The following is a 137953-nucleotide window of genomic DNA, read 5'->3' as shown; positions in this document are numbered from 1 at the left end:
CAACCACTCAGCGAAATTCGCCTCTGCTGCTCGTCCTGCTGCTGCTGCTGCTGCTGCCCGCCGGGGAGAGAGAAACAGCATTTCTGTCCCGGGAAAGGCTGTCCTGGGATGGCAGCACCGGGGCAGGGGCGTGGGCTCTGCCCCACACCCTCCAGGCTCCGGCCCCGCTGGATTTTTGGGCTGTCGGATCTTCCACAGAGCCCCGGGAGCATCACAACCTGCTTTCCAGCATTATTTATATATATTATATATATATCTATATATCTATATATATGTATATATATATCTATATACATATATATACATATATAAAAGTTATATATATATAATTATATATATAACTTATATATATAATTATATATAAAATTCATATATATATAATTTTTTATATATATCATTATATACAGTTATATCTATTATAATACTATATTACAGATAGTATCATATTATATTTATATAATATAATAATATATTTCTATATTAATAATACATTATAATATATTTTATATATTTATTATATATTGTATCTGTGCTTATACTATATTTATAGTTATTATATTATAATTATAGAACAGTGTATTTATATCTATTAATATATAATATCTATTATATTATAATTTATTATATTATATTATATTTATTATATTATATATATTCTATTCTATTCTATTCTATTCTATTCTATTATATTATATTATATTATATTATATTATATTATATTTATTATATTATATTTATTATATTATATTTATTATTTATAACCCCACGTGCATGGTGAGCCCGGGGGACCCCAAATTCACCCCCCCGAGCATCTCCCTGCTCCCTCCAGCAGCAGCAGAATGGATTCTGAAGGGCTCAGGGACATTTTGATGTCAGGGTGGTGCTCGCTGCAGCAATGCAGGGTGCAGGGACCGGGAATCACCAGGATTGCAGGGTGGGAGTGTGGGGGTCCCCCATTTTCACTGCCCCCTGCTCAGCCTGGGGGTCAGCAGCAACCTCAGACTCAGCCCGTGCTGGGGTTTGTTCTCTCCGTGCCAAGGCTGGTTGGCATCAGGAAGGGAAGCAGCCAGAGCAGGGCTCGGTGTTTGCAAGGGAAGAGTTGGACCTGCTCCAAATTTCCAGGGTGAGAAAACCTCCCCGAGTCACGCTCCAGCTCCAAACAAACGCTCGGCTCCAGGGGCCGCCGATGATTCAGCCGGGTGAGACCTCGGCGCTCCCACCTTGCAGCCGCCCCCGTTCCAAATCTGAGAGCGCTCGGGGAGGGTTAATTCCCAGTTCAAGGGGGGATGGCTCCAAGATTGCCTGGCTCTTGCCCAGGGCTGTGATCCCAGCCCCGCTCGCCTTCACTCCCCCGAGGTGGCCCGGGAGCCCTCCTTCCCTTTTATTGCCACGAGGTGAATTAATACCCATTTCCTGAAGCTTTTATAGTTTCCTCCCAAATGGCTCTTACATCAGGGGCATATTGGGTTACAGCAAATACCAGCAGCAAGGAACGAGCCAGGCTTTGCTGTTCCCGTGCATTTGGGGACCGCCAGCCTCCGGTCCCTCTCCCTTCCCCCAGAGCCTGGTGGATGCTCCCAGCAACAAACGACTCCCTTGAGATGCTGGGAAACAAGGAGGACTCTTGTGAGGCTCTGCAGGAGGAGCCCTGGGCTGGCTGAGCCCCCGAGGGGTGTGGATTGGGGGGTGCCCCCCGGTTTCGGGCTGGTTTCGGGGTGCCTGCTGCGGCTGCCGAGGCTGCTGGCTCCGTCTCGCTCGGAGCGCACGCACACCTCTCGGGCTGGTTACTGTAGAAACGAAATTAGCACGGGGAGGGAATGCAATCCCAGAGCTAATTAAGGTAATTACAGCTTCACACCAGCTGCTCACGAGGTCCAAGGACCTTCTGGAACTTGTGGAGGGGATCAGGCGCTCCGGGGGACTTTGAATTCCGATTCCCCCGGACCACGCGGCTCTCGTGGTGGCACTTGTGTCACCCGCCGGTGTGACATTGAGCTGGGGGGGGATGCACGGCGGCAGATGTGCCCCCCAGATGTGCTGGCCCCATCGCAGTTGGGGCCTGGGGTGTGTTTGGGGTCCCTGGGGAGCTGCTTTGGAGGGGGTCGGTGCTGGGGGGGTGGCAGGAAGTGCTCTGTGAGCCCAGGGCATCCTCTGGAGGTTTTGCTTTACAGATGTGTCACTTTGGCTCTTCAGCTGGGGACAGGGGAGGGGCAGGGAGGGAAACTAGAGCTGGCTTGGGGTGCCCTTGCACCCCATATTTCTATTGTATTATAGTTATAGTTATCATATTATATTTATGGTTACTATATTATATTTATAGTTATTATAATTAATTTATTATTTGTAGGCTCACGTGCATGGTGAGCCATGGGCACCCCCCAGAGCATCTCCCTGCTCCCTCCACGAGCAGCAGAATGGATTCTGAAGGGCCCAGGGGCATTTTGGGGACCCAGGGGACAGGCTGGCTGGGGTCAGAGGCTGCAGGATGGGTGCAGGCAGCAGGGAGGTGGCAGCACCCAGAGCTGGTGGGTGTCAGGGGTGTTTGGGTGGGGCGCTGGCAAATGAGATTTCTGCTCCAGGCTTGGATGAGCTCACTGGAACCAGCTGGACATACTGGGGATGGGGTGGACAACCTGGCACAGGGTCAGCCCCAGCATCCCCAGATCTCCTCAGCTGGCAAAACGTTCCCCCCCCAGTGGTGAAACCCATGGATTTGGAGCTGATTGCTGGCACTGATGGAGACGGGAGCCAGGAGGATGTGGGCAAACGTGTTTGTGCCGAGAGTGCCCGGGGGCGTTGAGGGGCTGGCACCGGGGGCTGGGGCTGGGGACAGGAGCTCCGGGTGCCGCCGTGTGTCAGCAGCAGCAGCAGCAGCAGCAGAGCCGGCAGCGGGCGGTGATTCACCGCTTCCCAGCAGCTGATATTTATTACTCAGCCTCGCTGCGGGCCCGACATGAAATGTGGTCCAGGGAGGGGGAATAAACACCGAGCGGAGCGAGAGGGGGGCGGCGGCATCGCCCGTGCAACCTGATGGGTTTCCCCATCCTCCCCCTCCCGCTGCTCTCTCCGGCTGGTGGATTTTGATGGAGGAAAATAAAGGCTCACAAAAATCACTCTCTCTCTCTCTCTCTCTCTCTCTCCCGGCTTGTCCCCGTTTGCCCTGTGCTTTGGCAGCTCCGCCGCGGTGGGCTGGGACGTGGCAGGAATGGAAGCGAGGAGGGAGGGAGGGAGGGACGGCAGGATGGGGTTCTCCTGGGATGCCTGGCCCCAGCAGGGTGATGGGGCTGAACTGGGACCCTCCTCCTGAATGGGACCCCCCTCTTGCAGCCTGTGTTCCCTGCCTTTGGAGAAAGCCAGGCGTGATGTGGAACTGCGGGCATGAGAACTGCCCAGGTCGGTTCACGGGTGAGAGGCAGGAATGGGGACCCATGGGATGAAGAGGTGGGGGAGAAGGGGGCAAATCCCTGAGAGATGGTCCCCAGAGCTCGTCCTGCACCCTGAGAGGGTGATGTGGGGAGAGTTTGGGTCTAGGGCTGGATCCATGGCAGCAGGGTGGATCCATGGCAGCAGGGTGGACCTATGGGAGGGATGGGGTCCCATGGGATGAAGAGGTGGGGGAGAAGGGGGCAAAACCCCGAGAGATGGTCCCCAGAGATTGTCCTGCACCATGAGGAGGGTGATGTGGGGAGAGTGAGGCAGTTTGGGTCTGGGGTTGGATCCTCAGCAGCAGGATGGATCCGTGGGGATAGGATGGATCCATGGCAGCAGGGTGGATCCATAGGAGCAGGATGGATCCATGGCAGCAGGGTTTATCCACTGGAGCAGGATGGATCCATGGCAGCAGGATGGATCCGTGGGGATAGGATGGATCCATGGCAGCAGGATGGATCCATGGCAGCAGGGTGGATCCACGGGAGCAGGGTGGATCCATGACAGCAGGATGGATCCATGGCAGCAGGGTGGATCCACAGGAGCAGGATGGATCCATGGCAGCAGGGTGGATCCACAGGAGCAGGGTGGATCCATGACAGCAGGGTGGATCCGTGGCAGCAGGGTGGATCCACAGGAGCAGGATGGATCCACAGGAGCAGGATGGATCCATGGCAGCAGGGTGGATCCACAGGAGCAGGATGGATCCACAGGAGCAGGATGGATCCATGGCAGCAGGGTGGATCCACGGCAGCAGGGTGGATCTGGTGCAAAGCAAAGCAGCCAAAGCACAAGGATGCAGCTGCTGCTTGGGGACAGATCCAGCACAGAGGGCTGGCTCGGGTGCGGGCAGCTGGTTGTGCTGCAGGGGATGGAGCTGCTGCAAAGGGACAGGTCTGATGCAGAGGGATGTGACTCAGAGTGACACGAGTGCCGGGCTTTGTGTATCCCCCCACTGCAGCCCTGCTGATCCCCTCTCCCACCCCAGCATCGCAGGCACACGGGTCCATCACCTCCCCTCGCCCCCCAGCAGAGCCCCACCTGTGCCTCAGTTTCCCTGTGCAGCAGCCAAGGGGCAGAGGCCGCTCGGTCCCCGTTTCCCTGAGTGCCTCCATGTGTCCATCCACCCTCCAGCGGCACGGCGAGGCCGGGGGGCTCCGACCTCCTCCCACAAGGGCCCGTGCGAGCTCCCCCGGGTTATTTATCACCGCTCCCAGTGCCGGTGTGCAGCTCCCGGGGATATTTTTAGCCCGCTGCAGGGAATCACGGCGGCGAGGGCTCGGGAGCAGCAGGAGGGAGGCAGAGGTGCCGCAGCACGAAACCCTGCCAGCATTCCTGCTCCAAAAACCCTTTCCAGGGAGGATCCCCGCTCCGGGATGGCTGCGGGGTCACGCCCGGGCCTGGCGCCGTCGCATCCCCGCTGGGACCCGGGGGCTGCAGGCTGGGCTGGGCACGCAGCGAGGAGCCGAGGGCGGCTGCAGCACACACAGGAGCTGAGCAGGCTGCTGCTGTCTGCTCGAGACAGGAAGACATTAGAGAGCAGCGCTGTCTGCATCCCTAATCGGCCTCGCTCCGCCGCTGCCGCCCGCTCCCCCTCACGGCGCTGCGCCGGGGGCTGCGGGAGAGCCGGGCCGGGGAGCACCGGGAATGAAGGGCCAGGGAAAGCTGGGAAAGCTGGGCCAGGGAGCACCGGGAATGAAGGGCCAGGGAAAGCTGGGAAAGCTGGGCCAGGGAAAGCTGGGAATGAAGGGCCAGGGAAAGCTGGGAAAGCAGGGCCAGGGAACCCTGGGAATGAAGGGCCAGGGAAAGCTGGGAATGAAGGGCCAGGGAAAACTGGGAATGAAGGGCCAGGGAAAGCTGGGAATGAAGGGCCAGGGAAAGCTGGGAAAGCAGGGCCGGGGAAAACTGGGAATGAAGGGCCAGGGAACCCTGGGAATGAAGGGCCAGGGAAAACTGGGAGTGAAGGGCCAGGGAAAGCTGGGAATGAAGGGCCATGGAAAGCTGGGAATGAAGGGCCAGGGAAAGCTGGGAATGAAGGGCCAGGGAAAACTGGGAATGAAGGGCCAGGGAAAGCTGGGAATGAAGGGCCAAGGAAAGCTGGGAAAGCAGGGCCAGGGAACCCTGAGAATGAAGGGCCAGGGAAAGCTGGGAATAAAGGGCCAGGGAAAACTGGGAATGAAGGGCCAGGGAAAGCTGGGAATGAAGGGCCAGGGAAAGCTGGGAATGAAGGGCCAAGGAAAGCTGGGAAAGCCATGCCGGGGAGCCCCGGGAATGAGGGGTCAGGGACCCCAGGGAAAGCAGGGCCAGGGAGCACCAGGAATGAAGGGCGAGGGAGCCCCGGGAAATTCGGGCTAGGCACCCCTGGGAAGGAGGGTGCAGGGAGCACCAGGAAAACCAGGCCAAGGAGCCCCGGGAAAGCTGAGCTAGGGAGCCCCAGGAAAGCAGGGCCAGGGACCCCAGGGATGTAGAGCAGGGAGCCCCAGGAAAGCCAGGCTGGGGACCCCAGGGAAAGAAGGGCCAGGGAAAGCTGGGAAAGCTGGGCCAGGGAGCACCAGGAAATTTGGGCCAGGGACCCCTGGGAAAGCAGGGCCAGGGAGCCCCGGAAAGCAGGGCCAGGAGCCTCACGATAGCCAGGCCAGGGACCCCCAAGAAATTCAGGCCAGGGCCCCTGGGAAAGCAGGGCCAGGGAGCCCCGGGAAATTCGGGCTAGGGACCCCTGGGAAAGTGGAGCTAGGGACCTCCAGGAAAGAAGGGCCAGGGATCCCGGGAAAGCTGGGCCAGGACCCCTGGGAAAGCAGGGCCAGGGAGCCCTGGGATAGCCAGGCTAGGGACCCCCAGGAAATTCAGGCCAGGGACCTCCAGGAAAGAAGGGCCAGGGACCTCCGGGTGCTCCGTCCCTGCAGTGGGTGCTGCTGCCCACCCTGGTGCTGCTGCCACCCCTGTCCCTGTGGGTGGGTGCTCTGCAGCACCCGTGTGGCACTGCCACACACCACTGTGTGCACACACACACGTGTGCCCATGTACACTCATACACACACGTGTGCCTTGCTGGCAGGGAAAGAGCACCCACCCTGAGCTCTGGGCTCACCCACCCAGGCCTTGCTGAGCAAGGAGGGACCCCTTGTGCCAGCCCCCCAAACGCTCTGTAGCTTTATTCTCCTGTGACCCTCTTACCCCCAGTGCCAACAACACTCCCCATTTCCACACCCCAAAGCTCATTACAGCCTGCAGCAGCTGCAGAGCACTCAGTGACTGCTTCCCAGACACCCCAGGATTTGGGCACATGAGGATCTGGGCAAGCAGGACCAGGGCTGGGTACTCCAGGGTGCAGGGCTGGGCACCCAGAACAGGGGCTGGGCATGCCAGGGTGCAGGGCTGGGTACTCAGAACAGGGGCTGGGCACCCAGAACTAGGCTGGGCATCCCAGGGTGCAGGGCTGGGTACTCAGAACAGGGGTTGGGCATCCCAGGGTGCAGGGCTGGGCACCCAGAACAGGGGCTGGGCATCCAGAACTAGGGCTGAGCATGCCAGGGTGTGGGGCTGGGTACTCAGAACAGGGGCTGGGCACCCAGAACTAGGGCTGAGCATGCCAGGGTGCGGGGCTCAGCATCCAGGACCACAGCTGGGCATGCCAGGGTGCAGGGCTGGGCACCCAGAGCTAGGGCTGGGCATGCCAGGGTGCAGGGCTGGGCATGCCAGGGTGCAGGGCTGGGCACCCAGAACAGGGACTGGGCACCCAGAACTAGGGTTGGGCATGTCAGGGTGCAGGGCTGGGCACCCAGAGCTAGGGCTGGGTACACCAGGGTGCAGGGCTCAACATCCAGGACCACATCTGGGCAGCCCAGGATGCAGGGCAGGATTCCCAGGACCAGGGACAGACACCCTGGGGACAGGGACAGACAGACATTCCCCCCTGGCAGTGCTGGCAGGGCATGGTGCTGAGGTGTGAGGCACCGCCCTCCTGTTCCAGGCAGTTTCCCAGTTTATTTTCTCCCCTATTAGATTCCAGCTGTCAGGATGGCTCCTATAAATATACATAAGGGCTCATTTCCACGACAGTTTATTCGGGAGCAAATTCCACAGCTGCCTGGCAGACGCTGCTGCAGTGGGTGAGAGTCGTGCCCGAAACCAGCCCTGCCTCAGTTTCCCCATCTGCAGCCCAGGCGACAGGGAATGGCTTTCCCCACATTTTTGACAATCCGTTCCTGGAAAACCCAGGGTGTTATTATCAAGGCTATTTATAGCCTGCTAAATGTGTTATTAATGTGATTATTTGCTGTGTGGCAATGGGTAATTGCCTTGGGTGGGGAGTGTGTGTGAGGTGCTGCATGGGGATGGTCACAGACCCAACCCGCTCCCAGCTGAGGGGGAAACTCACCCCAAAAACCCCAGGAGGGCACTGGGGTGTGCCTGGTGGGTGATGGGGTCCCAGGGCACAACCAGGGACCCACCAGGGCAGGGCAGGTGAGGGGGTTTGGTGGCTCCAGCGCTGGAGTCCAGCTCTTGTTTCGATCACGATGATTAGCTGAGTCACAGCTGGGGTGCTGCTAATTAAATGTATTTCTTAATTAACAAGATCACAGAGAAGGCCTGCCAGCCCGGCTTGGCTTTCAATCACGGCTGACAGAGGCAGCTGCGGCCACGAGGAGCAGCGATCAGCCCGGAGCAGCGATCAGCCCAGCCCGTGCTCAGCACTGCCCCTGCAGAGCTGGGGATGCTTCCTGGAGCTGGGGATGTTCCCTGGATCTGGGGATGCTCTGCTGGATCTGGGGATGCTCCCTGGAGCTGGGGATGCTCCCTGGATCTGGGGATGCTCCCTGGATCTGGGGATGCTCCCCTGGATCTGGGGATGCTCCCCTGGATCTGGGGATGTTCCCTGGATCTGGGGATGTTCCCTGGATCTGGGGATGCTCCCTGGAGCTGGGGATGCTCCCCTGGATCTGGGGATGTTCCCTGGATCTGAGGATGCTCCCTGGAGCTGGGGATGCTCCCCTGGATCTGAGGATGCTCCCCTGGATCTGGGGATGCTCCCTGGAGCTGGGGATGTTCCCTGGATCTGGGGATGCTCTGCTGGAGCTGGGGATGCTCCCTGGAGCTGGGGATGTTCCCTGGATCTGGGGATGCTCCCCTGGGGCTGGGGATGTTCCCTGGATCTGGGGATGCTCTGCTGGAGCTGGGGATGCTCTGCTGGAGCTGGGGATGTTCCCTGGATCTGGGGATGCTCTGCTGGAGCTGGGGATGCTCTGCTGGAGCTGGGGATGTTCCCTGGATCTGGGGATGCTCCCTGGAGCTGGGGATGTTCCCTGGATCTGGGGATGCTCTGCTGGAGCTGGGGATGCTCTGCTGGAGCTGGGGATGTTCCCTGGATCTGGGGATGCTCCCTGGATCTGGGGATGCTCCCCTGGATTTGGGGATGCTCCGCTGGAGCTGAGGATGCTCCCTGGATCTGGGGATGCTCTGCTGGATCTGGGGATGCTCCCCTGGATCTGGGGATGCTCTGCTGGATCTGGGGATGCTCCCCTGGATTTGGGGATGCTCCGCTGGAGCTGAGGATGCTCCCTGGATCTGGGGATGCTCTGCTGGATCTGGGGATGCTCTGCTGGAGCTGGGGATGCTCTGCTGGAGCTGGGGATGCTCCCTGGATCTGGGGATGTTCCCCTGGATCTGCGGATGCTCCCCTGGATCTGGGGATGCTCCCTGGATCTGGGGATGTTCCCTAGAGCTGGGGATGCTCCCCTGGATCTGGGGATGCTCCCTGGATCTGGGGATGCTCCCCTGGATCTGGGGATGCTCCCTGGATCTGCGGATGCTCCACTACCCTCCTGCTCCTCAGGGCCCATCCCACAGGCAGCAGGAGGGTGAGGATGAGGAGGGCTCCTGCCCGGCATCGCCCAGCCCTGGCTGTGCCTCTCTGGGGTGCAGTGAGTGTGTCAGGGCTGCTCTGCCCTGTGACTCAGGGCTGCTTCATCCCTCGCTGCCACCTGAGCCCCGGCCGAGCCTGGCTATTAATTAATATTAATAACAACCCCTTGCAGCTGCTGTTCACTGGCCTCAAAGCACAACCTGAAGTAACCCCCCGGTCCCGATGGGGAAATCTCCACTCCGCACCGGATGGGGAAACTGAGGCACGGGAACTGGGGCAGGCACGGTGCCAGAAGCTTTCCCTGCTCACGCATAGAGACAGAGCCTGGAAAATGAGGAAGCAAAAGCCCAGGGACTGCCCCATGGCAATGCAGGGATGGGTGAGCCGGAGTGGGTGGAGAGGGTTTTCCTAGCTGGGAAAAAAAAAAAAAAAGAAAGAAAAGGGAAAAAAATTTAAAAATACTGAAATAAATAAATACAGAAATAAATAAGCCCATTGTGCCCCCCATGCCCAGCTCTGTTTTCTGGCTCCCTGGCAAGCGGGATGCCGAGCTCCCCGAGGGGATTTCGCGTGTCCTCGGCCCCCGGCGCGGGCGGGAATGGGAGCTGGGGCTTCTCCCGCTTTTTGGCAGTCTGGTCATGTCCTGGCGGCGGAGCAGCAGCAGGACTGAGTCACGTTCCAGCGGCAGCAGTGACTCACGGCCACCCCAGCCTCCCGGCGAGCAGCCGGCACATTGCAGAGATTCCTGGATGGAGGAAGGAAAATAAAATTAAATAACAACAACTGCCAGCATCATCCCCCCCCCCCACCTCCACCGCCACCTCCGCCCCTTCTTCCTTCCCCCAGCCTCCCACAACACAGGCGCAAACAGCGAATTCCTGCGGCACCGGGAAACACCTCCCGCCTCGCCACACCGGGGATGCACGACCTGTGCTTCCCCAGCGCACGAAATGCCCTTTGCAGGCTCCTGCGGGGGCACCGAGGAGCAGGTGGAACCTCCTCCCTCCTCAGATGCTGCCCCAAGCATGGGGACACCCCCAGAGTGAAAAAATGGGGTGGATTTTTTCACTCTGGGGGTGCAGCTGGGTGGATCCTGGGATCCCCCTCTGGGTCTGAGTTGTTCCCTGAGGGATTGGGGGGTGAAGAGCCCCTAAGGTTAGACAATCCTGGCTGTGGAGTTTATTTTTTTTTGTGTGTGGGGGGGTATCATCAATATTTTCCATCATTTAGCATCATCTCCTACCCCCACAGCGAGGTCCTGCCCATGCGCTGCAAAAATGGGGTGCAAGTGGATGGATCCTGGGATCCCCCTCTGGGTCCGGGTTGTTCCCTGAGGGATTGGGGGGTGAAGAACCCCTAAGGTTACACAATCTTGGCTGTGGGGTTTTATTTTTTTTTGGGGGGGGAGGGGGGGGTATCACCGATATTTCCCATCATTTAGCATCATCTCGCATCCATGCAGGGGGTGCCCCCAGACCCAGGGGACACCCGTGTCCCTCGTGTCCCCGCCGCCCTGGGAGTCCCCCCGGGGCAGGGCTCTGCTGTGGCCGCCTCTGAACTCCGATTATTTATTTATTATTTAAAGCGCTTGGCGGGAGCAGCGGAAGCGCCGGTGGGGCTGAGAGGCTGCAGAGGCTGCAGAGGCTGAGCTGCTGCAGCTCCGGCACCGCGGCGCTGCGGAGAGCTGCCCAAAAACCTGCCCAAAAACACCTCAGTGAAGGGGGAGTGCCCAAAAACCTGCCCAAAAAACGCCTCAGTGAGGGGGGAGTGCCCAAAAACCTGCCCAAAAACACCTCAGCGAAGGGGGAGTGCCCAAAACCTGCCCAAAAACGCCTCAGTGAGGGGAGAGTGCCCAAAAACCTGCCCCAAAACGCCTCAGTGAGGTGGGAGTGCCCAAAAACCTGCCCAAAAACACCTCAGTGAGGGGGGAGTGCCCAAAACCTGCCCAAAAAACGCCTCAGTGAGGGGGGAGTGCCCAAAAACGCCTCAGTGAGGGGGTAGTGCCCAAAAACCTGCCCAAAACACCTCAGTGAGGGGGGAGTGCCCAAAAACCTGCCCAAAACGCCTCAGTGAGGGGGGAGTGCCCAAAAACCTGCCCAAAAACGCCTTAGTGATGGGGGAGTGCCCAAAAACCTGCCCAAAAACGCCTCGGTGAGGGGGGAACTGCCCAAAAACGCCTCAGTGAGGGGGGAGTGCCCAAAAACCTGCCCCAAAACGCCTCGGTGAGGGGGGAACTGCCCAAAAACACCTCAGTGAGGGGGGAGTGTCCCCTGCCCCATAGCGAGGGGTGTGCAGCCCAAAATCTCATAGTGAGGGGTGTGTGACTCAGGATCTCATAGTAAGGGGTGTGTGACCCAAAATTCAGTGAGGGATGTGCTGCCCAAAATCTCACAGTGAGGGGATGTGCTGCCCAAAATCTCACAGTGAGGGGATGTGCTACCCTAAATCTCAGTGAGGGGTGTGTGACCCAAAATCTCATGGTGAGGGACGTGCTGCCCGAAGTCTCATAGTGAGGGATATGAGGCCCAAAATCTCATAGTAAGGGGTGTGTGACCCAAAATTCAGTGAGGGATGTGCTACTAAAAATCTCAGAGTGAGGGATGTGCTGCCCAAAATCTCACAGTGAGGGGATGTGCTGCCCAAAATCTCATAGTGAGGGATGTGCTGCCCAAAATCTTACAGTGAAAGGTGTGCTGCTCAAAATCTCAGTGAGGGGTGTGCTACTCAATATCTCATAGTGAGGGGCGTGCTGCCCAAAATCCCACAGTGAGGGGTGTGCTACCTTAAATCTCATAGTGAGGGGTGTGCTGCCCCAAGAGCCCCATGGCAAGGGTTGTCCTGTCCCACAGTGAGGGATGTGCTGCCCTCAGGCAGGGTCACAGCCCCTATGGAACTCAACACCTACAAGCACTCGGTGTGGGGCTGGCCCCTATGGAGCCCAGCACCCTTACAACCAAATGCCAGGGGTTACAGAGCAGAATCTGCTGTCCCAGCAGAGCAGACACCCAAAGAACAGCCCCTAGAGAGCACAAAACCCCATCCCATGTAGTGCAGAGGGACCTGCAGTCAGTGAGGGAGGAACATGCCCAGTGGAACAGTCCCCAAAGAGGGGGACAGCCAAGCATGCAGAGAAGCCCCTACAGAGCCTGTCCCGATGGATGAAGAGCCCAGAGCCCCCCGAGCAGCCCCCAGAGCAGCCCTGCAGGCTGGGCCCGCGGGGTCCTACTGCCCCACATGGTTCCCATCCCACCCCACACCTGGAGGGCACCAGCCCAGGCCCTGCTGAGCCCCTTCCTGGGGATCAGAGGGGGACTGCACCCACAGAGCCCTGCAAGGGGGGACCACAGCTGTGCCCCTGCCACCTCCCCTGCTCCCTCAAACCCCTCCACGTGCCCCAGAGGTGGGGGCCACATGGAATGCATGACATTCATGGGCTGTGTTAATCCACTTCCAGTGATTGCACTGGTAAATCTGAAGGGTTAATGGCATGCAATTAATAGCAGCGTGCTTATTTTGCTGTTTAACATGTTGTTCATCTGCCTTTATGGTACAGAGGCATACGAACAACGCCAGTGGCAGCTCATACTGTCCCTGAATTTAAGAGATTCTCTGGAATCTCTTAGAATTTGGAGAATCTCCTTAGAATTTAAGAGATTCTCTGGAATCTCTTAGAGTTTAGAGAATCTCCTTAGAATTTAAGAGATTCTCCGGAATCTCTTAGAGTTTAGAGAATCTCCTTAGAATTTAAGAGATTCTCTGGAATCTCTTAGAGTTTAGAGAATCTCCTCAGAATTTAAGAGATCCTCTGGAATTAGAGTCTCTGCAGCAGATAACAAACAGTACCATTTGTGCGTGTGGCTCTGAATCCAGCAGAGCAATATCCCCAGCTGGATTTGGGATGGACAGTGGAGGCTCTGCAGGGCAGCAGCTCAGGGACACAGGTTCCCCTGGGTGTCTCTGATGCTGTCCCAGCCCAGCACAGCCCCTGTGGCTTTCACAGGGTATTTTGGTCAGTGCTTACGGGAAGAGGCGTGGGGGGGCCCGCGGGGGGATGCCAGTAAATGGCCTCTGAGCCTTCCCCATTCTCGAGAATAGGAAACTGTGGCTTCTGCACCGGGGTTTCACTTTCTGTTCTGGAGGCGGGAGGGCCAAACTGCTCTGCTTGACCACTGCTGTGGCGCTGCCTGAGGACTGAAAAATCCATCACTCTATTTATTCTCTGCACGTGTAAAAAATCCTTTTATTTGTGGAATCAAAACAAAGTCTGATCTCTGAAAGTTTGGTCTCCCACCCTCCTGTTTGGGGATGCTCAGGGCGGTGATGCTGTCGCCCTGTCCTTGAGGGTGGCACAGTGCAGGCCCAGCCTGCAGGGCTGCTCTGGGGGCTGCTCGGGGGGCTCTGGGCTCTTCATCCATCGGGACAGGCTCTGTAGGGGGTTCCCTGCATGCTTGGCTGTCCCCCCTCTTTGGGGACTGTTCCACTGGGCATGTTCCTCCCTCACTGACTGCAGGTCCCTCTGCACTACATGGGATGGGGTTTTGTGCTCTCTAGGGGCTGTTCTTTGTGTGTCTGCTCTGCTGGGACAGCAGATTCTGCTCTGTAACCCCTGGCATTTGGTTGTAAGGGTGCTGGGCTCCATAGGGGCCAGCCCCACACAGGGCCTGCCCTGGTGCCCTGTGCCACCTCTCCTCTGTGGCAGCGCCTTTCCAAGGCACCCATGGGTGCTGCAGTGGTCCCGAGGGTGCTGAGGATCAGGAGGGAGGAGAGCAGGAGCTCTAAAAATACCCCCAGGTGCCCTCTGCCCCGGGAGCGATTCCTCATTGGGTAAACAGGAAATTTATTCTGAGGCCATTCACGAGCTGAGCTGAGGGCAGCTCCGTGCCCGGGGCTTGTTTTGTTCCTCTGCTCCTCGCTGACACAGCGGTGACACAGCCGAGGTGGAAGGGCCACCAGGCAGAACCTTCCAGCCCCGAGGGTTTCCCCTTTGCTCACTCTTTCCTCCCCTTGCTCACCCTGCCAGGGCTGATGAGAGGGGGTTCCCCTTCCCACGGGGTGACTCTGGGAGCTGGGGCTGCTTTGGGGTGTCTCTGCAAAGCCCTGCTTGTGCTGTGTGCACCCTGAGATCCAGCTCCTCCTCTCCTTGACAGCATCTCTGCAGCTGGAGGAGGTAAAGCCACCACAGTTTGCTCTTTCCCAGGATGAGCTAGGTAGAGAAGACTGAGGAAGGACATTGCTCACAGCTTTTTCCTGTCTCCCCAAAGCCCCCCAGGGTGGTGACAGCTGTGATTCATCTTTACATCCCCCTCATGGTTTCCCCAGGTGTTGTTCCCATTTGCAGGACCCTGCTCCACCTCCCTTCCCAGTTTGCAGGGCTCTGTTCAGCCTGTGACACCCCTGGGCTCTGCCCAAGGCTGCAATCCCTGCCTGCCAGGGATCATGAGCTCCTCCAGCTCTGGGCATGAGGCCCCTGGCAGGCTCAGAAGTGGCAGCTTCTGCCTGGGCAACGTTTTTGGGGAGCTAAAGAGGACACAGAGAGAAAAATGTGGGGCTGCAGCCTAAAGCACTGACTGAAATGAACAGGGGTGCTCGTTATGCTGATGATAGAGAGGGGATCCCTGTGTTTCCCCAGCATCACCTGTGTGGATGTGACCTTGTCCCAAAGTGTTTTCCTATGGAAATGTAACTGAGGGAGGTACAAGGGTGGAAGGTGCTTGTGGGCAGGAGGGTGCAGGGAAAGCCTGGGATGGGCAGGAGTGAGGGCTGTCTGGGGTTAAGGGGTACCCCCACACCACGGGACTGCAGTGTGAGGCCAGGAGTGGTGACAAACTGGAAAAGGGACATCCTGAATCCAGCACAGGTGTCCCTGAGCTGTGAGGCTCAGCTACAAGCTGGATCCCTGATATATTTGTGACACAAACGTGGAGCCACGGGGACAATCCCACGGGGCTCTCTGTGAAACAGACGCCCAAAGAAGGCTGCACGGAGCGCAGGGAGGGTGCCGGGGGGGTTTATCCGAGCAGCCCCAGCGCCGCGGGCTCTCCCGGCTCGGGCACCCCCGCCCGGCTGCGGAACCGCGGAGCGGTGCTGCCCTCGCGTGGCCACGGGCGGCACCGCATCGCGCCCGGGCCGGGGACTCCCCCAAATCCCCCAAATCCCCCCTCCCCCAAATCCCGGGCTCCCCCAAATCCCCCCTCCCCAAATCCCCGCTCCCCCAAATCCCCCGCTCCCCCAAATCCCGGACTCTTCCAAATCCCCAAAATCCTCCCTCCCCAAATCTCTGCTCCCCCAAATCCCGGACTCCTCCAAATCCCCCGCTCCCCCAAATCCCGGACTCTTCCAAATCCCCAAAATCCTCCCTCCCCAAATCTCTGCTCCCCCAAATCCCGGACTCCTCCAAATCCCCCGCTCCCCCAAATCCCCAAAATCCTCCCTCCCCAAATCCCTGCTCCCCCAAATCCCGGACTCCTCCAAATCCCCCGCTCCCCCAAATCCCCAAAATCCTCCCTCCCCAAATCCCTGCTCCCCCAAATCCCGGACTCTTCCAAATCCCCGGCCCTCCCAAATCCCTGCTCCCCAAATCACCGCTCCCCTAAATCCCCCAAATCCCCTGCTCCCCAAATCCCTGCCCCCCCAAATCCTCTGCTGCCCCAAATCCCCCCCTCCCCTAAATCCCCGCTCCCCAAATCCCCCAAATCCCTGCTCCCCAAATTCCCCTGCTCCCCAAATACCGGGCTCCCCCAAAGCCCCACTCCCCAAATCTCCCACTCCCCAAAATCCTTGCTCCCCAAATCCCCGCTCCCCCAAATCCCGGGCTTCCCAAATCCCCCGCTCCCCCAAATCCCCGCTCTCCAAAATCCCTTGCTCCCCAAAATTCCCGCTCCCCCAAATCCCCTGCTCCCCTAAATCCCCCACTCTCTCAATTCTCCGCTCCCCCAATCCCCCAAATCCCCCGCTCCCCAAATCCCCTCTCCCCCAAATCCCTCACTCTCCAGTTCCCCATGTCCCCCAAATCCCGGGCTCCCCTAAATCCCCTCTCCCCCAAATACCCCAAATCCCCGCTCCCTCACATCCCCGCTTCCCCAAATTCCCCGCGTCCCCAAATCCCCACTCCTCAAAATCCCAAGCTCCCCTAAATCCCCCAAATCCCCGCTCCCCAAAATTCCCGCTCCACCAAATCTCCATTTCCCAATCCCCCGCTCCCCAAAATCCTGCTGCTCCTAGGGGCTCTGTCCAGCACGGAGAGTGAGCAGGGAGCAAAAGGGGATCCCAGCTTTGTCCATGTGCTGGCAAACGCGTCCCCATCCTGCCCCATGGCGATGGAAATCCAGAACGCAGCGATGTCAGGGGTGCCCAAAGGCAGCAGTGAGAGCAGGCAGGGGGAGTGTGACCCCCCAAGGCAGCACAGGGCTGGGAATGGCCTCATTCTGCTTCATCTTCATCCTCCTCCTCCTCCTCGGTGATCCCCGCAGCAGAGCGCGCCATGGCCTTCATCCAGCGCCGTTTGAGCTCCTCGGTGTCGGCCACGAAGGTGAACACCTGCCGGGACTGCACCAGCTGGAACAGGTGCCGGCACTCGCTCTGGGGCAGGTCCCGCACCTGGTAGCCCAGCAGGGGGATGGAGGTGTGGGCTCGGACGTCCTGCCAAGGAGAGAGAGACAGGGTGGGAGGCAGGGCATGGGCACAGCGGGATGGGGTGTCCCTTGGGCACATTGGAATGTCCTTTGGGCACATTGGGATGTCCCTTGGGCACATTGGGATGTCACTTGGGCCCATTGGGATGTCCCTTGGGCACAGTAGGATGTCCTTTGGGCACATTGGGATGTCCCTTGGGCACAGTGGGATGTCACTTGGACACAGCAGGATGAGATGTCCCTTGGGCACAGTGGGATGTCCCTTGGGCACAGTGGGATGACATTTGGGCACATTGGGATGTCACTTGGGCACATTGGGATGTCACTTGGGCACAGTGGGATGGGATGTCCTTTGGGCACAGTAGGATGTCTCTTGGGCACATCAGAATGGGTTGTCCTTTGGGCACAGTGGCATGTCCCTTGGCACAGCGGGATGGGATGTCCCTTGGGCACAGTAGGATGTCCCTTGGGCACAGTGGGATGTCCCAGGATGTCCCTTGGGCACAGGAGGATGTCCCTTGGGCACAGCGAGAGGTCCCTTGGACACATTGGGATGAGATGTCCCTTGGGCACAGTGGGATATCCCTTGGACAAAGCAGGATGTCCCTTGGGCACAGTAGGATATCCTTTGGGCACAGTGGGATGTCCCAGGATGTCCCTTGGGCACAGTGGGATGTTCCCTGGACACATTGGGATGGGATGTCCCTTGGGCCCAGCGGGATGTCCTGGGGTGTCCCTTGAGCACAGTGGGATGTCCCCTGGGGCTGCATTCGAGCCAGGCCTCACCTGGGGGGCTGCATAGATGTAGAGCACGAGGGGATCGTCCTGTGGGATCACGAACCAGCCCCGCGTGCCCCCCTTGCCGTTCTTGTCCAGCAGCTGCAGGGAACTGCAGAGCAAACTCCTGCTTGATACCTCTGCAGCTCCTTTCTGCCAAAACAACCAGCAAATCCCTCAGCCAACAAATCCCTCAATATCCAGCGCAGATGGTAGAAAGGGCACTGAGCTGAGAGAATTTCCTGGGGAATTCCCTGCCCACTCCAGGGAAGGCAGGGGCAGGTGAGGGGCTGTCCTAGATGTGACAGTGCTTCATCCTGTGGTGAAGGGAGTTGCTTGGTCCCAAAGCTTGGAGCACGAGGGAGGGAAGGAGATCAACACATCCACCTTCTGAGTGCCCTGGGAGTGACTCCCACCCCTCCTGGGACAGCGAGGCTGGGACAGAGAGGCTGGAGCCGGGGTGGGTGGCAGTGCTCAGGGGGCAGAGCAGGGTGGAGCTCACCTCCAGGATGCCTTTGTGCTTCCCCTCGCGGTCCTCCAGCACCGTGTGGCCGGTGAGGAAGATGAAACACTCCTGGCAGACGCGGTTGGGGCGGTTCCCATCGTACTGCAGCTCAGCCTTGTAGTCAGAGCAGCGAGCACACACCACCTGCAGCCACCAACGGGGACACTGGTGACACTGGGGCAGGGCCAGGGGACCCAGCCACAGCTCCACGAGGAGCTGAGGGGCAGGAGCAGCCCCTGTCACAGACATCTTTTATGAAAAATCCTTTCCTTAGGATTTTTCCTCCTGAGAAGCTGAGAGACCTCAGGAACAAAATGTAAACAATGGTTATCTGCTGCTGTGGGATGCAACAGGTGCATCTGGGATTGGTCTCATGTGGTTGTTTGTAATTAATGGCCAATCACAGTCAGCTGGCTTGGATGAAGAGCCGAGCCACAAACCTTTGTTATCATTCCTTCTTTTTCTATTCTTAGCCAGCCTTCTGAAGAAATCCTTTCCTCTATTCTTTTAGTATAGTTCTAATACAATATATATCATAAAATAATAAATCAGCCTTCTGAAACATGGAGTCAGATCCTCATCTCTTCCCTCATCCTTGGAACCCCTGTGAACACGGTCACACAGCCCCAAGCCTAGGAAAGGGGTACAAGGTGTAGGAGAGGTGCAGCAGCCACCTGAGCAGGCCAGGAGGGAGGGAAGGAGGGAGGGGACACTGCCAGGCCAGCAGGAGGGAGGGAGGGGACACTCACATAGCCACAGGCCCGGCAGTGGTGCCTGCGGCGGGTGATGGCGTTGAAGGGCTCCCTGCAGCGCATGCACATGGTCACCAGGTTGTCCCTCACCCACTGAGGGGCTCGGCGGCCCAGCTCCTCTGCCTAGGGGTGGGACAGCACAGGCTGGGTGTCCTCAGCCTCCCCACAGGCTGGTTTAGCTAGGGAAACTGAGGCACAGCACGGTGTGTTCTCCCAGGTGGGGCACAGGGAGAGCAGGGGCGTTACCTTCAGTGCAGGGGTGTCTGTCTCCAGTCCATGGACTGCTGTCTTAAAGGTCTCACTCCTCTTCTCCTTCCTGTCAATGGCATCTTGGAAGGCCTGGAGGGGAAGGCAGGGCTGGAGGGGCACTGGGGGTGCCCTCACCCAGGGGGCTGTGCCCCCTCTCCCTGCACTCCGTGGTACCTGGATCCAGTCGTTCATCTCCTCCTCAGACCTGGGTACAAAAAGGACCTGGATGAGCTGTTGTCCCTCCTCCCTGAGGATCTGCATGATGCCACCCTTCCCCTCACCTGGCTTGGAGCTCCAGTGTCCGCTGCTTTCCTGAAACCAGAAAGGTGTGAGGGAACTCAGTGTCCTTCAGCTCCCGCACCTGTGGGAGACAGAGGAAGGATGTGGAGCTGAACCCACTTCCAGCACACTTGGATTTTCTCCATGATGTGGGGCACGGGGATGTCCCTCTTGCACAAGCCCTTCAGCCCCTCAGATCCCACAGGCACGAGATTCCACCAGCATTTCCCAGGATCAGAGCATCAACCCCATTCACAAAGCCACCCCTGGCTCCAGCTCCTCCCTCCCTCCTGAGGAAATTCAGGCAGCAGCCACAGCCCAGAGCAGAGGCTTCAGGAGCAGGCAGGAGCTGGGGGAAGCACAAGAGGTGTGTCTGACCTTCATGCCCCCCACATCCATGCGGAGGTGGACCTGGAACTCGGCGCCCACCTGGATGACCTTGGGCACGCAGTAGAGCAGCATGTTGTTGAACTGGGAGGGGAGAAGAGGGTGGGTTGGAGCCCAGCACTGCCTGCTCTGAGCTGTGGGCTGGTCTGGGGTCCTTCACTGCCACCTAAAACTTGTCTGTTTCTGCCTCAGCCCCCCCCTTCCACCCTGCAAAGGTGAAGCATCTCCCAGGGATCAGCAGATTCCCAACGGCGCCCTGCACTGAGCGGGGTCAAACCCTCCCTCCCCAGCTCTGAATTCATCCTCTCTGTTCCAAGGTGACCCAGCAACACCCTGGCCAGGCTGTACCACCCCTCTCCCCACTCCCATCTCATGTTCTCCCTGCCCCAGGCACCCCAGCTCCCACCAGGAACAGGTATTTCTCCGACGTGCTGTTGTTGCGGGTGGAGATTTTCTGGATTGGCCCCTCCTTGATCAGCTCATTGGAGGGATCCACGATGTCATCCTCGAGGCCCAGCCTCTGATAGACCACCCAGAGGTTCTGCAGCCGTTCCTGGGGGGGTCACAGGATCTGTTCTTGTGGGGTGCTGAGTACTGGGAGAGGTGGCACAGCTCTCCCAGCCCAGACTGATCTCTGGGAGCAGCTGCCAGCCTTGACCAGCTGGTCACACCCCAGCTGATGCTACAGATGTGACTTGGTGGTGAGGTTGGGCATTAAGAGCAGGGTCTAAGCTCCACAGCTGAACCCACAGGGCTCTTGGCCCCTTCAGGGGGACTGTGCAGTGAGCTGCAAAGCATTTCCAGCTGGGACAGGGCCTCACCATCTCAGCAATGGCTGCATTGGAGTGCTTGGCCACCATAAAAATCATCTCCAGGGCCTCTGCAATGAGAACAGACAGGAGGTGAAACACCTGCTCTGGAGCTGTGGGAGGAAAATTCTGGCTCTGTTCCTTATGGATGCACATGAGTAGCAGCTGCTGCCCTTCCATGAACACAACCAAAGTGGCCCTGAAATGCTGTGCAGGAGTCTGGGTACAGCTGGACTGCACATGGAGGGACGGACAGCCCACTCCTGTACCCCTCCATCCCAGCAGGACTGGGAGCTGTGCTATCTACAGGGGTCTGAAAGCTCCCCCAGCTGCTACAGGGGATACTGTGGACACCTGGCACACCACCCTTACCCTCCCCAGCCCCTGAAAAAGGAGATTAATCCCTCTCCCTGCTAGAAAAGGAGCAGACTGAGAGGTTTATCCAAAGGCACAGGGCAGCTGGTGAGTGAGTCCAGGTTTTCTGGTGCCCATGTACAACACCAGGTGTAGGAGCACCGGGGGTAGGACGGTGGGGACGGACGGACAGACAGACACGAGAGATCTCTGCAGCCAGGGCTGGAACTTGTGGGTTATTGCAAAGGGCCTGGGTGCAGGGCCCTGCTGGGAGCTGCCAGCCACAGCTGGAGCAGGGCTGAGAGAAGAGAGGGGCAGAGAGGATGAGAGGGTGAGAGAGTAAAAGGGTAAGAGAGTAAAGTTCCTGTTACAATACAATAAATCTTCTTCTGTGTTGAATGTTCTCATTCTCACTAACCAATCTAGTACAAGATACAAATCCTACAGCATTTCCTTACAGCCTATAAGAATCATTACATTACCACTGTAATTACATTTTAAACCCTAAAAACTCCTCTTTGGGCCCCTTCTGCCAAGCTGCAGGGTCTGCTCTGACCCTTGGGCCTGTCTGCAAGCAGAGGGTGTTGTTCCATCAAAAGGGGATCACCTTCAGCTGGCCACACCATTGTTTTCCAGTTGTTCAGTAACTGAGGTATCTCAAAGCTTGCTTTCATTTCAATCTCACTTATAGTTTCTATATTCTCAAATCTTTTGCCAGACAATCATATTTATAAGGCTTTCCTGTTTCACCTTCCCCGACAACCAGGGGTTGTTATTTCCCCACAAACCCACCCTGCCCTCCCCTCCGTGAGCCCTTACTCTCAGCATCGCCCCTGTCGGGGGACTGGGGCGGGAGTTTCCGCACGTAATCCTTGAGGAGGAGCTCGTAGCGCGGGATCCTCTGCACAGGCTCCAGCATGTGGTGCTGCAGCGTCAGGTTAGCACAGACCTTCCTCTTCTGGCCAGGGACAGCAGGCACGGACAGAGGAACAGTGACCAAGGCAGCTCCCAGCCTCTGTTGTTTCCCCATTCCATGGAGATTTTGGGAGCTGTGCTGCCAAAACCTCCGTTCCCCACTCCCCTGCCCTGTCCTTACCTGGATGTCAGCAATGAGCTCCTGGAAGGGCGGTGATTTCTCTGACCAGGCAGTGATGAGCTCCACGGCCTTGTCGAAGTTCTTGACGTACTCCCCGTACATCTTGAGGAAGGGTGCCAGCTTCTGGATGACATCTCCGATGCGGGGGTTGCGGTGCCTGCAGGAGGGAAGCACAGACCAGCAGCTTCCTCAGGACAGACGGACAGACAGACGGTGAGGGATGAACTGAAGGAGCACAGTGGAGGACTGTGGTTTGCTCTGCTGCAGGCTCCTACAGCCCCACAGTGTTTCCTGCTCTCCAGAACAGAAATGTCCCCACCTTGCAGCCAACCTTGCACCCAGGCACACCCTCAAGCCACCTGAGATGTCACCCAGCTTTCCATACTCTGATCTGAGCATTTTAAGGAAGTGTTTTCCAGCAAAAGACACTTGGAGCAAAACAGGTTGTGTGAGCATGTTCACAGGGATCTTAGGATGAGGGAAGAGACGAAGATCTGACTCCATGTTTCAGAAGGCTTGATTTATTATTTTATGATATATATTATATTAAAACTATACTAAAAGAATAGAAGAAAGGATTTCATCAGAAGGCTAGCTAAGAATAGAAAAAGAAGGTATTATAACAAAGTTTGTGGCTTGGACTCTGTCTGAGCCAGCTGACTGTGACTGGCCATTAATTACAAACAACCACATGAGACCAATCACAGATGCACCTGTTGCATTCCACAGCAGCAGATAATCATTGTTTACATTTTGTTCCTGAGGTCTCTCAGCTTCTCAGGAGGAAAAATCCTAAGGAAAGGATTTTTTCTAAAAGATGTCTGTGACAGGCTGAGCTCTGGTCCTGATGGGAGCCTGAACTCAGTGCTGCTCCCCCATTCTGGCCAAACCACCCAGGTGTGCTGCCCTCCCCTCCCCTCCTGAGGCTCACCAATCCTCCATGCGCTTCTGCAGCTCTGGCAGGAAGAACTCAGCATGGAACTGGTAGATGGAGGAGATGTTGGAAAAGATCATCTTCACCACCTCCTCTGGGACCGTCTTCCCAGTTTTGGCTTCTTTCACCAGCTCTGTATAGAATACCTGGAAGGAAGGAGGGTGAACAAAAAGGGCCAGGGAGATGCTTGAGGATCCCATTCCCTCTCTAGGAGTGGCACATCACCCAGTGAAAGGTCTGTGCAGGAGGAAAATCCCAAACTCCAAGAGGAGAGGGGGATGGAAGGCTTTGCTGGGACAAAGGTGCTTCCCACAGGTGTGTGGTGTAGAAAAGACAAATGCCAGACCCAATCTCTGGCTGTAAAGACCAGCAGCCCACATGTTTCTCATTTTTACAGCTTCAATCCCTCCAAAATCCCCTTGCACTGGTCCCTCCACTCCCCAGTTCACCTGGTCAAGGAGGTGCAGGCGGTTGACATAAGCCTGCTCTGTCTCCAGCAGCTCCAGGGCAATTTTCTTCTCCTCTGGTTCCTGCATGGGGAGCAAGGCTCAGCCTCATGGGCAGAGATGAGACCCTGAGCCAGCCCTGAGTGTGGGCACCCACCCCAGCAGCTCTGGAGCTCACCTGGCTGCCAGGCTCCAGGCCTGGGCCCTGTGGCCTCCTCCAGTCGTCCTCACGGATTTTGGAGCGCAGAGAACGGAGGCATTTGAAGCTGAGTCCACGCTGGCCTTGCTGACCCTTCTCCTCCTCATCCTCTTTTCTGCTCAGAGAGTGGCTCTGGCTGGCAGGGAATGCTGGAAGCTGCCTGCCCGCCTGCTTGTCCCTCTGGGCAGATGTGCTGTCCCTGCTACAAAGGAATGGGATCAGCTCAGCCAATCCCCCAGCACAGCCCAGCTCAAAGCCACCAAAAGGGACAAGAGCAGCAGCTGCTCAGCACTGTCACTGCCCTGCAGTGCAAACATCCTCAGCATCCTCCATGGGGTCAGGATCCAGTTTCTCTTCTCCCAGAGCCCCTGTTGATGTGCCCAATCCCCCAGCACAGCCCAGCTCAAAGCCACCAAAAGGACAAGAGCAGCAGCTGCCCAGTGCTGACAATGCTCTGCAGTGCAAACACTCTGCAGTGCAAACATCCTCAGCATCCTCCATGGTCAGGATCCAGTTTCTCTTCTCCCAGAGCCCCCTGTTGCTGTTCCCAGTCCCTCTCCTCCTCTAGAAAAGCAGGATGCTGCTGTTTATCCCACCCACAGCTCTGGATTTCTGCCTGCTGCCACCATGGAGGAAAGCAGGGAGCAGCCCAATAGCCAAGAGTTTTGAGCCATGTGTGGGAGGTTTTGCAGACTGGTTGTTTTTGGTGGTGTTCTCTCTTCCCTTTTCTGGCAAAGACAGAGAAAGCAGGTCCAGAGAGGGCATGAGGGAGAAGCCAGGCTGTGAAGGTGACAGCAGGTGACTTGTCTGTCATCCAAGAGCTGGTCACTGCAGGAAACTGCTCTGGGCAGAACTGGAAAGACATCCACTGCTGGCCTGCAGGCAGGAGTGGGATGGATGGGATGGGAAAGACATGAAGAATTTGGACATCAAACTGCAAAGCTGAGGATGGGAAGTGGCTTGAGGGGCAGAGACTCATCTGAAGAGGATGCCAGCTCCATCCCATGCTCAGGATGTCTGTGAGCTCAGGAGTGCATCCACAGCCATGCACAAATCCCCTCCTGTCCAGGGGGGTTGGCAGAACCCTTCAGAAGCTTTTTCCATCTCTCCTGGTGCCTCCCAAACCTGTGTCAGCCTGAAGCCACAGCTGAGTCCCAACAGGGAACTTCTCTCTTTCTATTTATGCTGACTTAGGCCAAACCATTGTCTGCTCATTCCCAGATTCCCCAGCTTCCTCTGAAAGTATTGAGTTACTTTTATTTCCTCTAAATCAAAGGCAAACAACAAACACACTGCAGCAGGGACATGGGGGCAGATCAAACACTGCAGTGGCTCCAACACAACATCACTGGGGCATGATGGGGACAACCACAAAGCCTAGGGACAGCACACAGCAGAGATGCAGGAGTTCCTGGAATGAAAGGAAATCTTGTGCCTGAGCATCTTCAGGAATTGCTGCAAAACTCACCTGCCCAACCACCCAGCCCCTCCAAGGCTCACTGAGAGCATCTCATGGGTACAAGGAATGGCAGGATTCCATATCTTGATGCATCAGATGGAGAAAGTGAGAATAACTCACTTGAAATCTCAGAATGAGTTTTACACCAGGGCCAGGGCAGATGCCCTCGCACACGCTGTCTGAGGGTCCCAGCTCACACTCCAAAGGAAGGAGCTGCTTTATGAAAGGAATTCTCTCTCTCCCTTACCATATTGCTTTCTGTTTCCTTTCCTAGGAGCCACATCTCTGCAACCAGCTGGACAGTCTGAGGCTGGGACCCTCCCAGACACCCAGGCAGTCAATTCCCAGTGACAGCCCCTGCCCAGAGGGACAATTCCCAAACCACGATTCCTTTCCCCAGCAGGAAGATGCACCAGCCAGGCTGAGTGTGAAGATGCTGGCTGTGGGGAAATGGGCTGCCACAGCCTAACCCTGAGCCAGGCACAACCACTCACACCCCACTGAGGTTTTCAGATTCTGCTCATGACCCTCAGCAGGAGGAAGACACTGAGGCTGACCTGAGTTGTGAAGGATTGTAAATCACCTTGTCAGCTTCTCCAAAATCACCTTGTCAGCTTCTCCACAGGCTCCAAACCACCTCCACAGCGGGTTTCTTCCTTTCCAAACCCACTCCACGTGGAGCCCTAACACACCCTGAGTACCCAGAGCCCTCCTGCCTTACCAGTGCTCCTCAAATGCAGCCACCAGCTTCACCACACTCTGCTGACAATCTGCTTTTCCATCCATGGCACAGGCTGGGAGCAGCTCCAGGGTGTCCAGGAGCTGCAGCTCCTTCCTGTGTCCCCTTCTCTGCTCTGAAGAGCTTCTGGCTGCAGTTTGGGGGTGAGGATTTGCACGAGGCAAAGCCCAACCGCTGCCCTCTCTGTGGCAGCAGAGCTTGTCACTGGGCTGGCCTCAAAAGGGAAGGGAAAGAGGAACCAGAGCACTTTGTGGGTAGGAGAAATGCTGAGAAAACACTGGGAATGGCTTCAGTTTGGGAGGGACCCAAGTGTGGCACAGCCAAGGGCAGAGCAGCAGCAGGGATGGCGCAGGGCAGGTGTGATCTGGGACACCTCAGGTGGAGTGGGCTGTGTCCTCTCGGGGTCTCTCGCTGCTCACAGTGACCCCCAGACACATTAGAAAATCTCTTTTCCCAGCCAGGCGATCAAAGAAGGAGTCAGAGCTCTTCATTTCTCAGTCTCAAGGTGGTTTATTGCTCCTTACCTATAGAATTCCTTCTCCTGTCCAGCCGAGGTCCGCTCAGCAAGACAGTCCCAGGCACTCTGCCTGCCCCCAGGGTGGTGTTATCTTTTTATACTAAAAACTACATGTACAATATTTACAATTACTTTGCAATACCCATCAGCTGTGTTAGACAGTGAGCTTCTAGTCTAAACCAATCTGTAAGTGCCAACATCACCCAGAAGAGGGAGGCCAAGAAGAAGAAGGAGGAGAAAGGCTGGACATGCCCAGATTCCTCCATCTTGCCCCCTGAACACCCATTCTAAAAACCCCAAAAAATCTATTTTTCACCCTGTGATAAATTCACTATCATTCTACTTAAACTTTCATGTCTTGTAATTAAGGCTTGTAAATAAGGTTGGTAATTGTTTTTTCCAAGGGCTAAATCAAAGGCACGGGGGTCTCGGGCTCTGTGCCAAGCTCTCTGAGCCCCTTGGGCAGGGGCTGGAGCCCTCCAGGGCAGCCAGAGGGATTTCCTGGGTTCTGAGTGTCCCACCAGGGTGGGAGTCTGGACAGTCTGGATGCCTGGAGTGGGCTGGCAGGACCCTGGTGCCCAGCCAGGGCTGGTGTGTCTGCCCCAAACACCCAGAGCTGCATGGCTGTGGGGCCAGCCAAGGACTGCTGGTAATAACAGACGAGGATTGTCGGTGATAACCGTGAGACAGAACAAGATGTGGCTGGAGAAGGGACCATGTGGACATAGGGCAATATTTTTCCAGAAAGGTCTAAGACAGTGCATTGTGTATGAGATCCAATGTGCACAGCAAGTGAGAAACCCATCCCAGAGCTTGTGGCCCAGGAGGGTCAGGCAGACCAGTGACGGAACCAGCACTGGAGATCTGCTTTCCTTTTCTGGTATTTTTTGGGTCTTTTAAAATTATCCTTCTCTTCTCTTCTCTTCTCTTCTCTTCTCTTCTCTTCTCTTCTCTTCTCTTCTCTTCTCTTCTCTTCTCTTCTCTTCTCTTCTCTTCTCTTCCCCCCCTTTTTTCCCTTCCCTTCCCTTCCCTTCCCTTCCCTTCCCTTCCCTTCCCTTCCCTTCCCTTCCCTTCCCTTCCCTTCCCTTCCCTTCCCTTCCCTTCCCTTCCCTTCCCTTCCCTTCCCTTCCCTTCCTCTTTAACTCCATTTATCTTTTATCTCTCCCCTCTCCCGAGTGCTCACAATCCCCGTCAGTCACTCACACCCAACTCCCCAAACCCCTAAACCCCTTCTCCATTTTCCGCGCCCTCTCCTCTTTCCCGCCGCCGCCATCGCCTCCCCTCACGCCAGGCTCCCCCCGCCCCTCAGTGGTTCCTCCCGCCCCTCAATGGTTCCGGGGTTCCCCCCCCGGCCCGCGGCGCGGTGGTGGCGGCCGGTGACGCGCGAGCCATGGCGGCCATGGCGGCGCTGCCCCCGGGGCCGCTGTCGCCGCCTGGCGGGGGCGCGGCGGACGCGGCGGGGCCTGAGGGCGCCGAGGGCCTGTTCGTGCTGCTGGGCGCGGGGCTCGCCGCCGCCAGCCACCCCCTGCTCTACGTCAAGCTGCTTGTGCAGGTCCGCTTTGGGGGGGGGACGGTGTGGTGTGTAACGGGAGGGGTGAATCCGGGATAACGGGAGGATTTGTGGATAGTGCTCCTATAGAGGCCTCCGTGCGCTGGGGGGGTCACTGTTTGTGCTGCCCTACCCGGTATAACGGGGTCTCCTGTGCGGTGGGGGCACCTATAGGATGGGGAGCACCTATAGGACGGGGGGACCTCAATGTAATTAACGGGGTGGGGTCCCTGTGGGTAACGGGGCATCGGGACCTCGGTGTAATTAATGGGATGGGGTCCCAGTGGGTAACGGGGCATCGAGACCTCGGTGTAATTAATGGGATGGGGTCCCTGTGGGTAACGGGGGATCGGGACCTCGGTGTAATTAATGGGGTCGGGTCCCTGTGGGTAACGGGGGATCGGGACCCCGGTGTAATCAATGGGGTGGGGTCCCTGTGGGTAACGGGGCATCGGGACCCCGGTGTAATTAATGGGGTCAGGTCTCTGTGGGTAACGGAGCATCGGGACCCCGGTGTAATTAATGGGATGGGGTCCCAGTGGGTAACGGGGCATCGGGACCTCGGTGTAATTAATGGGATGGGGTCCCTGTGGGTAACGGGGCATCGGGACCTCGGTGTAATTAATTGGGTGGGGTCCCTGTGGGTAACGGGGGATCGGGACCTCGGTGTAATTAATTGGGTGGGGTCCCTGTGGGTAACGGGGGATTGGGACCCCACTATAACGGGAGGAGATGTATTGGATTTCCATGGGGGCACTGGATTCGTGCAGTGCCCCCATAGAAACCCTCATGTGCTAGGGTTATATACACAGTATGTGCAGCCCCCCGTTACAGTGAGACCCCCTGTGCAATGGGGGTATCTACAGAATGGGGGGCACCTATAGAATGGGGGACCCCTGTGTGGGATGGGGGATTGAGACCCCACTGTCACAGGTGGGAGTGGATTCCTGGTTCGTGCCACTGTGGAGGACTCCCTGCCCTGGGGGGTCACTGTACATGCAGCCCCCCCATTATGAGGGACCCCCTGAGCACTTACAGAATGAGGGACCTGTGGGTAATGGAATGCCCCATATGTAAGGGAATGGGGTCCCCTATACACTGGTGGACCCATATAAAAATGGGGTCCCATATAATAGCAGGGTGAGGATGCCTTCTACAATAGGGGCACCATGTATAGGGAATAGGGGACACCATACAGTGGGGGCTCCTTTGTAGTGGGGCATTGGGATCCCTCCTATGACAGGGAATGGGGACACCCAGCAATCTGGGAACCCCTATAAAATTACCCCTCTGCCATGGGGCCTCCCATATAAGAAGGGATAGGAAACCTCAAAACCCTCTCAGTAACAGGGAGCTCCTAAAATTGGAGGGTGGAGGACCCTCTGTAACCTAGGCACCCCATAAGAAGGGGAAAGGAGTGTCTGAGAGTGATGGGGGGATACTGGGATCAGTCCTGTTCATCCCAGGGACTTTGGGAACACCAGAACAGAGATCTGCTCACGAGCTTTCTCTCTCAGGTTGGCCATGAGCCACTACCTCCAACCATTGGCAGAAATGTGCTGGGGAGGAAGGTCCTGTACCTGCCTGGCTTCTTCACCTACGGTGAGTGACTGTCCCTCCCTGCCAGCACGAGGTCCTGTCCTCCTGGAGTCAGGGCTGGGAGCAGCCAGGCAGCCTGAGCTGACCCCAGCAGCACTCCCACATCCCCTTGGGATCATCCTGAGGCTCCAGTGAGGCATAAACCACCACAACTCCTTGCAAGGCTGTCACATTCATGTACCTCTTGCTGGGGGTGTTGGTGCTGCATCGTGTTCCTGTGGCACATTGCTCTGGGTTTGCACCATGGTGGAGGGGTTTGGGGGCTTGTAGGTGCTGTAGGTTTGTTGCAGGAGGTTTTTGTGTGTTTTGGAGGTTGCAAAATACTTTCCTTCTGCTCCAAAACAGCCCTGGAATAACCTGCCCCCTGCCCTGCTCATTTGTGTTATAGATGGAGCCCTAAAAAGGGACAGAAATACCAAGAAAAGGGCAGGTAATATATTTAGAAGGAAAGAAAATCAGTAATTTCCTCTTTTGTGGGTGGAGCAGCATGGGAGAGGTGGGTGAATACTTTGTGACCTGCTGTCACAGCAGGTTTTCTGTGTGGAAGGGGAATGCACTGTCCTGGCAGCTGAGCTGGGCCAATCCCAAAATCTGCCAGTGGTGCCCATGGGGTGGAACCAGCACAGGAGCAGGATGAGAGCCCTGGAAGCCCATCCTGGGACACCCAGGGCTGGAAATGCTCCAGTGCTGCCCTTTGGAAGATGCAGTTTCCAGAGATATGGGCAGTGTTGGGTGATGGAGAGGTGCAGAGCCTGCCTGGCTTTGTTTGAACAGCACAGAACAGGGACAGGAGCAGTCAGTAGCCACCAGCACACAGTGGGTTCTATCCAACCTTGTTATATGTGGGAGAAATGGGATCTCTGGGCTTTTTTTGCAACTGGAGACCTGAGGAAGTTTGCCTGGGAGGAGGTGGTGGGGCAGGAACTGAACGTGGGTTTGTGAGATCCATATGACCCCTCCTGGGGTGGAGGGAGGAGGTGACAGCACAGAGCACATGGGATGATCCCCCCTGCCTGGTTCTGTCCAAACTGCCTTGGAGCCCTTTCAGGTGAGCAAAACCATCACAAAGACAAAAAATAGCCCAAAATATTTCAGCTGTCCTTCCAGATTAGCCAGATGGCAGAGTAAGAATTCTTGTCCTCCAGTGAGAAGTTTCTTTAGGACTGTACAATGAGTCACTTACTGTGGGGCCATGGAGTGCTGAGCTGAGCCTGGTGTGGTTTCAGCTGAGCCCTGGGGGTGTTTGGGGTGCTCTCCATGTCCCCTCCCCTGCTGACAGCACCCTGGTGTTGTCCCTCCCAGCCAGACACATCGTGGAAGTGGATGGGAAGAGAGGCCTCTTCCGGGGCCTCACCCCTCGCCTCATCTCAAGCACTTTATCAACCATCACCAGGGGGAGTGTGAAGAAGGTAAAGGTCAGCTTCTCTCCATTAATCACCTGCAGGGGCAGTGCTACTGCAGCAAGAGCTGCACAGGAGGACTGATACATCCATCCTCAAAGCATTTTTTAATTTATAAACCATTTTAATTTGATTTGGCATCCCTGTACCTTGTATCCTCTGTCTGCAGTTTTGTGACTCCTCTATTCCTCTGTTTTACTTTCCATCCTTTCTTCTCCTGTGTTTTTTTCTTGCCTGTTTGTCTTGCCTTTGCATCTGGAGTCTAGAGCACAGTTTTTTGTAGTTTCTCCCATCCTCAGACATTGTGGGTCAGCATCTCCATCAGTTCTGAGCATGTCGCTTCCCTCTCCACTCAGGCTTTTCCACTGGAAGACATGGAGCACGTGTCTAACAAGGATGATGTGAAAACTTCACTTAGGAAAGTGGTCAGAGAGGTGAGAAGTAGATATTGCCCATTCATGAGTGGCTGGGGACATCCCTGGGGACGTGGATGAGATCACTTGGAGAGAAACTGGAGTGAGAAGTTTTGGGGTGAGAAATTTGTGGATTTGTTTGTCTGTCAGTTTAGTGGCCATTCTGTGTCAATCCATTAAATAATTCACAGGAGCAGAGGTTCCCCACAAGAACAGATCTCAAAAGAGAGACCCAAAATGTGTGAGGGAAAGGGAGCAGGGGGAGCACACAGCTTTTCTCACAGTACTTTCTCCTCCCTTCCCAGACATCCCACGAGATGATGATGCAGTGTGTGTCCCGGGTTGTGTCACACCCCCTGCACGGTGAGTCCTGTGCCCTGGCTGGCAGCTCCCTCCAGGCTGGGCATCACCCCAAACCCTGCACACTCAGGGGGATGGTTCTTATACTTCTCTATCATATCAGGCTGATGCTGGGGTTTGCCTTCAGGCACAAACACAGCTGAGCAAGAGTTTCTCTCTTGCCACTCATCCAGGACCTTGTCCTAGAGATCCCATTGGGGTTAGGGCCAGTAGCAGCTTTCCAGTGCCTAAAGGTGCTCCAAGAGAGCTGGAGAGGGACTTTGGACGAGGGCATGGAGGCACAGGACACAGGGAATGGCTTCCCACTGCTGGAGAGCTGGGTTAGATGGGATTTTGGGAATAAATCTTCTCTGTGAGGGTGGGGAGGCCTTGGCACAGAGAAGCTGTGGCTGCCCCATGCCTGGAAGTGTCCAAGGCCAGGCTGGACAGGGCTTGGAGCAGCCTAGGACAGTGGAAGGTGTCCCTGCCTATGCCAGGGAGTTTGGGAAAAGATAGATCTTTTGGAAAAAGTTAGAGACTTGACAGATCCCTTCCAACCCAAACCTCTCTGTGATCCTCTGAAATCCTTCCCACCACTTACAGGCTCAGGAAAGGCCCCAGTTTCTAATGAGTCTTGCAGTGCTGATGACCACTGAGAGGAGCTGGAGATGCTGTGAGTTGAGGGAGAGCAGAAGGGTCATGTTTCATTTCCCTTGACATCCAGTACAACCCAAAGTGGATTTGTTTATCTATCAGCCCTGTGTTTCTTTCCTCCCAGTGATCTCCATGCGCTGCATGGTCCAGTTCGTGGGCCGGGAAGTCAAATACAGGTGAGTGGCAGCACCTGGGGAGGCTCTGGAATGCCAGGTACTGATTCCAGATCAAATATAGGGTGCTCTGGGATGGTCCCTGTGAGTGGGGCATGGCTGTGAGTGGAGCAGGCTGCTCACAACCCTCCACCTCCCAGGGAAGTGGTCTGGAAAAAGCTGCCACATTCCCTTCCATCCACATGGAATAAACACTGCTGGTGGCCTAATGGAACTTAATGGTGCCTCCCATGCCATGGGAATAGGGTTATCCAGGAGGCTTGAGAGGCTGAAAAGTTAATCTGAGCTGTGCTTAGGGTCAGGAGTGCCAGGTACTGACCCCAGATCAAATACAGGATGTTCAGGGATGGTCCCTGTGGGTGGGGCATGGCTGTGAGTGGAGCAGGCTGCTCACAACCCAGGGAAGTGGTCTGGAAGAAGCCACCACATTCCCTTCTCCATCCACATGGAATAAACACTGCTGGTGGCCTCATGGAACTTAATGGTGCCTCCCATGCCATGGGAATAGGGTTATCCAGGAGCCTTGAGAGGCTGAAAAGTGAATCTGAGCTGTGCTTAGAGGGTGGGTGAATGGGGCTTGAAGGGATGTGGAAGGCTGGGCTCTGTCCCTGATGTGCCTCTGTTCCACCTTGTGCCTCTTTGGGGCTGTATCACCCCTTGCTGAGTCTCCTTGCTTTTTCCTTTGCCTATTAATGGAAAGGGAAGGCAGCAGGGAGGCAGAGTGGGTAACACAAAGCTTTGCTGCAGCCCTGCTTAGTCTGTAAAATTTTTCCAGGCCTTTTGCAGTACCAGCTGCCTCTCTGCAGGGCAGAACTGCCTGTGGAGCAATGTGGAGGCACACTAGACAGGATTGCAGCCAGCCCACAACAGCCAGCTCGAGTTCCCAAAGGCAGACAGGGTTCTTGGGCTTAGAATCATCCAAATCAACCCTTATCACACAACCCCTGTACCCACTCACAAAGCCTCACAGAGCTCCTGTGCCTTCAGCACTGGACAGTTGTGTGCAGCTTGTTCTGCTGGTGTCACTGCAGACTGGCAGAGCACAGACACGACCTTCCTTTCCTCAAACCCGCCTGGTGTGAGGAGAACAGGCAGAACGAGCTGCTGGAATGATGGTTGAGGGCTGCAGGATGCATGTGAAGCTGCACAGGGCAGAGGTGGAACCACTCTGCACACTCACAGCTCTTTTCCTTTCTTGGCAGCGGTGTGTTCAGTGCCATTGGCAGGATATTTAAGGAAGAAGGGATCCTGGGATTCTTTGTGTAAGTGAATTGTTGTTTAAATACCTTCTCCCATAGCCTGAAGGCACTGATGGCTGTGCTGGCAGCTCTGCCACCCCCACCTGGAGTCACACTGAGCTGAAACCTTGTCTGACCAAGGGACTCCCACAGTTAAATCTGTGCCTTTGACAGCACTCCAGGTTGACCATTAAGTTTGCCCCAGATCTTATCTTCAATCAAACCTTCAGAGCCCAGAGCAAGCTGTGTTTTTTCTTATCTTTCTTTTTCCCTTGGTGCTTCTTTGTGTTTCAGTGAAGGGCCATTTAAAGCATTGTTTGTGCAACAGGCCCCAAGATCAAGTGCAACAATAAGTTCCCTTGTTGAAATGAAAGCCAGGCCCTGGATAAGCAGCAAATTGCTCTGCAGAGCGCCGTGGGTGCTTGTAATGAGCAGGTTTACCTGTGTGGCTGGAGTGTGGTGGTGCCTGGACCAGGAGGAGCTGAAAGATGTTTCCAGCTGCTTTCAGAGCCTGGCAAATTGGTGCATCACTGAAATGGAAGTTTAGTGGACACCTTTTTGCTTGAACCCTTAATTAATGCTTCCTGCCTTTCTTTTTCACATCTACATAAAACAGAACCACCTGCTGTCTCTGCTCGGGGTGGGGAGATAACTCAATTTATTATGTCAATAATAGTAAAGGCAGCTCTGGAATTTCAGTAGGGGTTTCCAGGATGCCTTTGGCTCTGCACTCACAAAATATGGGCCTCCAGATGAAACCTGAATGCATGAGGAAGAGGGAAAGAATCACAAGGGGTCTCACCCTGTCCTTCCCCAAGGGGAAATGGCCAGGGATCTGCACCCATTGAGGGTCACTGCTTCTTCCTTTGGCAGCCCACAGCTTCTCAGCTGAGCTGTGCAGCTCCAAATCTGCTCCACTAAATACAGGATGGTCCCTGTGAGTGGGGCATGGCTGGAGCAGGCTGCTCACAGCCCTCCACCTCCCAGGGAAGTGATTTTTGAAAGAAGCCACCACATTCCCTTCCATCCACATAAAATAAACACTGCTGGTGGCCTAATGAAACTTAATGGTTCTCAGGAAAGGCTTTAACACAACCCCAATTGTCTCAGGAGGGCTCTGAAGATCTACATGCTCTACAACCCTGTTAGGAAATCCCACTGCTGTGAGGGGAGCTCAAACTGCATCTGAAGGGCCAAACTGCTGATTTTCTCCTCTGAGCCCTGGTGCAATTCCAGCACATCCACTGCCCTAAAATCATGGCAGGGCACTTGTTTCTCATGGCCTTATAACAGTGGCACACACTCTCTGAGTCTCTCTCTCACACTCTCTGGGTGTGTGCCTGGCTGGAGATAGAGGCTTTGCAAGGATGGGTTTATCTCCCTTCCCCTCATATCTGCAGCAGGCTCCTGCCAGCCCAGGGAGGTGTTCCCTGAGCTCCAAAGCTGCTGGGCATGGTCAGTTCAAGCTTGGCTTGTCCCAGGTCCCTTGCACTGGGGTTTCTGCTGTTGGGTCACATTGTTGTACATCATTGAGGCTTCCTCCTCTGCCTGCTGCTGTTCCAGCTTTTCATCATCTTCCAAAGATATTCCCAGTTCAGATCTTGGACATCTCAGCAGGTGTGAGAATTGCAGCACTCACTTTTTTTATGTCAATAGTAGTAAAGGCAGTGCTGGAATTCCAGGAGGGGTTTTCAGGGCTGATGCCTTTGGCTTGTTGGCTTTTTTTAGTTGTTTTCTGCAGCTCTCAGACCCCTGGTTTCCAGTCATCAGCTCAGGGCCAGCAGCTGTCATTACTTTGGAGGGGAGAAAGGGATGGGATCCTTATTGGAAGTGGAATAAACAGTCTGACTCCCTCTCAACAGTTGGGTGAGGTTTTCCTTCTGGGGCTGCCCTGGCCCAGCCCTTTGCTTCTGGAATTTATTAGGCTCTGTTGTATCTGCAGCAGCTCAGGAGCTTCAGACTTAACTTTGAGTTAGAGAAAAGATGGATTTTTTACAAAGGCTGAAAGCCAAACACAAAGCAGAACATCTCTTTGGGGCCAGAGAGCTTTGATTTCTTTGTCCTGTCTGCTGCTCTCATGTATCACATCTTTGAAGCCAGGGAATTTTCTGCTGAAGGTTTCTGCTGTGCCTGGCCCCTGAGACCTCAGCTGCATCCCCAGGGCTGCTGGGGCCTTAACAATGCTCAGGTTGTTCCCAAAACCAGTCCCAGCTGCTGCTTTGGTGCTGCAGCAACCACAGCAGGAAACAAACTGGTGCTTTGCTCTGAGGAGGCAGCATGGTGGTGTTTGGAAAGAAACAAAAGACTCAGATTAACGTGCCTGGAGGGGGCTCTTTGCAGCTCAGCAAACACTCCTGTGGCTCTTGACAGGCTTCTTTTCAGAGCTGACCACATCTGCTGGTGAAACTCAGGTTTGACACACACCTGGATCCTTTTGCAGTGGAACAACCCCTGCAAAAGCAGGAAACCCTGCACTGCTGCAGCAGAGAAAACTGGAGAAACCCTCTGGAATATTTTGTTAAAGTTTTAGTGCTGTTATCTGCGAAAACTGGCAGTGCTGGTGCTGCTGGGAGCTCCAGTGTGTCAGTGGGAGGCATTAACCAAAGAACTCTGCTCCTGGGGGCAGCAGGGACTGGGAAAAATCAGTGTCCCCCAGTTACTCCCATTTCTCAGTGGAGCAGGTTGTGCAGGAATAACCCCTCTCATTTTGATTTCTAAAAGGAGAGAGATTCCACAAAGAGATTAACTTCTCATTGTGCATCCAAAAGAGCATCTTCAGAAATGGAAACCACTTCATCTGTGTCTCACTTGGGTTTCTCAGCAGGAGCTGGGCCAAGAAGATTTGGGATGGAACAAGGGGAATTGAATCATGCCCAAAAAAATCCCCCAAAAAATTCAGCCAGAGCAGCACGTGTAGTACCAAGTTTGAAGGCTGAGAGAGCTCTTCCCTGAAGTTTCCCTTTTCACTTCCTCCCAAAGTAGAAATTCCATTAGGGGGGAGTGGAGTTCCTCTGAGCTGGTGGAGGGAAGGAGGGCTGGGCATCTCAGGAGGTGCCACTGGGACCCTCCTGCACCTCACACCCTCTTTTTGCCCTTGCAGTGGGTTAGTCCCTCACGTCCTGGGGGATGTCATCTTCCTCTGGTGCTGCAATCTCCTGGCTCACTTCATCAACACCTACGCTGTGGACGACAACGTGAGTGGAAGTGCCCGAGGGAGGGCTTGGGGCTGGAGCAAGCAGCTGCAGTGGAGAGGGATTCCTGGGGAGCAGGGGCTGACTTAGTACAGACCCCAGGCTTTGGGGACATCCCTGTGAGAGTGCTGGGGGCTCTGTGTCTGCTCAGAGCTGTGCTTCAACTTTGGGTGATCACAGTTTGCACTTTGGGGGATCACAGTTCCCCAAATGCCTTCCCAGACTCTCAGCTGGAATGCAGCTGCTCTCTGTTGCTTTCTGCCTCCTCCCCTGCCCCTCACCTCAGGCTCAGGGGGTGTCACACAGTGACAGTGCCAGCCTGGTGTCATCCCCTGCTCCACAACGCCTTTGGTTTCTCTCTGCAGTTCAGCCAGGCCTCGGTGATCCGGAGCTACACCAAGTTTGTGATGGGGGTATGTAGGAGCTGCTGTGTCCTTTCCCCTCCTCCTGCCACCTCTGGGCTCAGAGCTCCTGCCCTGGGGACACAGGCTGCTCTGTACATGACATCACTTATCCAAGGATAATTCTGCTAACGTGCAAAAGCTGGAAATAGCATTTTTGACATGGGGAGCTTTAGAGAGGCTGCTGCTTTTCTGTGCTTTCAGATCGCTGTGAGCATGCTGACCTACCCGTTCCTTCTCGTGGGAGATCTCATGGCAGTGAACAACTGCGGGTATGTCCTTCACACTGAGATCTAAAGCTTTTCTTTTCCTTTCTTGCAGCCCCTTGTTGTCTGAATGGGCTGCTAACGACCGTAAAGCTTTCCTCCAGCCCCGTAAACTCTGTGGCACCTCGCAGAGCTGGCTCGTTTCCTCTCCCAGGTTGCTTATAATTTTAGATCAGAGGGCACAGACACGAGCAGCAGAAAAGCTCAGGTGGTGAGAAATCGGGAGAGTTGTGGTGGTCTGAGCTGAGCAGGAGGCACAGGGATCAAAGGGACAGTGCTGGCTCCAGGGAGCAGCACGAGGGAAGCAGAGCTCTTATGGCAGCAGACAGGAGCAGGACCAAGCTTGCCTTCCCAATCGCACTGCTGCAAGTCTTCTGCATTTTTTTTTGCTCATGGGAACGGGATCCGAGTCTGGTGCCGTGTTTTCTCAGTATCTGCTGGCTTTTGAAAGTGTAGATACGGTCCTGGACTCTCAAAGTCTCCAGGTAACGCTCCTTGTTTGTGCACTCCAGGGGTAATTAAATTACAGATCTGCTGCATTGTAAATAACGAGCTGTCACTTGGCTGCCAGCCCGGTGTGGACACTGTCCCCGTGTCCTCGTTCACACCTCCTGCTGCTCTTTTGTTACCTGTGCGGGTAAGGTGACACATCCACCTCAGCCGTTCCCTGTTGCCGTGCAGGTTGCGCGCCGGCCTCCCTCCCTACGCTCCTGCCTTTGCATCCTGGATCCACTGCTGGAGGTACCTCAGTGCTCAGGTGAGGGAGCAGGGCACACACGGGCCTTTGGGCTCCCTCTGCTCCTTTCCCAAGTCTCCAGCGTTCCCCAAAAGTGCCTGTGCTGCATCCTTGCTGTGCTCTGTAACCTGCTTCTGTCCCTCCAGTTGTGGCACTGGTACCAGCCTGGCAGTGCTGCTGTGCTCTGTAGCCTGCTTCTATCCCTCCAGTTGTGGCACTGGTACCACACTGGCAGTGCTGCATCCTTGCCATGCTCTGTAACCTGCTTCTGTCCCTCCAGTTGTGACACTGGTACCAGCATGGCAGTGCTGTATCCTTGCCATGCTCTGTAGCCTGCTTCTATCCCTCCAGTTGTGGCACAGATACGAGCCTGGCAGTGCTGCTGTGCTCTGTAACCTGCTTCTGTCCCTCCAGTTGTGGCACAGATACCAGCCTGGCAGTGCTGCTGTGCTCTGTAACCTGCTTTTGTCCCTCCAGTTGTGACACGGGTACCAGCCTGGCAGTGCTGCATCCTTGCTGTGCTCTGTAGCCTGCTTCTATCCCTCCAGTTGTGGCACTGGTACCACCCTGGCAGTGCTGCATCCTTGCCATGCTCTGTAGCCTGCTTCTATCCTTCCAGTTGTGGCACAGATACCAGCCTGGCAGTGCTGCTGTGCTCTAACCTGCTTCTGTCCCTCCAGTTGTGGCACTGGTACCACCCTGGCAGTGCTGCTGTGCTCTGTAGCCTGCTTTTGTCCCTCCAGTTGTGGCACAGATACCAGCCTGGCAGTGCTGCTGTTCCCCTTGCACACCCCAAGCTTGCAGCCTGTGAGCTTCTATCCCGTGCATTTCACACAGCAGAGTCTGTGCCCCTCTGCATGTCGCCCCTGGAGGAAATGCTCACCTCAGCACCCACAGGGCTGGAACCTCACTTTGCCCAGCCTTGCAGCCCTGCCATGGGCATGGAGTGGGGCCCTGCTGAAGCAGCTGCAGCTCCCTGGGCAGGTCTGAGGCTGCCCTGACCCCGGGCTCTCCTCCTCAGGGGCAGCTGTTCCGTGGCTCCAGCCTCCTGTTCCGCAGGGCGCCCATCCCAGCCTCCTTCCCCATGGACTGACGCCTCGGCAGGGACAGCTCACCAGCCTGGACTCCTCAAGAAACCCCCAGCTTGTTTCGATATCTGTACATTTCTATTTTCTGATCCAAAGTCCATGGTGCCAGAACTGACACCTCCTCCAGCAAGACCAGGAACAGACTTCTGGACATCTGGCTCAGGCTCCAGCTGCACCAAAGCTCCATCCTCGTGGCTGTCTCAACTGGGGTGTATAGCAGAGAGAGCAGAAAGCTGTTGTCTCTTTAGTCCAGGCTGTAGCTCTGGAGTTGCTGGGGAAGTTCAGGAATCCAGAAAATGCCCAGGTACTAAAGGAGCCAGCCATGAGCTGCAGGGACAAAAGACTGCTTTGTTCTGCCTGAGCTGATAAGCAGCAGGAGATCCAAGGTCACCTCCCTGGGAAGGTTATGCCAGGTGACAGCTCCTGCCTCATCCTTTCTGGAGAGAGCACCTTGGCCTGGCAGGTGGCTCATCCTGGGCAAGATCAACCTGGCATCCATATTCAAGGTTTGAGGGTACCTGATCACCCAGGAACATCCCACCTCCCACGGGCATGAAAATGAAATTATAGGATCAAAACAGGGAAGGGAAACAGATCCCACTGCAAAGAACAGCAGAGTCCCAAAGAGACAGGTCCAGCCCAGCTCAGGGCAGTGATGGGATGTGGACACTGAAGAGAGCCCTTGGGAAGGGACATGTGGTGCTGCTTTGGGCAGGATTTCAGTCATGGAATGGGCTGTGTTGGGTACAGGCAGCAGGGCTGTGGGCTGGGCAGGCAGCCTGCACACAGTGGGTGCTGGGTTGGACTGGCTTGGCTGCACTGAGGGGCATCTCCCAGCTCCTGTTGCTGATGGAAATGGAGCTGCTGGGATCTGAGAGCTGCTCACAAAGGGCTCTCCTGCAGCAGGGGCAGCCATCCAGGGCTGTCTGCAATGAAGGCATGCACCTTGAGCTGGCCAAAGGCTGCTGAGGCATCAGAGTTGAAGGCTCCTGGTGTCAGTGGAGCATGGCTCTGTGTGTAGCAGAGCTCACCAGGGCAGGATTGATGCTCAGCTCCCCAGACAAGACTTTCTTTGCACCAGTCTGTGCTGTGATGGCAGCCAGGCAGATTTCCCCCATTTCACTTCCCCACAAAGCAGTCTTTTGCACAGAGGTGGTGCTGCCCTCCTGGGAAGAGGTTTAGCAATGCTTGAGCAGGTTCCCATGTGGGGTCACATCTCATCCTGGTCCTCTGGGGACCTGCCATCACAGGGGGCTTTTCTCCAGCAGGCAGGGTCGATGCACACCCCTGGCAGGGTTGCAGGACAGTGCTGGTGTGTGTGCAGGGTTGCAGGACAGTGCTGGTGTGTGTGCAGGCTTGCAGGACAGTGCTGGTGTGTGCAGGGAGTGGCAGCCCCCACCCAGCTCCCTTCAGTGTGGTGAAGTCAGTCCTGTCTGTCCTCCCTCGCTCCCAGTTTGTGTTACAGTTAAATAATGCATGGACCTGTTCCCTAACACCACAGATGATTTCAAAGAGGATTTAATTATGCTCCAAAATACAGTTATAAAACAACTATTGGGTGGTTTGGTTTTTTGGGTTTTTTTCTGTGATTTTTTTTGTGTGATTTTTTTTCCCCTTGTATAATGTATTCCCTCAGGGAAAGTTTCTGTTTAAGACAGGCACTTCCTTTGGTCTTCTCTACAAATCAGGGGCTAAACCAGCTGTTTAAAATTCAGATTCCCCCCTGATTTTCCTCACCTCCATGGGAAGTGGGCATATTTAGGCTGAGCAAACTGCAATGAGGGTGGAGGCAGCAGAGGGCTTGGCTGCTTGAAGCAATATATTTGAAATTAGGTTTTTGGAGTTAAAATTGACCCTGAGGTCTTCTGGAAAGTGGCGATGGAGACCCTTTGCTGCTCTCAGACTGGTGAGGTGGGCTCAGCCATTCCATCTTCCCCCTCACAGCTCCATCCTTCCCTTTAACCACCTTGTTTTATGACCTGCTCCCACACAGGGCATTGCACCTGCCAGGTCACACAGCACCTGCTCAGGAACCTTTGCCCTCCAAATTAAAGCCACCTTCTGCTGCTCACATGCCTGTCAAACCTCCTGCAGCCTCTGCACAGCCTGACTGCAGCCCCTGCAGGGAAAAGTGCTATTTCCTGTCCTTTGAGGGGTTTACCTAAGGAATTTACCTAAGGGATTTACCTAAAGCTGCACCAGTGGATGCATCCTGCCAGTAATTTCTGCCCAGTTCATCAGGGCCCACAAACTTGGCTGAAAACCCAACAGTTGACTGTAGGTTTTGCTCAATTTAAATGAAAACCAGGTTTCAAAGCTTTCACTGCACTGCCTTACTTTGAAGCAAGGGGCTGCCATTCTTAGGATGATTGAATATTTCCTCACCTCCTCTTTCTATCCCCTATTCTTCTTGTCCTGTCCTTCATTTGAGAGGCCTCAGGACAATTTTTATTTGAGGGACAACAAGGACAAATGTCTACACAAAAAGCAGGCAAGGAGACAACCCAAACACTGGCTGGGCATCCCTCTCCCTTAAATTGCTGTCCATTAGTCAGTGCTTGGCCCTGCAGCTGGTGCTCAGGTGAAGGGAATGGGGCCCCATTCCCACAGGAGAGGGGATCCAGGGTGGAACATGTGGTTGGGAGAACAAATGAAGGGGTGGAGGAGGAGGTTTGGGTCTGGCGCCCAGGATGGAGCCGGGGGTTTGTCCTCCTGTCTGCCCAGGAAGCAGCCTCTGGTTTAAATATTGACTCTCCCTCCTGCACAAAGCCAGGCTGGGTGGGGATTGCTGCTGTTCTGTGCCCACACCGTTTATCAGCCTCCAGTGGAGAGCTGAGATTGCTGGGACTTTGGCCTCATCTGCTCCCAGCTGCCTGGGGGAGAAGGGAGGCAGCGACAGCAGCCAGGAGAGGGAATCTCAGGTCAAGGCTGGTCTGTGTCTCCGCTGGGCATGGATGCTCGAGTCTGGCAGGATCTGGAAAGCAGCAAGATGAGCCTTTGTGCCCAGGGAAGTGCAGCTGAGCTCAGAGCCAATGTTCCATCCTCTCCTTTCCCCTGCAGAGCCGTCCTGCTGGAGACCCTTCAGTTCAGTCCAAACCCCCTCCTGGCCGTGCCGCTCTCCTGCCCTGGAGCCGGGAGGGAACATCCCAGAGAGCCCTCCTGATGCCTGGATGGTGCCTGGTGTCTCCCTGGTGTCTGGTCAGTGGGAAGGGCAGGGGCTGCCAGCCTTCCCTCCCCTGCAGCCATGGAGGGCCCCATCTTGCAGCCACGCATGAGGAAGTGCCCTGTGGCACAGCTGCCCTCGATAACGCTGTTTGCTCTGTTCTCCCGCAGCGCCGAGCTCCACGTAGGCAAATAATTCCTTAAAAAAAAATATATATATATATGTAAAAAAATAATAACCCTCACCGAGGAGATCCTGCTGCCAGGGTGGTGGGGCTGGCTGGTGCCAGGAAATGCTCAGGGTGGGGACTTGGACTGGACCAGCAGCGTGGTGGCCCTGGACCTGTCCCTGTCTTCACACAGCCCCATCCCCTGGGATGGCCTTCATTTGAAATAGGGGATTACAGAGGAGCCAGGTCCTCGTGGATTCCCCCCTGGATAAGGGAAATCCCGTCTGGAAACAAGGAGAAGAGGCCACAAAGAGCACAGGAGCAAAGCTCGGCACAGCCGCCTGACCTGCCATGCTGACAGGGACAGCCCCGTCCATCACTCACGGCTGGTAAGAGGATGGGAACGAGGTGGGAAAGCTGCTTTCCATGCTCCTGCTTGCCTGCTGTGGGTTTTTTAGGGTAAACTCCCTCAAATCCCCCTAAACTGAGCTGCTCTGTTCCCTCCTGGGCAGTGCTCCCAGGGGGAGCTGGTGATGTTTCATCCCACCCTGAGGGGATCTGAGTCTTTTGGGGAAGAGGTGGCAGCACAAAGTCAGCACAAGGTCAGACTCCTTTCCCTGCAGCCACCGTGACCCCTGCACACCTCCCGTGGCACTCGCAACGTGCCGGCACTTACAACTCCCCATCCCAGGGGAGAAACACAAGGGGAAAAGTCTCCCCAGCTTTAAACTTGTCCCTTCTCCCCCTGCTGTGACCCCAGGCCGGGCAGGCGTGGCGAGGGTGGGCATTGCCGTGGCTGCGGCCCTGGCTCGAGGCGCTGCCCCTCGCTGCAGACATGTGAACGCTCCCATCCCTCAGAATGGAGTTTCTCCCTCCCTGAAAAGCCGCCTGCGCTCTGCGGCCGGGCGGCTCTTGTCAGGCTGCCAGAGGAGGCCGGAGCAGCGTCACATGCAGCAAAGTTTTACAAGGCGAGAGAGCGTCTGGGGAGAGGGACGGGAGAGGGACCGACCGCCGCACGCACACACTCGGACGCGCACGCGGAGAAACCTCCTCCAGCTCTCATCCCAACGCTGATTTTTTTTCTTCCCTCCTTTTTTTTCCTTTTGTTTTTGGAAGAACAAAGACTTTGGGGTGGGTTGGCGCTGTTGTTTTTCCGGGGTTGCTGTCGGTGGATGGGGGGAGGCTGGAGGTGGAGGGGGGCAGACGGTGGCTTGAATGTGAGAAAGTCCCAAATTTCTCTGGCCGAGTTGCCGAGATCATCTGTGCAAAACTTAGAGGAGGAAAGACGGGGGAGGGGGGGGAGAATAATTAAAAAATAAAATATGATGACGTCACTCAGAGCAGGGGTGCCTTCCCTGCTGCCTGTCAGATGCGCCTGAAAAGAACAGGGCAATAAAACAACAGCCGCCTCTGTCTCCCTCGTTAAACACGGCACTAATTGGATGTTAATTTTTCCTTGCTCTTCTCGCTGCTCGATTGTGAGGGCTCTGCCTGGCTCTCCCTCTCCCGCTTCCTTTCTTTCCTGTTGCAATGCTCTTGGCAGCTCTGAGGGACTCCGGACTGTTCGCTCCCCTCCCGCTCGTGGACTGGAATAATTCAGGAGCTGGGAGAATTAAAAAAGACGAGGCGCGGGGGCGAACGGTTCAGAAACGGGGCGGGCGTGATGGATTTTGAGAGCTACGCTAATCTCCCCGTTTCCCGTGCATTGTCCTACCGACTTGGAGCTATTCTCTTCCCATTTGATTTCTCTTCCCTTCCTTTCCCTTCGCGTTGGGTTTGGACTGCAGGGCAAAAATATATGTTTCAAAAAAAAAAAAGGCATTAAAAAAAGGGAAAAAGGCAGGAAAAAATAGAAAAAAGACTAAAAAAAAGGGGGAAAAAAGAAGAAAAAAGCCAAAAAAAAAAAAAAAAGAGGAAAAGAAAAAAAGCCTGGTTCAATGACGACAAACCCCCAAACCTCCTCCCAGCTCCCCCCGTCTCGCCGCGCTGCCTAACCCCTGCGTGGAAACAGGCGTTTTAGGGAGCCAGAGCAGGAAGTTCTTGTTCTCTGTCTTGCCCAGGTCATCCTTCCAGGGTATGTGAGCAAGGGCGGTGGGCACGAGGGCTCAGTGGGCGCCCAGCAGCCGTCGGCCGCCACCCACGCTACCCCCGGCCAACGAGGCGGGTGAGCAGCGCAGGGGGAACGGGGGCCGGGTGGTGTTTTGGGGGACGCAAGAGGGGCCCAAGGGACAGGATGGGTGGGGGAGCGGAGGGGAGGGAGCAGGAGGCGGAGGTGGGGGGAGAGAGCGAGAGCCGGGGAGTAAAGTCCTACCTGGGATCGGTGCCAACTTCCTGCAAAGGGTTACAGACCCGCGGCTTTGAGAGCCCACCAGAGGCGAGTGCGCTCTTGTCACGGTTCCAAGGCGAGATGAAGGCAGCGGGAACAGGTACAGCAGATGCCGAGTGGCCTCGTTTGCCCGCCGAGCGGGGCTTCGGCTCGATTTAAGCCTTGCTGACGAGGAGCCTTCGGTGCTCCCGCCGGCGGGGGCCTCGCCATCCCCGCACGAGGCCACCGGGGCTGTCGGGTGCCAAGGGTGGGGTGGGTGGCTCGGTGGCGGGGGGGGTGTGTGTGCATGGCACGGGGGGGCCTCCGCAGCTCGCTCGCCTTCTTGCCGTTTGGATTAACATGCGGAAGATGCGCCTGTCACTTTGCTTACTGTCAGCTCCGGCTCGGGGATGGGTGACGGCTTTGTTCGGTGCAGCCGGGGGAGCCGTGCCAACTCGGACTTGGCAGGCGAAGCCGGGTGGGCAGGGAGAGGGGGACGAGGGAGCGGGAACGGCTGCTGGGGCGGCTGCGGAGGGACGTGGCCGCAGGCCCGCGTCTGAGCACGGCAGCTTTCTGTTGGCGTGCGCCTCCCTCTCCCTCCCTCTCTCCCGCGCTCGCCTGCGCCCAGGCTGGTGCAGACAAAATGAAAACGTGTTTTGTTTTGGTTTTTTGGCATCTCCCCAGCAGAGCTACCAACCCCAGCTGCCCCCCCTCCACTCCCTTTCCCAACCCGCCGTGACTCCCTTTCACAATCGGCACGACCCAGGTGCTTGGGCAGCAACAAAATAAGGCCAAAAAAACCCCCTGGCACCCAAACCACCCCCAATCTGCCACCCTGGGCAACAACTGCTCCCAACCGTCCTCCATGGCGGGTGGGTTGTTGTTTGTATGTACATATATATATTTTGTCCTCTTTTTTTTCTGCCCCCATCGAGTCCCTCTCGCGTTGGGTGTGTGTGTTCCTATTCAAGGACCCACCACCTCCTGTCGTGCTAAAACCAGGAAGGAGGGAGCCAAGGGCTCATTTCTGCCTGGACGCAGGGGCGGCGTGCGAGGGAGACAACGATGGAGGACAAGAGGAGGGAGGAGAGGGATGGGAAGGCGGGAAAAGGAGCATGGGGAGGGCGGAAAAAAAATAATCCACCTCCCCAGGCCTTTTGTTTAACCTGCGTCGATGCAAAGAGGGGTCTTGGGGTTTTTTCCCTCCCCTTGTCCTTTTTTTTTCGCCATGTGCTTGAGCCACATGGGGCGTTTTCGAGCCTGACGGGGCAACTTTCCGGAGCGGGCGGTGTCGGAGGTTGATTTTTTGGGAGGCGACGGGCTCGTCCCGCAGGCGCGCGGCTCCCAGTGCAGGAATTCCTGCCAGCTCGCCTTTGTGCCAGCCTCCCTTGGCCTTGGGTGTCTCGTTCGGATGGAGCCTGGCATCCAGGCACCGCCCATTTCTTGGCATTGAGCTGCGAGGAGAAGGAAAGGGGAGAGAGCGAGCAGAGAGAAGGGAAAAAAAAAAGCTGTCTCACTCAAACTGGCCTTTCTCGGAAAAGGATCCTTCCCTGATGATTGTCCGGATAAGCGGAGCTAAATCCAGCCACTACTCAACAACAAAACCACTCTCTTCCACGGTGCGTCTCTCTTGCTGCCTTGGTACGAAATTGAACCTCACTCTTAATTTTGGTTGCCTTTTTTTTTTTTTTTTGGTCCGTGCGGTTGGGGTTTTTTTTGCCTTTGATTTGAAATAACGTTTTGTTCCTCCAGTTGCTTTGTTGTTGCTGTAACCTGCCTTCTCCCCAAAATCCCTTCCCGCCGAGTCCTCTGACCCTTGGTGCTAAAACACCCGACTTTAATCGGTCTCCTAGAGAGGGATGTGTAGCATAGCAGATAGGCAGGTCCCTACGTGCAGCATTTGGAGCAGAACTGGAGGGTGATTTCTCTCCCTGCCCTCGCCCCAGCACCCGGGACATCCCCAAGAGCCACCCGGAGCTGGGCGTCGTCGCCCGGGTGCCTCTTTAGTTCCCCAGCGGGCACCACCGAGGGGGAGAATGTGTCGAATCATGTCGGATTTGCAATTCAACATGGCAGCCGGAGCAAACGTGGTGGGAGACGCTGGGCACGGGCACTCCCGGCAGCGCCAGCGCTGGGTGGGGGCACGGCAAGAGCGGATGCACGGACAGGGAGGACAGGAGGACAGCGGGGAGGACAGCGGGGCGAGGTCAGAGCAGGAGGATCATTTTATTTCATTTGAAGGGGGTGAGTTCCACCAGGAGCGGTCTGGGAAGGAGGGAACTCAAGCTGCCTGGTTTTGTCAGCATTAACTGTTTAGAAGCTGGCTGGTTCCCCACGCTGGCACGGCGTGCCCGGGCGGGCGCGGGGCCGGGAGATGCCCGGCAGCAGGGCGGGACAGGGCACTATGGAGGCGGCTTTTCCTGGAGCCACGGCGGCCTCGGGGCTGGGCCGGCTGCTGCTGGAGGAGGCCCTGAGAAGGCCCAGGGTGGAGGAAGCGCTGTGAAGGCTCCGGGTGTTCCCAGCCTCTGCTGGACGGAACCCTGTGAAGGCTCAGGGTGTTTTCAGCCTCTCCTGGAGGGAGCCCTGTGAAGGCTCGGGGTGGAGGAAGCCGTGCAAAGGCTTGGGATGTTCCCAGCCTCTGCTGGAGAAAGCCCTGAGAAGGCTCGGGGTGTTCCCAGCCTCTGTGAAGGCTCAGGATGTTCTCAGCCTCTGCTGGAAAAAGCCCTGTGAAGGCTCAGGGTGTTCTCAGCCTCTGTGAAGGCTCAGGGTGTTCCCAGCCTCTGTGAAGGCTCAGGGTGCTCTCAGCCTCTCCTGGAGGGAGCCCTGTGAGGGCTCGGTTCGTTCCCGGGCCCTGCGGCCCCTCCGGCCTCGTGCAGGTTCGCGCCTCGCACCGGGGCGAGGTTTGGCACGGCCGAGGCTCCCTCCGCAGGGTGGCCCAGCCCTACCCGAGCCCAGGGCTTGCCCCAGCGTGGGGGAATATGCCCTCTTTCTGTCAAACTTAATTTAGGCCTGGCTGGGACACAACAAAAGCAGCTTGTTTGCAGGGCAGGGTCCTCCTTCCTGGCTGCCGCGCACTCCGCAGGCGCTCGGAGCCATGGAAGCCGCCCCTCCTCCTTCACCAAATTTTTCCTCCCTGCTCCTCCCCCTTTCTCTGAAAAAAAATCTTTTTTTCAGTGAGCAACGCATGGCCCTACAGTAAAACCTTCAAAGTGGCCACAAAGCACCCAAATGCTGCGGCCCTTCTGTGCCTCTGTGACCCAGCAGCCTGCACTGGCTGTATCAGCCCTGCCCTGGGGACATTCCCAAAACTGCCTCACCCACCAGGATGGTGACAGCTTCACCTCCCAGAGATGGTGTCCTGGGCATTTCACATCTCCTGACCCCGTGGCCTCATGCACCCTGGTTTGGTGGTTGGGATGCTGGGGTCCTGTCCTGGACCTTGCTTGTGCTGTTTCCACAACACCCCACGGCTGGTTTGGCAGCTGAAATCCCCACATTATGGGGGATTCCAGGCATTTGTGGGGTCTGACCCCCAAAATGTCTCCTCAGCAGAGCATGTGGACACAGTGGGTTACATCCAGACCCTTAATTCCAGTGAAAAGGCAGCACAAGTGTTTTACTCATCATTGCAGCTTTTCCTTTGCAGATTATTTATACAAAGAGGGGCTGGGGTGAAACCAGACCTTTCCCAGTTTGTTCCCAATCCCTATTGCTTTCCTGTGAAAATCTGGTGGAGAAAAAATACTAAAAAAAAACCCCAAAACCCCACTGAAGGTCCTGCAAGCAGCCTGAGAGGAAAAAAAGTCTGAACTCAAGGCTCTTCTGACGTGTCCTAAGCAAAACATCTGGCACCCCTGGAAGAGCCATGCAGCCAAGGGACACAGCTGTTTTATTCCACAGCTCACAGCACAACAGGGCTCATGCTTCCAGAACATGGCTCAGCAGAAAGGGTGAATTCTTGAAAGGGGGAGTCAGATCTTTCTGCTGTTTATTGCCTCTGAATCCCCAGTTTGCTCTGAGGCTGCTCTGGTGTGAGCTCTGCTCCATCTCCTGGCAGGAGACCAGGAGCTCTGCTCTGAGGCTGGAGCCTCGTTCAGCTGCTGTAACCCCCAGCAGGCAGCAGAGCCACTCTGGATTTGCACAGACATTCCTCACAGCAGGATCAGGCCCCCAGGTTTCTCGAGGGTGGCTCTGGGTAATTTCCTTTCCTTAAAAGGACCAAGTTTGGCCAAGGCAGAATTTGAATTGTGATTTCCTTTTTTTCTTTTTCCTCTTTTTTTTTTTTTTTTTTTTTTTTTTTTTTTTTTTGTGTGTGTTTTTTTTGTTTTAATCCCCTACAACTCACAGCAAAATTTGTCTTGGTGAGAACTCCTCATTTACAGCTGCAGAAAATGCTGAGCTCTGTGTCTTCACAGGCCAGACCTGAGGGGGAAAGGTTCCCCCATGCTGGACCATCCATGTAAGCAGCTTCACCACTCCAGCAACCACTTCTGGTGGGGAAAGAAGGGGTAAAAGGCAATGAGATTAATTTGACCTCTGTGGGCTCCACCCTCAGCCTTTCCACTAATTGTTCCAAGGGATTTGGGGGTACAAGTTTCATGAGATCCTTACAGAAGCCCATCCAAGGGAGAGCTGATGCTGGCAGGCTCCATGGGGAACACGGTGTCCAAGCATCAATCCCATTTATTTTTCCCCCTGCAGTGTTTTTCTCTCTCTGCCACCTCTCCTCATTTCTCTCTACCTTTTTTCTGTGGTACTGGTTTTTTATGTTGGAGTTGCTCATAGCTACTGTTTAACCTTGGTGAGAACTGGCTGCAGTGAAAGGTGAGGCCTGGGAGGACACAGGAGGTGCCCAGTTTGTTATTGTAGGGCTGCTCATGGGCACTGAGCTGTGCTGTCTGGCTCTGCAGCTGGAAAGCCCATGAGACACACAGGCTTTGGCATGCTAGGGCTGCTCTCCAGATAGTCCTGGCCACAGGAAATGTGAGAGAAATGGCCCAGCAAACACACAACCAACACTGCATGGGGTGAGGTCTGTGCAGTCAGAGGAGTGGGGGCTGTGTTGCTGAGGTGATGGCAGCCAAATGTCACCCTGGGGTGGCTTCACTGAACCTCTCCTGCTCATTCCCACACCAGGGCTTTCCCCCAGCATGGCTTTTCCCCTCTGTGGTTGCTGCCAGCATCCCCATCCTGCTGCCCAAGGGAGGTGGCCGTGCATCCCTGGCTCCTGCAGGGCTGGGCAGGAGGTTTCTCCTCATCTGCAAGACCACTACAAACACTGTGCTTCTTCCTCCTTTCACCTTCCTCCTCTTCCCCCCAGCTTTAGGGCAGCCACAGCCACCTTTATCTCAGTATTAGGTCCATGTGGACTCACAGGATGGTCCATGCTGATGTTTTACTGCCAGGTGTGAAGACCTGGAACAGCTTTGCCAGGCTTGGGAGCTTCTGGGATTGACACCAAGAGTTCAGGTTCTCCCATCCTTCAGTCTGGGTTTGCCTGGCATTGGGCATCAGCTCTGATGAGGGGAAGGGAGGTTGTGGGGCAGCACATGGCAGCCTGGCACACGAGCCAGAGTGAATCTGGATGGGGAGCAGGCCCAAACATGGGAGCATTAATTTAATCAATTTTGACAACAGAAAGGTGAGCTCAGGCTGGTAGTGGAGGTACCCTGGGCGTGCAAGGAGAGAAGCTCCCAAAATCCCAACTCAGAGCAACAAGTTGGGTTATAGAGTTTTCTGAACAGGAAACTCCTCACAGAGACTCCACCAAAAGTCAGGGCAGCTGCTGATGCCAGTGTGATTGATAGCTTTAGTGTCTGCATATCTGCACATCTGCTCCCAGAGCTCCAGTTTGTGGGAGGAAGGTTGGGCTAACACCCCTGGAGCTGAGCAGCCCACAGGGAGGATGTTGGGACCATCCCCACAGCTGCTGTGTGTTGGGAGCTGCCTCTGAAGAGAGCTGGGATGAACACAGAGGGAGATGGATAAAAGGAGGGCTTTGCTCCTTCCTCCAAGGTGGCACTGCCCAAAATCCAAGCAGGTGATGAAACCCATCCATTTAGCATGTTTCAGTGTCCAGATATAATACAGATGAGGTTTCCAACATCACCTCCCAACTCAGTTTGGCCAGTGGTGGGGAATTGCTTCTGCTGCTTTAAATCCACAAAACTTCCTTCTCTCCCTGTCCCAAACAGCCACACACCAAACCCCACCCTAGGGGCAGCTGCCTCTCAGCAGAGATGAGGAGACACACAGCGAGTGATGTGTCAAACCCCACAGCCTTTGCTGTTGACCTTGCTGACCCTGAAACCTTCCTGGCTCTTCAGAGGGGCAGCAGCAAGAGAAGAGCCTGGCACCAAACTCCCCGGGCTGAGCTGGTGGAGCCGGGCTGTGCAGGATCTGCCCTGCCCCGGGGCTGCTCCAGTGCCTCAGCACGGCAGGAGCTCCCTTGTGCATCTCAGCTTTGCAGTCCCGGCCCTCCCTGCCCGGGGGATTAGCGGGGGAGGGACTAATGAGCACGGACAGGATAACCAGGCAGGTATGGGCTTCCTGTGCTTGAGGGCTCAGGAGGAAATCCTGCAGCTGGTGAATCTGGATACGATTAGTGTCCATTTCTCCCCGTGTAATCAACCCATCTGTTCATCCTTGTGCATCAGCCATGCACGGCCCACTGCAGGCAGTGCCTCTGGGGCACTGTGTCCATCCCTGCCATGGCTCCACTGCAGGCAGTGCCTCTGGGGCACTGTGTCCATCCCTGTATGTCACAGCCCCACTGCAGGCAGTGCCTCTGGGGCACTGTGTCCATCCCTGTCTGCCCCACTGCAGGGAGATGTCTCTTAGGCACTGTGTTCATCCCTGTCTGTCACAGCCCCACTGCAGGGAGATGTCTCTCTGGGGCACTGTGTCCATCCCTGTAAGAGCCCCAGAGAGCCCCAGAGCCCTCTGTTCATTTTCACTGCAGGCAGATGTCTCTCTCAGGCACTGTTTCCCTCCCTGTTTGTCCCACTGCAGGCAGTGCCTCTCTCAGGCACTGTTTCCCTCCCTGTTTGTCCCACTGCAGGCAGTGCCTCTCTCAGGCACTGTTTCCATCCCTCTCTGCCCCACTGCAGGCAGGTGCCTCTCTCAGGCACTGTTTCCATCCCTCTCTGCCACAGCCACTCAGGCAGGATGGGAACAGGGCTCACTCACTCTGAGCCCGGGCAGTGCCTGCTCCTCTCCCTGCTGGGCTGGGGCAGCCCTGGAGGAGCTGCAGCCAACACAGCACAATCCCAAACTGCACCACCCAGCCCTTTTCTTCCTCCCCTTGTCCTTTATTGTTCACCATGGGGCATTTTCGAGCCTGGCAGGGCAACCCTCTGGAGCAGGCGGTGTCAGAGGTTGATTTTTTGGGAGGCAGCAGGGCCTCCAGTGCAGGAATTCCTGCCAGCTCACCTTTGTGCCAGCCTCCCTTGGCCTTGGGTGTCTCGTTTGGATGGAGCCTGGCATCCAGGAAAGGCCACTGCTGTGGCAGGATGGAGGGTGGCTGCTCCCAGGGGCCTGGAGCAGTTCAAAGGGATCCCTGTGACACACAGATAAGCTCAGCTTTCCACACTCCGCCTGCTCAGCCCAGCTCAGCTCTGCCACACGCAGGTAAAGGTGGATTATGTTTGGCTGCCTTGGCTTCAAAGCCTCGTTCATCCCATGGGATGCTGAGCACAGGACACACAGGGCCCCTCATGGTCAGGAGAGGGATTGAGCTCTCAATCTGCTCTGTGAGAACACTGGGAAAGTTGATGGGTGCTGTGCAGGATCCTCAGGGCTCATTTCAGCTTCTTTTCCTTGGCAATTTTGTCCAACTATGCAAAAAAACACGACAGCCCTGCAGTGGGTACAAATGTCAGGTAATGCCCTGGCTGAAGTGAAATCAAAAGAGGAGCTGGTGTGTGGATCAATGGGGTTTTCTTTGTAGGGCAGTGGCTGGAGTTTGCATGGTCCTTTAGGGTCTTCTGAAAGGTCCATCTTGGTGACAGAGTTGGGACAAAACTCAGGGTTACAATTCCCAGTCCTGCATATCCAAACAGTGTCAACCTCCACTGAAATGGCCCTTACTGGTGGTGGCTGGAGTGTCCTGGGGATCTGTCACACCAAATGCTGTCCCCGTGAAGGTGAAAGTTGTCCCTGCCCAGGGCAGTTCACATGCACAGCCCAGTCCTCCCCCATGTGTGGTGTTCAGGCACCTGAGCTCCTGCCAAAGTGTCATTACAGCCAGGAACAATCTCAGGAATGCAGCACAGGTTAAACATTTCATTTGCTTTCAAGGGCTACTTGTTGCTTCATTTCTAAATGCAACCTGTCCTCAGCCCCTGGGCTGCTCCTTAGCTCCTAAATCTTCTGATTTCTGTTTGGTTTGGAATGCACTGATTTACCATAAGGAATAAATGAAAAGCAAAAGAAAACAGCAGTGCTTGTTTGTATCAGCCCTACATTGTTCTGTGCTCTGCTGCTACTGAAATAGGAGAGACAAACCCCAATCCCTGGGTTTGCCAGGGGGTTTTTGGGTGGTGGCTGTGTGCAAACAAGGCTGGGGAAGATAAACAAGCAGAAAAAAATGGGTTTAGGAAATTACAGTTGAGGGTGGTCAATAACTGATGGGTCAAAGCCAGCACAAGACCATCAATTAGCAAAGCCATATTGATATTGCTTCTCCAAAGCATTTTTGCATCTACAGAGAGGGCTGAGAGCTAGATCTGTGGTCAAACTTGGCTGCAGTTTGGAATCTGTACAGTTTCTATGTTGCAAAGGGGGGGTTTTAGAAAGGATTCTGCCTGTAGAAAATATGTCCACAGTTCCAGAAGGGCTCAGCCAAAAGGGTGATGAAAATCTGTCTGTTGGTGTCATCGTCAGAACTGCTGGAGGTGGGAACATTTGCTAATCTTGCTTATTTTAGGGGCCCTGCTTTCAGAAGCAGTTCAGTTCTGAAAATGCAGCTCTGAAAACTCAGCTCTCCAGAGTCTCAGACAATACCTGCCTCAGACTTAGACTAAAGAGGGATGAATTTTTCAGCCTTGCTTGCCTAATTATGATTTTCAGCTTCTTTCCATTTGGTCTTTGCATTGTGTGAATGTGACACAGAAGGAATAGCTGTGACATTGCCTGGTGTTTTCTGTTCCAGCTGGGGAGGAACCAGCTAAACCTGCAGGGTTGGTGTGGAAGGAGAATTTAGTTTCACATTTGGGAATCAAACTCAGTAATCTAAATTGTCACAATTCTGTTCTTCCAGTGCCCCCAGGCCTGGGGACAGTGTCACTTTTAAGGGGTAACTTTGGCACCCTGAGGCAGTGCAGGATTGTTGTCTTCATCCCAAACATGAGTTCAAGGCAAACAACCTTCACCAGCTCCAGTGGTTACATCTCTATTGGAACCTTTCAGTGGGTTCAAATCTCCACTATGGGCTTTGACTTCCCTGTTCAGTTGCCTCAACAGACACGTGAGGTGCCTGAAGCTGCACAAAATGGCTTGGGGATGAGCTCAGGACTGGCCAAAGCCTCAACTGGTTTGGATTGCAGGATCTGTGGCAGCTGCAGCTCTAAATCCAGCCTGGGATGGGTCCCAGTGAGATGGACAGAGAAGGCATCTCTCACTTCAGAGAGTTCTGTGCCACCACCCAGCTTCTGGAAGAGAGAGGAGAAGCTGCCCTGGGTGTGAGCAGAGCTCCAGAGCAGGGTGGGATGTGGCTCACAGACTGCTGGGCATGTACTAAAGAGGTCAGTAATGTTGTCAAAAGCCTGGCTTGGGGTTTTTCTGGAGCCCCAGAGCTCCGTGTGTGATGAGGCAGCTCCATCTTCATCCCTGATGGGAGCTTGGATGGACTCAGCCTTTGTGCTTCAGGAGTGCCAACAGCATGAATAATGTATAGGAGTTCAATTCTTCTCTCCCTGGCCAGGGGCAAGGTGTCCCAGCTGATAAGAACTGGGAGCCCAATCTTGTTAAAGCCAGTGTTAGACTTAGACCTGCATGAGATCCACTGCCTCGAGCAATTCTATTGTTCAAAGCACATTTGGTTAATTAGTACATTAACTAATAACCTTCTCAGCATCCCAGGTAGGGAATATCTGTCTCCCAAAGGAGGAAACAGGCAAAGTGACTCACTAAGACTGCATGCAGAAGCTTAGCAATGCAGCTGTTAAGTCTGGGTTTTTCTGTCCCAAATGGTTTTGTGTGACTGCTGCTGCCTTATGCACATCATTTATTCGAGGCAGAAATGGAGGACTCCTAAAAAATCCCAAGAGAGTGCTCCCAGTGAGAGAAGGCACTCCTGGACAAACCTGAGAAGAACTGAATCCATCCAAATACTCAGAGGAGGCAATTTGCTTCACCCACATGCACCAGCTAAGGAATAAAACGAAAACCACTTCTCCTCATTTTCAAGGAAATTTTTTCTCACCACCTTGGCTTTTCACTCACATCTTCATCTGCTCTAAATTTCATGAGCAAATGGCCAGTGTGGGGAGGAGAGAGCACACGAGGAATGGCAGTGGGGCTGTGTTTGGACGGGCTCACCGGGATGGGATCAGAGCAGAGGGATAATTCCTGAAGAGATTCAGACAAACAGCCAGAGGAGAAACTTTGATGCTGAGGAAGCCCTTCAACTCCAACACATGATGATGAGCAGCTGATTTACACAGCTTTGCAGCGTGGCTGGAAAAAACCCTGAGCTGAAGCACAAGGGTAGAGTTCTTTGGCTTGCCAGACCCATGACAACACCACAGACCCTTTCTCACGAACCCTGACCCCAAACAGAAAGGGGAAACTTGTTCTCTCCACCCAGCCCTGACCTCAAGGCTCTGTGTGCTTTGCCTGCTCTCAAATGACAATTCTCAGCAGCGAGGATGCGTGTGCAGAGGAATGAGAACCAACTCCTGCGTGCAGGGATGCATCCCTGAGGAGGAGAATCCCACAGGGTTTAATTGTGGGGCCTTATCAGTCTGCTGGCTTCCAGCAGCCCAGGCAGCCACAGACCAAACTCTGGAATGTCAAGGGAGTGCCTGGAATGAGGGACTGGTGGGGTCTCAGGAGCAGAAGGCACCAAAGCAAGTGGCCTGTCCTGCAGGAGGGACTCCTTTCATGACCACAGCTCAATCCACCACCAGTTTGCTGAGCCCACAGCAGCCCAGATTGGAGGCTACAAAAATATCCCTGCTCAGCAACTCCTCCCTTGTCCTTTGTGAAGCTCCAGCATTTTAATCATGTTCACACCTCCCTCTCCTGACACAAACAATCTCAGCTCCCTCCCAGGTCCACAAAACCTGTGCATTCCTGGTCTCATTCTCTTGCTGATGCATCAGACACTCTCCCCTCCATCAGCCTCCCAAAAATCCTCATTTCTTATTCTCTGTATTTCCATCTTTCCCCCCCTAATTTGACTAAGATTTGTTGAATAACCAACTAGTGCTGAGGGGCTGCATGCAGCTCTGGGTGTGCTGTTGATAGATTGAGCAGCCCCAGCCCCTTGCATGTCCCCAGTTCTGTATTTCTCCATCTCAGGACCACCAGGAAGGTGCTGCTGATGTAGGGGAGCTGTTATTGGGAAAGGCAAAACACCCCAAATGTGTCTTGTAAATGTGTCTCATCCTGCTCTGTTCATTTTCCCTCAGAATAAGGGTAAAAACAGAGTTCCTCAGGTTGTTGGGGGTTTCTAGAAGAGAATATTGGCTGCCAGAGCAGCTGAAATTGGTTTTTACTCTTAGCTTCACCCTGACATGCTGCATGTGGCCATTCTTGATCTCTTCCTATGCACATCTAGAGCCCTTTGATCATCATTCTCCAGCCTGTCTTGCTGGTTTTCCTGGAAGAGTCCTTCACAAGAAATTCACTGTTCTCTCCATGCACAGGTGTTTTCAAGCAAGCCTTGTCTTCTCAAAGCCTAGTAAAATAAACCAGACTTGGATCTCTCAAATTCCTTCAAAATTCCCAGACTTTGAGGTTAATACAAAGGGCACCAACCTGTGGGGTCAAATGGCTCCACATCAAACCCATACCAGAAATCAGGATATCCTGAGCAGGCTCTCAGTGGAGTTTGTTACAGCTGATACTTATTTTTAGGGACATTTTAATAAGCCTAATCAATCACAACAAATTACTAATAAATCATAACAATTTTCACCTGGAGATCTTAGGTTACTTTGCCAGAAATTGCAGTGAGGAATAGTGGTTATTAAAAAAGATCTAAAGATTTAACATTTTCACAGGATAATTCAAGATGTTGCCATTATGCTTCTGCTCTGAATTACTCTGCAGAGAAATTACCCTCCCCAGTGGCTCCAGAAAGCTGAGCAGGTCCAGCCTCCTGTGCTTAAATTTATCCCATGTAAATATGGCACAGAGTGCCTCATCCTATTGACAGCCTTCTTACAGGATTTTCCTACAGGCCCTGTAACAGCTTCACAGCTGTGCTGGGTTTTATTTCCAGTTCCCTGCATCCTTAAGGGATAGGACTTCTAATGAGGAGATCTTACCAGTCCCAAATCCTGGAATATTCCTGATTTTCACAGCTTGTCCCATCTACACAAGGAGGCAGCCCAGGGGCTGCTTGATTTGTGTCCTCCTAAGGGTCTTCCCACGCTGGGTACTCCCAGACAGGTTTGTGACGTGTTTGCCTTGCTCTAAAACCCGTCATTGGTTTTGGTGAGGATTTGGAGGAACATCACACCTGTGGTGAAGGGTGTGATTCATCTGTGTGTCTCTTTGGATGTAACTTCAGCCCTGTGCTTTTGGGAGAAGAGGTCCTCAAGCTGGTCCAGGGCCTGTTTGATTTGTGTCCTCCTAAAGGTCTTCCCATGCTGGTACTCCCAGACAGATTTGTGAGATGTTTGCCTTGCTCTAAAAACCTGTCATTGGTTTTGGTGAGGATTTAGAGGAACATAATGCGCATGGTGGAGGGTGGGATTCATCTGGGTGTCTCTTTGGATGCAACTGGGACTTCAGCCCCGTGCTTTTGGGAGAAGAGGGCCCAGTGAGAGGCATCTCTGGTTCCTCAAGCCATGGGATGGGCAGCTGTGGTGCTGCTCCCTGGAAGGGCAGCAAGATAAAAGTTGTGATGGATTTTGTGGGCACAAGGTGCTGCTGGAGAGAGCCTCTGTTTCTGAGGCAGGCTCATCCTGACGGGAGTGAGAGCGAGCAGGGAAAGCCGGGATTGCTGCTGGGATTGCTGCTGGGATTGCTGCTGGGATTGCTGCAGGGATTGCTGCTCCCGCGGGTGCCGTTGGGATCCGGGCTGTGGAGGCCACGCTGTCCCCAAGGCGGGTTCCTCTCCCCCTCTCTGCGGGTGTTATTTACACCATTTCCTGCCCAGGGAAGTTCAGGAGTTTGACGTTGCTGCGTTGGTTTCCGCTCTCCTGCCCGGTTCCCTTCGGGAGCTCTCGCAGAGCCCGGCAGCAGCCGGGCCGGACCCCACGGGCGGGATGGAGGTGCCAGCCTGGCCCAGGGAGGGAAATGTCACCCACATCAGGCCAGGCAACTCAGGTTCAACCATCTTGGGAGGGCTGGAAAACCAACCCTGCGTCCATCCCTCCGGCTCAGTCCTGCTGTGGAGGAGGAAGGAGGACGCGCCCGGGCATGGCTGCAGAGCTTTTGGGTTCCTGCCGAATCGACGCCCTCCCCTCTCCCCCCTCATCCTTCCCGCCTGGCCTGCGTCTCCCCTCCCTTCCCTTCTCCCTCCCATCCCGCAGCAAACAAAATGGCTGCTCCATGGCCATTTTGTTTCCCATCTGGAAGGGGGAAGCCGGGACGCCGGGACTTGGCTCTTTTTTGGAGGCTGCGGCCATGTCCGAGCCCAACTCTCCCGTCTCTACGTGGCACCGGCTGTAGCAAGAGAGAGAAAGGGAAAGAAAAAAAAAAAAAAAGAGAAAAAAAAAAAAAAAAAAGGACATTTTGGAATGAGACCAAAGGCAGAGGCAGAGAGTGGGTAGTTTTGGCGTATGTTGAGCACTGAAAATGCCTGGAATTGCCAAACTGAGCTTTTGTATGAGCAGCGTAAGGGCTACTCGGTGCACGCAGAGCCGCGGGGCTGCACGGAATAGCCGGACGGAAAGGTTTGTTCGCTATATTCAATAAAACAGCCCTCCTTTCTTCTGGATTTATAAAGTACCAGAGAGCACTGTTGTCTTAATTTGTTTTTGGACGGGCGGATGGTTTTACACATCGGCTTGGTATGACCAGAGCCGGTCACTGCCGGACGGTAGCGTTTTAACCTGTTGTGTGTCCTCTTGTTTTTGGTGCTTACGGGATCTGACCTTTCCACCGAGCTGGCACTGCCTGGATTTAGCTGATGTAATCCGGAGGATATTTTTTTAGGGATTTTTTTTTTTTTTGTTTATTGCCTTCTTGCCTTGAAAGTTTTCATCTCAGGAATAAAAACATCTTAATTTAAATATTTAAAGCAATAGCTGTTCTTGGCTTTTTAAGCCCTTCCTTTTCTCCCAAGGCTGGAGCTGTACTGTGCTCACAAGCTGTTTACTGCACTCTGTGTGTATCCTGCACACGTTAAGGTGTGATACACAACAGAAACACCATATACAGGAACACGCCTTGAAAGTTTAAAGCAACTTGGTGGCGTTACCGTAAAATTTTGCGCAGAAGCAGGGCAAAAACACCAGAACATGCGCCAAATAAAAGTGATTTTTTTTTTTTTTAAGTGATTCTGCATTTCCTTCAGTAGCCTGGATGTCTTGGCGTTAGTAGCCACGTCACTTTGTTCGTGGACACTCTGAGGAGCAGATCCCTGCCCTGTGGCACGGGGGGGATCAGGCTCTGATAAGGTGCTGGAATGATCGTCCTGCTGTTCCTTGAGTGGCTTTCCAGACATGTGGAGAGAAGCAGACACTTGCAGAGCGGAGCTGGGAAGGAGAGCAGAAAGAGGTGAAAAATGGCTTTCCTTGCACAGAAAGGTATTTGATTTGCCTCCATATCCCCTTGGGTTGTTTGCAAACAGACAATAGAGAGAATGGCAGGGCCACGGTGGTCCCGGAGCCGGGGCTGCAAGGGCAGGGGCTGGGCGGGTGCTTCACGGTGCAAATTTAATGTTTTGGTCCAAATCTACATTGGAGGTGGACATTACCTGCACACCTTTCATGAGCAGCTTATGAACTCAACATTGAGAAGGTTAACAGTATTAATAGACCAGTTTTATAGAGTATTACAGAAAAAAAAGGTTTTTCTTTCCATTATTGAGTTAGCCTATAGAATTAAGTGCAGAACAGGTAAAAATAAGCCTGAAGGATATATTTTTCTTCTTATTTTTAGTATTTAATGAAATTACGCTGTGAAATATCAGTAGCGGCTATCTTTTTTGACAAAAATTCTGGGACTTTTTTTTGCTTCAGGAGAGGGTGAAGTATATACAAATTAAGAAGGAAAATGCTTAGAAAATATTTAGAAAAATTTAGGAAAATATTTAGAAAAAGTATTGCCTTTATAGCCACCTTTAATAATGCGTTTAGGAAGGGTTAATAAAAGATAAGTCATACAACAAGCAGGTTACAGATGCCTGCATTATAGATAACAATATCAGATTCATTAATAATGATCCAGATGTTTAGAAACATCTGATAGGACTCAAGACAAACCCTTAGTGATGAGCAATTGTTTATAAAGATACCTGCTAATTGCTTAATAATAAATGCGATGACAAAATTGATGTGAAATATTCCCTATGTCATTAAAAGTGTGTGGAGTAAAAGCATTGCTGAGAGGCATGGGCTGTTGCAGCATTGAACTGTAAATTATTTTTACTTCCATTTCTCTTTCCCTATTCCTGGTGTCTTTGATTAATTGTTTCAAAGTGTGATATTTAATATTGACTTTAGGATGGGGTGTTTGCGAAGGTGGTTGGCCTTGCTTTGCTGAGAGGCTTTCCTGGCCTGGGAGAAGTTATAAACAACTTGTCTTCATGGCTAGTTTGGCAAATGTAATTTTTTATTGCTTTCCCGTGGCACAGGGTGTGTCCAAGATGGGTTTTTGGGTTGTTTTCTGCTTTTTGTGCGAGCGGGTTCCTCGCTGCCACCCGGATCGGCACCTCCAATTGGCGCTGTGGGTCCCCACAATATTGGGGAGTTACCGAAAACCTTCTACCCTTCTTTTCGCTTATTTTTGGTTTGATTTTTATTTTATTTTAATTTTTTATTTTGGTCTGTTTGGATTTTTGTTTTTCCAGCCAGGTTGGGAGGACACGAAGCCAAGGGAACAAAATGGCCACACTCGGCCATTTTGTGCCACCGCCGCCGTTCCAGGGAGCCGGGGCTGGTTCTGCCCCAGCTCCAGGAGGCTGAAAATCCTCCTGGACACTCAGGGTCCTGATTTCCCACTGAGAAACCCTCCCTGTGCCTGGCACGTTTCGGCACCGACACAAAGGCTGAAAGTGGTGTCAGCTTTTAAAGCAGAGACTTTGTTGTTTTCTGGTTTCCTCCTCCCCCCTCCTCCATTTCATTCAGTGCTCCTTAATGAACCAGAGCAGCTCCTCCAGGCTTCGGAGCCTTTCCAGCTCCTCTCCGAGGTGGGCTCCTTTTAGATGCAGACACTTGGCTGTGCTCAGCAATCTCTGGGGCAAAGATGTTTTAAAATTTGGGGGACAGCATCTTGGGTTTTCTGCTGGAGTCATCACAAGCCACCCCGAGCAGTTTAGGTCACTTGGATCCCAAAAACAAGTCTGAAAGCTGGACTGCAAATGCCATTTTTATTGCAGCCTGGAGGATCTTGTTGTGAAAAAAAACCCTTTACCTCCCAATTTTCCTCACCCCTCCAAGAACAGTAGACAGTGGGACCATGTAGTGACACACTCTGTGCTCAGGGACCTTTGTACAGTGGCTTGCAGAAACCTATGAAGTGTTTTCACAGAAATCAGATTTGATCAATTTTGAGGGATTCCTATGAATCTGGAAAGTGGAAATTACAGGGTCACTGCCTTAAGGCCTGCACAGAAAGTGGTGTTTTTTGAAAAGGTTCTTGGCAATCAAGGATCCAATAATCTTTCAAAACTGTGTTTAATCTCAGAGGGCAGTGAGAAGCTTTGGGTGTGGGTCTCTGAGCCCTGCAGACCCTGTTGGCTGTTTTATCCAGAATTTTGCATAGCTGCATCACATCCAGGCAAATTTGGGCACATCTCCTTCCTTCCTTGTCTTTTGTTTTGATGGTTTAGACCTCAGGCCATGAGGAGAGGGAATTCCTGTCATTGCAATTTGTGTAGGACAAACAAGTGTGACAGTGATACTGAGGGTAGGATGCTCTTAGTCATCCTTACTGGGCATAAAAAATTCCCCCTGTTTGATCCATAAATCCTCCTGTTTGACTCCTTTCTTCACAGATCCTGCTAAAATCAGGATTCCAGAGTCAGCAGCTGGGTATTCCCAAAACCTATACTCATTAAGACAATTATTATAATTAAGTCTTCTGTTTTCAGGTTTACTTATAGAAGTCAGAAGGGATTTTTTTCCCTCTCTCCATGTATAATTACATCTATGTGAGCTCAGAGTTATTTAATGTAATTTTCCACTAACAGTTTGAGATTGGCCCAAATGCCTGTTGTCTGCAATGGCATCAAGAGTGACCTTTGAAATGCCAGCCTGATACATCTGGCTTATGTGGTTAAAGTAATAAAAACCACCAGATTGGGAACTAGGAAAAATTATTCCTCCAGGCAAGTTGCTAAAAGTCTCCTTGGAGAAGACAATCATCCTCTGCCTCTATGCATCCCCCAGGAGTCATCTACACCACCCACCCTCCCAGTCCCTGACCAGTGCAGCACCTGGTGGTTTTCTTGCCACCCTTCTGCTTGATGGTTGTGGTAAATTTTTGGGAAGCTGAAACATTTTGGTTTAAACTATCCCTTCTGTCCCCAAGGAGCTGAGCAGTGACAGACCTGATGGACCCCAAAGCCTGGCTGTCACCTCACTGAAGTTCTGACTGGTTGAGGAGGGATGTGCAACCCCCGTGCATCACTTTCTGTGCTGATAAAACCAGGAGAAACAGCATTTCCCACCAGGAGGCTGTTTGGGATGCAGTTGGCACCAGGGTTGGGCTGGGCACTCTGGTGCTGTAGGATCCAGTTCTGCCACGTTGGGGTTTGATGTTCATGCCCTGTTACAGCAGGACAGGCCTGGGCCAGATGGTCCAGCGCAGTGGGTCACTCTCTGTCAAGGACCAGTTTGGCAAAGGAAATCAGGAGAATTACCTGTGCTGAATGCCATGAGGAGAGCCCATGGAGAGCTCTGGGAGAGGGCACTTCCCACCCCTGCTGCAGAGACACCCGTGCACCTGAGGCCACCCTAAACTCTCCCAAGGATTCCAGCTGCAGTAGCTGACCAAAGCTTTGGGATTATTTAGCCTGTTGCCTGGTAGCTGTGGAAGCACAAAGCATTAGGCAGCTTTTATCCCTTTGGAAACTTCTCCCTGAGCCCCCTCCTCTCCCAGCACAGCGCTCAGCAGATGCCTGTGGAGGCTGGGGACATCTCCTGCTGAGCTCCCATGGGAAGCTGTCCTTTGGGGCTGTGCTGGGCTGCACATGCAGCCTGCTTGGCGTGGCTCCCTCGTCGTTAGGGCCTCTTTCATCTCCAAGGGGAATTCTTTCTTCTCCTTGCAAAAGAGCCTCACACGTTCCTTTCAAACTCCCAGATTAATACCTCGCCTCTGTATTTGGGTGTGCAGAGAGTGAAGAAGCCTCAGAAGGTGAGCCAAGGGCTTGGGGGGAAGCCAGTCTGTCTCAGATCCATGCTAATACTGCTTGGCTGGGCTGCAGCATTAGAGGGACAGCACGGCTGCATGTTGCACTCATTTGTTTAGGAAATAAGATCTGCCTTGATGTACTCGATACCATTACATTTGCAGCCTAAAAGCTTCCTTGTACTTAGTTATTTCTAATCTGCTCAATTCCCTGGAGTGCACAGGGAGCTAAATTGATGGATTCTCTTATCTGGTCTGGCAGGTTTGTTCTAGATATGCTGTGTGTTCAGGAGGTGAGGTCAGCCTGGCTGGGTGTGCTTGGCGCTGCTGCAGCTTCCCGAGAGCTCTGCTATCTCCATGTGCAGCCCCAGGTTCCAAGGGCAGGGCTGCTGCTTTTCTGCACCCCTGGGTGCACAAAGTCTGCAGCTGGTGTGGTTGCCAAGCACAAGGTACAGTCCAAGTGGGCTGAAGGAGGTTTGAAGAAGGAGAAGGAGCTCCAGGACAAGGCTGGATATGAGTCCCCTCCCCTGCCATCAAGAATTCTGATTTTTCATGCATTCCTTCTTGCAGGACCTGTGGAGCAGCCAATGCCTGGATAAGGCTCATCCTAGTGCCTGGATAAGGATGATCTTAGTGCCTGGATAAAAATCATCTCAGTGCATGGATAAGAATCATCTCATAGCCTGGATAAGGATCATCCTATAGCCTGGATAAAGATCATCCCAGTGCCTGGATAAGAATCATCTCAGTGCATGGATAAAAATCATCTCAGTGTCTGGATAAGGATCATCTCATAGCCTGGATAAGGATCATCTCATAGCCTGGATAAAGATCATCTCAGTGCCTTAGGCTGCCATGGTCCCAAGCTGTCCTTGAGGCTGAGGTAGTAGATTGAATAGTTGTGGAGTCTGGTCCTCCCTCTGAGCTAACTATACAATCTACTGTCTTTCCTAAGGAGACAGTCAGGTCTTCAGCTCTGCTCGTCCATTTCTACACCAGCTGTGGGGCAGGTGGTGCCAGGAAAGCAAATCCGTGCTGTGACCCGTCTGTTCTGCTCTGTGGAGGTGAGGTAGTAGGTTGTATAGTTTGGTGGGAGGGATTTGATCCCATTTCAGGTGATAACTATACAGTCTATTGCCTTCCTTAAAGAGCAGCAAAACCACGGAGGAGCTCCCGAGGCATCGCTTCTTTTGTTGAGGATCCAAAAAAGCAGCATGGCATTGTTAAACAGCTCAGTGGGTGTTTCTCTTACAGCATCCAGAACTGCATTCTTCCAGGAATTGCTTCATGCCTCAGGCACTGGAGCATGGAGCCACCTGCTTCCAGGGAACCCACCTCTCTAAGATTCCAGAGAACCAGGGAAATGAGTCTGCACAGCAGCTCAGTGTTCAATTCTATTCTTTTTTTTTTTTTTTTTTCAGGAGATGGATTCAAGTTGTAAGGTGTTTAAATGTGTTGATCTTTTCAGGTCTGGAGGGGAGCAGATACTTTTGTTTAAATGGGACAGATGTGAGTTAATTATTTCATGGTTTTGTGCCCAGTTCTGAAGTTTGGGTTCAGAAGCAGACCCAGGGCCAAGCTCAGCCTGTGGACTCAGAGCCCTGGGAGCTGATCAGATTTGGCTGCTTGGCCCCTGCTCAGGAAGTGCATTTGGTTTTGGACCAGTTCCCAGCCTGTCCCATGGAACAGAGTCAGAGGGTTCTTTCTGCTCTGATAATCCCTTATCAACTGAACTCCCCCACATGCAAACCCCGTCAGGGAATTTTGGGGCTCTTGGGTGTTTACATAAGGTGAACCAATGATTCCAACTAAAATCTTGTCCTGAAGTGGAGACAGGTAAGGAAGAGACATGAGGCAGAAGGAGCAGGTTCTAATCCTCCTGGGCTCTCCCTGACAACAGACATGAGAGAAGTCATCATCGCTCAGAGCTCTGGCCCTTGGCAAGGGACAGGGAACTGTTAATTCTTCTGTTTCTTAGGAGCAGATGGGACGATCCCTCTGCCGTTTTCCAGAGTGAGTAGGATCAGGAGCAGGAGTGGAGCTGTAACCCGATCAGGGCTGCACCGGGAAGGACATTTCAGGCCATTATCACGAGCATCTCAGTGCCAGGGAGACTGTGAGACCCGAGACTGGGGAGCGAGGGCAAGCAGAGGACACCTTCTCAGATGAAATGGGAGGGAGAGAGCACAGAGAAATTGGAGCCCTCCCATTTCAGAGGCTCAGGGAGAGCCAGAGCTGGCTGCTGGAGTCCCCAGGATGAAGCAGAATTTCAGGCCCCTCTGCTGGGACAGGGCGGAGCTGCAGCTGCTGGGTGGGGATGCTGCAGCTCCGAGCAGAGAAGGAATGCAGCCCTCTCTCCATAAATCTGGCTTTTCAGCAGTCCTGGCGACTTGCTGAGCAAAACTACAGCTTGGTGCTCTGAGCTGCATTATTATCCTCCAGCTGCTTGCTCAGGGGCAGGGCTCCTGCCCACAGATTGCCTGGAAGGTTCCAAAATAGCAGCACAAGGATGGGAACAGGGCAGCAAATCCACTTCATCTGGAGAGGTGTCCCCTGGAAAACAGCTAATCCCACATGTCCCAGATGGATTCTGTTCCGTCCCCCTCCATGGCATTGATACTAATGCAGAGAATCTCAAACAGTGGAACTGTGTGAGCTGGAAGCCATGAATAAAATATTACTGGAGATATTCCCTCGTGAAAATAAACTTGGTTTGACTTTTTTAAAACTGAGTCATTTTATTGCCCTGAAGTGAGCTTGGCTGGTGAACTGGGACCTCTTGAGGGGTGATCACTGTTCCTGACTGACCAAACTCCTGGGTGTGAAAGGGAAGCCACAAACAAGATGAGGATGTGGGGCAGACTGAGCTGGCCAAGCAGCTGGGACCACGTGTGTGGCTGTCAGCAGGTGCTTTCCTGACACAAATTCTCAGCACAACTCTTACACAAAGCCTGACCTGCTTCCTCACCCTCAGTCAGATCAAGGGTTGCAGGTTGGGCTTCCCTCTGCCCTGGATAGTCCTTGCTGTAAACATCTTTATAATGTGCATACCAGTAAGAGGAGAACACAGGGTTCACTAACTCAAATAAATCCCATCAAGGGCTAAGAAACCAGCCCAGGTAATGTTAAATTTCTCCAATGGATCCTGGCACAAAGGGAAGGGCAGCTTTGCCCAGGAGGAGGGTGACCAGCCTGGCTGAGCTCATACCCATGGATCTGTGGGACACAAACCTGACTCACCAGCCAGAATCCCACAGCACACGGCATTGGGGCAGCCACAATGGCAGGGAGGAATGGGTACCTCCTTTTAGCAAAAAGCAGCCAGGAAGCAAGATCAAGAAAGGAGGGTTGTCCCCAGACCCTCACAGGACACTGAGGAACAAGAGCACTTTCAGCCCAAACACTCTGAGGGAATGCTTGGAAGCTGGATGGAACAGCCAGCAGCATAACCCCAAACACCCAGCAGGGTGTAGGTGCTCACCCCAACCCTTCTGACCCACTGCATTCACGGGAGATCCAGGAGCTGAAGCAAAGGAAGCTCCTCTCCCTCAACCAGCAGCAAACACCTCCCTGTCCCTGCTGGGAACAGGCCCTGGGATGGAGGGAACCCAGCAGGGGAGGTTGGTAAAGAAGCCAGGCCTCACAAACACCACAAATGCCACCATTTCACCCCAGGCAGCACAGCTGGTGGGTAATGCCTTCTCCTCCCAGAAAGAAAAGGCTTTAAGGGTGTAAGAACCTGGCAGAATCTCTGCCAGGGTCAGCCCAGTGCCAGAATCCCCTTTACACCAATCCTAGAAATTGAGTTGAAATGCTGCAAAACTCTGCCTTGAATGTTTCTGTGCACCACACCAAACTCTGTCCTGGCCTAAACCCCCAAATTCACCCTGAAGCCAAGCCCCCAAGTGCCGGTGTGGGCAGGCTCAGCCCTGCTGTCCCGGGGAGCAGGGCAAGAGGAAAGCGGATTTCCTTCTGGCTTGGAGTTTCTGCTGCAAGGATCTCTATAAATAGGCCCTTGCACAACAGCCTGTCCCCACAAGTCAAAACCTCCAGGAAAACAAAACTCAAGGGTTTTCACAGCCCCACAGCAGTGATACAACACTGCAATCCTGGAATTCTGTTGGTGCCTGATAATCAGCAGCAGCATTGTGCCTCGATGGCTCTCAGCAGGGTGGGGGATCCAGCCCTGAAACAAAATCAGGGTTTGCCCAAGTGCCCTGATCTTGCTGGGAGGAGAAATGTTCTTCTGCTCTTGGAAGTGTTTCTAGGGAACTTTTAGGGAATGCCACCTGTCCGTCACTGAAATGCTGTCCCAGCTCGGAGCCCTCTCCCCTCACAGGGCTGAGTTGCAGCCTCTGGGGCTGTGTTTTTATCATCTGTCCACAGGGCAGGGATGGATTTCTCCCCCAAGGCAGCAGAAGCAGAAGATAAGAAGCATCCACAGCACCTGGGCACGAGGTTATTTCTAATCTGATTGTTAACCACACCTGAGGCTGGCAGTGAAATAAAGCTCAGAGCTGTGGGCAGGGTGTGGGGGCGAGTAGAGGTGCCCAGTTCTCAGCGGTGCCTCTCCCAGTGCCATCTGCTGGTCACCTCCTGGCTGGGCTGGGCTGGGCTGGGCTGGGCCGGGCTGGGCCGGGCTGGGCTGGGCTGGGCTGGGCTCAGAGATCAGAGCTCTGCCCGGCTCCTGCAGAGGGGCTCGGGACAAAGGGAATTAGGGACAAGGGGAATTAGGGACAAGGGGAATGAGGGCCTCGGGACAAGGGGAATGTGGAGCTGCAGGACAGCTCTGCTGGGAAAAGCAGGGGCAGGAGGCTGGGGAAAAGCAGAAGGCAAAGGTATACCAGCATCACTGCAGTGCTGATTCTGCCTCTCAAGGTCCTTGCCCCTTATGCTGCTCCCACATGGATGTTCTGATGTGAAAACACTGCAAAAACAGAATCTGGGGGCCCACACTTGGAATTTAACTTTTTTTCTCTGCTGCAAAGAAGAAATTGTGTTTAGGGTGTGAGAGGCTTCCTAAAACAGGGAACCAGATGTGCTCCAGCCATAGTTTTTATTTCTTGTTTTGCTCTGAGCTCTTTTTCTCTTGCTTCCCTTGCCCTAGAATTCCTGGTGGGGACACATTTTTACTTTACACTCAGCTGGATGCTCAAGAAAAATTCCCTACGTCATCCCCAATCCCCATGGCCTCCTGCTGCTTTTACAAAGGTTTAAAAACATTAAGTTACACCCTTACAAAAGGCAGCACATGGATGCTTTTGCAAAGCCAAAAAACCCCTTCAGGACCCACAGAAGTCATGTTGTCTTTTAGCAGTTCTGTGTGAGCACATAATTAAGAGCATTTTTAATAGTAAGCAGCTCCCAGGTGTGCAGATCCCCAGAGAGAGAGTGAACAGATTTTCACAACAGGATTTATTCAGTGCATGCTCTGGAGATGCACAGGACAGAATAATGGCCTTCAGGTCATCCTCCACCTCATGTGTAAGAAATGAAAGGTTGCAATGACCAGAGCAGGGGCTGCATCTCCCCATTATCTTCCTTCCATCTGTCTGCACAGCTTGGCACATATTTAACAGACCTGACTGGGAATCCTCAGGTGAAGGGAGGAGAGACAAACAAAAACAAAACACAGTGGCCCAGACAATGCCAGTGGTCCTGCAACAGGCCCAGGAGCCACCAATAACCTCCAGCAGTGTCACTTGTACCTCTGGAGCTCAGATTGTACCAACACAAGTGGGGACTTGCTCTCCTTGACCACACACACACAAGTTACACATCAAGAGGAATCTGTATCTAAGTTCAAATACACTGAAATTATGCAAAGAATGAAGCCATGCAGGGAAAAGCTACATGAAGGAGCTGGTGGCCCCTCTCAGCTCTGAAGGTTTTCTCTTCTGTGTGTGCACACAGGTGCAGGCGCAGGCGTAAAATGAATCTTGGGATGAGGCAAGGGCTGCAGAATGGAGGAGGAGAGGGGAGAACAGCTGGGCAGTACTGGCCAGAGCTCCACCAGAACCAGGAGGAAACAGAAATCCTCAATTCTGTTTGGACAAGAAGGGAAAGAGGTAACACTTGTCCAAAATTGAGACGGATACATTGGGAAAGAAAAGAGCATTTCTGCTGGGAAAAACCACCAAAGCCAACCACTGTGTCTCATCTACAAACACCAAAGCCAACCACCGTGTCTCACTGTCCCCAAGTCACCCTGCTGTCCCCAGGGTCAGGCTGTGGCAGGGCCTGCCAACCACACGGGCAGATGGGTGGGAGAGCTCAACACTTCCAGCCTGGAAATGGAACAGAAGCCAGGAAAAAGGAGAAGCATCCAAGGTCACCAGCATTATGGCAAACACCCTCCTGCCCTCAGGTCTCCTCAGGAAGGGGACAAAGCTCCCCCAGCATCAGCTGCCCTTGGCTCTCTGGGGCTGCAGCAGAGCAGGCAGCGCAAGGAGGGAGCACAGGAATTGTCCAAGGAGCTCCTGAGCCTGCCAGGGCTGTGGAACAACCAGCGCTGACAAAAGCCTTGGTGAGGGTGCAGGGAGAGCTGAGGAAGACCCTTCAGAGCAGAAGGCCCACCAGGATGGCACTGGGGAGGAGGAGGAAGAGTGAAAGGCCCAGGCAGGTACTGGGGGCTCCTCCTTTGGGTGGATCCATGCTTGTCTGGTCCGAGTTTGTCTCCAGTTCTGTGTCCAGGGCACCTGCTGGAAGAAGAGAGGAGAATGTGGGGTTAGAGGGGAGGATCTGGCAGAGGAGAAGCTCCCACTCATGCAGGTGTGCCGTGATGTGCTCCGTGAGGCAGCAGAGCTCTGTCCAGGGAAGCTGTGCGTTAGTGGGAGCAGGCTGTGAACGGGACCATGCTGCAGGGACGGGACATCCAACAGCCCCTCAGGGTTAGAGCAGAGTGAGGGAAAGGCTTGGTGCCACATACAAGAGGAGGATCCAAAGGACCAGTGTGACACTGCTCCTCCCAAGCCCTCTCCATGCTGCTTGGGGATCCCTGAATGTCCGAGTGTCCATGCCAGGGCAAACTCCACGGTCGCCTTACCTGAGAGGGAGGTCTGGAAATGGGGGCTTGGCCCTTTTTTGTCTTTGGAGGATGATGTTAAGCGCAAGAACGTGGGCTCTTCAGGGCTGAGGACCACGGACTTGGAGGGGGTTATGAGCTCAGCTCTATTGGAACCTAGCTTCATCTCTGGAGCAGCTTGGCTGAGGGATGGAGATGGGCTGGGAAAGGCTGATTTCTCCTCCCCATGCTCTTTGACACCTTTCTTTATTTCTGGGACTGATCTGGGGCTGAAGGCCGTGCCCATGCTTTCTAACAAGGCTGGATCCTCTGTAGTGAAGGAGCTAAGAGGCTCTCCAGTGTCTGCCTCTGGAGATACTTTATAATCTGGGTCTAAGGTGGGCTCAAAGGAAAGAGTGATCTTGGCTGCCTCAGTGGGATCAGGCCTTTCTGGTTCTGGCTTTGTGGTTGTGGCAGTTTTCAGTTGTGTCTTTGCTGTTGTGGCAGGTGCTGGTGTGGTAGCAGCAGGTGCTGGCTTGGCTGTGGTGGTGGTGGATGTTGGGGTGGTGGGTGTTGGTTTGGCTGTGGCTGCAGCAAGTTTTGGCTTAGCTGCAATTGGGGTGGATTTTGGTGTGGTGGGTGTTGGCTTGGCCATAGTTGTGGTGGGGTTTGGTGTGGTGGGTGTTGGTTTGGTGGTGGTTGTGGTGGGGTTTGTTGTGGTGGGTGTTGGTTTGGTGGTGATGGTGGTGGTTGTGGCGGGTGCTGGTTTGGTGGTGGGTGTTGGTTTGGCGGTAGTGTTTGCTGTGGTGGGTGCTGGTTTGGTGGTGGGTGTTGGTTTGGTGGTGGTTGTGGTGGGGTTTGTTGTAGTGGGTGTTGGTTTGGTGGTAGTGGTGGTGGTTGTGGTGGGTGCTGGTTTGGTGGTGGGTGTTGGTTTGGCGGTAGTGTTTGCTGTGGTGGGTTTCAGGGGGGTGGGTGTTGATTTGGTGGTAGTGGTCGTTGTTGGCTTAGTGGCAGTGGTTGTCAGGCTGGGTTTTGGTGTGGTGGGTGTTGGCCTGGCCACCGCTGTGGTGGGCTTTGGCTTGGCTGCAGTGCTGGTGGCTGCTGGCACGGTGGGCTTTGGCTTGGCCATGGCTGTGGTGGCTGCTGGCACGGTGGGTTTTGGCCTGGCTGGGGTTGTTGTTGGGACTGTGCTGACAGGTTTTGGCTTGGCTGTGCTGAAGGGTGTCTGTGCTGGGAGCTTGGGCTTGGCTGTGGTAGACACTGGTTTTGTGGGCTCAGATTTGGCTGTGGTGGACACTGGTGAGGGTTCAGGTTTTGCTGTGGTGTGTACTGGTGTTGTAGGTGCTGGTTTGGCTGTGGTTGACACTGGTGTGGGTTCTGGTTCAGCTGTGGTGTGAACTGGTGCTGTGGGCTCAGGTTTGGCTTTAGGCTCTGGTTTGGCTGTGGGCTCTGGTTTGGCTGTGGGCTCTGGTTTGGCTTTAGGCTCTGGTTTGGCTGTGGCTGAGGATTGAGGTTTGGCTGAGGGTTCAGGTTTGGCTGTGGGCTCTGGTTTGGCTGTGGCTGAGGGTTCAGGTTTGGCTGAGGGTTCAGGTTTGGCTGTGGGTTCTGGTTTGGCTGTGGATGAGGGCTCTGTTTTGGCTGTGGGCTCTGTTTTGGCTGTGGGCTCTGGTTTGGCTGTGGGCTCTGGTTTGGCTGTGGCTGAGGGTTCAGGTTTGGCTGTGGGCTCTGTTTTGGCTGTGGCTGAGGGCTCTGTTTTGGCTGTGGGCTCTGTTTTGGCTGTGGCTGAGGGTTCAGGTTTGGCTGTGGGGTCTGGTTTGGCTGTGCCTGGGGTGGATGGCCTTGCCTTTGTTGTCACAGAGGCCGGAGTGGTCTCTTCTACAACGAGTTCTGGTGAGAGATGAAAAGTGCCGTGGGTTAGGGCTGGCTCAGCTCATCTCAATGGATTCCCTGCACTGAGCAGGACCAGCAGAAACCAACGAGGGGCTGAAACAGCAGCTGACCCCTCTCAGGTCACTCTGGGCCATCCCCCACTCTGGGGTTCCCAGCCTGGAGACATCTCATGGCCCTCACAACCTCCTGCCATGCAAGGGGCAAATAATGCTGCCTAACAGGGCACAAGCCCCTCCTTGTCTTGAGGTAGTTGTCCTGTCTCATGGTCCAGCTCTGGAACTGCAGTTCCTGACAGCTCTGGCAGGGTTCAGAGCTCAGACCAGCCCAGGGTCTCAGTCCCAACATCCCCCCCAGGGCCATGCATGGCTCTGCTCACTCACCACACAGGTTGTTCACACAGACTGTGCCCCTGGGACACATTTCACATGAGGGTCCTTCCACGTAGGGCTTCTTGCCTTTCATATTACCCCTGGAAGCAGAAAATGCCAAGATAAAGAACATTGTAGTGTGATGTAATAGCCTGTTTCAGTCATCCAGGTTCCTTCCCCAGGTGTGCCAACAACCTCTCCCTTCCCCTCCCTTGCCCCTGCTGAGTGCTGTCCCTCAATCTTGGCATCCCAGCAAGGGTGTTGTGTGATTGGTGAAGTTCAAAAGATGCCTCTCAGCCCTGGGGACATTGGGCCATCCAGGTGTCATTTGTCCCCTGAGACTTTCCCCCCCTTACCTGGTTGGTGGGATGTCGCAGACATATTTTCATTAAAAATCCTTTCTTAGGATTTTTCTTCCTGAGAAGCTGAGAGGCCTCAGGAACAAAATGTAAACAATGATTATCTGCTGCTGTGGAATGCAACAGGTGGATCTGTGACTGGCCCATGTTGGATGTTTATAATTAATGGCCAATCATAGCCCAGTTAGCTTGGACTCTCTGACCAAGACACACACCTTTATTATTAATTCCTTTCTATTCTTAGCTTAGCTAGCCTTCTGAGATGAAACTTTTCCTTCTATTCTTTAGTATGGTTTTAATGTAATATATATATCAAAAAATAGTAAATCAAGCCTTCTGAAACATGGAGTCAGATCCTCATCTCTTCCCTCACCTGAAAGCCCCTGTGAACACGGTCACAGTGGGACCCCTACCCCTTCCCTGCCCCTCTCCCTGCGGTTCAAAGACACAGCAACCACGGGGTTCTTTGTCCTGTTGGAATGCCAAGGCTGACAGACAGCACTCAGCAAGGGGCAAGGGAGGGGAAGGGAGAGGTTGTTGGCACACCCGGGAAAGAACCGGGACAATTGAGACAGGCCACTGCATCACACTGCAACAAAAGGAGACATGAGGAAAGGGGAAACACCCATCCCAGAGAGGGGGCTGATTCAGCTGGGATATCCCAGCCAAGGCAAAACTTGGGATTAATGCAGAAAACAGGTCTTGGTCTCCTGCCACGGCCTGTCAGGGCTGTTTACTCACCAGCCTGACCCCAAGGCAGATAAAGCCAGGGCAGACAACTCTGGGGGATGAGCAGATCCCTGACCCCTCAGAACAGAGCAGGGGATGGACATTGGGACAGGGAATTCTGTCTCACTTCTGCTCCAGACCCCAGGAGGGTCTGCAGCCACCGGCCACCCTTGGTGCTCTCAGCAGCTCCAAGCCAGTGGTGCCAAGGCTGGTCCCAGGGCTGGGAAGGGGTACCCAGCTCTCCTCCCACATCCAACCCTTCCTGCTGCTGCAAAAGGGCAAAAGGCACCCAGGGAATGGCTGCTGCCAGCTGGGAAGAACCAGGCCCAGGGCAGGGGAGAGTTTGTACCCTCAGCTACTGCCACCTCAGCCTTGAGCAGCTCTTGGGGAAGAAGGTCCCTCCCTGGGTGTGTTCCAGGAGCTGAACCAGCACTCAGAGTCACAATAATGGGCTGGGATCTCCAGACAACCCTTCCTTAGCCTGGGACCAACCCAAGATAACAGCAGCATTATTTGGAACTTCTATTTCTGACCAAGGACAAACCCTGCTGTGACATGAGGGCATTTCCAGCACAGAAACCCCACTGAGATGCACCAATCCATGCAGGGGCTGGGACTTACGGGGGATAATAGTTGCAGACCAGCAGGTGCATGTTCTCTGTTTCAATCCCATCAATCTTCTCACAGAAATGTGCCCCGCAGCCGATCTGATGTGTGCTTGACCAGACCACCTAAGGCAAAGACCAGGGTGGAGGTGAGGGAATTTGGTGAAAGCAATGTCCCCTGGCCTTAAGGCTGCTCCAAAGACATCCTCACCCCACAGAGTATGCCCCACATCCCCATGTTACTTTGGCATTCAGGATCCACCACTGTCACCCTGATTTTTTAAAGATTTTTCTAAGCCTTCTGATGTTGACATTCTTGTAGCAAACTTTCTCACACACTTTGTCTAAATAACTGATTGTTTTGCATTCTTTTATGGAGGAGGAGAAAGTTGATGGACTGTTGGTTTGTCCAGTGTCATTGGAGAGGTGGCACTGCCACCCTCCAATCCACTGGCACTTTTGGAAAACTATAAATGTTGGAGTCACAAAATAAACTTCGCTTTTTTTCTTCACCTTGAGAACAGCAGTGTGTGTGCTTGTGTTCTTTTGTGCGCTATAACAACACACCACCATCTCTGCTCCTACCCAGGCTGTGAAGAAACACTCAGACTTCATCTTTCTGAGAAAATCCTTCACCCAGCTCTGCTGAGCAGCCACCCCTGCACCCCAGCAGCTGTACCTGGGTGTAGTGGCCACACATCTGCCCGGGGACACACGTGGATGTTGTGAAGTTGTAGAATTTCTCCTCCCCGTTCCAGTCTTCCACGGCGAATTCCAGTTCCAGCATTGGGGCCATGGCAAAGAGGTTTTCTCCCCGTCGGCCTCTCTCCTTGTTGTGGTCCCAGATGCATTTCTCTGCATAGGATTGAGCAAGGGCCTCCAGCTCCTTGTCCCAGGTCTGAAAGGAGCTCGGTGTCAGCACACAGGGAGGGACACCGGGCTCTCCAACAGGAACAAGGCACCCACCAAGGACCCCTGCCCTGTCTGGCCAAAGTTTCCCCATGCATGAGGAAAATTCAAACCCCTGCCCAACACAGTCCTCAGGAGAGGGGAACTCCATGATCAATCCCAGTACAAAATGAACCTTGGCTTATGGGTCAAACAGGAGAACTCTCACAACCTCTCCTGGAGCTCATCTAACACCATCATGGAGCATCCTCAACTCAGCATGGAGGAACCATGAAGTCATGGAAGAAAGAAGGAAACCCACTGTGGGTCACACCAGAGGGGTCTGGGGCCATCCCTCCTCACCCAGGGTGGGGACGGGAGGGGAATGGGACACATCTCTCCTGGCAGCTGAACAAAGCCTGGGAGCACAGGCTCCTGGAAACATCATCTGTTTGTCTGGAACTGAGATGTGGCCGCCAGCCAGGAGCCCCGACACCAGCTGAGCCCCCGGCCACAGGGATGTGCTGGAGGAGGACAAGGAGGAGGAGGAGAGCTTTTCTCACAGGGGGAAATCCTTTTCTCATATGGAGAATCCTGCACTGCAGCTGTTTGGACCATCCTTGATGGAGAGAGCAGCTTGGCCCTGCAAACAGAGTCCTGGGGGAACCTGGACAGAGCCAGAGCTGGATCCAAAAGGTGCCAGACAGGAGGACATGGCACCACTGGGGTGTTGAGGGGATGAGGACAGGCCTGAAGGCACTGGGGGAGGAAACACCTGGATGGGACACAGAGTGTTGGTTCAGCTCCCACCATGGCCCCAAGCCACGCTGACAGAGACCCAATCTGGGGAGCACACACCCCTCTCTCTGGCACAGAGCTGGGCTCCATAAACGGGCACTCACACCTGCAGATTTGCCTCATTAGGAAAAGGGGCTTTAGGCTACAGATTCCCCCCCTTCAACTAAATATTTCCAAAGCAAGCAGCCCCATGTCCCCAAAGGAAGCACGGAGTGACCTCAGCCAGGCACAGTGCCACGGCAGCAGGTGAATCCAGAGCAAACTCAGCCCAAGCAAAGGTCCCAGGAGGGAGGTGAGGACGGTGTTCTCATGGAAAACCTCTGCTGAGGAATCGTCAGGGCTGCTGTGAGCTAAACATTTGCTGGGCTTCAAAAGGAAAAAGCCTTTGGCCCCGGACCAAGAGGAGGTCCTGAGTGTTCAAGCAGGAGCAGAAGCTGCAGAGGGAGCATCTCAAAGCACAGAGGCTGCAATCAAAGATTCAGCCAGGAGCAGCCCCCACAGGTTTGGAATTGACTTCAGGACCCTGAGAGAGCACTTCCCTCAGGTTTTCTCTAAGACTTTGGCTCCAAAGCCCTGATCCTCTGAGTTTGCTGTGCCTGGTGGGTTCCATGGGATCACAGTGCTGAGGGTTCTGGCTCTGTCCCCTTTGATTCTGCAGTCACTGATCAGGTCTCCTCTCCCTGAGTTTAACTTTTTGCTTCTTCTAATTGTTAAGCTCCCATTTGCCAGCCCAAAAAGATTTTACTTATTCTGGGCAACTTCTGGGCCAGGCAGGGAGGTGTCCTCCAAGCACACTGCGACCCAAAGAGGAAAGGACTCCAACTCTCCATAATAAACATTTATCCTTCTCTGTGGGATTTGCAAACAGTGAGGAAAAATCACATGTGGTGCAAAATAAAACTTCGTAGCCAAGTTCTAATCAAATCAAGAGTCTCAGCAAGAGAAAAAGCAGCAGCAGCACCAAGCTTGTTTTAGGTCCTACTACAGGTCCCACTGATGACCTGACTTGATTTCCCCAAGCAAAATAGGGGATCCTGCATCTCCAAGACACCAAGTCATGGTGAGGATTAGGAGTGTGATGAGCCCAAATAACTGAAAGACCTTGACTGACAAGTTGACATTCCCTCCAAAAGATAAAAGTACCTTCACCTGCAAAGGCAAATACAGAGCACTGTGTGATGTCCCACACAGCAGGATTCCCCCACCACTCTTGGCAATGACCATGGCCAAGTCTCCAGGTCACGGCACCTGCTCATGGCAGGGTCTCACCTGCCCTTCCTGCCATCACAGGGAGCTCCAGCAGGCACTCCTGTGAGTAAGAGCTGCACCACTCTCATGGAAGAGCATCTGGGGACTCACAGCACACTTAGGAACTTCCAGAAAATGATCAAAGACAACTCCAAAGGTAAAGGAAACTCTTCTCTTTAGAGGCAGCTTTGGAAACCCCTCCATTAACACCTACTTGTAACCCTACAGGAGAATTGCTCTGCCTCCCCTAAGGAACTCCCTGACCCCTCCTTGCATTAAGATCAAGCCTTGGACCACACAAACACCCCAATATTCCTCTCTAATAAAAGCCACTTACCATCTTCATCATAGCCTGGGCAGGAGGAGAGACCTGGGAGCGATATTTATTATGCTCATCCACGATGATCTTCTTTTCTTCATCACTCAGGCACCAGCTCAGCTCCAGCACTGAGAGCACCAGGAGAACGGGAGGAAGACCTGAGCTCAGCATCGTGCAGGCAGCTTCTGCTCTCAGCAGCCCACGGCTCTGGCAGTCGGATTTAAAGCACCTCCCAAAAGCCAGGAACACCCAACAGCTTGAAGACTGGGGAGGAAATGTATTTATTAGAGTTTTGGAGCCATGCAGAACACACCCATCTCACATATCGGCCTTGATGGAGAGGCAGCAGTGCCAACGACCACGCAGGGTCCTCTCCCTGGGACAGACCCTGTTCCTGAATCCCAATCCCTGGATTGGCATTGCTCATCCAAACCTCTGCTGCTCCAAACCTCAGCCATCCCCTGAGCCCTCAGTTACGGGTCGTCTCTTCCACCTCCTGCTCCATTTCTCTTAATCTCTAACAACAATCCCACAGCATTTGATAAAGCCCTGTTTCCACACGGGTCTTCCCCCGTGCCTGGAACGCAGCTGTGTTAGAAACAAAGGCAGCAGGATGCAATTGCTGAGAGCAGTTTGCAGCGCAGCAACTCCCCAGGCAGAGGCAGAGCCCAGGTCTGGGATGGGGGGACAGCATTTGGCAGCTGAGGAACAGCCCCAGCCTGCTGGGAACAGGGGCAAGCTGAGGGTGACGCCTCTGCCCTGGACCATCAGCACAGGGGAGAGCAGGAGGGGAAGAACAGGGTACAGAGCTGAAATTGCCCCAAATAGGAGAGCTGGGGGGCTGGCTGGAATATCCAAACCATGGCTCGGCAGGGACAGGCTGTGCTCCCTCCGCAGACACCGGGGGGGTTCAGCACCGTGTCCCGCAGACACCGGGGGGGGGGGGTTCCGCACCGTGTCCCGCAGACACCCGGGGGTTCAGCACCTTGTCCTGCAGACATCTGGGGGGTTTCACACCGTGTCCCGCAGACACCCGGGGGTTCAGCACCGTGTCCCGCAGACACCCGGGGGGTTCAGCACCGTGTCCCGCAGACACCCGGGGGTTCAGCACCTTGTCCTGCAGACATCTGGGGGGGTTCAGCACCGTGTCCCGCAGACACCCGGGGGTTCAGCACCGTGTCCCGCAGACATCTGGGGGGTTTCACACCCGTGTCCCGCAGACATCTGGGGGGTTTCACACCCGTGTCCCGCAGCCCCGGAGCCGGAGCGGGTCGGGCCGAGCCCCCCGGGCTGCTCCAGCCCCGGTTCCCATCTGTGATTGTGCAAGCGCCCGGCCCGGCTCCAGCAGCTCCGCAGGGATGGCGGAGGATCAGCGGGTGGGCAGCTCTGAGAGCCGAGCCAAGCTCATCGCAGCCCCGGCTCTGCCTCCCCTCCCCTCCCCAGGCAATGCTCTGTCGGTTCTCCTCCGGTTTTGGGCCACACGGGTCACCTCTCTCGCCACAAGAGCTCTGCTGCTGCCCCCCAGCTCTCTGAGCTCTGTGTGTTCCTTTGTCCTTCACCAGCTCTGGGGTCAGCCATGCCCTCAATTGTCCAGGAATTCCTGCAAGTGGGGTCTGAGGCCAAGCTCTCACCAGGTCTTCAACTCAGATGGTAAAACCAGAGATCCCCATGTATTGCTAAGGCAAATCTGTCTCTTGATGGAGACACCTGCACACATTTGTTGTTTGATCTCTGGAGACCTGGAGAAACGTCTAGAAAACATCAACACAGGCTCCAGCCCCGGCTGGCCAGCTCACCATGGCCTGACTTACAAGGAACAAGGCAGTGCTGAGAACTTAAAGCCATGGAATGGTTTGGGTTGGGAAGAACCTGAGAGCTCATCTCGTTCCAACCCCTCTGCCATGAGCAGGACTCCTTCCACTAGTGCAGGTGCTGGTCTCCCCAAAGGTGATGAGGGGATGCAGGACCAAGCTCCCCATAGCCCCTGGCACTACAGCTCCCTGGCTGAACCCTGCAGGAGATAACGTGGCCACAAGGATGAAGGAAATTGGGATACACAGAGCTTGTGGGGAAGAGCAAACAGCCCTGGAGGAGTCATCACCAGGGCATGTGGCTCGTGGGGAAATGTGAGTAAGAGCTGATGCCTCTGGCAAGTGCAGGGCGGCTGCCAAAGGGCTGCAGGGCCATTTCTCAATCCCAACCTGCTCCGACAGCTTCTTCTGGAGCCAGTGTCTGAAGCATCAAGATTAGCAGTGCAAGGCCCAAGCCCCACCCTGGAGCTGACACTCGTGTCCAGCCGGCATTAGGTAAGTGTGTGTGGAATGTGGGATGCAGCTTTCCTTCTGCTCACTCAAGGAACAGCCCGTCCCCCACCCCTGGAGCAGCAGCCACTGCATGGGGACAGGGACAGGAGCCACACACCCACACCTGACAGGCTCTGCTGGCTCCAAGAGGCCCCACTGTGCAGCACAGAAGTGACCAAGGCTGGGTTTCTATTGACTCACATCTCCAGCAGGGCTGGCCGGTGTCTAACAGGCTCCTGCTCTGCTTTGGGAGTAACAGGATCTCTCTTTTCTCCCTACTTACACAGATTTATGAGTTCTGGAGGAGTTTGTCATCTTCCACACTATTTATCCATTAATCCATTCTATTATTTAAAAATGCTGAGACACAAGTGTTGATGGGGAATTTCCCTGAGCTGGGCAGGATAACAGTGGGGTATTATCCAAACCAGTTCAGTGAGTGCTAAGGGGAGCTGAGATGAGGGAGGCCACGGTGAGACACCTCATCTGCGACTCATCCAATTGTGTCTGTCACCACAATGCCTTGACAGCTGCAGGAACAGCCCATTCCCACCCAGTTCCACCTCAGCAAGTCACCAGGAACATCAGGCTCTCTAGGGAGGTCCCAGCTCCTGCAGCCTTTCCAAGGAGCTGTAAAACTGGAGTGCAACATGAGGAAAATGACCTCATCAGGGCTCACTTGGAGCTCTTTGGCCAAGGTACCAAAACCTCCCCTTGGCCATCCCAGTTTTGCCATCGTGGGTTTCCCACCCTGGCAGTGCAGAAGGTGTGAGCACCACTCCCCTCTGGCAGCTGAAGAGAGGACCTGCTCTGGAAGCTGTGCTGCAAACTGGAGCTTGGCAGATTTGGCCAAAATAAATTCCTTAGTCCCAGAAGAACTGCCCTCCTGTTTTAGTTTTGCAGATGGTTCCAATGGCCTGGAAACAGGCCCTGGGATGGAGGGTACCCAGCAGGGGAGGTTGATAAAGAAGCCAGGCCTCACAAACACCACAAATGCCACCATGTCACCCCAGGCAGCACAGCTGGTGGGTAATGCCTTCTCCTCCTCTCAGCACACAGGGCCATGGGCCTGTAAGAACCTGGCAGAATCTCTGTCAGGGTCACCCCAGTGCCAGAATCCCCTTTATGCCAGCTCCAGAAATGGAGTGGAAATGCTGCAAAACTCTGCCTTGAATGTTTCTGTGCACCACACCAAACTCTGTCCTGGCCTAAACCCCCAAATTCACCCTGAAGCCAAGCCCCCAAGTGCCGGTGTGGGCAGGCTCAGCCCTGCTGTCCCGGGGAGAGGGCAAGAGGAAAGCGGATTTCCTTCTGGCTTGGAGTTTCTGCTGCAAGGATCTCTATAAATAGGCCCTTGCACAACAGCCTGTCCTCACGAGTCAAAACCTCCAGGAAAACAAAACTCAAGGGTTTTCACAGCCCCACAGCAGTGATACAACACTGCAATCCTGGAATTCTGTTGGTGCCTGATAATCAGCAGCAGCATTGTGCCTCGATGGCTCTCAGCAGGGTGGGGGATCCAGCACTGAAACAAAATCAGGGCTTGCCTGAGTGCCCTGATCTTGCTGGGAGGAGAAATGTTCTTCTGCTCTTGGGAGTGTTTCTAGGGAACTTGTAGGGAATGCCAACTGTCCTTCACTGAAATGCTGTCCCAGCTCAGAGCCCTCTCCCCTCACAGGGCTGAGTTGCAGCCTCTGGGGCTGTGTTTTTATCATCTGTCCACAAGGCAGGGATGGATTTCTCCCCCAAAGCAGCAGCAGCAGGAGACAAGAAGCATCCACAGCACCTGGGCCCGAGGTTATTTCTAATCTGATTGTTAACCACACCTGAGGCTGGCAGTGAAATAAAGCTCAGAGCTGTGGGCAGGGTGTGGGGGCGAGTAGAGGTGCCCAGTTCTCAGCGGTGCCTCTCCCAGTGCCATCTGCTGGTCACCTCCTGGCTGGGCTGGGCTGGGCTGGGAGCTCAGAGCATCCTGCAGCCAGCTGGGCTCCTAGGGCTGCACTGCTGGGGCTGCTGGGCAGCAGAGCCACCAATAACCTCTAACAGCATCAATTGTACCTCTGGAGCTCAGATTGTACCAACACACGTGGGGATTTGTTCTCCCTGACCAGACACACACGTGTTACACATCAAGCAGGGTCTGTATTTAAATTCAAATACACTGAAATGATGCAATGAAGCCATGCAGGGAAAAGCTACATGAAGGAGCTGGTGGCTTCTCTCAGCTCTGAAGGTTTCTCTTCTGTGTGTGCACACAGGTGCAGGGACACGTGAAAAATAAATCTGTGGCATTGGAGTGACTGAGGAATGGGATATGTGCCAGAGAGCAAGAGAGAGGGAGGAGGAGAGAGGGAGGAGGCAAGGGCAGCAGAGTGGGAGGAGGAAAGGGGAGAACAGCTGAGCAGTACTGGCCAGCTCCACCAGAACCAGGAGGAAACAGAAATCCTCAAATAGCCATTCTAATTGGATAAGATAGAAAAGAGATAAAATATGTCCAAAACTGAAAGAAACACACTGGGAGGGGAAAGAACCTTTATGTGGGAAACTCCTCCTGACAAAGACCAATGCCAACCACCATGTCTCACTGTCCCCAAGTCACCCTGCTGTCCCCAGGGTCAGGCTGTGGCAGGGCCTGCCAACCACACGGGCAGACGGGTGGGAGAGCTCAACACTTCCAGCCTGGAAATGGAACAGAAGCCAGGAAAAAGGAGAAGCATCCAAGGTCACCAGCATTATGGCAAAATCCTGCCCTCAGGTCTCCTCAGGAAGGGGACAAAGCTCCCCCAGCATCAGCTGCCCTTGGCTCTCTGGGGCTGCAGCAGAGCAGGCAGCGCAAGGAGGGAGCACAGGAATTGTCCAAGGAGCTCCTGAGCCTGCCAGGGCTGTGGAACAACCAGCGCTGACAAAAGCCTTGGTGAGGGTGCAGGGAGAGCTGAGGAAGACCCTTCAGAGCAGAAGGCCCACCAGGATGGCACTGGGGAGGAGGAGGAAGAGTGAAAGGCCCAGGCAGGTACTGGGGGCTCCTCCTTTGGGCCGATCCACGCTTGTCCGGCCTGAGTTTGTTCCCGGTTTTGTTGTGTCCAGGGCAGATATGGAAGGAAAAGAAGACAAGATGAAGTTAGAGTAGAAGATCCTCTTTAGTGAGGGAGCTAAGAAGCTCTCCATTGCCTGCCTCAACCTCTGGAGATGGGTCTAACTTGGGCTCAGAGGAAAGAATGATCCTGGTTCAACAGGATCAGGTCTTTGTGCTTTGGCTTTGTGGTTGTGGCAGTTTTCAGTTGTGTCTTTGCCCTTGTGGCACATGCTGGTGTTGTAGCAGCAGATATTGGCTTAGCCAGAGTTGTGGTGGATTTTGGCTTAGCCAGAGTTGTGGTGGGTCTTGGTGTTGAGGGTTTTGGCCTGGCTGGGGTTGTTGTTGGGAGAGTGATGGCAGGTTTTGGTTTGGCTCTTGTGATGGGTGAGAGTTTTGGGGGTTTGGGCTTGGCTGTGTTTGGCAGTGTGGCTGTGGGGGGTGGCTTGGCTGTGATTGTGGTTGGAAGTGAGTTTTTGGATGGTGGCTTGGCTGTGGTTATGGTGGCCTCTGATGCTGTGGGCTCTGGTTTGGCTGTGGCTGTGAGTTTTGGCAGGGCTGTTAGCGTGGGTGAAGAAGATGCAGAGATGACAAGTGCCAGGGATTAGGGCTGGCTCACCTCAATGGATCCCCTGCACTGAGCAGGACCAGCAGAAACCAATGAGGGGCTGAAACAGCAGCCAAACCCTCTTGTTGGGGCCATCCCCCACTGTGGGGTTCCCAAACTGGTGACATCTAATGTCCCTCACAACCTCCTACCCCACAAGGGGCAAAAAAAACGCTCCCTAATGGGGTACAAGGCCCTTGACCAACCCTCCTCATTTTAAGGCCTCTGTTTGGAGCAGCAATTGCTCCTGATGTCTCATGGTCCAGCTCTGGAACTGCAGTTCCTGACAGCTCTGGCAGGGTTCAGAGCTCAGACCAGCCCAGGGTCTCAGTCCCAACATCCCCCCCAGGGCCATGCATGGCTCTGCTCACTCACCACACAGGTTGTTCACACAGACTGTGCCCCTGGGACACATTTTACACGAGGGTCCTTCCCAGTAGGCCCTTTTTTCTGTTATATTACTCCTGGAAGCAGAAAATGCAAAGATAAAGGAGACATGAGGAAAGGGGAAACACCCATCCCAGAGAGGGGGCTGATTCAGCTGGGATATCCCAGCCAAGGCAAAACTTGGGATTAATGTAGAAAACAGGTCTTGGTCTCCTGCCACGGCCTGTCAGGGCTGTTTACTCACCAGCCTGACCCCAAGGCAGATAAAGCCAGGGCAGACAACTCTGGGGGATGAGCAGATCCCTGACCCCCCTCAGAAGAGAGCAGGGGATGGACACTGCAGCCTGGGACTTACGGGGGATAATAGTTGCAGACAAGCAGGTGCATGTTCTCTGCTTCCATTCCCTTGATCTTCGCACAATAATGGCTCCCACAGCCAACACGAGTTGTTGCTGCCCAGATCATCTAAGGCAAAGACCAGGGTTGAAGGTGAGGGGACAGGCTGAAGGCAGTCTCTCCCCTGGCCTTAAAGGCTGCTCCAATATCTTCCTCATCTCCCAGCATGTGCCCCAGATCCCCATGCCCAACTTGCTGTAGCATTCAGGATCTTCCCCCTTGCCCCTGTCTGAACCACCTTCCCAAGGCCATACATTCCAGTGCCACAGCTTTCCTACCATACAGTCTACCCAGGCAGAGCATCACCACCTCTGCTTTGGTGTTGGAACCATCCATCATCCATCCATCCATCCATCCATCCATGGATCCATCATCTATCCATCGATCCATCCATCGATCCATCGATCCATCCATCATCCATCCATCCATCCATCCATCCATCCATCCATCCATCCATCCATCATCCATCCATCCATCCATCCATCCATCCATCCATCATCCATCCATCCATCCATCCATCCATCCCCCATCCATCCATCCATCCATCCATCCATCCATCCATCCATCATCCATCCATCCATCCATCCATCCATCCATCCATCATCCATCCATCCATCCATCCATCCATCCCCCATCCATCCATCCATCCATCCATCCATCCATCCATCCATCATCCATCCATCCATCCATCCATCCATCCATCCATCCATCCATCCCCCATCCATCCATCCATCCATCCATCATCCATCCATCCATCCATCCATCCATCCATCCATCCATCATCCATCTATCTATCTATCCATCCATCCATCCATCCATCCATCCATCCATCATCCATCCATCATCCATCCATCCATCCATCCATCCATCCATCCATCCATCATCCATCTATCTATCTATCCATCCATCCATCCATCATCCATCGATCCATCCATCCATCCATCCATCCATCCATTCATCCATCATCGATCCATCCATCCATCCATCCATCCATCCATCCATCCATCCATCCATCCATCCATCCATCCACTTACCACCACCATTGCTTCTCCTCCTTGCTCCCACCCAAGCTGTGAAGAAACACTCAGATCTCATCCTTCTACCCAAGATAAGTTGGCACCGAGCTGGCACTGCTGAGCAGCCAAACAAAAGGGCTGCAGAGCTTGTCTCAAAAAAGTTCTTCTCCAAAAGGCCACTCATGACTGACACCATGCCCAGGTCTGCCTCCATCGTTGTGAATCCCACCTGGTTCCCTGTCCTTTTGCAAAGATTTTGGGAGGAGCTGGGGCAGTGCTCCACCCCAACAGCCCCTCCACCCCTGGTACCTGGACGTAGTTGTCACACGAATGCACAGGGACACACTCGGATGTTTTCAGGTTGAAGAATTTCCTCTCCGTGTTCCATTCTTCAATGGCCAATTTTACATCCAGGGCTGAAGGTGTAGCAAAGAAGTTTAACCTGCCTGGGCCCCCATTCTGGGCCCTGATGCATTTCTCTGCATACTTTTGAGCATCAACCTCCAGGTCGGGGTCCCAGGTCTGAAAGGAGCTCGGAGTCAGCACACAGGGAGGGACACTGGGCTCTCCAACAGGAACAATGCACCCACCAAGGACCCCTGCCCTGTCTGGCCAAAGTTTCCCCATGCATGAGGAAAATTCAAACCCCTGCCCAGCACAACCCTCAGGAGAGGGGAGTTCCATGGTCTGTCCCAGCACAAGCCTTGGTTTAACCTGCCTGGGCCTCCATTCCAGGCCTAGATGTACTTCTCTGCATCTCTTCAAACAGGAGAAGGTCAGGGCACCAGCACAACTCTCACAACCTCTCCTAATTCATCTAACACTATCATGGAGCATCTTCAACTCAGTGTGGAGAAACCATCACAGTGCTGAGGGTTCTGGCTCTGTCCCCTTTGATTCTGCAGTCACTGTTAGGTCTCCTCTCCCCGAATTTTTTGCTTTGTTTGGTTGTTAAACTCCCATTTACCAGCCCACAAAGGTTTTACTCATTCTGGGCAACTTCTGGGCCAGGCAGGGAGGTGTCCTCCAAACACAGTGACCCAAGAAGGAAAGGGCTCCAACTTTCCAGGATAAACACTTGTCCTCCTCCTCCCCATAATTTGCAAACAATGAGGACAAATCACATGTGGTGCAAGATAAAACTTCATAGCCAAGTTCTAATCAAATCAAGAGTCTGAGCAAGACAAAAAGCACCAGCTCCAGAGCTCAGTTTTGCTCCTGCTGCAGCCACATGTGATGTGGGACCTGATTTGATTTCCTCAAGCAAAACAGGGGATCCCTCACATCCAAGGCAGCCCTGCACAAGGCATGCAGAGGAGTAGGAGCATGATGGGCCCAAATAACTGACAGATTTGACCAACATGTTTGAAGTTGATGCAAATACAGAGCACTGTGTGATGTCCCACACAGCAGGATTCCCTCTTTTCACCTCTTGGGAAACCATGGCCAAGTCTCCAGGTCACGGCACCTGCTCATGGCAGGGTCTCACCTGCCCTTCCTGCCATCACAGGGAGCTCCAGCAGGCACTCCTGTGAGTGAGAGCTGCACCACTCTCATGGAAGAGCATCTGGGGACTCACAGCACACTTAGGAACTTCCAGAAAATGATCAAAGAAAACTCCAAAGGTAAAGGAAACTCTTCTCTTTAGAGGCAGCTTTGGAAACCCCTCCATTAACACCTACTTGTAACCCTACAGGAGAATTGCTCTGCCTCCCCTAAGGAACTCCCTGACCCCTCCTTGCATTAAGACTGAGCCTTGGACCACACAAACACCCCAATATTCCTCTCTAATATAAGCCACTTACCATCTTCATCATAGCCTGGGCAGGAGGAGAGACCTGGGAGCGATATTTATTATGCTCATCCACGATGATCTTCTTTTCTTCATCACTCAGGCACCAGCTCAGCTCCAGCACTGAGAGCACCAGGAGAACGGGAGGAAGACCTGAGCTCAGCATCGTACAGGCAGCTTCTGCTCTCAGCAGCCCACGGCTCTGGCAGTCGGATTTAAAGCACCTCCCAAGAGCCAGGAACACCCAACAGCTTGAAGATTGGGGAGGAAATGTATTTATTAGAGTTTTGGAGCCCCGTGGGACACACCCGTGTCACATATCGGCCTTGATGGAGAGGCTGCACTGGGACTGGTGCCAACACGCAGGGTCACTGTCCATGCCTGAATCCCAGTCCCTGGACTGGCATTGTTCATCCAAACCTCTGCTGCTCCAAACCTCAGCCATCCCCTGAGACCTCCTTTATGGGTCCCCTTGTTCACTTCCTGTCTTTTTCCTCAAAATCAAAGAATATCTGAGGTTGGAAGCACCCTCTGGAAATCATCCAGTCCAACCCCTCTGCTGCTCCAAACCTCAGCCAACCCCTGAACCCTCAGTTATGGGTCCCCTTGTTTGCCTTCTGTCCTTTTCCTCAAAATCACAGAATAGTTGAGGTTGGAAGCGCCCTCTGCAAATCATCCAGTCCAACCCCTCTGCAAGATCACCTGGGACAGGTGATACAGGAACATATCCTGGTGAGTTTGAGATATCTCCAGAGTGAGAGACTCCATAACTCCCTGGGCATCTGTTCAGTGCTCTTCCACCCTCCATGGAATGATTTTTTTACTTGTCTTGAGGTGGAACTTCTTGTGTTTTGAGCTTATGGCCATTGCTCCTTGTCCTGTTGCTGGGCATCACTAAAGAGTCTGACACCATCCTCTGACACCTCCTGGATATATTTATATGGATTGATGAGATCCCCCCTCAGTCTTCTCTTCTCCTGACTAACAGGTCCAGCAGTCTTCCCTCATCAGAGGGATGCTCCAGTCCCTTCATCTTTATGGCCTCCATTGGAGTCTCTCCAGTAACTCCTGTCTTTCTTGAGACCAGAAGTGAACACAGACATGGCCTCCTCAGGGCAGAGCAGAGGGTAAGGATTACCTCCCTGACCTGCTCACCACACTCTTCCCAATGCTCCCCAATAGATCCCATTGTCCCTCCTGGCCCCAGGGCACACTGCTGGCTCATGGTCAACTCATGGATCTCTGCAGAGCTGCTCTCCACTAGGTCACCCCCAGCCTGTGCTGGTACCTGGGGTTATCCCTCCCCAGGTGCAGGACCTGCACTTGCTCCTGTTGAACTTCATTAGGTTTCTCTCCATCCCACTCTGCAGCCTGTCCAGGTCCCTCTGAAGGGCAGCCCAGCCTTCAGGTGGATCAGCCACTCCCCAGTTCTGTGCCATCACCAAACCTGCTCAGGGTCCATTCCATCCCTTCACCCAGGCTGTTGATAAACAAATGAGATAAGTTTGGACCCATTACTGATCCCTGGGGAATGCCACTGACTACAGACCTCCAGGGGTTCTGCTCTGCTCACAACTCTCTGAGCTCAGCCATTGAGCCAGTTCTTGATCCACCTCATTGTCCATTCATCCAACTCACACTTCCTGAGCTTATCCAGGGGGTGTTACAGGACACAGTGTCAAAATCCTGCTGAAGTCAAGGTAGACACCACCCACTGCTCTCCTCTCATCAACCCATCCTGCCATGCCATCACAGAGGGCAGCAGATTGGCCAAGCAGGATTTCCCCTGGGTGAGTCCATGCTGACCCTTCCAATAACCTCCTTTACTTCCAGGTGTTTGTGATGATCTTCAGAATGAGCTGTTCCATCATGTTTCTGGGGATGAAGGTGAGGCTGACTGGCTGGGAGTTCCCCAGATCCTCCTTGCCCTTTCTGAAAACAGGATTTTACACTGGCTTTTCTCCAGTTTTTGGAAACCTCTCTCATTCTCCAGGGTTTTTTAAAGATGATGAAGAGTGGGTAAACAACAACCTCTGCCAGCTCCCTCAGCACCCGTGGGTGCATCCCACCATGGATTTATGGGTGTTAAGTCTGCCTTAACTTTCTCAACTTTCTGTGACCAAATGGATGTTTTCCTTTCTCCATCCTTCATCTCTTACTTCCAGCATCTGGGATTCCTGAGGGCTACTCTCAGCAGTAAAGACTGAGGCAAAGAAGGTGTTCAGAAATCTCACCTTCTCTGTGTATTCCATGTCCAGGAAATGTGTTAGAAACAAAGGCAGCAGGATGCAATTGCTGAGAGCAGTTTGTAGCACAGCAACTCCCCAGGCAGAGGCAGAGCCCAGGTCTGTGATGGGGGGACAGCACTTGGCAGCTGAGGAACAGCCCCAGCCTGCTGGGAACAGGGGCAAGCTGAGGGTGATGCCTCTGCCCTGAACCATCAGGAGAGGAAGAACAGGGTACAGAGCTGAGATGGCCCCAAACAGGAGGGCTGGCAGTCTCAGGGCTGGCTGGAATAACCAAACCACCTGACAGGGTATGTGCAATGCAGCTTTCCTTCTGCTCACTCAAGGAACAGCCCATGGCCCACCCCAGGGAGCAGCATGGGGACAGGGACAGGAGCCACATCCATTATGACCCCAAACACCCCATTATCCTTTGTCTGGTAGTGTCACCTGCTCATCCTTGAGAACCCAGCAGGGAGGGATTCAAAGTGTGCAAGGAAAAAGGGCTGCACCCTTTCAACCCCACCACAGGGATCAAGGGGGGTCTCACACTGAGTTTAAGCTCCAGAAACCCTTTGTGCACTGCCCCAAAGCTTTGGGATCCCAGAATTACCTCAGCTTTTCCAGGGAGTTTCTGGCCAGAGTCATATCCCTGCTCTCCCATCCCTTCCTCCACCCTCCTGAAGGTTTCCCCACCCCAAAACTGCTGCCACCCAGGATGGTCCACGACACCTGACAGGCTCTGCTCCAGCACAGAAGTGACCAAGCCTGGGTTTCTACTGACTCACATCTCGAGGTCTCCAGTGGGGCTGGCCAGTGTCTAAGAGGCTCCTGCTCTGCTGTGGGAGTAACAGGATCTCTCTCTTTTCTCCCTACTCGCCTGGATTTATGAGCTCTGGAGGAGTTTATCGCCTTCCACGCCTCAAAGTTTGGCTAAAATCAACTGGATTGTGAAGGAAAGATGGAGATTGTTGCTGGGAAGAAAAGAAAGGAGGGAGAGGCAGAGTTGTTGCATCAACTTTGTTCAGAAAATCAGGCTAAAAATTTCCCAAACTGCTCCTTTTTCACAAAGTGTTTCTTATGACATTTTCCTAACAAAAGTGTTCTGACTTTTCATTTAAAATTACACTTCCCTTAGAAAAAGTGTACCAAAAAAGGTTAAATAACTCCTCAAAGCTGACATGCAACATGAGAATAAAAATCAGGAAAAGGGAAAAGGGTCATTAACACTTGTATTTAATTGCAAAAATTAAAAACTTTTTTATTCTTCTTACATACAAATCTCATTTATTTACATACTTTACAAGCTTTTCCCAAGTATTTACAAAGTTTGCAATATATTAAATTAGGACCATCCATAAAATTCTGCATTAAGTGCATATTCACATTCTTTTTTTTTTTTTTTTAATCCATCACTAAGTTTAGTGTTCAGCATTGGAACAGTCTTTATGCATATATAGCTTAACTTCCCAGCACCTCTGAGCCTTTAGAATGTGGCTCCCCTCCCCAAGACAAGGAGATAATGCTAAAAATAAATCACCTGCCATTTGTTTGAATCTCCAAAGCAAAGGGAAGTCCAGCATCTCCCTTGTCTAACTCAGCAGGACACTAAATCTGCCCTTTACAAAGAGGAGGTTCCTGAAGAGGAGGATTTCGAGTTCTACCTATAAAATTCACCAAGAGGAGAAAAGTTTGGTTTGCAGGAAGCAAAAACTCTTTGTGCACCCACCAAAATGGCCTCACCCCAGGAAATGTTCCCTTTTCTTGGGGGCCACGGGGATGAACGAGGACCTGGGGTTGGGATGTGTGGAAATTTCCCTCCTGCAGGGAGGGAACAAGAGGGTTTCAAGGCAGAAGGATCCCCTTTTCTGAGACACTGGGGATTACAGAGCTCACATCTCTACCATGAGATGCTCTCCTGCTCCCCACCTCCTGCTGCTGCTGCTGGAGCCCAGGAGGCCATGAGGGAAGGGAGGTGCTTTGATCCAGCCCAGACAAAGCAGCTTCTCCTCCAGAACATTCCAAAAACAGGGCCTGGTGGGAGATGCTGCACTCTGGAGACTCATGGGGAATCTGACTCAAAAGAGACCCCTCAGGGGAATCAATGTGTGCAATAACAGTGGGCAGGGGAAAAAAAATGAAAAGGAACAAAGAAAGCAAAAAAAAAAAAGAATCAATAGGAACTGCCAGGTTGGCTCCCGTGGGGGCCGCTGATTTCCTGGTACTGCAGTAAATCATAATAATCCTTTCTTCTCCTCCTTTCAGTTACCCTGAGTTCAGGACTGACTGACAGCACTGGTCAGTGACCCTGCTTTGGGGAGCAGCTTTAAACCACGATCCTCCTGCCCAGCTGATGGGGACAGCCCGTCCTTCCAGCCTGGCAAGGGCAGAGGTGCCCCCTCCTCTGGGCTCGTGGGTAGTACCGATTTCTGGGGTGATTTCAGAGCAGCTTTGCAGCCTTTGGGATGTGGGGTGAGGAGGAATCCATCTCCCAGCTCACAGGCAATGAGCTCTGAAGCACACAAAGGGATTTTTAAATTGTTTTAACTGGGGACTTGTGTGAGCTGGGAAGAGTGGGAGATTGTCCAAACCAGCACAGAGAGTGCAAAAGGGGAGCTGAGGTGAGGGAGACCATGGTGGGACACCCCCTTTGAGATTCATATGATCATGGCTGTGAAACCCCAATAGCTGTAGGAACAGCCCTGTCCCACCTCAGCAGGCCACCAGGACCACCAGCCTCTCCAGGGAAGTCCTGCAGCCTTTCCAGGGACTCTGGGAAGCTGCAGCTCTGGATGTGGAAGACAACCAGATATCAAAACCTCCCTTTGGCCATCCCAGTTCTGCCATTGTGGCCTCACCTCTGGGTTTCCCACCGTGGCTCCTTGCCTGCCCTGGGATGTGGAAGGTGGGAGCACCACTCCTCTGGCAGCTGGAGACAGGAGCTGCTCTGGAAGCTGTGCTGCAGACTGGGGCTCTGCACTTGGGCCAAAATTGACTCTTTATCAGCAGGAGAACTGCCCTCCTGTTTCAGTTTAGCAGCTAATTCCTTACAGCCTTTGGAAGAGGAAGAGAAAATATACCAGAGAGCTTAAAAACAAATGATGTAAGCTCCAAAGGGACATATGCAATGTATCTGAGACAGAGCTGGAAACTTATGCAGAGCCCATAAAGTGCACTTGGAAGGCTGCTCTGCAAACAGGCCAGACTCACCAGCTCCTGTCCAACCAGCTGCAACCCTTCAAGAAAGGGAGAAGCACTACGTGAGAACATTTCTGCTAAAAACCTGCCCCTTCCTCCCCCCAGTCCAAACAACAATGTAAATAGATCCATTTTCTCTGCTTCTTCCTGAAAGAGCCAGACAGCCACAATGGCTTAAGTGTGACTCTCAAAATCCAGGCATTTCACAGACACTTGGGAATTGTCTCCGCAGCTCTTTTACAAGTTACAGTCAAGGACACTTAGCAGTGACAGTGTCACCAAACCGCCACAATCTCAGCAAGAATGGCTCCAGCAGCATCTTTGAGCAAATGCTTTACAAAAATGGGTCAGATACAAAAGCAGTAAGAGGTGAAGTAACCTGGTCAGCCTTTGAATTTGATTTGAGAAGCTGCAGAAGTGTAAATAGCAACAGTCACTAATGAGGCCCTAATTCTGCTATCACTGAACTCCCAAATTTCCATTAACTAAGACTCAGGTTTTAAGAGGAGGGAGAGGGGTGGTGTGTGTGTGTCTTGGCATGTACAAGATCGAATGTAGTGTCATGAGTGTGAAATACACTCCAAGCAGTGAGAACACTAATGGAAGTTCTATTAGTCCAATTCCCTTTAATACTTGGTAACAAATTATATCAGTCCTTTTCTATCCTGAGAGAGCCAGACTCTCTCTCCCCTTTTGGCTCTACTAGATCTGGTGTGTGTCCAGCACCAAGGGCCATGCACAGACTGACACAGGTTCTGGGCTTGTTCTTATTGTTTTGACAGGAGAAAAACAAGGGTTATGCATAGAAATGTTTGTAGTGTCAAGGCCTCAGACTGAATTCTTTGGAGCAGGAACTGTCCTCTGCCTTATTCTTGTACAGGAGCCAGAAGTGGTCATCCCACTTGGCAGCTTTTATCAACTCCCAATCAGATTAGCACAATGTTTGCTCCCATTCTCCTCAAAAACAAAGGCTGGACAGACATTTTCCCAATCTGTCATTTTACATGTACCTAAAATATTTACAGAGAAAAAGGCTCTTGCTCCTGAGAACAGAGTTAACTCGCTGTCAACCAAAACCCCTCCCAACTCCATATTAACAAGTGTGAGAGAGTATGTCCTGAACTCCAGCCCTGGCCTATGAGTTCAGCCTGACACATCTGTAAATGATCTTCAGCAGTGGGATCAGACCCAAAGGATCAGACTTGGAAGGGACCGGAGCATCCGCAGTCTGCAAAGCCCGAACCAGAGCCTCTCTCAGGGCACTGGAGACAGCGCTGCTCCAGCAGCAGGAAACACGCAAAGGCAGCTTGGAAAGAACCCAGGAAAAACCAACGTTCATTCTGAAGACAGAGTTCCAGGTCTGGAAGGAGTCAATGCAAAAATATGCCAGGGAAGAGGGAGGTTTCAGGTGCTCCCAGAGGTACCGAGGGCTGGGAACGCAGGCAGTGCCTCCAAAAACAAGGAGCAGCTGAGAATGGCTGTGCAGCCCTTGGTGTCTGAGGTGAAAGCTGGACAGAGCTGCTCTCTCCCAGCCCCAGCTCCATCCAGAACTCCTCCACTGCCAGCACCTCTGAGACGTGTGTCAGTGTTTTTGCAGGAAAGGAAGTGGAGGTGAAGAAAAGCACAATTACCATTTGACTCACTCACAACCTGCTGACAGAGAGCTGCAGAAGGGTGATCACAACACAGAGAGGTCTGAAGGGATTCTTTTGGTACAAGAAGGACGCAGTGGGTGAGAGTTTCTGCCCTCAGGCTCAAGGCTCTCCCCAGGCAGGGAGCAGGAGCCAAGGTCAGCTCTGCAGGGCTCACACAGCTGCGGACGTGAGGGAGAGCTGGGACACATCACCAATTCATTCCCTTTAGAGAACTGGCCTGACTACACAGGCTCAAAGCTTCCTCCTCAGGAGGAATGTACACAGAAATGTCACACACCCCATCCACTCCCAAACCCCCCAGGAAGTTTCAGAAGTGCCATAATCCACAAAGAACATAAGGTGAATCTCATCCTGAGAAATCCATCTGCTGCTCCTGGAAAAAAAACCCTTTGCTGCAAACCCAGGGCTTACCTGAGGGGACAGGGAGGGTCATAAATAGCTTGAGCTTCTCCCAAAATACATTTGAGGAAAGGCAAAGGATTACCTCAAGGGTCAGGAAAATAGTCCTTTTTAAACACTGTAAACATGCAGGGTGGCAAAGCTGCCTGCCCCAGTTGCCCTGGCTCGCTCCTCTCAAGACGTTGCCTTGGCTTCAAAGCTGAAAGTCTTCTTGTCCTGGGAACAGCTCTGTTTTCCCACCCCAGCATCCTTAGCTGGCAGCTCCATCACAAATCACAGCTGGCTCTGTCCCTCTGGCCATGAAGCTCATTGTCCAGTGATCTGTGCTGGCATAACCTTGGGAAGAGGCAATGGAGAGGCTCTGTTAGATGGGCCCATCCTTAATGAGCGCTCCCATTTCCACAAAGGGATGTGCTCATGCTGGAGCTCTTTGGAAAGATAATTCCCTCAGTGGGCACTGGGTTTGTAACACCCATTGTGCACCCAGACTGCTCAGCTTGGAGCATCTCCAGTGTTGCAGTTCCAGGCCACAAACTCACTCAGGATCACTCCCTGTGCTGTGACAAGCATGCACACACCAGTCTGGAGGTGACAATGGCACAAACCACCATCCCAGGTGTCAGACAGAAAAGACCTAGCTGGAAGCAGTCTCCTCATTCCACTCCCAGCCCCTGCAAGCCACAGCTCTGGTACTCACCGAAATCTCCAGCTTCCAACTCCACCTTGAACACCTCACAGTGTCCTCTGCACGTGTCCAGAGGTGACACAGTCAGGGTGAGCTGCCCACTCCCAACAGCAAAGAGGCTGTGCAGGCTGTAGCTCTAGGACAAGAGGAAAGGATTTCAAAAGCTTTCCTTGGCTCTGTCTGCCCAAAGCAGGGACAGCCACTGCCCTGCAGGCAGGTGAAACAGAACAAACAACAAGTTTGCTGCTCCACCAGTTACCAGTGGAGCACAGAATTTTAGCTGAGGTCAGCTGCATGCAAGAGTTCTCCTCTGCTCCAAGGCAAGGCAGGGCCTGCACATCCCCACAACTCAGGAAAACACAGAGGAGGAGATCAGGCCAGTGAAGTGTCTCAGAATAAGTGAGACTCACTGCCAGGAACAGCTCCTAAAATGCAGCTCTTAAAACAATTCTGCCCAACTGTGCTCAGAAAGATCTCACCCAGCTATAGAGCAAGGCCAGACACATCAATGGAGCAGGCAAGGGGTGTTGGAACAAGGTGATCCTTAAAGTCCCTCTGTTTCTGTGACATTTCCAGCTCCAAGGGAGATGGGCAGAAGGTATCTCCTCTCCCAAACTAGACACAGGTGCTGGGAAACACAACCACCTTGAGATGCCACTTCACACAGGGATGGACAGAACTGAGACAGCCCCAAAAGCTCCTTTTCAGGACTGAATCAGCTAAAAATACCCTGAATTCCCACAAAACCTCAGAGCTGCTGGGAGACAACTCATGGACTGAAAGAGAATGCCTTTGGAATTAATTTCTCACCTTATTCCCCAAGTCTGGGGGGCGGATGAGGAAGCAGCTCTCCAGGGACAGTGTCTTGGGGAAGGACTGCAAAGAGGAGTCAGGGAAAAATTCCTGGAGAATCCTGGATCTATTCACAGACTTGTTCCTAAACAAATCAGCCCATATTAAAGAATCATCATACAATGATAATGTTTGCATTAAAAAGCTACTTTCCAGATAAAATTCTTGCCAAATGTTCATGCTTGATAAACAGCATGACAGACTGGCCCTGGGAGTCAGGAGCAAAATTCAACCTCAACCTCTAAATCTGCTCCTCCCCACTCTCTTCTGGGCTCCTGCACCAGGACCATGTAAAGAGGGAACAAAGAGATCCTTATGGATACCTGAACTTCATTTCCCCCCACCTTTTCCCTTAAAATGATCCAAGTCATTGACCAGATCCATTAATTACAAAAGATGCAGAGAGGTGGCATCATACACAGCCATAACTGAACCCACACTCTGAAGCAGGGGGGATCCAAGGTTATTCTCTAGACCAGGAAATGTGACTGGAAAAGGCCAGGTGAGGCTTGTTATCTTTACATCCCTGTCTAGGGAACTGATTAATTCTTCTGTACCCTGACCATCCCTCTACCAGTGCTGGCTCTGAGACCTCAGAGAGCTCTGAGTTGTTCACATGTCTTGTTCACATTAAAGGCTTTGGCAAAGAGCTTTTGGAAAAAGGGGCAGGATGAGAGTTGGCTGTATTTCTGCACAAGACCAAACACAAACTGCAGGGTTCTTTGACTTTCCATTACTTCTCAGTGTTTGCAGAAGTCATGGCATCTCTCCTCAGTCAGCACCAGTGGTGGAGGATTTCCACTGAGCAGACAGAGGTGATAGAAATGTGAACCAGCTGCCTCAGGTGAACAGAGCACAGTCCAGATGATTTACAGCCTGAAGAACAGTCCCTGGGATAATTTTATCTCATAAGAGGAGCAATAGCTGGAGACCAAACACCAACTCTCCATTTTTAGTGCAGAAGTCTCATCCTCAGAACAAATCAGTGCCAACAAGCAGAAGCAACCTGAAACCCACTCCTGTACACCCTCCCTCCAGTTAAACTGCAACTTGGTTCACACAGGCAGAGCCTGAGCACCCCTACACAAAGGATGTGTGTGTCCATCCATCCATCCATCCATCCATCCATCCATCCATCCATCCATCCATCCATCCATCCCATGGTTTGTCTGACTCACCAAAATGGGCAGCTCCATAATTCTTCTATTATAACCTCTGCCAGTTCTGGATCCTGGGACTGAAAATGCTTCAGTTCTTCATAGGAGAGGTGCTGCCCTGTCTTAAAGAACATGAAACAGAGATAAAAGCTGTGCCCATAGGGTTGCCCCCTGCTCCCATTTCCCTCCCACTAGAAAACATCCAAGAGCAACAGCCACATGGATTGCTGAGTGTCCAAATGCAATGATCATTAGTCAGAGGAACAATGCAGGGAGCTCTTTCCTCCCACATCTTTACAGGAGTGAAATATCTCCTTAAACATGTCCTGAATGAGCAGTTTGAGTTCATGGGTGAAAATACTGGGCAGGGGTTTTGGGCTTGTGCTGTTCAAGAGTCTGGACTCATCACCCAGCCTCACCAATCCCTGCATTACCTTGATTAGAAAAGGCTGATGTCTCTGGAGCTTTTGTGATAGCTCACTTAAGTCTGTCACTATGTGAAGGCTTTTCACAGCAGAACAGACTGTGCAGTTTGCAGGAAGTGCAGAAGTGTTCTGTCTGCAACCTGCTGCCCACCAGTCCTGGCATTCTGGGGAAGAAACAAGGGAAACCTCTTTAGTAAAACCAAAAATGGAATGGAAAGGAGACAAATTCAATTACAAACTCATTATCCCTAACATGAAACACTGAGATTTCTTATAGTTTCTGATGGCTGTAACTCAAAAAGAAGCAGCTTCACCAGCAGGGAATGTTTCCAGCACATTTTGGAGATAGAGCTGGAGGTTGTGAGCAATAGAGAGCTCATGGAAATTCCATTTCTCTGTACATGAGGCACACAGGCTCAGCTACCCTTCCATGAGCAACAGAGGGATGGCAACCATCAAATGTAGTGTAATTAAACTGAAACAACTCCATAAGCAAACGAGCAACCCAAAGGTGTTATCAAGGAGGTAACACCCAGTAAACCAAAAATAGATTCAGGGTGGAAAGAGTAACTCCCACATGGCTGGCACTGGTGTCATGAACCCTGCTAGGACATACCTGAAATCATCACCCTCCCCTTTACCACGGTGTTAATTTAGAAATTTGTCCCAGGCAATGGTTGCCCAATCTCTGATGTGCAGAAGATGCTGGGAAAATGTAAGATTTCACCAGGACATGCTGCTGCTGTTTTCATTCATCCCATGCATTGACTTGAAGATGAAATTGGGAGAAAAGTCCCAGCATGAGCAACCCCTGGACCACAGCCACATTAATTTTAAATTCCAAAAATTGTTGTTACACCACAATCAGCTGAACTGGCCTACAATGAACACTGCATATGTTTACATCCTCAAAAATTTAATTTTTACATGAAAACACAACTTGATGCCTATATCCCACCTCCCTCTTCCAATTGACAGCTCTCCCAAAAAACTAATAAATATTAAGAGAAGGGACTTGTTGCAGCAGGGAATGAGCAGGACAGTGCTGAACACCCTCTGAATTTCTATGTAAAGGATGTGCAGAGCAGGCACCACTCTGATAGGGTGTGGCTCCAATCTGCAGAACCACACAAAGATCAAATTCCAACTCCTGGCCCTGACAGAGACATCCCAAACTCCCACCCTGTGTCTGAGAGTGTTGTCCAAGCACTCCTGGAGCTCCAGCAGCCTCAGGGCTGTGCCCATTCCCTGGGGAGCCTGTTCAGTGCCCAGAACCCTCTGGATGAAGAGCCCTTCCCTGATATCCACTCTAAACACCCCTAACACAATTTATTCTTTGGAGATACAGCAGCAGGCTGTGAGAAATGGGAGAGCTTAATGGAAATTCCACTTCAAACACGGATTTTATGACAGTGACAGCCCTGGTTCTGCAGCCTTAATCCAACAGGAGAGGCTTAAGTGGGGCAGTGGCAGCAAACCCAACCCAGGCCTGATCTGTCAGGGTGGGTCAGGAAAAACCCAAGGCCTGGGACACATCTCTCATGAAATATTCAGAGATGTGTCCTCACCAACAGGCCCACCCTGCCAGCACATGCCAAAACAGCCCCAAAATCTCCTGGACATTGCTGCAAGCAAACCAGGAAAAATGGAGGGGATGGCAAAGGGAGAAAGAAGAGAGAAGTCTGGCTGAAAAATCAAAGATGCACAGCAGCTTTTTGGGGCAAAAAGACCATGCACAAGCTGCTTGTCACTGCCACTGCAATTTCCAGCCACACTCATGCTCCTGCACAGGGCTAAGAAGGGATGAGCAGCACTTCATAGGGAAACTCTTGTTTTATTTTCCCCTCTGACATCTGCAATGGGCCACGAGGAATGCTCGTTTTATGTTCATTGGGACATAACAACAAGGAGCAGACTGGGATTCATTTTGCTTCTTTCTTGCTGAGTATTTCCAACTCCCAAATGCTGCATTTCCCACCCTACTGCTGGGATATGGACTGAAAGGGATCAGGATATAATTCCTAGTCTTTCTGGAAGAAGCATCTACACTGCTTTCAGGGGAAGGGGAAAAAAGGCAAAACAAAGTGTAAAATCCTTCTTGCAAGCAGAAGTCCCAGTCCCATGAGAAACTGCTCCAATGTACTTTCCCTCCCTGCTCACAAGAGAAAAAAGAAAATCTTTGTTCCACTGCCTGTGGAAAGCTTCGGTTTTACAACAACAAAAAAACTCAACTCACAAAAAACAGCTGGTCAGTGACAGGAAACAAAAGGCTGAAAGATCTCACCAGAGAAAGGGCAGTCGCTGTGAAGAGAACACGAAAACATCTCTATGGTCTGTCATCAGATGGGGCATAGCAAGGCTGTAATTTCTCTCTGGGCAAAACTCAGAAACCTCATCCTTAAGCATTAAGCACAGTTGTCCCCAAATTTTCCCTCTGGGCTCAGGGCAGTACCCCACGGAACAGGATGCTAATCAGCTTGACAGTACAGAGCTTGATTCCTCTTTTGAGCCAGCCTGGGATATTTGCATTCTCAATTGCTCGATTCAGGAGGTGATTTCTTTTCCCCATGAATAACCAGAGCACACCACTGGCTGAGATGCATTTCAAATGCTGCAAGTGGGGTTGTGGGATTTTTTTTTTTCCCCTAGTAATTAATCTTTTAGATTTATTGTGGAGGGTGTTAGTCTGTGCAACCAGCATGTGTGTGACTGGCATGACAAGTACGGGCAGAGCCTGCCCTTCCCAGGGAGGGTGGGAGGAGAGATGGAGCACACAGGAGCCAACTGCCACTGGGGACCAGGGGAGGATTTTACCCAGGATGCTGATTTTGTCTCCTTACCCTCCCTGCATTCCTTTTACATTATCACCCTGCCTGCCCAGACACCCTGGGGATGGCTCGGTGGAGGCTGAGCGCTGTCTGTGCACACACACACACTGCTCAGGGATGCAAATGGAGGATGCTCTTTTCATCCCAGCACAGCCCTCACACCATGGTCCCATCCACTCCCATCCACACACTGAAGTGCTGGGCGTGGGCAATTCTCCCCGAGGAGCTGGAGTGCAGGAGAGCAGCTGGAGCAGTGACACATCCAGCTATCCATTACAGGACAGAAGTGTGGCCAACTTCTCTCTGCTTTCTCACCCCTTTTTGAGGGGCAGCCTTTGGTTTGTCCAACAGAACTTCAGTTCCCCATCGGCCATAACCACCTCATATTTCCTTTTATGTGTTATTATTTCTCCAGAACAAGAGCTGCCTTCTCCCCTGTGTCAGGAGAGCTCCTAGCAGAGCCAGGCCTGGGATTTTCAGCTGCTAACACAGCACAGACCAAAAGATAACAATCTTCCCTCAAAACACATCTATGATTAATACTACAAGGAGTTTATGACTCTACTTTCCACTATGCAGAAAAATAATTTTCAAGTCACCCTCAATTTAAAATGAGCACCCCGCCCTTCTTGGCTGTTTTCACAGAGGATCTCCCAAATTTTTGGCTGCCCACAACACTAGAGAGGGGTGTGTGTGCACAGCCCCAGAGATGCTGGGTGTGGATGATCAGATTGTAAACTCAAGGCTTCTGAGAAGACCTGGCCCTGCTTCTGCCCATTGCAGCAAAGCAAATGAGCTGATGGAAACGTGCCCACATGGATGTGAGAGCAGGATCCCAGCAAGCCCTGCTCTCTTCAGGGACCCTACAGAGAGTGCAGGATCAATCTGCCACTGCAGAGGGTTCAAAGGGAAGCCTCTAGCAGGGGGAACTTTTGTTCCTGCAGGATACAAAGCCAAGGGCTGCTCCTGACCCTAACAAAGTGTTCAAAACACAAAAACCTCCTGCTTGTAACACTGCAGGTGCTGAGGCGGTTTGCTGGCTCCCCACCACGCTGCTTTGCTCCCCAGCACTCAGGGCTGCAAGGCTGAAGCAATCTCCACCAGGAAAGCACCTGCCAGGTCTGCACAGGCAAGTCTGGTCCCAGGGAGACCCCCCAGGACTTCACAGCCCCCCAGGTGTTGTGTCTGCAGGGGCTGCTGCTGCCATCACCCACAGGCACTGACAGGAAGCTCCCCAGAGGAATGGCTGAGGTACTGAGCAGCTCCACAGCCTGCAAAGGCTGGTTCCAAACCCCAGATCCCTCTTGCTGAGGATGAGGCTATTCCCCAGACCTACCACATATTTCACTGGGGCCAATCCTTGGAATATTCAAGCAAACATAGAATGAAATCCTTGGAATATTCAAGCAGCTTCAGCAAGCATTTTGCTCCTCCAGGATACAGAGCCAAGGGTTGCTCCTGACCCTAACAAAGTGTCCAAAACACAAAGCCTTCAGTATTGGATGAACTCAGGGCTCCTAAGAATGGCTGTGCATTGAATATTCCCCAGACATTTCCCTGTCCTTTCTTGCAGTTCCATTGTACAAACCTGGCTGCTTCATTAAAAGGGGATTCTCTGCCCCTCTGCCCTGCCCAGGTGAGACCCCACCTGCAGAGCTGCCTCCACTCTGGGACCCCAACACAAGAAGGATGTGGAGCTGCTGGAGTGAGTCCCAAGGAAGCCACAGAAATGCTCTGAGGGCTGGAGCCCCTCTGCTCTGGAGCCAGGCTGGGAGAGCTGGGGTTGTTCATCTGGAGAGGAAAAGGCTCTGGGGAGACCTTGGACCCCTTTCCAGTGCCTAAAGGAGATCCCAGAGAGCTGGAGAGGGATCTGGGACAAAGTCAGGATGAGGGGGAATGGCTTCCACTGCCAGAGGGCAGGGATAGATGGGATATTGGAAGGAAATTCTTCCCTGGGAGGGTGGGGAGGCCCTGGCACAGGCTGCCCAGAGAAGCTGTGGCTGCCCCATCTCTGGAAGTGTTCAAGGCCAGGCTTGAAGAGGCTTGGAATAACCTGGGATAATGGAACAATTTAGGCCTCAATTCATGATCACAACATTTACACAGCTAAATCCCATCATTCTTCCTTTACAGATCTAGGAATTCCAAGCTCTGTAGTTACCAGTGGCACAGTTTGGGAGAGGCATTTGGAGCACTTTGTTGCAATGTTTCCATCTTGCTGCAAATTCTTCACTAGGCTAAAAATTAATTTGATCATTTTTAATGTCATGTCAAAGTCAGGCTAAACTGATGGGCTCTTAAGTAAGTCAGGCAGGAAACAAGGATTATTAATTACAGCCTGCAAGTCCTGATTAAGGACTGCATCACAGTGGGGCTTTAAATATACACTACAAAGAGTGTCCCTGTTCTGCACCAGATCCTCACCCCTCCCTCATATTGAACTTTTATTGTAGCTCTGGCTATACTGAATATATTTATGCCACGAGAAGAAAGCACCTCCCAGTTTGGTTCACAGCATTTTTAGGAACAGCAAGGAACAAAATAACAACTACAAAAAAGCCCATCAAGAACCCCTTTATTGTTGTTCTGAGTAGAAGTCAACAGCTTGAAGAACTACTCGTTCATCTCACTAATGGGTAACGGCTGCTGCACCAGCACAGGGATCATTAGTCAACCCCGAGCAAAGCATGAAAATGATTTTGATCCAACCAGACATTGTGAAATCAAGTCTGCTGAGCCGAGCCCAAGAGGAATTCACAGTCCACTGGGGCAAGAGAGCATTATTTCCAGGAGAAATCTGCACCTACCAGTCTCAAGAATGAAAAGCAGGGGCCAAGCTGTCAGGAAAGCATCCAAAGTCCAGCTGCACCTCTGGTTACCTGCCCCAGTGACAGCTTGTGCTGCACGAGCAATCTGCCTCAGAGAACAGCTTTGGAAACAAATCCCTCCCAGCTGCTGTCACCTGCCTGATGGTGGCCTCAGCCTGTGCAAGGTTTGACATGTCTGTGTCACAAGTGCACAGAGAGCCTCTGCCAGGCTGCTAAATGCCTCTGCAAGAGGCCACCTATGGCAAACATTGCAGGGAAGCAAATCCAAAGTAAGGATTCACTCTGCAAATGAGGAACAAGAAATTTTGGAGGCTTCACAATATAGAAGTAAAAGGAAGAGTATTTGTGTTCCACAGCACCACAATGGTTTGGGGTCAGTTTACTGCCAGCAAACCCAAATAAACAGCTCACTGGCTGAACCAAGGCCAAAGTAACAGAGTATGAACAGCTTGGCACCACCCTGCCCTGCAAAGTCAGCTGTTTTCTTTCCCCTTTGAACGAGCCAACACATGTCTGCTGGTTGCTTTCAGGTTATATCATAAAAGGGTTGTTTACACACACAAAAGATCAGATAAACTGGCAGCTGTGCAGTGATGGGAGGCAGCCCTGCACAAGCTGTGACCCACAACCACCTCCAAATGCTTCAGCCCCCAAAGCGGGTGCATGAAAAACAAGAGCAAAAACCAGCTCAACTTTGCTGAGGAAAAAAAAAAAATAACATCCTTTGAGAGCAAGAGGAGAGGAAACAAGTTAGAAATCAGATCCTGCCTTACCTCCCAAGCAGCCTTATTGCTCAACCCTTTATTCTGAGCAGGCCCACGCTCCTTGGGCTAAGGAATGGGTCAGACAGAGCACGGGCTGCAAAGCCCATGGGGAAAGGCTGGATGAACACCTGGGTGCTCAGCTCACAGGGAAAGGATGGATGAATATCTGGGTGCTCAGCTCACAGGGAAAGGCTGGATGAACCCCTGGGTGCTCAGTTCACAGGGAAAGGCTGGATGAATATCTGGGTGCTCAGGAAAAGGCTGGATGAACCCCTGGGTGCTCAGCTCACAGGGAAAGGTTGGATGAATATCTGGGTGCTCAGCTCACAAAGAAGGCTGGATGAACCCCTGGGTGCTCAGCTCACAGGGAGAGGCTGGATGAATTGCCCAGGTGCTCAGCTCACAGGAAAATGCTGGATGAATACCTGGGTGCTCAGGAAAAGGTTGGATGAACCCCTGGGTGCTCAGTTCACAGGGAAAGGCTGGATGAATATATCTGGGTGCTCAGCCCATGGGGAAAGGCTGGAGGAATACCTGGGTGCTCAGCTCACAGGGAAAGGCTGGATGAACCCCTGGGTGCTCAGCTCACAGGGAAAGGCTGGATGAACCCCTGGGTGCCCAGCTCACAGGGAAAGGTTGGATGAATATCTGGGTGCTCAGGGAAAGGCTGGATGAACCCCTGGGTGCCCACCTCACAGGGAAAGGTTGGATGAATATCTGGGTGCTCAGGGAAAGGCTGGATGAACCCCTGGGTGCCCAGCTCATTGGGAAAGGCTGGATGAGTGCCTGGGTGCTGCAGGATGAACCCCTGGGTGTTGAGCTCCCAGGGAGAGGCTGGATGAACCCCTGGGTGCCCAGGCTGCTCTCAAGAAGCAGCAAGTCTCCATGCAAGGCAGGCATGCTGGATGCTCCCCTTTTGCACAAATCTATGCCAAGGATTAAAACTCTCCAAGGCTGGAGTGAGAGAAGCATAGGGAAAAGTGTTTTGCCTGCAAAGGGTTAAGATCAGAGAAGAGACAGGGGCTGGCCAAGTGCCAAGGCAAGCCTCCAGCTAAACCCAAGGTGGGCCAGCCAAGAGGCAGAGGCTGCTGCCCTCTCCCAGTAACCAGCTGCTGCTCTCCCCCAGTAACCCAGCCTGCTGTGACCCATCCCCACAAATAGCTCTGGCACCCAGCAGGCTTTAGTAACACACTGACAGGCCATTTACAAGGTGTTGCTAAACACTGCTCCTCCAGCTGGGCTCCTTTCTCTACAATAATTACACATAAAGCTGTAAACATGATTTTGCCCTACTGGTCTAGGCAAAAAGGGGAATTTAACACTTCTTCTCCAAGCTGGGGATAACTTGCACAGGATCTCTTTTCCAGCACTGAGATCCATGTGTGCTTTTGTCTGATTTTAGGTGTGCTGAGCATTTATTGACCCAGCTGATTCTGGGCTGTGCAGGATGAGTGTGCCCAGGACCAAGTGTCATTATTAAAAGAAAAACTGGATTTTCTTTGAGGTCATTACAATCCCTGCTACCAGTACAACGTACAAATTGTCACACTGGGCCACAGCCTGGTCCCCACTGACAGACCTGCTCTGCTGAGGTTTTTGAGCTGCAAGGACTGAACTTACCATGGGCAGACACATGAGTTAATGTGAGAGCAGCTGAATGCTCTGCTCATCACATCATTGCATGGCTGGCAGGAAACAGTTACCAACCAGCTGACATCAAAAATCATATTTAGGTATTAACAAAGCTATAGGGATAACGTAGTTGTGAAGGAAAGAAAAATCAAGTAGAGGGACCACTAATGTGGTTTTAAAATTTCTGTTAAAAGAATAGAAAACCTCTTCTCATTTGGCTTTACTGAAGACTTTGAGAGCTCATGTATTCCTAATGCTTGCAGGGGAGAGAGGAGCACTTGTACCCCTATTTTGCACCAGAGAACTGAAACACAGAGGGAATCTCCCCTTTCCTCTTTTCCCCAGATCTGGATTGCTGCCCACCCTATTGCTCATCACTTCTGAAGACTTACAGGACTCATAGAGACATGAAGGATTTTCTGTGCATTTAAATAACAACTCCACACAAACTCCATCCCAGCCTGTGTGAGAAATTAATCCACAATGCACAGGCCCTACATTTTCCTGGAATAGCATTAGACAGCTGTGAGTTAACCCATCAAAATACACTGTGTTCTTTACAGCAGGTAGACCCAGAGGTCTGACAGCCCAGTGCCATTTAGAACCTCTCTGGGATTGTAAATGAAGGGCTGATGTGCCAAGAGCAGCCAATGTGACCCAGCAACAGGGCTTGCATAAACACCAGCTCAGGAAGAGCAAATGCAAACCACATTTCCAGAGAGCTTTTCTCCAACCACGGGGATCTTGCCCTGGGAAAACAGCTGGAAGAGAGGCACAGACCCAAGGGTCCAAGAGTCAGCTATCAAGGAACAAAGGGTGGGAACATAAGGTTTAATATGGGAATTGATTTGGGGAAAAAAAGTCAGCAAGAAAGAGAGCACAGAGACAGGCAAAAAGGAAATTTACTTTGGACTCAATCCTATAAACAAGGCAAGAGAGTGTTGTGGATGCTGCTCCTCACCTCGGCGGCTCAAAGGTCCACCCACAGCCACTGACAGACAGACAGCCCTTGTCACCCACAGCACAGCTCTTGGGTGGAAGGCACAAGGATGGAGGGCAGGTCACCATCAGCAGGAGGGAGGGGAGAGCACATCCTGCACCTCTGCACCTCCCAAAGCCTCAGCACCACTCTGACTGGAGCTCTTGGCTCTCAGGGGAAACCCAACAACTGAGCTGCCCTTGTTCTGCAACACAAACCTGACTGCTCAGCCCACACCTCCCAGCAGAGCAGGCTCCAACCTCAACAGGAACAGAACCTCAACAACCTCAACAGGAACACAACCTCAACAGGAAAGCTCCCCAAAGCTCAGGGGGGACAGCACAGCCCAGGCTGGCCCTGCCTGCCCAGGCACAGAGGAAGGAGCCAGACCACCCATGCCCATGGCAGGGTAACGTGTGCCAGCACAGCCTCCAGCTGACAACAGGTGGTTTCCAACAGGAACAGCCCAAGCTGGCTTTGAACTGGTGCCCAAGCACAGAAAGCTCCAAGCTCCATCCTCAGCCCCCTCAGAATTTTCATCCCAGAAGCCAGATTGGGAAAGGAAGAGGAGTCTGTACGTTGAGTCCCTTCATTAGTGGTTTTCTCTGCTGCTCAGGCACAGTGCAAACATCTCCCTTCTAGAGACAGGAGACTCAGAGGGGATCTCATTAAGGCATATAAATATCTCCAAGGGATGCCAAGAGGATGTGCCAGACTTTTCCATGTGCCCAACAACATGTTTTAGCCACAAAGTAAAACACAGGAAATTCCACCTCAACCTGAGGAAGAACTGCTTTCCATGGAGGGTGGCAGAGCACTGGGACAGCTGCCAGGGAGGTCATGTCCCCCCCTCTGTACCCATCCCAAACCCACCTGTTCCAGGTGACCCTGCCTTGGCAGTGGGGTTGGACTGGGTGTCCTGCAAAGGTCCCTCCCAACCCAAACTATTCTGGCATTCTGTGATCAGAGAACACCAGACCTGTCTGCAAGACCCAAAATTCAGCTTTACCCCTTCCCTTCAGCAGATCACAAGGCTAAAATTAGGGGCAAAATAATACAACAAACAAAAAAGTAAGGCTGAAAGGGCTTGGGGGATCACTCAGCCTCAAGCCATGGAACTCCTTTTTCCAGATCCCTGCTGGATGGCTTCACCAGTGTCCTCTGGGCAGCAAGCTGTGATGGTGACACCAGTGTCACTGGGACAGTGTCAGTGGCTGCAGCTGCCTGCTGGGAAGCCAGGACATGAGGGATTCCCACAGGAAGCCAGCCAAGGTTCAGCCTGGGTGCTGCACTCTCCCATTTAAATAGCCAGGGTCTTGTCCAGGATCAAAGTCACTCCAGCCAACCCCAAGTCAATCTGTTAACTGGGACATGCTGTGGCTTCCACCACAACCTAATTCTGTGCAAAAGAGAGCAGGAACTGCCTCTCCCCTCTCCTCTTTTCCCCAGAACTGGATTGCTGCCCATCCTATTGCTCATCACTTCTGAAGACTTAAAGGACTCAGAGAAATGAGGAATTTTATGTGCATTGAAATAACAACACTCCATCCTTCCCTTTTCCCCTGTTCCTCTGGATGGTTCCCCATCTCATCATTCAGCTGATTTTTCCAAAGGTAGGCCAGAACTGCTCCTGCTCTTATTTATCTTGACAAGGAGATCCTCATGGTTTCAGGCAGCTCTTGTCCTACAAACTTTAGCTGTGCCAAGGAACCTCCCTGGGCTCTTCTCATCCAAAGGGACCCTGTGGTAGCTGAAGGAAGAGCCTGTCAACTTTCTGGACAAAATCTGATTGAACAAACACAACAGAACCACAGAATGGTTTGGGTTGGAAGAGACATTAAAATCCATCTTGCTTCACCCCATGCCATGTGCAGGGACACCTTCCACTGTCCCAGGCTGCTCCAAGCCCTGTCCGACCTGGCCTTGAAAGCTTCCAGAGATGGGGCAGCCACAGCTTCTCTGAGCAACCTGTGCCAGGGCCTGCCCACCCTCACAGGGAAGAATTTCTTCCTAATGTCCAACCTGCCTTCAAATTTAGCTAATTTCCCCTTGTCCTGTCACTCCTGGCCTTTGTAAAAAGTGAAAGAACCATTAAAATTCCCATTGGATTCCACCTCAATACAGGAGCAGGGGGTGTTCACCCATGGAAAAGCTGGAATGAAGCAGATAAGCAGGCTCCTAATGTCAAGTGCTTATCAGAGCCATCTTCTCACCTTTGTTTTTCACTCCCAGAATATCCCAAACCATGAGGAATAAGAGGAACAATGAGGGATACCCTGCCCCACCCATACAAATTGGAATCAACAGAACTCCCATGTCAGCAAGAGGGAGGGAGAGAATGCAGAATGGTGCTGGCATTTCAGGGAGCCCTTTTTAGCTCTGGCAGGAAGGTCAGAGCCAACACAGACATCTCCAACACAATGAGGTGCCCAAGCTAAATATAAACCTGACAAGGGCACGGCTACAGGAGTTTGTTTTTACAGTGTGCCACATCCCTGCTCAAAATAATTCACAGCTTTATCATCACTGACAGTCTTTGTGTTCCAGCAGAGGCAGAGCCCAGGCTTGCACCCACCTGCCAGGCTAAGTCAGTGAAATGATTAACCAAGAATGAGAAATAGCCAAACTTTTCCATTTCTATTGTGCCATTCTAGGAAAATCTGGGATGTTGCTCTCCTGTGATGGGATCACCTCACAGGGAACCCTTATCTGACTTCCTCCCACACACACACATTGCCCTTAATGTCACATAAACATGACAGCACTCAATCCCCCAGGCCTTTCCCAATATGCCACTTGGCAAAAACTCCTTTTCCTTAAACCAGGCCACAAGTTGAGGTTTTTACACTTTGCTCACAGATATCAAGATTTGGTTAAGAAACTGGTTTTGCCTTACTCAGAAAAAAACAAGAAAAGGTGACATTTCTCTAGCAGTTCTGGTTCTCAGAAGTGCAAAGATTTCTAGAGAAAAGGGAACTCTTGTGGAAGAAAGACCCGAGGTGTTAAAAGCAAGGAAAAGAGAATGTGCAAGAAGAAAATTATCAAGTTAGAGATAAAATATGCTTCAGTCCCAGTGAAGCTAGAAATCAGGCTGCTATTTTTAAGTTCAGTGGTAGGGAAAGAGAAAACCATGATGCCAAGCCAGCAACACATTTGTGGCACCCTGGAGACATTCGAGTGACTCTCGTGGCTGGTATTTAAGTTGGTATTTCTTGCTAGGCTTATGTTCTAGCAGGGAAAACATTTCCTTACTCTCCAACATGTACTTCTTGGCAATGGGCAGGGACAGCAGGCGGATGTGCCCGACCAGGGAGCCCCAGGCCTGGGCTCTGGAGAGTGGTGCTTCAGGTGGCAGAGGGTTGTAGGGCTGGATCACCAAGTAAACAGTCAGCAACACCAAGCCCAGGGTGAGCAGTCCCTGCAAGGGAAAACAGACACAGAGATAATCACACTGCAAGGAGCTGAGGTGTCCTCACACCAGGACACACCTTCTGCTGGTATCAAAGGGCTGTGGCTGTGCACCACAGCATGAACATTCCTTATTTTTGCTGTGTCTCCTCGTTCAGCTGCAATGCTATTTATGTACCCAGAGTTGTCAGCCAGTTTTATTATTAGGGCTGTCCACGGATGAAATTAAGCAGCCTCCAAACCCAAGCCACACAAACAGCTCTGTTCCTGTATTTTAGCACTGCAAATAATCCAGCATGAGATCAATCAGGATTATCTACAGATAGTTCCTTTTCCCCACCTAACCAAATAAAAGCTTGCACTCCTGCCATGCCTCTTACACAAGGAAAACCCTGTGGCTTTTGCAAACATCCGTCAAGCCTCGAAATACTTTGGCAGAGTTGGCACCAGCTCCCTCCTCCATACCAGAATCCCAAATAAGCCTTGAAGAGATGACATGACGCATTTCTCCCCCTGGCCAAAGTCAAACTGAATCAACAGCAAAAACAAGAACAGAAGCTGAAAGTTCAAATTTGCAGTTTCCTGTTCTCCTGCCTCATTTTACAGCTTTTTATAGGGCACGAGGAAGAGAGCTTGAATTTTTTTCCCAAATAAAATCCATTGCAATGGATTTGTAGAGATGACACTAAAGTATTACTGAATATTATGTCAGTGGGAAGCTTTTTAGACTTGAAGCAAACATCTGGTCCAGTGGAAGGTGACCTGCCCATGGAAGGGACTTGGAACTGGATGATTTTTAAGATTTCTTCCAGCCCAAACCAGTCTGGGATTGAATGGTCTCAAACCTACCGAACAATAGCATCCTTTCACTCACTTTGCAAAAGTTCTTACAGAATCTTTTAGTTAAGGCTTTTAAAACATTTTTCTACCATCAAGAATGATGATAATAGCTTTATTTCACAGACCAGAAGCCAGAAGGAGAATAAAGACATGTAGAAGTTTGTGGCAGGGTCAGAAACAGAGCCATGTTCACTTCATGACTCAACCCTGAACTTCAAGAATCTCTTTCCTTCCTCACATTTCCATTCAGGATGCCAACACTGAGAATCTTAGTCTGAAAAATCAATCCAAATCTAATTATTTAATAATTTATGGGAAAGGAAGATGTGGACAATGTAAATTTACAGCACACGTGAGCAATTCCAAATCCTGGGCAGCTGCTCTCGAAGCAGGTCATGGCATGAAGGAAGGAAGTTACACTTCTAAAAAAAAAACCTTTATTTTTTAAATAAAGATCTTGGAAAATTCAAAAGAAAATGCAATGGGAAATAAAAAGCTCAGGTGCACAGGACCATCAAATGTTGTGTTCATGCACAAAACTCATCTTACCTTGTAGAGAGCCACTAAGACAGGGTACCGTGGGGGGCCCCTCTGGGGTTCGTTTCTTTCCAAGAGCTGCTTGATGAACTTCTCAATGGCTTTTTCTGACATGCCACACTGGTGGCCAGTCTGCCTCACCAGATCAATGGTCTCGGAGAGCTTGTCATAGATGCTGAGCTCGTTGGCTGAAAGCTCCATGGCCTCCGAGGAGAAATCCCTGAGGAGAGATGGGGTGTGTTAACAGAAATCACCTGCAGCCACACAACCCAACATCACAGCCATGCCAGCAAGGTGGCAGTGCCCAGGAAAGGAGGAAGATCCTCTGGAGCACAACACTGAGCTGCACTCCTAACAGCCTCTGCTGCTTCAGGATCTCCCACCGACTCAAAGAAGCCGTGAAATTCCCTGACAAGAGCAGAACCAGCTGAGATTCGCAGCTTATGTAAATGAACAAAGCTTCCCAGCAATCCATGAAACTCCATTTATTCATCTCCTCCAAATGAATCCGTCCCATAAAGCAATTGCTCACCGAGTACAAAAGCCAACAATACAAAGCTGATCATCACACACAGCAGCCCTGCTAAGCCCTCCCGTGCTACGATTTCAGTGGCTTATTTGAACCCGGATTTGTTTTCATTAAATCCCCCCGTCAGCAGTGGGACAGGACAGAGAAACAAGCAGAAAGTGTCGGGCAAAGTTCGGCAGTTTACAATTTGCTTAAATTTTCGCAACCTAATGTCAAAGCCAACTGATTACTGAGTAAGAGCAACGTGAGAGCAGCTGCCCTGCAGGCAGCAAAGCCCCCACCTTCCTCTGCAAGCTTGCCTGCGGGTCAGAGATGCCACAGAACTAAATATCCCAGCAAGAACTGCGCTGTGCTGGGTGACAAAATGGCATTTGACAGCAAATTATTTCTCACTTATATAAGAACACACCCATGAGAGATCAACATTAAGTTGCAAAAAAAAAAAAAAAAAAAAAAAAAAGTATATTCCTCTACCACTCTGCCACAAAGGCCTCTTTGAGAGCAGCTGATGGGCTCAAGAAAAGATGTAAAGAAATTGCTGGACAAGGTACAAGCTTCCAATGTGAGAATCATGCTGTAAAAACTTTTCCCATTGCCTGACACTGCCTGGGGGAAAGGCAGAATCTGCAGAGTTTTGCTTTGCCCCTCATTTCTGATGTGGGTAACACTAACCTGATCAAACTGGGCCAGCTTGGGGAGAGTTGAGCAATCCTCTGCCCTGAGAGCACAGCCTGAGGATCATCACATGAAAACACAATAATCACAGCTGCAAACTGAAATCACACCCCTGTCCCCATTTTGCTCTGCAGTTTCCTGGCCCCAGGAACCAGCTCATGAATCCACTTCACCCAATTCACCACAGATTCTGTCCCTGCACTGTGAGAACTGTAATTATTGACAGGCTTCTGCTCACCTGAGCACACACTGAGTAACAAACCACCTCAACTCAGATTTGCTCAGCTGTCATTTGTCCTGGCTGCTCCCACGGCACAAATCAGCCACAGCTCTATGTATGGACACAACTGGAGACATGATAAAGCTCAGATTTGAACTCTGGTTTGCCTTAAATAACTGGCTGACAGCTCTCCCCTAAACCACCTACAAGATCACAACTCAAGCAAGGGTGATGTTAGTATCTTCTTTTTAGTGCAAATCTGGGATGTATTTTCAAAAATCCCCACATTTCACAGCCTCAGTGGTTGCTCTTCTCCCCACAAGATCTGTTCTGCCCTTTCACACTTGTTTATGCGGTCACATGGAGCATCAGATCAGGAAAATTATCTGGCTGAAAAATAACCTTGATTTGTTTCAGCAGCTGCCTAAGCATTCAACTCCAGCAGTTAATGTCAGATGTTATATTAACATCAGTGTCAAATTTCTAGCCACAGCCACAGAAACACCAAAAAGGTAAAAATGCCAAATTAAAACCCAACTCTGAGAACATACTGCACTGCACTACCAGGTTAATTAACTCCTGGCCCTTTTCTACCAGCATTCCCTGCATTCCATGCAAATATTTGTCCCAGATCTTGCCACCTGAGCAGCCCCATGGGCAAGCAAAGCAGGTTGGGTCAATAACATCTCATATTAACCTCTCCAAGACAAGAACTTTTTTTTTCCTCACCTGCCATGCACGTGACAATAAAAACAAGCTTTACTAACTCTTTCATTCATGCAATACCCTGATTCATGGAACAAGCAGGAGCCAGCACATCTGCAGGATATTAAAGGCCTTTTTTCCCCCCACTCCAGCTTTTCTGGTTACTGCAGTTGCCTGGACACTGTAAGTGGTGTGCTAAGTGGTCTGAAAGATTATCTGGTGTCCTCTGGCTCCCGGGTGCCAAAGCTTTCCCCTCCGAAGCTGTCCCGTGCAGAATTCCAGCAGATTCAACAAGCTTCTCCTGCTTGCAGGATCTGCCTGGAACCACTTATAACAAACATCCCCACAGAAATGCTGTCAAACACTGTGATTTCCCCTTTTCCAAACAACACAAAAATCCTGCTAAAATACAACACTGAGATATATCCCGGTTCCCACCCCTCTCCACTCTGAGGAAACACCTTTGTAGACAGCCCCTGTAAATCACACACACTGAAAACCCAATCCAGCTCCTTGACAAATTCAAGAGTAACTCAATCCTCCAGCCAGGAAATAAGGCATCATGCTCCCACATTGCTGGGAGAACAGATGAGGCCTTAAAAAACAAATAACAACCCATTATTTCCCTTCCTATCCCTACAAAATAATAACAACAGGCTACTGTACCCTCATTGCCATCACAAACACTGAGCAGAGCTCATCCTTTGCAAACCCCTTAGAGAGAGGCCTTTGAAGGAGGAACCCATATGTTATTCTGGTTTTTTATGAACTCCAGCGGTCCGGGAGGAATCAGCAGCTCTCTCCACGAACAGAAACAGTGATGGCACTTGGCTGGCAGGGTTTGCACCCCAGCACCCAGCTCTGCCCACAGACCCCAGCGTGCTTAGTCCAAGGCTTTACAAGGTAAATATTTAGACAGAAACGGTGCTGGAGGAGTCTTTAAAAGGGAAAGCTCGCTCGTCTTGCGGGTGAACCTACAGTGATGTACATATATATAGATATAAAAATATATTCCCATCTGCTTGGTGCCGCCTCTCTCGCCCTGCCAGGGGATCAGGTCCCAGCCCTGCTCTGAAACCCCTCCGAAGGGATCCCGGCTACAGCCCCACGGCCTCGCCCGTGTTCCTCTGAGGCACAGGAGCCCCAGCCATGGGGTATTCTTAAAAATAAATCAATAAACTAAGCAGGACACCCCCCCACCCCGGCCTCCCCAAGCCGGGGATCCCCCCGGCCCAGCCCGCGGTCAGAGGCCGCAATCCGGGCCCCCCGCGACCCCCGCCCGTGCCCGCGGCCTCACCCCGCTCGCGTCCCGCCCGGCGGCTCCTCCCGCTCCGGCTGCGGCCCCGCCCGCTCCGCTCCGGCTCCAGCCCCGGCCCCGGCCCCGGCCCCGGCCCCGGCTCCTCCCGCGGCGGGGCGGGCACGGCCTGGCCCCGCTTCCGGCTTCCGGCACGGCCCGGGGCCTGCGTGCTGCCCGGGGATCGCCACATTACCCGGGGAACCAACACCGCCCCGGGACCGCCGCATTGACCGGGGAACCAACACCGCCAGGGGATCTCCGACAGTGCCCGGGGAACCGACAGTGCCCGGGGAACCAACACCGCCCGGGGATCTCCCACATTGCCCGGGAAACCGACACTGCCCCGGGACCCGCACACCGCCCAGAGAATACCGTCTGGGGAACCCCAGCACTGCGCGGGGACGCCGCACCGCTCAGGGAACCAACACTGCCCTGGGGAAGCCCCACATTGTCCGGGGAACCAACACTGCCCAGGGACTACCAACACTGCCCGCGGAACCGACACTGCCCAGGCAACCCCCACATTGCCCGGGTCTGCCACATCCCTCAGGGAACACCGTCCGAGTAACACAAACACTCCCCGGGACTCCCAACACCACCCAGGGAACCCAGCCCTGCCCAGGGAACACCGCCCTACCCGGGGCCCTCAACACCCGGGCCGGGCCAGCCTGGGACCCCCAACACTGTCCAGGACTCCCAACACCCTGCTCGGCCCAAAGGCTCAACATTCCCCAGGACCTCACCAACACCTGCCCCTCTGCTGTCCCAAACACTCCTCAGGAACTCCTAACACCACCCTGCGATCACCAACACACTGTCCTGGGACCCCCAAAAACCCCCAGGACCCCCCAACACCTGTGACACCCTCAGGGCCTCGCATTGCCACAAACATCGCTCAGGACACCCAACACTGTCCTGGGACCCCCAAAAACCCCCAAAACCCACGCCAGCCCCAGGGCCACCACCATCCCTCAGGATCCCCAACCACCCCAGTACCTCCCAATAGCCCCCAGCACCCACATCCCTCCCTGCTGGCACCCCCAATGTCCCCCTGAGACTCCCGGCTCACGTTTCAGCCCAGAATATGGAGACGCCCTTCTCCATCATCCATCTCAGTCCATGATTATCCCGAACCCACACCAGCCTGAGCCTCACCTGGATCATCAGAGCTCCTCAAGACCCCTAACACCCTCCCAGCATCCATCTGAGCCCATAAATACATTGAGACCGTCCCCAGCAACTGCCTGACCCCCTCATTACACAGAGAAACCCCACCAGGACCTACCTGAGCCCATAAACACCTTGAGACCACCCCCAGCACCTGCCCGATCCCCCATCACTCACAGATCCCCCAAGAAACACCTGAGCCCCCACCAGGACCTTGAGACATCCCACACAGCACCCACAGGAACCCTCAGCATCTTCCTGAGCCCACAGCACACCCAACACCCTCCAGAACCCCCAAAATCTTTCATAGCCACATCCCACAGCATCCCTAACACCTCCCTTCATCCCCCAGCAGCCCATTAGTCCCCAGTATCACCCCACAGCCACCCCCAGACCCTCCAGCACCTCCTGGGAGACCCATTTATCCCCCTGAACCCCACTTATCCCCACCCCATGGGGGACATGGGTGCCCATTCCCACAGGTCAAGTGACAACTGAGCACACAGTTAACAACCCCTAAAAATATGTGGGAAAGCCCTAAAAATTGTGGGAAAGGCTTCAAGGAGTAAAGGGCTGGAAATGGGGCAAAAAAATGTCCCTGGAGCCACCCCTAGTATGAAAAGTTTGGGAGAATGGAGGAGCCAGGGGTCTCAGCCTCACCCTACTCTCAGGCATGAACTTCAGTATTTAACTGCAATTAAACATATTTTCAGTCAGCTCTTGATTGTGGGTGTGAAGGGTGTTTTTGTTATCTCTCAGATGCATTTTCATAGAATCCTGGACTGGTTTGGGTTGGAAGAACCTTAGAGATTGTCTCATTCCACTCCCCCTGTTCCACCAGACCCTTTACAGCAACCTTGTTTAGATTTCAGCCTTGTTTAAGTTCTCAGCCTCAACAACTTCCTGCAGCGCTGAGTTCTGCAGATGAATTAAACATTGCAAGAAAAAGGACTTCCTCTCCTCAGGTTTGCATTTCCTGCCCTGTCAATCCCAGCCCAGGGGAGTGGGATTGTCTCCTCATCTCAATTTTGCTGCCTTTCCAGGGAAATGGGGTGAAATTCTGGGAAACACTCCTGGGCAAAACCCAAATCCCACGGCTGGGGCACTGAAAGCTGTGGTTGAAGATTTGTTCCAACTTGTCAGAAGCTCGTGTGGGTTCTCTGCTTCCAAGGTGGATTCATCCAAGCAGGATGATGGTAAATCCCTGCTGACTTTGGGCTGGGATCCGAGATCTTCCCAATCTTGGCTTGGCTGAGGCAGCTCCTCTAATTCTTGTGGAGCGCCTTGAGGAATTTCAAACAGCTTAAAAGGAAACCACCTGATTTAAAAAAAACCATCTCGTGGTCCAAACAAATATGCATTTCCCTCTTGCTATTAATATCCCAGGCCTTGATCCTCTTCCAAATACTGTGCAGGCATTGAATGGCTTGCAAAGGAGCGGTGCCTTTGATCCCAGAGTGGGAATGTTTGCTGGAATGTGAATTATTAAAGGTGAAAGATGCTTTCAAGTGCAACATGCTGCCCAATTTTTTCCAGCGTGATTTATTGCCTGCCCCGTGTTTCCCCCAGCCTGGCAATGAAAAATTCATTTCCAAGTTTGGAGTGTAGTAACTCATGCTTTGGGCACAAACTCCATCCTTTTTTTTCTAGAGATGATTTCCAGGGGAACAAGATAGACATTTCTTTCTGCCTGCTGTTCTGGGAATTCTTTTTTTTTTTTCAGCTCCCACTTCAGGCCCTGTTGGAGCTCCCTGGTCCTTCCCTGCAGCAGCAAGATTGCAGTGGGGAGGAATTGCTGCAGCTGCTGCCATCTAATGGGAAAATTCAGCCTCCACGGCCTCAACTCTTCATTTTGGAATCAGATAAAGTAGTTTCTTGCACAATCCTGCTGCCACTCGGCCAAGCAGAGTCTTCCATGTGCAATCCCAGCACATTTAGGCAAAATAAAAGCTGATCTGATGGGTGGTTTTACATGGGGAAGTGTTACAGAGCCAGTAGAAAGATTTTGGCTTGATCAGACTGAAATGGTGCTTCTCTTATTATGGATCAAATTTGCAAAGTACACTTGGATTTATATTATTTTTAAGTAAAAGAAGAAATAGTGAACAGAGTCCCAAACAATAAGAAAAAGCAATTCCAGATATTCCAAATACCAAACCCCCCAGGCACAGCTCTGAGCTGAGCCACATAAATCCTTCCTCAGGAGCTGCTCCATCACTAAAAATATTATATAAAGAAATATGGTAAAGAGGGATGGACAGGGAATGGGAGCATTAAATATATTGAATTAAGAAAATAAAGTCTTTTAATGATGGGGCCAAAGGAAAATGACTTGAGGTAGGCTGGGGGCAGACACAGGGGATGGAGACTTAGGGTACAGAGGTACTGGAGTAATAAATTATGGTGTGGAAGAGAAATAAATCATCCCTACAAGACCCCAAAATTCCAGAGTCAATGCAAAGTTGGACCGTGGCTGGTGAAGCTGATATTTATAAAATATATATAATTATATATGAAATATATAGTGTTGCTAGAAGCCCAACTCCTGCTTTCACTTTATTTTTCAAAGGCACAAACTGGCTCCTATTATGGCTTTGCCATTATGTACATATAAATAATAATGGCAACAAAAAGCAAACCCAGCTAGGCAGAATTATTTCTGCAAACTCTGCAGACATATTTCTGCAAACAGAAATATGACATTATTTCTGCAAACATAAGCACAGTCTTTAAACACACCTGTTGAACTGCTGGGAATTTACATGGAACATATAAAATACTAAAATATAGCACTTGTATTCTTATTTATTTAGTCTGTATGTCTTTTTTTCCCCTGCAAAAATATAGTTCAATCAAGCTGTGAAAAGAGAAAAAAAACCCTTGAAATTGTGACATGTGCTTATTTAGATTTTTCAAGCTGGATTTAAAACAAATTCAGCACTTCACAAAGAGCAGAAGGGCAGGATGCAGCAGCTCATTCTTCTCTGCCCAGCCTGAAATTTGTTGCAATAATCCAGAATTCTGCTCTGGGGACAACACAATGAAAGAAACCTCTTGCAAGCATTTATCTTCTTCTTACCCTGGATGTGCTCTTGGGGCTTTTGAATTTATTTTGAGCAAAATATTCAGTAGTTTCTGTCAAGCCTTATCACTGCTCACTGGCAGGATAAACCACGGAAGGGAAAAACTATCTTTACCTTGTGTCATTGGAGAGATTTAAGTGCATTTACAATATATTGAATATCTCATTGTTCCTGATCAAATCCAATCAGATTGCAAAGCCAGAGGAGAAATCCCCACAGCCCAGAGCACCAACAGCACTAAACCCCCTTGGTTTACACACTTGGATGGCTTCAGATTTTCATTTCTTCTCTCCCAAGGCTTGGGTTTACTCCCTGCTGCTTCCAGTATCATTGCAGCATCTCAGACCCAGCTGGGTTCCTTTTCTGCCTCTTTTCTTGGCCTGTTTTTGGTCTCCAAAAGAAAGTGGTAAAGTTCCCTGAGAAGTATTGTGGAGGGCTGGTGTGCTCTGGGGCAGTGGCAGGGGGTCCCCACAGCAGCTTTTGCTCTCAGCATCCAAGGAAGATCAGCAAGGAAGACACACAGGAAAAGAGAAGGTGTCCAAGGGTTATTTTTATGCTTTTCTGGCTGTGGGTGCAGTTTCAGATCAGTGTGTGGAGTGTCTCTCCATCACCAGCAGCAGCTCTTTTTCTTCTGGGGTGCCTTTGGTACCTCTTCTGTTTTATTTTTCAATTCATCTTCACGATCTTTGAGCAACCTGAGAGAAAAGAAAGCAGATTAGCTGTGTATTCCCCTCATATTTTGTATTTCTGTGCTGTTTGTTTTGACAAGCCTTGGTACAAGAGGCTCAGCACAGCTGAAAGGAGTCAGGATCCTTCCAGTTCCATGTGATCCTAGAGCTGTGGATGCTGCTGAAAAATCCAACCTAAATCAAATCACAGACAGTACTTGCTTCAGTCAAGCCAGGGAGAAATCAGCAGCATCCCCAAGAGGGTTTAATTCACCTCCTAGCAATTCTGGTTGTTCAGGAGACATGTTAGGGCAGTGCTAAATGCTCATCCCAACATGAACTTCCCTCAGTTTTCCCTGATATTTGGGCATGGAGTCTCTGGTGATGGTGGCAGCCAGTGTTTGGAGTTAAAAAAAGCAGGGAGGTGCTAAAGAAAGTCAATTAAATTAAGGACAGGTGGAAAAATCCAAGTACATGGCTCACCTGGTGAAGCTGACCATGGACTCAAAGACATTGTGGCCTGAGGCAGCGCTGCACTCGTAAAACATGAGCTGGTGCTCCTGGAAAACACAAACCCCCAGTAGAAATGTAATGTTCCTGCACTGGAATCGTTTAATGTGGGAATAAATAGCAATGAGACAGTCCCAGTCAAGGGGAGAACAGGAGGGAATCAAGGAAACAAATAACTCAGTAACTTATTTACTGGAACATGAGGGTGAAATCCAGATTTTCTGGTTTCTACAACTCCAGCTTTTAACACCAAAGGAAATGATGACTGGGCAGACAGAAGAATTTGTGATGCCTTCTGGTCATGGGAGCAAACACAGAGAGAGGCATAACTAGATGTTCCCAACTCTTTTGTTCCCTACAAGTTTGGGAAAATAAGCATCCATCCCTCATCTCCATTAGCAAAACTTGTCCATGGATGGCCCAAATCCCATAAGGTTTAAAATTAAGGCAGTAAAGGTGAGATTCTTCTCATTTTCCTAATCTAATTTATATTAGCCATCTGTATGTGAAGAGATTAATCAAACTTTGACCATTTCAGTATCTTTAAACCAGGATAGTGCTCAGTGGGTTTATTATTTTTATGATGCCGGGAAGATACTCAACACTTCACAGCAAAGATAAGCAGAGCTGAAAATCTTTTAATTTACAAATCCAGTTCCATAAGCCAATTTACTGGGATGGTGCTGAGGCCAAATTAAAGTGACAAAGGGAAAGCAAGGCAGGGAAGGGTGAGAGACAGATTCAGAGAACATTTAGTCAACCACTGATGCATGAGGAGTAAATTAAGGGCTTTCCCCTTTCTCCAGCTCTTGGCGTTGGTGGTGTTGATCCTTAGGTGTCCCTGCCTTGCTTGGGTGGCTGTGCTTCACCACCTACCTTGGCCAGGCTTTCACCCTCCTTTGTAGGGACCTGTCTCTGGGCAGCACAGTCGGTTTTGTTCCCAAGAAGCAGAACAGCAACTCCATCCTCTGCTCCTTCCTGAGTGACAAAGAAGGGAAGATCAGAACCGCTTCAAAATCTTACTTGAAGCCCAGCTGGCCACACTCTACACAATTTCCTGAAACACCATGGCTGACACCCATGGATTTGGGCTAAAATAGATTTGGTTCAACAGCATTTAAGATTTTTTTTCCCTTAAATCATCTGCCTATATCTATTAACATGACAGAGCACTGGATGAGTTACACTTGTAATGAATTCACGCGTGTGAGAATCACTTGTATCTGCCTTAAATCCTCCAGGAAAAAAAATATTTTATAATGAAAGTGTGAAAAATGCGTATTTTATGATTGGCTTTTGGAAAATATTAAAATAAATATTATATGTGTTGTGTTAGAAAGTTATGGTGTATTAATTCTCTTCAGTAGTGCGTTAAATATTGTTTTAGGTTATAACATAATGTTATAATAGAAACTATGCTATGTCAGATACTTTTTTCTAAAGAAAGAAGTGGCTTGCACCAAGATAGCCACAGGACACCTAAATTTTCAGAGAAAGAGAATTTATTGCCCCATTATCAGGAGAAACAAACTTCTTCCTGCCTCACTCATTCTGGGTGACTCCATTAGGATTAAGAGGAAGAAGCTGACACTGCCCAGACAGAATCCTGTGTTTGAATGGAATTTATGCATCATGTACGAGGTGTATGAATATGCAACAGCTTTTTGTTTTTAAGGGTTAATCCTCTGTTAATGTGAGTCCTTTTTGGGGCTTATGCTGCCCAGAAAAAGGTACCTGGACGTCCATAACTCTTTGTTTCTATTGTCTCGTATTGTCCTAATTCAAATTGCCCAAAATTTTTATTACTATAAGTTTATTGCTATTTTTATAACCATTTTCTTACTATTAAACTTTTAAAAATTTAAAAGCAAGCGATTGAAATTTTTCACACCACCAACAAATTACCCTGCGAAACGCCGCCAGCGTGTGAAAACCATTTGTATCTGCCTTAAATCCTCCACCAAAAAAAAAAAAAAAAAAAAAAAATTTATAATGAAAGCAGTGCAGAATACCCTTTCCAAAAGGGCTTGGCCACTCCTGTCAGTGCCAGGAGCTTTTGACCGCCCCCACCTGGATGCAGCTGAGCCAGTAGCGCACGTCGGAGAAGGAGTACTCGGAGGTGATGTCGTACATCAGCACCACCCCGTCCGCCTTCCGGAAAAACTGCTTGGTCATGCTGCGGTACCTGCGGGCATTGGGGATCATCACCAGCACGCCCTAAGGAGGTTCTGCCTAGGTGTGATGGGGAAAGGTGGGAGTGCACGTCTACAAAACAGGCAACCCCCAGATTTGGCTCTTGTCCTGATTGGCAGGGGCCATAGGAACAGCCTGAGCGCCAGTTTTATCTTAATTACTTCCTTTATTATGCTTTTATCAGATCACATACTGTACAGAGTCCCTCCTTGAGCAATCTCACCTTTGCTTAGCAAAGCAAAGGATATCAGTTGCCCCTAAACTACAGGGGAAAAAACCCAGGTTGTGTTCTTAAGCAGCACCAGTACCTTAGCAAAGCAAAGGATATCAGTTGCCCCTAAACTACAGGGGGAAAAACCCAGGTTGTGTCCTGAAGCAGCACCAGCACCTTAGCAAAGCAAAGGATATCAATTGCCCCTAAACTACAGGGGAAAAACCCCAGTTTGTCTCCTTAACCAGCACAAACACCTCACCTTTCCTGGCCAGCTGAGTCCCACAGGCGCAGAGCAAAGCGCTTGTTATCCACAACGAGGTTTTTGATCTGGTAATCCAGTCCTGGAAAACACAAAATAGGATATTTTGGTAAAGCTGGTCACCTTTCGTGGCCAGCTGAGTCCCACAGGCGCAGAGCAAAGCGCTTGTTATCCACAGCGAGGTTTTTGATCTGGTAATCCAGTCCTGGAAAACAAAAAAAAGAGGATATTTTGATACTGTAGAGTTCTGCCCTGTAACAGAAGACGGATGGAGAAGAAACATGGTGCAGGGTGGTGTGAGGCTGCAGCTCCAGGGGTTGGTCCCAAGTGAACCTCTGGGTTTTAGATGTTTAATCACTGGATTTTGGGAAGGTCTGTCATCTGAATGGAATTTATGCATCATGTATGTGGTGTATGAATATGCAACAGATTATTGTTTTTAAGGGTTAATCCTCTGTTAATGTGGGTCCTTTTTTGGGCTTGTGCTGCCCAGAAAAAGGTACCTGGACATCCATAACTCTTTGTTTCTATTGTCTCATATTGTCCTGATCCAAATTGTCCAAAGTTTTTATTACTCTAATTACATTGCTATTTTTATAACCATTTTCTTACTATTAAACTTTTAAAAATTTTAGAAGTGTGAAAAACCAGGATGGTGAAGAAATGGTGAAGAAATGGTGAAGAAATGGTGAAGAAATGGTGAAGAAATGGTGAAGAAATGGTGAAGAAAAGGAGCTGAAAGGCAAAGGAAGGACAAGCAGGAACAGCATTTCCTGCCCACGAGCACCCAGGCGTGGGGACTTGGTGGTTCTGCTTGGCCTCTGGGGACTGCTTGTACAACACGCTTGGTGTGAGCTCTAACAGACGTGTGGGCACCTCCAGCAGCTTGTGGGGTGGAGAAAAGGGAATTGCAGGAATCTGAGTGAGTTCTTGGAGGGGGCTGGAGGAGACCTACCCACAGTGGCTGTCAGGTGGGGGTTGAAGGTGTCGGCGTGCAGGCGGTACAGGAACGACGTTTTGCCCACGTGGGAGTCCCCAACAAACAGCACGTTGTACAGGTGCTCTGGGTCCAGGGCAGCTCTAGGACAACCCTGTGGGGCAGCCCCAGCTGCAGTCACAGCCCCTGGCTCTCCTGAGCTGGGCTCACCCTCCTGGCTCATTTTCTCACCAAACTCTTGGATCCTCTCTCGTTGACCAACAGTGGTGTCTTTGCTCTGTTCTCCCAAGAGCTGCCTTTGCCCCAGTGAGTTTTCTCTGAGGACCACCCCCAGCTGATCACTGCCAGCATCTCCTGGTCTCATTGCTTTGTGCAGTGGGGATGCTGGTGGCACCTCTTGCTTCAGATGCTCGGCAGCTCCAGCAGCCGTGTGCTCCGGTTCCCTCGTGGGTGGTGTCTCCCTCTCTGGCTGTTGGGTCACCTTGTGAGGCTTCCCCTCATGTCCCTGTGCTGAAACCTGCTCCTGAAGCTCCCTTTGGGCTGCCTGTCCCGGAGCACAAAGCCGCCACACATCTGGAATGAGAACATCCTCCTGCATCATCGTTTCCAGCTTCAGGGGGCTGAGTTGTGACAGCACCTCGGAGACCAGGGAGGCCAACTCAGCATCATCATGGCCCTGGTTTAGTCCTAGACCCTGAGTTTTCACTCCATTCCTCACCCCTGCCTCCAGCCTCTCTCCCTGTGCCACTTCCAGACCGTGAGCTCCATCCAGAGGCTTCCCCTCTGCAGGAGCCCTCTCTCCCTGCAGTGATTCCTGAGCCTCCAGAATCTGCCCCTCAGGACCATTGCATTCTCCCAGTTTTGCCTCCAGACCAGGGCCCTCTGCAGCAGGGGCAGGCTCAGGACACAAAGCAGCCCCAGCTGGAGGGGGCACATCTGCAGCAGCAGCTCCTTCCCGTGGCTTTGCAGGGGGAGATGCACCCAGGACTGCCTCCAAACCTAGAGTCAGGCTCTGCTCCCCTTCCCACAGCCCAGCTACACCCAGAGGTGTCAGATCTGCCTCTGTGGTCCCTCCTGAGCCTGATTTGGGTATCTGCTGGTCTGTGAACAGCTGCACAGCAGCATCAGTGCTCTGGGCCTCCAGTGTGTGCAGCCTGCCAGCCTCCTCCTGTGGCTGTGCTGCTGCACCAGCCCCCTCTCCCTGTCGGCCTCCTGCTCCTTCTGGAGCAAGCACAGACTCCTGTGGCAGCCCATTCTCACCTTGTGCTGGTGCCCCACCCTCCTCTTCCTCCTCATTGTGAAGGGATCCTCTCCACTCCACCCATGGAGCCCCTGGGCTGAGACCTTCTGACAGCTGCAGATCTGCCTGGGCATCCTCTGCCTCCCCTTCCACCAACTCTGCTTTATCCCCCTGATCCATGGGCTGCACCCCTGGATCCACAATCCTTCCCTGCTCTGTCCCTGAGCATCCAGCCTCATTCCAGGGCTGCAGATCTTCCTCTGGGCTCACTCTGAGCTCATCCCCCTCTGCCATCAGCTGCACATTGGCACCACTGCTCTGATCTTCCACTGTGCCCAGGCTTTCAGCCTCCACCTGTGCTTGCATGTCTTCATCAGCCCCTTCACCATCCTCAACTCCTGATCCATGCAGATCAAGCTCAGGCTTGTCTGACAGCCCATCCTCCCCCTGTTCTTGTGCCCCATCCTCCTCCTCAATCTGAACAGCTCTGTCACCCTCTCCTCCCCATGGGCCTTCTGGGCTGGGACCCTCATGGAACACCATATCTTCCTGGACATCCTCTGCCTCCCTTTCCAAAACCTCTTCTTTATCCTCCTGATCCAGGGGCTGCTCCTCTGGATCCACACTCCCTCCCTGCTCTGTCCATGAGGATCCAGCCTCACCCATGAGCTGCAGATCTGCCCCTGTGCTCCCTCCTGGGCTCACTCTCAGCTCATCCCCCTCTGCCATCAGCTGCACATTGGCACCACTGCTCTGCTCCTCAGCAGTGCCCAGGCTTCCAGCCTCCTCCTGTGCTTGCATGTCTTCATCAGCCTCCCCTCCCTGCCTGACCCCTGATCCCTGCAGATCAAGCTCAGGCTTGTGTGGCAGCTCATCCTCACCCTGTCCTGGTGCCCCATCCTCCTCCTCCAGCTGAGCAGCTCTGTCACCCTCCCCTCCCCATGAGCCTGCTGGGCTGGGACCCTCACACAGCTGCAGATCTGCTTGGGCATTCACTACTTCCATTTCCAAAACGTCTTCTTTATGAGCCTGATCCAGGGGCTGCACCTCTGAATCCAATCTCCCTCCCTGCACTGTCCCTGAGGATCCAGCCTCACCCATGAGCTGCAGATCTGCCCCTGTGCTCCCTCCTGGGCTCACTCTGAGCTCATCCCCCTCTGCCATCAGCTGCACATTGGCACCACTGCTCTGATCTTCCACTGTGCCCAGGCTCTCAGCCTCCTCCACAGGCTGCACACCTGCATCTGTCCCCCTTCTCTGTCTGATGGTCACTCCAGACAGGTCAGGCACCAGCTCCTGCATCTGCCCACGCCCACCCTGTCCCTGTGTCTGTCCCCCATCCCCAGCCCCATCCCTGGGCTGCACAGCTGCACAGTTCCCCCCTCCCTGGGCAGTTTCTGGGCTGGCAGTCACACACAGCTGAGTGTCTGTCCAGGAGTCCTCTACCTCCCTTTCCACCACCTCTGCTTTATCCTCCTGATCCAGGGGATGCACATCTGGAGCCACATTCCCTCCCTGCTCTGTCCCCATGGAGTCAGTCTGGATTAAGAGCTGCAGATCTGCCTCTGTGCTTTCTCCTGAGGCTGATTTGAGCTCATCTCCCTCTGCAATCAGCTGCACATTGGCACCAATGCTCTGATCTTTCACTGTATCCAGGCTTTCAGGCTTTTCCTGTGCTTGCATGTCTTCATCAGCCTCCCCTCCTTGCCTGACCCCTGATCCATGCAGATCGAGCTCAGGCTCATGTGGCAGCTTATCCTCACCCTGTCCTTGTGCCTCATCATCCTTCTGCTGAATCTGAACATTTTCTTCAATTTCTCCTCCCCATGGGACTCCTGAGCTGAGACTCTCTGACAGCTGCAGATCTGCCTGGGCATCCTCTGCTGGCCCTTCCACTAACTCTGCCTTATCCCCCTGATCCAGGGCCTGCACCTCTGAATCCAATGTCTCTCCCTGCTCTGTCCCTGAGGATCCAGCCTCACCCACGAGCTGCAGATCTGCCCCTGTGCTCCCTCCTGGGCTCACTCTGAGCTCATCCCCCTCTGCCATCAGCTGCACATTGGCACCACTGCTCTGCTCCTCAGTAGTGTCCAGGTTTTCAGCCTCCTCCTGTGCTTGCATGTCTTCATCAGCCCCCCCTCCCTGCCTGACCCCTGATCCCTGCAGATCAAGCTCAGGCTTGTGTGGCAGCTCATCCTCACCCTGTCCTTGTGCCCCATCTTCCTTTTCCTCCTCCAGCTGAGCAGCTCTGTCACCCTCTCCTCCCTGTGGGCCTTCTGGGCTGGGACCCTCATGGAACACCATCTCTTCCTGGGCATCCTCTGCCTCCCTTTCCAAAACCTCTTCTTTATCCTCCTGATCCAGAGGCTGCACATCTGAATGCACACTCCCTCCCTGCACTGTCCCTGAGGATCCAGCCATGAGCTGCAGATTTCCCTCTGTGCTCCCTCCTGGGCTCACTCTGAGCTCATCCCCCTCTGCAATCAGCTGCACATTGGCACCACTGCTCTGCTCCTCAGCAGTGTCCAGGCTTTCAGCCTCCTCCTGTGCTTGCATGTCTTCATCAGCCCCTTCACCATGCTCAACTCCTGATCCATGCAGATCAATCTCAGGTTCATGTGACTGCTCATCCTCCCCTTGTCCTTGTGCCCCATCCTCCTCCTCCAGCTGAACAGCTCTGTCACCCTCCCCTCCCCATGGGCCTGCTGGGCTGGGACCCACACACAGCTGCAGATCTGCCTGGGCATCCACTATTTCCATCTCCAAAATGTCTTCTTTACCCTCCAGGGGCTGCACCTCTGGATCCACACTCCCTCCCTGCTCTGTCCCTGAGGATCCAGCCTCACCCATGAGCTGCAGATCTGCCCCTGTGCTCCTTCCTGGGCTCACTCTGAGCTCATCCCCCTCTGCCATCAGCTGCACATTGGCACCACTGCTCTGCTCCTCAGTAGTGCCCAGGCTTTCAGCCTCCTCCTGTGCTTGCATGTCTTCATCAGCCCCCGCTCCCTGCCTGACCCCTGATCCCTGCAGATCAAGCTCAGGCTTGTGTGGCAGCCCATCCTCACCCTGTCCTTGTGCTCCATCTTCTTCTTCCTCCAGCTGAGCAGCTCTTTCACTCTCCCCTCCCCATGGAGCTCCTGGGCTGGGACCCTCATGGAACACCATCTCTTCCTGTGCATCCTCTGCCTCCCTTTCCAAAAACTCTACTTTATCCCCCTGATCCAGGGGCTGCTCCTCTGGATCCACACTCCCTCCCTGCTCTGTCCCCGAGGATCCACCCATGAGCTGCAGATCTGCCCCTGTGCTCCCTCCAGGGCTCACTCTGAGCTCATCCCCCTCTGCCATCAGCTGCACATTGGCACCACTGCTCTGCTCTTCCACTGTGCCCAGGCTCTCAGGATTCTCCTTTAGCTCCAGCCCTGCACCAGCCCCCTCTCCCTGACCCCCGGTCACTGCACTGGGATGAGGCACTGGCTGGTGTGGCTCACCCTGTCCTTGTGCCTCATCCTCTTCCTCGTTCTCTGGGGGCTGAGCAGCTCTTTCCCCCTTCTCTCCCCGGGGGTTTTCTGGGCTGGGACCCCCAGAGAGCTGCAGATCTGCCTCCAGCAGTGCCTGGGATGTACCTGGGAACAGCCCACACCAATCTGTGCTGCCCACAGGTGTTTCTGCAGGGGAGGGACCCTCACTGTGCACTGCAGCAGCCTCCATTTCTTCTCCCAGCCCTGCCTCTGGTTTATCCTTCTCCAGCTGCAGCCCTGGATCCTCACCCCCTCCCTGCTGTGTCCCTGGGGATCCAGCCTCACTCCAGACCTGCAGATCTGCCTCCACCTCTGCCAGCAGCTCCGTGTTGGTGCTGCTGGGGGCCTCCATCAGTCCCACACCTGTTCCCCCTCCTCCCTGCCCGTGGGTGGGTGGCACAGCTGCTGCCAGTGGCTCCAGAGCACCCACGCTCCCTCTCCACCCTGCGCCTCCCCTGGCACACTCACCCTGCAGCAGCTGCTCTGCCTCCCTGGGCTCTGCTTCCTCCACCTCCTCTTCCTCGCTCCCTGCACGCTCAGCTGGGGCTGGCAGCACCTCCAGCCCTTTGGAGTCCGTGGTCTCTCCCTGGGGCTGCGCCTCCGTCCTGGCATGCTCCTCATCCAGCACTCCTGGGCCTGGAGCCACCTCAGGGACACCATCCCCATGGGCTGCTCCCCCTTGGTGGGAGGGGGGCTGTGGCTCCAGGTGCTCTCCCAGCTCAGTTTCCAGTTTCCCAGGGAGCCCTGATGTGGGGTCAGCCCGTTCCTGCAGCTCTGTGCCCAGGGCCTGCACCCCCAGTGTCCTCCCTGGCTGCTCCTCATCCATGGCAAGGCTCTGTCCCACTGCCACACCTTCCTGCCCAGCCTCAGCTGGCCCCAGACCTGCCTCCAAATCTTCTCTCTGGCTTCTCTCCCCCTCCTCAGCTTCTCCCAGGAGCTGTGGTTTTGCCCAAGCCGTTGTTTCCTGCAGCCACCCTGCTCCCTGCACCTCCATCAGCACCTGCTCTGCTGCCTCCACGCTCTCTCCCAGGTGCTCAGCCTCGTTCAGCACCATCTCCTCCTCGCCATCTCCCTTTCCTGGCAGGAATAACATCCTCTGTGCCTCCTCTGGGCTCTCTCCCTGCTCTGCCCCTGGCTCCTGAGCCCTGCAGTGCCCGGCTCCTGCAGACCCACCAGCCTGTGTCACATCCGGAGCACGAAGCCCAGCTGTGCCTGGTCCCTCCTGCAGGTCTCCTTCCAGCAGCTCACGGTGGATGTGGCCAGGGAGGGTCTCCTGCAGGACCCCAGGGGTTGTTTCATGGGCTGTGGCTGCCTCTGGCCCCGTGTGGGGCTCAGCATTGTCCCAGGGGTGCCAGGCAGTGTCTGCCAGGGCAGGGGGTGCACCCAGAGCCTGTGCCTTCAGATGCTTGCTCAGAGCTGCTATTGCATCATTCATCTCTCTTAGCAAAGAGCTTTGGTCAGAGGCACCTTCCTCTTTCAAGGGTTCTGGGAAGGGATCCTCTTCTGCAGAGCTTGCTTTCCGTGGCGCTCCTGAGAGGTTTGTTTCTGCTGGCAGCATTTCCCAAACCCTGAAAAAGGCAAAAAATGGGGGCAATGAACCAGCTCCCAGGTCAGGCTCCATCTCCCTCCCATCCCCAGTCAGTCCCAGAGGGTTTCTGATCTTCATCCTCACCCCATCCCTCTCCAAACCTGATTTTATTTCCCCCCTTTGCACTTGGAGCTCACGTAGGCAGCAATGGGGGCAGGGGAAAGGGGGAGGCACACACAGGCAGCCAGACCCAGGGCTGCATCCTGGCCCCTTCCCAGCACCCATATTGACATTATCAGACAGGAAAAGACAATCTCAGCCAGGCACAGCCAGTTCCTGAGCCAAGGGAGTGATGAGCTGGGATAAGGGATGGGAGCTCCAGGTGAGAGATGAGTGGGTGGGAGAGGAGTGCTGAAAGGACAAATCTCATTGTTTGCCCGGGGAGGGTGGAGGGAGCAGAGCCCAGGGCTCAGCCCCAGCTCGCAGACCCCAGGGGCACACAGGGGACCCCTTACACTTGGTGGGGGCTCTTGGCTTTGCTCTCGCTGCTCTGGGATCCCAGCCTGATCCGCATCTCGGAGCGGAACTTCTCGCTCTTCCCAGGACTCAGCTGCAGGGAACAGGGTGGGAGGAGGAGAGAAAAAACACTTGGTGAGGGAGAATATCCACCTGAAATGATGTGAGAGATATCCAGCTGTACCCACCCAAAATCTTGGGGGTACCAGAAATAAGGTGCTGCAACCCCCTCCCTTCCCAAATATCTGCACCAGCCCCGTTTGAGAGAGATTTTAAGGGAGGCAGTGCTGCAGGTGCTCCCTGTGCTCTTGAGCTGCTCAGCACATAGACAACAGCACAAGGTCCTTGTCCTGTCCCCACACACCCAGCTGAAATACCTGTGGGGACATTGGCACCACGATGGGCAACTCTGCCACCACTCTGTCCCTGCAAACACAGAGCACAAGGGTCAAAATGGGAACTCCATCCCCTTCAGCACATCCACCCAGCACCAGGGCTGTCAGGGCAGGTCAGCAAAACCCACAATCCTTGGATCAGTCCTGTGGAGCCCTCCTGGGTGAAGGACACCTGTCACAGACATCTTTTATGAAAAATCCTTTCCTTAGGATTTTTCCTCCTGAGAAGCTGAGAGACCTCAGGAACAAAATGTTAACATTGATTATCTGCTGCTGTGGAATGTAACAGATGGATCTGTGATTGGTCTTATGTGGTTGTTTTTAATTAATGGCCAATCACAGTCAGCTGGCTCAGACTCTCTGTCCAAGACACAAACCTTTGTTATCATTCTTTCCTGTTCTATTCTTAGCCAGCCTTCTGATGGAATCCTTTCTTCCATTCTTTTGGTATAGCTTAAATATAATATATATAATAAAATAATAAATCCAGCCTTCTGAAACAGGGAGTCAGATCCTCATCTCTTCCCTCAACCTGACACCCCTGTGAACACGGTCACAGACACCCACACCTCTCTGGCCCTGCCCTGCAGGCACACTCAGTGCATGGTGCTGGTATTCCTGCTTTTTCCTCTGATGCTTTGCACACCAAACCATGATCAACCTGCACCATGGGAAGCATTGAAGCATTGGAGCACTGTGATGCCTGAGGTCCATCCAACTCATTCCCCATCCAGGAGGAAACATGTCAGAGCTCAGTGCATCCCTCTGGGTGTCCAGATTTGCCAGGACCCCGCCAGGAGGCTCAGAGACCCTGGCACACAGCCCAGAGCACCTGGGGGTTTGATTTTTACCCCTGGAGCAAGTTACCAGCTTTGTATGACCTGAAAGTCACAGAAGTTTGAATGGTGTAATAACAAAATGATCACAGGGTGGAAATGTAGATTTTAGGATTTTTGGTATGGGAGTTATGGGGACAAGATGGAAGAACTTGGATATGTTTAGCCCTTCTTCTTCTTCTTCTTGTTCTCCATTTTCTGCAGTGATGTTGGCACTTTGGGATTGGTTTAGAGTAGAAGTTCACTGTCTAACACAGGTGATAAGTATTGGGAATTAAGTGTAAATATGTTATATGTAGTTTGTAGTATAAAAAGACAACACAGAGTGCCTGTGGCTGCCCTGCTGAGCAGATCTCGGCTGGGCAGAAAGAAAATTCTATAGATTAGAATTAATAAACAACCTCAAGACTGAAAACTGAAGAGCTCTGACTCGTTCTTCGGGTGCACAGGCTGAAACAGAGACATCCTGCACATCTCAGGGCAGCAATTAACAACCAAAACCCAAGAGAAATGATGTCTGTGAGGACACAGAGTGACACACGGTCACTCAGCCACTCACCCGGGCTCCCCCATGTGCTCCCAGGCCACTGTGGCCCTCATGGTCCTCAGGTGGCCCTGGGTGTGCTGCAGCTGCTGGTGCAGGTGCTGCAGGTGCTGCTGCAGGGCCCGGTTGCTCTCCTGCAGCTGCTGGTTCTCCGTGCTGGTTGCTTGCTGGGAGCTCTGCAGGCTGTGGCAGCGCCGCTCCAGCTGTGGGATGGCAACCAGGGCACTCAGAGACAAAAATCCCCAAAATAATTCATAACCACCTCCTCTAGAACAGGGCTGAATTTCACACAGCCCCTTCCCTAGGCATCCCCACCCGCATCTCCCCTGGGCTGGACAAACGCCCCATGTGAAGAATTTGCCCAGTTTGATCCCTGTGGCCATGATAACCAAATGGATCTACGAGTGATGTTTAAATCCAAGCCAAGATTGACTGGCTTTAAATAGAGACAGGAGCACAATTTGGGAGTTTTGCAGTTGGGGTCATGAAAGCTCACAAACAGGTAGGGAAGAAAGCAGAAAGCAGATGTGAATAATCTCACAGGTTTCAAAATCCTTTACAGGCTAAGGAGAAATTAGGTTTTGCTGTAAGAGAGGCCTGCTGAGTTTGTGCAGTTACATATACGTGGAAACGCAATTTCTCAGCTTGTGTCCTCTGGGGATGGACGGAGGGCAGGGATGGGGTGTAGAGGGTCCTGTGTGACAACCTACAGCAAGAGCTGGTGGGGACACACCAGAACAGGCTGTGTTTTAGCACAGCCCAGAGACCCCTGACTCACAAAGGGGGGTTGGGGGCAGCCCACCTCCATCTGCGCCGTGACCAAGCGCTGCACCTCCCTCTCGCTGGCATCCAGCACCCGCTGCAGCTCCTCGCCCTGCTGCCGGCTCCGGGCCATGCTCTGGTGGCACAAGGACACTGGCACCCTCCTCTGACTGCCCAGGGGTTCGGGGTGCTGGGTACCCCCAGAGCAGGGGCAGCAAAGGGACAGGAGGAGATGGGCACCCACCTGCTGCTGCAGCCGCAGCTGCTCCTGCCGGATCTGCTGCTCCAGGGTCTCGCAGAGCTGCTGCACGTCCTTGTCGTGCTCGGCCACTCGCCTGTGGTGACAGCAGGGACGGGCAGGGGGGTGAGACCCCGCTCCGGGACCCCACAGTGCCCTCGGGGCCTCGGGGTGCCGGGCTGGGTTTGCCCGGGGGTGTCCCCAGCACGGAGTGTCCGGCAGTCCGTCCGGCCCTTTCGCCATCGCTGCCGTGACTGTAGAGGGAGCCCGACCCCAAACATTGGCAAAATCTCTGCTCCGGCCGCCTGTGGAGATGCTGAAAGCATCCAGGTTCCTCCACACCGCTGGGGCGGCCCTCCAGGGCCCCATCCTGTCCCATCCCCGTTCACTGTCCTGGGGTGACTCACCTGTTCAGAGTCAGCTCCAGAGCCTCCTTCTCACTCCTGGTTTCTCGGATGCGCTGCCTCATCTTGGCCAGGAATCCCTCCAGAGCCCCATTCCTGTCCCCATCACTCCTGTCCCATCCCTGTTCGCTATCCTGGGGTGACTCACCTGTTCAGGGTCAGCTCCAGAGCCTCCTTCTCTTTCCTGGCTTCTCGGATGCGCTGCCTCATCCTGGCCAGGAATCCCTCCAGGTTGTCCAGCAGCTGGGGCTCGTCCTGCCGGAGCTTCACCCAGAGCTGCCAGATCTCCTGTCTGCAGGGACAGGGGTGTTTTGGGGTGAGCATCCCCTCAGAACCCCAAAGCCAGGCCAGCTGAGTCACTGAACTCACACTTTCTGAGGTGTGTGAGCTCTGGGCTCGCTGTGACCCTGCTCCTGTGCAAAGGCACCTCCACAGCATTTCTGAGCCCCCTGCCCGTGGGGGGATCTCCTGCCCCCAACCTTTCCCCCTCTGTCCATCCTGCAGGACACTCAGGGGTGCCAAGCAGGGCACTCACTCTTCAGAGGGGTTTTCTGTGCCCAGCTGCTCCATGAAGGCTCTGAAGTGCCTGCTCTCCTCACTGTCCCCCCGTTCCAGCACCGGGCTGGGCAGCACCAGCCGCACCCTCCGTGACGCCGTCTTCCTCCTCCGGTGCTCCCTGGCAGCGTTTTGGGAGCTCAGGAACTGCCCTGCTGACAGATACCCCGAATCCTCAGTGCCCAGCAGGGCAGCAGCAAAGCCCAAACCCCGACATTTCCCTCTCCATGGCTTCAACAAAGCAGTTCAGCACAGCAGGACCCCGCTCTTGATGAGCCAAGGGCTGAGAGCTGGTCAGGGGGACAATTCATGCCCATGAATCGTTTTATAGATAAGAATTAATAAATGCTGTGCCACATAGCAAAGGCAGCACCTCACATCCCCCAGGAGAGCCCTGGGACCAGCCCAGGCTGCACTTACGGAGCCCGGCCGTGAACTCCTCTGTGCCCAAGCGCCCCGTGCCAGCAGCATCCAGCCCATCAAACACCAGCTCCAGCTCCTCCCTGCTGCACGGCAAACCTTCCTCCTGCAGCTTCTAAAACCAAAGCAAATCAGAGTAAAACCCACCTGTGACAGCGCCTCCTGTGACCCTGGCAGTGCTGGAGCCCAGGGCACAGCCCCATCTGTGACCATGTTCACAGGGTCTTAGGATGAGGGAATAGATGTAGATCTAGATCTGACTCCATATTTCAGAAGGCTTGATTTATTGTTTTAAGATATATATTACATTAAAACTACACTAAAAGAATAGAAGAAAATGTTTGCTCAGAAGGCTCGCTAAGCTAAGAATAGAAAAGAATGAATTACAAAGGTTTGTGGCTTGGACAGAGAGAGAGCCAGCTGTGCCATAATTGGCCATTAATTACAAACAAGCACATGAGACCAATCACAGATGCACCTGTTGCATTCCACAGCAGCAGATAACCATTATTTACATTTTGTCCCTGAGGCCTCTCAGCTTCTCAGGAGGAAAAAAATCCCAATGAAAGGATTTACATGAAAAGATGTCTGTGACATTCATCCTCACCTGCATGTCCGAGCGGGTGACAACTCCCGCCTGCTCCGTGTCCCTGGTGCTGAGCAGCTGCTGCACCCTCTGCACTATCTCAGATGCCCATGGTGGCTCCTCACTGGGGCTGGGTGCTGCTGCTGGGGCCTGCCCAGGGCTCTCCTGCAGCTGCTTGCGCCGGCTGGAGCCCAAGCGCCGGCCCTTGGCGCCCGCCCGGCGCTCGGACATGGCCTGGCCTGGCCTGGAGGGGACACTCGGCCAGCCCTGCCCTCCTGGGCACTCTGCTCCAGCCTGCTGGGACACAGCAGAGAGAGACCGAGCTGGAAATTCATTGTGCTGCTGCTGTCAAGGCCCAAACCTCGATTGCTGAGGAGAGTTTGGCAACAGGAAGGGAAGGGGAGCCCTTATCTCTGATTGCTCAGCACAAATGGAGCCTGGATGTGCAGCAGCAACGGCTGCTCCTGCCAGCCCTGCCAGGGGCTCCCAGCCCATGTCTCACCTGCTGAACACTGCTCCTGCCACCAGCCAAGCACCCATCCCAAATGTCCCCAAACCTTTCCCAGGGAAATCTCTTCCCTGGCTGCGGGGGATGCACAGGGCACAAGGGGCACCCAGGAGGTGGCACAGCCAGGAAGTGACACCAGCAAAGGAGCAGCCAAGGTGATGCTGGAGGTCTGAGCGAGACGTGCTGGTCACACCTGCCTTCTCAGAGCTCAGCAGCTCCTTTTGAAATCCTCCCCCAGTTTTCACAGCCGTGAGTCACCTCCGGGCAGAGGCAGGAGCCCTCGGCAGGTTTCTACCACACTGCTGCTCACCCAGGCTTGTGGGGCCTGAGCTGGGGACCCCAGTGCCCTGTCCCCAGCCTGGGTGGGTGGCAGTGTCACCAAGAGCCCCCATGCCATCCCCAAGAGGGGCTGTTCTTTGTGTGGCAAAGCTGAAGCTGCGAGAGAAGGAAACCACAGCCATGGGGAGCGGTGACGCAGAGCCGGGGCCGTGCTGGGTCTGGCTGAGCCCAGCTCTCCCCTCCCAGCCTGGGGGCACAGCAGCTCCTGCACCCCTCTGCCCCCTCCCTTTGCCATGAGGAACAGATCCTGCTACATCCCAATGTGCATCAGGAATGGGAACAGAGCCCAAAACCAGCCCCGAGCCTTTAAAACAGGAAGAGGGTCTTGTGGAGTTGCTGGAGTCCCACAGGACCAGAAACAGCTTTGTGGTGGTCCCAGCCTCTAAGACAGCAGAAGTGGGAGCTCTGGGGGCCAGGGGGGTTGTTTAAGGCGTGGAGAAGCCCCTGGTTCCTGCTCCAGCTCCAGGAGAGGTAAGCTGAGCCCACAGCATGATGGAGGCACTGAACGAGCAGGGGGATGGATGGGATGGGATGGGATGGGATGGGATGGGATGGGATGGGATGGGATGGGATGGGATGGGATGGGATGGGATGGGATGGGATGGGATGGGATGGGATGGGAATTGTGCGCCCCCTCCCCCAGCCAAGCAGGGCCCCCCCATGGCATCCCCAGCTCCTTGTCTTGCCTCCCTCCACAGCACCCTGTGCTGCTCCCAGCCTTCAGAAAGGAACCCCGGCCACAGCCCCTCACAGACAGGATGAAAACCCCCTTGGATCACAACAGCAAGGAAAAAACCCGTATTCCCCTCCCTTTTCTCCTGCTGAAGGTGATGCCCAAGCCATCCCTGGACCAGCAGGACTTACCCTCCCCACAGGGACGCTCAGAGTGGGGCACAGGCCCAGGGGCTCCCAGCTCAGAGGGACGGAGCTGCCTCTGCTCTCATCTCTTACTCAAGGCACCTTCCGCTCTGGGTGACACCAACTGCCGGTGCTCACACATTTCCTGTTTGCTGCCTTGCAAGGGGGTGAGGGAAGGAGCCATCCAGAGGGTCACGGTGTCCCCAGAGTGCCCAGGTCCCAAGGCAGCTCTGCAAAGGCACTGCCAGTGCCATCAGCAA

At 52.9% G+C, this 137953-nt stretch overlaps 6 protein-coding genes and 2 long non-coding RNA genes across 10 annotated transcripts; 2 read left to right on the top strand and 6 right to left on the bottom strand.

The window, feature by feature from the left end:
- Window positions 1-16508: 16508 nt before the first annotated feature.
- On the bottom strand, window positions 16509-23201 carry FGD2 (FYVE, RhoGEF and PH domain containing 2). Its single transcript, XM_058039767.1, has 12 exons — window positions 23063-23201; window positions 22132-22288; window positions 21855-21993; window positions 20694-20752; window positions 20279-20425; window positions 19864-19956; window positions 19488-19567; window positions 19381-19411; window positions 19204-19296; window positions 18203-18349; window positions 17710-17853; window positions 16509-16930 (listed from the first exon to the last, which is right to left on the bottom strand). The coding sequence occupies exons 1-12, from the start codon at window positions 23143-23145 to the stop codon at window positions 16712-16714; spliced, it is 1392 nt and encodes a 463-aa protein (XP_057895750.1). The 5' UTR covers window positions 23146-23201; the 3' UTR covers window positions 16509-16711.
- A 4614-nt stretch (window positions 23202-27815) lies between these two features.
- Window positions 27816-41023, top strand: MTCH1 (mitochondrial carrier 1). Its single transcript, XM_058039658.1, has 12 exons — window positions 27816-27977; window positions 29492-29576; window positions 30876-30982; window positions 31330-31407; window positions 31692-31749; window positions 32504-32555; window positions 33755-33814; window positions 36891-36984; window positions 37347-37394; window positions 37587-37654; window positions 38330-38405; window positions 39406-41023. Exons 1-12 carry the CDS (start codon window positions 27816-27818, stop codon window positions 39475-39477), a joined length of 960 nt encoding a protein of 319 aa, XP_057895641.1. The 3' UTR covers window positions 39478-41023.
- On the bottom strand, window positions 40975-45399 carry LOC131092774 (uncharacterized). Its single transcript, XR_009115517.1, has 2 exons — window positions 45116-45399; window positions 40975-42833 (listed from the first exon to the last, which is right to left on the bottom strand). It is a non-coding gene; the product is annotated as an uncharacterized LOC131092774 (long non-coding RNA).
- Window positions 45400-59030: 13631 nt separating this feature from the next.
- Window positions 59031-66527, top strand: LOC131092775 (uncharacterized). The gene is made up of 3 exons (XR_009115518.1): window positions 59031-59178; window positions 59782-60033; window positions 64370-66527. It is a non-coding gene; the product is annotated as an uncharacterized LOC131092775 (long non-coding RNA).
- Window positions 66528-69185: 2658 nt separating this feature from the next.
- On the bottom strand, window positions 69186-78265 carry LOC131092864 (peptidase inhibitor 16-like). 3 transcript variants are annotated; one of them, XR_009115525.1, is made up of 6 exons: window positions 78025-78265; window positions 75433-75651; window positions 74770-74879; window positions 73073-73161; window positions 69993-70500; window positions 69186-69959 (listed from the first exon to the last, which is right to left on the bottom strand). XR_009115525.1 is itself a non-coding variant. In XM_058039803.1 (5 exons), the coding sequence occupies exons 1-5, from the start codon at window positions 78175-78177 to the stop codon at window positions 70358-70360; spliced, it is 714 nt and encodes a 237-aa protein (XP_057895786.1). In that variant the 5' UTR covers window positions 78178-78265; the 3' UTR covers window positions 69186-70357. The 3 variants fall into 3 exon arrangements, 2 of the variants coding, with proteins under 2 accessions (XP_057895786.1, XP_057895787.1); XM_058039803.1 differs by having other exon boundaries at window positions 69186-70500; XM_058039804.1 differs by having other exon boundaries at window positions 69186-70497.
- Window positions 78266-78916: 651 nt separating this feature from the next.
- LOC131093019 (peptidase inhibitor 16-like) lies at window positions 78917-88444 on the bottom strand. The gene is made up of 5 exons (XM_058040018.1): window positions 88402-88444; window positions 87591-87700; window positions 86095-86307; window positions 84729-84838; window positions 78917-79133 (listed from the first exon to the last, which is right to left on the bottom strand). Exons 1-5 carry the CDS (start codon window positions 88442-88444, stop codon window positions 78917-78919), a joined length of 693 nt encoding a protein of 230 aa, XP_057896001.1.
- A 2578-nt stretch (window positions 88445-91022) lies between these two features.
- C23H6orf89 (chromosome 23 C6orf89 homolog) lies at window positions 91023-115451 on the bottom strand. Its single transcript, XM_058039863.1, has 8 exons — window positions 115416-115451; window positions 112002-112209; window positions 110457-110622; window positions 98183-98337; window positions 97770-97870; window positions 96550-96676; window positions 95752-95875; window positions 91023-95390 (listed from the first exon to the last, which is right to left on the bottom strand). Exons 2-8 carry the CDS (start codon window positions 112188-112190, stop codon window positions 95305-95307), a joined length of 948 nt encoding a protein of 315 aa, XP_057895846.1. The 5' UTR covers window positions 112191-112209; window positions 115416-115451; the 3' UTR covers window positions 91023-95304.
- A 4821-nt stretch (window positions 115452-120272) lies between these two features.
- On the bottom strand, window positions 120273-130030 carry RAB44 (RAB44, member RAS oncogene family). The gene is made up of 12 exons (XM_058040017.1): window positions 129716-130030; window positions 128533-128710; window positions 127133-128274; window positions 126827-126988; window positions 126349-126526; window positions 125957-126084; window positions 124465-124600; window positions 123510-123591; window positions 122914-123028; window positions 121720-121821; window positions 120817-120893; window positions 120273-120360 (listed from the first exon to the last, which is right to left on the bottom strand). Exons 1-12 carry the CDS (start codon window positions 130028-130030, stop codon window positions 120273-120275), a joined length of 2703 nt encoding a protein of 900 aa, XP_057896000.1.
- Between the last annotated feature and the right edge of the window lie 7923 nt (window positions 130031-137953).

This window comes from Melospiza georgiana, chromosome 23 (assembly GCF_028018845.1).
Source record: "Melospiza georgiana isolate bMelGeo1 chromosome 23, bMelGeo1.pri, whole genome shotgun sequence".
Taxonomy (NCBI): Eukaryota; Metazoa; Chordata; class Aves; order Passeriformes; family Passerellidae; genus Melospiza; species Melospiza georgiana.
Note: the sequence above shows the minus strand (reverse complement) of the source record. Positions and strands in the feature narration are given on the sequence as shown.

Excerpts from the sequence above, each read along its gene's own strand:
- LOC131093019 (XM_058040018.1), bottom strand. The coding sequence starts at position 88,444 with ATGGCCATAAGCTCAAAACACAAGAAGTTCCACCTCAAGACAA. Across the intron at positions 87,701-88,401 it reads GAAGTTCCACCTCAAGACAA|TGCTGGAGCTGAGCTGGTGC; the intron begins GTAAAAAAATCA and ends TGGTGCTCTCAG. Across the intron at positions 79,134-84,728 it reads GTCTGCAACTATTATCCCCC|ATGTCTGCAGGACAAGGTGC; the intron begins GTAAGTCCCAGG and ends GAACCCCCCCAG.
- MTCH1 (XM_058039658.1), top strand. The coding sequence starts at position 27,816 with ATGGCGGCCATGGCGGCGCTGCCCCCGGGGCCGCTGTCGCCGCCTGGC. Across the intron at positions 31,750-32,503 it reads TGTGTCACACCCCCTGCACG|TGATCTCCATGCGCTGCATG; the intron begins GTGAGTCCTGTG and ends CTTTCCTCCCAG. Across the intron at positions 38,406-39,405 it reads GGAGGTACCTCAGTGCTCAG|GGGCAGCTGTTCCGTGGCTC; the intron begins GTGAGGGAGCAG and ends TCTCCTCCTCAG.
- LOC131092864 (XM_058039803.1), bottom strand. The coding sequence starts at position 78,177 with ATGCTGAGCTCAGGTCTTCCTCCCGTTCTCCTGGTGCTCTCAGTGCTG. Across the intron at positions 73,162-74,769 it reads GTCTGCAACTATTATCCCCC|GGGTAATATGAAAGGCAAGA; the intron begins GTAAGTCCCAGC and ends TTCTGCTTCCAG. Across the intron at positions 70,501-73,072 it reads CTGTGTGAACAACCTGTGTG|CAGGTGCCCTGGACACAGAA; the intron begins GTGAGTGAGCAG and ends CTCTTCTTCCAG.
- RAB44 (XM_058040017.1), bottom strand. The coding sequence starts at position 130,030 with ATGGATGAGGAGCAGCCAGGGAGGACACTGGGGGTGCAGGCCCTGGGC. Across the intron at positions 128,275-128,532 it reads GGCAGATCTGCAGCTCATGG|GAGTTGAGCATGGTGAAGGG; the intron begins GTGAGGCTGGAT and ends TGCATGGATCAG. Across the intron at positions 120,361-120,816 it reads TCCATGGTCAGCTTCACCAG|GTTGCTCAAAGATCGTGAAG; the intron begins GTGAGCCATGTA and ends CTTTTCTCTCAG.
- C23H6orf89 (XM_058039863.1), bottom strand. The coding sequence starts at position 112,190 with ATGGAGCTTTCAGCCAACGAGCTCAGCATCTATGACAAGCTCTCCGAG. Across the intron at positions 98,338-110,456 it reads CAAGAAGTACATGTTGGAGA|AATGCCAGGACTGGTGGGCA; the intron begins GTAAGGAAATGT and ends TTTCTTCCCCAG. Across the intron at positions 95,876-96,549 it reads CCCCAGACTTGGGGAATAAG|AGCTACAGCCTGCACAGCCT; the intron begins GTGAGAAATTAA and ends CTCTTGTCCTAG.
- FGD2 (XM_058039767.1), bottom strand. The coding sequence starts at position 23,145 with ATGATCTTTTCCAACATCTCCTCCATCTACCAGTTCCATGCTGAGTTC. Across the intron at positions 18,350-19,203 it reads CAGACACCCCTGCACTGAAG|GTGGTGTGTGCTCGCTGCTC; the intron begins GTAACGCCCCTG and ends TGGTGGCTGCAG. Across the intron at positions 16,931-17,709 it reads ACATCTATGCAGCCCCCCAG|GACGTCCGAGCCCACACCTC; the intron begins GTGAGGCCTGGC and ends TCTCCTTGGCAG.